Here is a 121896-nt window from a genome sequence, read left to right as displayed (position 1 = left end):
GATCATCTTGTGAATGGATTTATCAATACTTTGGTACTAAGCCTGTACGTTCCTGTTCATTGGTAGTTTCAGTGATACCTGCTGGGCTCTCAGCTTTAAGTACATGTGATGGTCAGGATTTCATTTATGTTCAAGGCCAGTATAGAATATAGCCCCCTATTAAAACTAATTGGTCTTTTTGTTTTCTTAGTTTGAATATATTAACATTTTTATTTGTAAGGGCAGATTTTACCTTTGCAGCAAGTGGTTTGAATGTTATAAAAGTACTCTACCAAATTTATATCTTCCAAAATATGAACTATACCATATACATTTTGCTAACGGGAGTGTTTTATCCATTTAGTTCCTGTTCATTTCTTCGTTATTTTGTAATACAAATGTGTGAATTATAAGCTTTGTGTCATAAGCTTGGAAGTTGTGGCGAACAGGCTCTGCAACCCTGCTGGTTGTTTTTATGGCAGTTGTTTACGAACAAAGATACTGTAAGATAAAATATTCTAAGTATTCTGAACCTTAATAAAGCACTTTTCATGCTGAGTTTGGGTGGAAAAATGAAAAAGGACTTCAAGTATTTTTTATTTTTTTATTTTTATTTTTATTTTCACCAAAGCTATTAAAGTGTAATTGGTGGTAGCTTTACATGGGTATGAGAAACGGAGCTGACATCCTGCAGAGCCTTGTACGTGTGTGGTCCCTTACTGTGTGTGTGTGTGTGTGTGTGTGTGTAAACATGCACACATGGTATAGACGCCCATATAGTATCTGGTTATTATTAATGATGTAGTGCTCTTGACTTCACCTATTCTAGGTATACGTGAATGCCTTGCAAAAGAAGAAATAAAAATCAAATATTTTTTTTCTTAAGTGGTTGTGCACTGAAATGCCTGCTTTGCCTTCCTCTGTGACTTATATTGTGGAAGGTAACTAATACTGTACTTAAGTACAATTTTAGAGCTACTTGTACTTAACTTTAGTTCCATTTTCTGCTACTTCATACTATATCACTACATTTGTAGATCAACACTTTGCATAGTGGAAACGCTGCAAAAATCATCTTACCAAGTAAGTTGTCTTGAGTCTTATTTTCTTAAAACAAGTTTTCTGTCAAAAAAAAGAGATTGAAATAATCTCAGATGGCAGATTTCACTTATTTTAAGAAACACAATATGACATGATATCACATAAAGTAGTAAAATTGAATAAGTTATATACACTCAGAAAAGGGCTGCTCTGCATAATCAATACGTTGGACTAAGGACTTACTTTATTAAAGTGCTCATATTATGCTTTTTGGCTTTTCCCCTTTATTGTGTTTTTTTTTTCCTGATAGGTTTACGAAGTGAAAAAGCCCAAAGTCCCCCCCCAAAGGTACTTACCATCTCCAACAGAAAACACTGTTCACAAACTGCTCCAAACAGCTCTATTGTAGTCCAGCCTTTACTTCCGCGACGAACGTGCGTCACTTTGTAACACACGTTATAATGCTCACCTAGCTGCTAGCGTGGCACGCCCTCATACTCTGCTTCTGACTAGCTAGCAGTACTTAATGCGCATGTGTGACTCCCAACAAAGATGGATCAGAAGTGAGATGCCTCACTCTGTAGCTAAAACAGAGAGCTCAACACACAGGGTGAAAAGAGGAGCTGCAGCAGTGTGCAGTTCAACTAAAATATGGTGTTTTTTGAAAATTAAACCATGTAAACCTATTCTGATCTAACCTCTAAATACAATTATGAACCTGAAAATGAGCATAATATGAGCACTTTAAAATTTAAAATGCAGGGCTTTTACTTGTAATTTAGTATTTTCACAATGCGGTATTGATACTTTTACTTAAGTAAAGGATCTGAATATCTTGCTTCACCACTAAATAAAGTACATATATAGGAGAGGCCAGCAGGAGAAAGCCAGTGTTACGTTAGCTTAAAACAGTTTGTCCAATCTTAAATCTGCAGTGTATACAGGACCATGTATTTGCATTACATTATTCAGTAATCCTTTTATATAAGTGAGCACACATGGTGTTTTTGATTAAGACTTTTTATTACAAAATCTTACAAAACTAGGTAAAAAATGTCTATTGGAGCACTGAGAAATAACTAGACGTAATCATAATTTAAATAGATAAATACAGATGTCCCACATATGCACTGATGCAAAACAAACACAGAAACAAAGTGGCCAATTTTGACCCTTGTCCCTCAGGGGGTTCGATTCAGATGTTACAGGGATGATGGAATGCTGAAACTGACCCTGCCACAGGTTGATGTTACAAAATCAAGATAGTTGACAGTGATTAAACATGAAAAGTAAATGAAGCTGTTGAGAAATAGTTAAAATCACAGATGGCGATTTGTGCGTCGATTGCATCACCAAGGCTGTTTCTGCTTTCTGCCGTCCACTTTCTTACAAACAATGGCCATCTTGGTGCGTCCAGTCTCTGGCAGGTTTGTGTCATTATTAACTTCATGGGAGATGTCTGGAAATGTTGTGGGGTAATGTATGGTGGCTAATTCTCCTGGCAAGAACCTACAGGGGAGAAGAGAGGAAAGAGTTACTACAGTGTATTGGCTATTTGCCATTCAATTAAAAAACAAACAAAGTTTATGCAGGTATAATTACATTGATGTGATTGATGTGCTCTAAAATTGTAACCTGATTTTAAAGACATGAATAATAAAATGGTAAACACAAGCTTGGTTTGATAGACATCTTTACTGTTTTTTACACTGTACATGCTGCGTAGTATTCATCATTTTCACTGGAACAAGCAGTCACTATTAAAGCTTTAGTGCGTAACATTTTGATAGTAATGAACGTCCGTTACATTCAAGCCATTGCCAAATGAGTTACTACAAAGCTAATTAAGACTATCAGCTCCACACAACTCTCTCTGTATTTCTCAGTATGGCTGTGTTCAGAAGATTGTGTCGTCCGGCGACTTTTCCGCGCAGAAGCTTGAGTGAAGATAATTACCTCTTCTGAAGAGTCCATCATGTTTTTTTAATCCTCTGTGTCCTCCTTGGCTACTAGCAACTGCGTGGAGGTGGGGTCTGTGCGTGATCACGGAAGGCTTGTATCATGTGGACGCGCCAACAGTTTTGTTGTCATTACTTAGAATTCCTCATGGGGGAGACAGAAACTACACACTTAAAGCTTAAAGCACTGGACAGCGTGTCAAAAGGCCAAGCCCTCAGTCACTAACAATCTCTCTGTGGCCACAACTGGGCATGTGCAAGAAACTGCAGGTTTGTGCTCCAGTCAGCACTTTCACAGGGAGTTGAAAGTTTGTTGACAGAGGTAATTAAAGCAAATAATCATAAAATGTTAATATATTGCACTTTTTTTTTTTTTTTTTTTTTTTATTAAAATGTAAAACGTTGTCTCATGTGCATGTCCAGTTGCACTGCAACAGTAAAGAGCTTGTGGCTGTAGGGATGGCAATGTCGGTCTGTTGGGTCAGTAGACTATTTAGGTCTAGACTGAAATGGCTTTGCAACTATTGGATGGATTGCTATAACATTTTGGGCCATTTTTGACATTCATGGTTCTCAGATGATGAATGCTACCAACTTTGGTGATTGCCAGGAGGATATTTGTGGCACATGCTGACGTTAGCATTCAGCTCAAAGCACCACCGCTGTGGTTCAAATACAGCCTCACAGAGCTGCTAGCGCGGCTGTAGACTTGTAGTCTTGTTATCTTCTCTTTAATTAGGTTATGATTTAAGAGCAAATGTATCATTTGACTTATTGTTCGTTCTGCTTTGATTAAATCAGCGAACTTACTTAGCCAAAAAGATGATTGTGTTACCGGCACAAGATTTTATTATGTTATTCGATTTTTATTAATACATTTTATTTTATTACATTATGAACAATTGTTACTTTTGGACTTTTGCGTGGTCTTTTTGAAGAAGTTAAAAAACTGTTCCTGCTTTCCTGGGACGCAAAGTTCCAGTGGTGTTCGACTAAATGAACTATGAACAATCAAAGGTGACTCACATGTGCCGATTCGCTCCTCCAGAAAACCAATCTGCTCGCTAAGGGAGTCGATGCGGTCTAGCTGCTGGAAGGAGTGGGACAGTAAGGTGGTTTTGTCCGACCAGCCCTCGTCCAGCGATAGCGGGAAGAAGGGGGCCAACACCAACTGCAGCTTCTGCACAGAGGGCGAAAACGGAGGAAAACTGAGATGAACAAAACAAAAAAATCCTCCAGAAAAGGACTATTACTCACCTAGTAAAAAGAATAATAGCATAATTAAACTTGAACTGCTAATCTTCATTTTCTCTTTCTGCTTGTTTCACTAAACAGAGGCAGGATTCTAAAAAAAAACTTAAAACATAACACATCTTAAAAGCCATTGTGTAGGTCTGGCATTTCAAAGAATCTTTTGTTCAGGGATTAAATAGCAGCTAGGATTTTATATCATACAAGGACCAGAGGTGTTCCTGGTGAGCAGGGGTGGGAGGCATCAGAGTGTATGTGGCTTGTATTTGTATGTGTTTGAACATGTGTTGGATGGTGTACCTTTTCCAGGAGCTCTACTCTGTTCTTCAGGCTCTGTACCTCCTCCGTCACATTCTCCCCCTGGCTGAAACCTCCACCTGCAGAAACCATACAAACACAGACAACGTACATCAGGAGGACGGTGACTGCCGCTTTGGAAATTAGTGGAAAATGAGCGAGATGGGGCAGGAAAGAAGGGTAAGGGGCGTGGATCTAAGGCGTGAGCGAAGCGTGTTTAATCCTCTCTCTCTCAGATCTAAAGTTTATATCTCAGACGATTCCTTCAAGCATCCTGCCCTCATCAATCCCTCTCCTTGAATGATTCATGGTCTCTGAACTACAAACCAGGAAGAGGGCTGCAGAGCTGCAGGGAGGCCGGGGGATTTTAGAGCACAGGAGGGAATCATAAATATGGAAACGGCCGAAAAAAAAAAGCCGATACACAAGCTGAAAGAGAGGTCACCAGAAATAGACGAGTGCTCATTCATCCCTCTTGTGAACATGCATCGGTTACGGGGAAGTGTCTGCCCGGCTCCATCCAAAAGGGGAATGTCCCTGGAGCACGCGGGACCCAGATCGGGATGCAAAATAAGGGACCCCTGCTTTCTGGCTGCGCTTTGGCAGACAGAGCTCGAGCGGGTCAATCTCTCCCAGATGTGGTCCATTACTGAGACAAGAATGAGTTCAGAAACAGGGTGAGGTGGAGGAGGAGGAAAAAGGGGGCTGGCGATGACCCCCAGCAGACAGGGTTGATGGAGCTGGAATGAGAATACAAGTGTTGGCCAAGAGCACAGTGAGAAAGAAAGACGGAGGGGAGGAAAAAAAGGAAGAAGGAGAGACACAAACGTGGTCCAACACTCCTCCACAGCAGCTTGGCAGAGTCTGAGCGATGGTGGAACGTATGAGCATTTAAACCTGGGCTTATGTTTTGTGATCTCCATCAACATCCCTCTGACGTGTGCATATGAGCAGATAATGGAATGCAATCTCTGAAGTAAATCTAAATCTTTGCTGGCCTTGCATTTTTGCATCCGAGAGCTGAGCGGGAAAACTGAACACGCTCCCACAAATAACCCATCCGTCGCTTCCATGAAGTAAAAAGATCTGTCATATTTTGACTTCTCACCCCCCCCTTCACGAGTTTCTTAAGTCTCTTTGCTGACTCTGCAATACTAGCAGGACTCTCGCGTGGAGTCGTGGGAGTGAACCGTCTCATTTTAGCTGAGCAGTTCCATATTTTGAGGCCTTCTTTTCTACAGAAACACTGACAAATAGTTTGGAGCGGAGCCCGAGAAAAATTGGCAATCTCACATTTACATGAGAGATATTTCATTGTCTGATAAGCACATGAGACAGTATCCCTTTTAGAGTTTCACAGTTTGGTGACTCACAAAAAGCTCAAAAGATAGGAAGATTTGGGAGAAATCTGGAAAAGGTAAGTCTTCTTTAAGGTTTCATGTTGCATAAATTCCCTGGAAAAAGCAATAACGCTGACACAAAACAGAAAGGAATGTCCTGGGGTCAACTACTACATTTATAGATGGAGGGGGGCGGGGGGGTTTATTATTTTGTTGCTAAGATACAGGAAGCACACACAAACGAAAATTTTTCATGGTAAGAGACAACATTGCAACATTTTTAAGGGACTTAAATGGAGTGTGCGGGATAAAAAAATGTCTGTATTAGCATGGGAGCTCTATTACAGTCAGATGTTTGCTTTACTCGCAGGACTCCTAGGAGTCAACTGAGTCATCTTCAAAGACCAACGGGTCCCATTCTCACCGCACGGGGCCAGACCACAGGACATCTGTCTGGCGTCGGCACCAGTCGCAGTGCATTATTACTCACGGTACGAGTTGAGAGTGGCATAGCGCGTACCAAAAGTAATAATGGACCGCGAAGCTGGCTATTGTTTCTTTTCTTCTGTGCTCCACACACTTTGCTGCTGCAAGAAAACACAAAATGATACTACAGGGCGCACGCACGCACACTCTCCTATGATGCTCATTTACCCGCATCAATGTGACCACCCACTGTTGCCTGAGTGGGAGGAGTAGGAGGAGGAGGAGGAGGAGGAGGAAGGCTTTGACAGGAATGGCCATCTCCTGTAAGCCTGAAGCCGTCTCTGCACGCACATCGATAGCTGCCAGCTGTGTTCACGCATTCCTGGGCGCACGGCTGCCGCTCGCTACACTCATCCACATCTGACAGGAAACAAAGAAAGGGGTATGTGTGTGAATATGCCCACAGAGAGACTAGTGTGATTGTGCAGGTTAGTGCAGGTTAGTGTATGTGTTGTGTGTGTGTGTGTTTGAGTTTACCTGTTTGGCATTGGTGCCCCGTCCAGCCTAGCAGACAAGCACACTGGTTGGGTCTCAAGCAGGTACCTCCATTCCCACAGGGTTGTCCACACACAGCTGTAAGAGACATTTAAAGGAATGATTCAGCATTTTGGGAAATACGCTGTATGCCATATTTGAGTTAGATGAGAATATCGAAAGAATATCGAAAGAATATCGAAAGCACTCTCATGTGTGTATGCTAATACGAAGCTATAGTCAGATGATGGTTAGCTTAGTATAGCACAGAGACTGGAGGCAGGGGGAAACAGCTAGGCTGGCTGTCCAAAATCAGCCTACCAGCAACCCTAAATGTCCATGTTATATTTCTATTTGTTTAAGCCGTACAATAACTGAAGTGTAAACACAGAAACTTATTGTTTTATGGGGAGTGCTGGACTATTTCTTGGCAGTGACTTTGTGTTGTGGTTGCATGGTTGCACGGTTGCATCCGGCCAAGAAATAGTCCAGCACATACAGTAGCCACCCATGAAACCACGACTTGTCTTGTTCTTACACTTTTGGTTTTCTTACTGCCTTTTAAATACAATCTTTCTTTTATCGTTAGATATTGCTAGGCTAGCTGTTTCCCCCTGCTTCCAGTTTTTATGCTAAACTAAGCTAACTGTCTCCTGGTTGTAGCTTTTATAATGAAACGTACAAGCATGAGCGTTTTTGTTACTCTCGGCTAGAAAGTAAATATGCATGTTTCCTTTAAAGTGCTCATATTGTGCTTTTTGGCTTTTCCCCTTTCCTTTATTGTGTTATATATCTTTTTTGTGCTCGTTATAGGTTTACAAAGTGAAAAAGCTCAAAGTCCACCCCAAAGGCACTTACCATCTCCACCAGAAAACACTGTTCACAAACTGCTCCAAACAGCTCTATTGTAGTCCAGCCTTTACTTCTGTGACAAACGTGTGTCACTTTGTAACGCATGTTATAATGCTCACCTAACTGCTAGCGTGGCACGCCCTCATACTCTGCTTCTGACTGGGTAGTAGTCCTTACCTAGCTACTGCGCATGTGCGACTCCCAACAAAGATGGAACAGAAGTGAGATGCCTCACTCTGTAGCTAAAACAGAGAGCTCAACACAAAGGGTGAAAAGAGGAGCTGGAGCAATGTGCAACAAAAATATGGTGTTTTTTGAAAATTAAACCACGTAAACCTATTCTGATATAACCTCTAAATACAGTTATGAACCTGAAAATGAGAATAATGTGAGCACTTTAACATTTTAAAAGCTTTTTTTCAGTCAGCAGATGCAGGTAGTACAGGTACGAATCTACACATAAACCCATCACATGTCCCTCCAGGTTACCTTGGTTGCAGTTGTGAGAGTGAAATCTCCGCCAGCCCGGGCAGCACTCTGAGTAGAAATGCGAAGGAGGTGCTGCTCTGCTCACCTGCCGGTACGCCACTGAGTACACCGTCCTGTGGAGACAAAAGGCGGACACCCATGGTTAGGGATTCCTGGTTATTCATAATGCTGTCATCACCCTAATGTGTGTGTTTGAGCCGGACTAGTATCTTTTCATGTTCTGTCAGACCGAAAGAACGCTGATGAGGGAATGGGTATTTGGTTGGATACAGAAACCACGGACCACTGACTTCCAAGAGTGTGTCAGAGATGACACAGGGATGGAGGGAGGGAGCGAGGGGGCAGGAGAAGAGATGCAAAGTCGAAATTATGAGACTCTGGTATGGTCGGTTTCGCAAGGAGAGATACCATGTGATAAACTGAGGCAAAAGCTAAAGAACTAAAACAAACAACGAGAGAGGATTAAACCATTTAAGTAAGGATTTACTTACAGGATTAGAAGGCCTGTAATTGGCTGAGGCCTGCCCACATAATGACCAAAAAAAAAAAAAATGAAATCCTAAAATGAAATTTGGTGGTGAGGAAAGAGTTAAAAAGATTAAAATGGAGGGTATGTAAGGGGGGGACTAGAAAGCATCAGAGCTGGAGAGATTGAGAGCGCGTAAGTATGGAGGGAGACGCAGTCCAAAATAAACACAGCCGCGGTCTCTCTGGGGCAGGCAGTTCATTTCCCGTAGTTACAAAAAGTACTCGATATTTAGATTCCCCCCCAAATATGTGCCACCATGACCCAGTTCTGTGTAAAACATGTATTTGTGTGTGTGTGGGAGAAAGTCTAGCTGTATTTATGACTGCATTTCTAACCCTTTCCCTTCCTAAACATGTCAAGCATTGTTTACCCCTTTATGAAATAAAGTAAATCTTGTGATGGCTTAATTCCAACACTGGTTTGACATCACATGTCATTTAGCTGATGCCTTTATCCAAAGCAACTTTACTTACAATTGCTATATATGTCAGAGGTCGCATGCCTTTGGAGCAACTAGGGGTTAAGTGTCATTGATGTATCACAGTGGGAATTGAACCCAGGTCTCCCACACCAAAGGCATGTGTCATATCCACTGCACCATCACCACCCACATTAGCTCTGACCCGAGTCCTCATGTACAGGCTGGACTGTGGGGCTCAGCTGGTGTTCGTCACAACAGAAGCTGAAGACATCTGATTGTGTTGTTATTTGTTGAGGAGTGTGTGTTGTGCCGGCAGACGGAGTCTCACTTGTATGTGCTGCAGAGGCGATGCCCCTGACACAGAGTGATGAAGGGCTTGTGCACCGGCTGGACGTATGACTCTGTTGCCATGGCAACGCTGTGACGGAGATCTCGGCCACACACCCTCCTCCTGCGAAAGGGAGAAATGAGATCCAACGTTAAAAACTTGAAATGGAGCTTATTGGCTTTAAACAGCATCTGAGCTGGTTTTAGATGCATATACGTCTTTTCCACAGAGATATTTAGAAAATTTTGAAAAACTCCACATTAGGAGCCTCAAGGTTTCTGTTTGTCACCACAACTTGGCGTACAGCCTAATTGCTCCTGACTGACCCGTGTAATCACTCCTGAATGTGTCAGAGCTAAGAGTTGATCTCTGACCTCTTTGGCTCCACTTGACCATTTGGTTTGGTGTTTGGTTTATTTTGGTCTTTTTGCAAATTAACTGAAAATGATAAGATGAGACTGCAGACTCCCCCAGAGTGCCCTGCGTCTTATAGTCTGGGACATAAGGGTGGAGCTTTGATCCCTGAGAGAGTGCACTCTTAAATGTTTAAATGTCATTCGGCCAATTTGTATACATTCACAGTGGGTGAGAATGCCACTCAAACAAACTGAAGCTGAAGTGGACATCTGTAGCTATAAGGACCACATTGATCAAATGACAGGCCATAATAAACACAGAAAGAGTATTAAGTGAGCTGTTACCCGTGGTGAGCGAAGAACTGCGGAGTGCCCATCACATGAAGGATGAAGAGGGAGGAGGAGAGAAGCAGCGTTTGGTACATTGTCTTCCTCTTTCCCACGTTCCCTTGCTCGGTCTCTCACACTCTTCTCTGTGCCAGTCGGAGGGAGGGAGGAAGAGAGGAGGATGAAGAGGGAGGAAGAGAGGAGGATGAAGAGGGAGGGAGGGAGGGAGGGAGGGGTCGCAGATCGCAGCCAAAGTCTCCTCACGCTGGACGTGTACGTTTTCCTCCTGGATGACTCCAGCTACCTGCAAAGCGAGGACATTGGAGATAATCATGTATTAAAACAGAGATTCAGCACTTTGTTTGATAAGTTGTCATTTTCACTTTTTTCATTTTCAAACGTTTTACATCATCACATGTTTATTTTTAACATTCCTGACTATTATTTTTCTCATAGACTGAGTGCGTTTCCCGGTGCGGAGTGATGTTCGAGATCATAAAACAGAGTGCAGTCGAGGGGGGTGATGTCGCATTTTTGGGTAGTACGTCTAAAATGCTGTTTTATGACAAGCAGTAAAGACTCAACCTATGTGATGTTTGTGCTTTAAAGTGAAGGGTTAGGGACTCCAACAGTAAATCACTTGTTGCTAGCACACAGACAGCCACAAAAGCAGGCATCTATACATTACACTATGTACTGTATATATACAGTCCTGAGTTCTTGTGGACAAAGTAGGTTGAACTCTCTCCGACCTGCACCTGCACGGACTCGTGAGACTATAACACAAAACCCAGAGCAAAGGGACTAAGAACTCTCCCTTCACAGAAATGTTCACTCATCCCTTCACACCATTTTTGGATTATTACATACTGTACAGGATTAAAGAATGGTGAAGCAGTTCCAGAGTGCATGACAGTCAGCTTGGACCTGTTCCTTCCTGCTATCCTATTCTACAGGCACGTTTTTTTAACAGATCAGATACTAAACCCATGGGAAATCTCTAACGGGGCTTTAACGCCAGCCAGCTGAGATCGTAGGTTACGGGACCGTGTCCTGCAGGAGTCTTCAGTTATCCTGGGGGTGGGGGGGCGGACGATGCTAAGACTCAGTTGACAGCTTGCATGTCTCTCTGATCCCCCGCTGGCTTCACGCCCAGAGACAGGACACGCACATCTAAAGCCTGTGTTCATTCATAAATCAGAGGTCTGACTTTAAGCGCATAGGGGGCCACTTTGAAGACAACATGTGCACACGCGTGGCAGTAAAGCATCATTACATTACCAATGAGGAAGGTGCTGCAAAGTAGAAATGCTTGTCCAAAACGTTTTTACTACTTGGGTGCGGTAGAGAAGATATGATTGGATTTGGATAATAGCTTGTTAAGATGTTATGGGAGGCTATTAAATATATATTTTTTAAATAATTCTTTCTTTGGGATGCATAAAGTACATTACCAACATTCCACACAAAGAATATGCAGCCCACTCTGCATAAATGAAATGGTAGATAGCTGAATTATGGATGCAAGACTTACATTAAACATGAAATAATTCAGAATAGTTTTTCATTATTTTGGTTTTGCAAAAAGCTGCCATTTGAATACAATACCATTCATGAATATACAAATAATGCCTGTAATAGGTTGCATAATATCTGCATCATGTTATTTTCAAAACGTAATAAGTTCTGGCCTACTGGATGACACATTAAGGAGTAAACTGGACTGGACGCCTTTCTTACATTCGCCACGAGAGGGCGCTGTTTTACAGCACTGTACAGATCCGCGGATCACTGATTGAAGAGCTACATCCTTCACTCAGAGCACCATCTCTAGAACTCTCAGATACACGCACGCAGAGTCGCACGCTCACGCATTAAACGGATGACGCCACATATTGGGAAATAAACGCACAGAAAACCAACAATGAACAACAAGAGGAGGTGCTCAAGCAAGCAAGCCAATAGCCTACCAAGGGCGCATGAATGGATACAGAAATAATCACAAACCGTGCAAATGTACAATCAGCTTTTCCAAAAAAATAATAATCCACCACAAAAAGACACAGTCCTAAACTGCAAAAAGTGGAGAAACGCCCGCGGCTTGAACAAATGTAGTCCCGTTAGGCCTATATTCCGCTAGTGAGTTGTTAAAAAGTCCAGTGATGAAACTCGGCATACTAGTGAGGTTTCTCCTGCAGCTCAGACTGTCAGGGAGCATGGGGGGTGATGGTAGGACCTCCTCCCACTCCTCTAGCTGGGTGTCCCGGTGCTCAGACTGCCTGCACTGCGGGGACCCGTGTGTGACGTCACTGCACGGGTTAATATGGGACTACATAGACTTTTTCGTAAACTTAACATTGCATATATTGCTAACTTATAGGTTTTATCTGGAAAATTGTACTTGCATGAGTGCAAATGTTCACTTCTTTTTATGTGAATTTAAGGAATATAATAAGTCTCTCAAACTTACACTTCTATTAAGACACTAAAAAGAGTAATGATCTTTTAGGAGAATAGTGTATTTTGTTTTGTCTCTATATTGTATTATTTATATTGTTTAATCATTCCCCCTCTTCATACTTTGTTTTTTGTTATTAATACTATTTTGTTAGTTTTTGAAAGTCATATTATTGTTTCTCTGGATAATTATTTTGAGTAGGTGTCTGAAATGTTTATCTATATTTGAATGTATTTTTTTCCATAAAGTTGTGAAAACTGTATTGAACTTATTCATTCATAACTACTACTACTGATACACTTCTCCCAAGCGGTTTAGTGTGTAACTGGCAGGTAGAGAGACCCTGCAGTATGAAGTGTTTTATGGCGGCAGCTGGTATAATTAAAAGGGTCAGTTCACAATTTTTCAACTCTGTCTTAAAACAATATTCAGGTATGCTACTAATATCAGCATTGCAACTGATTTTGGGTGCTGCTATCATTATCCCTGCTGGCCATCTCTTCCTAACATGCTTCCAATGTGAGTGACAAAACCTGAGGCTTCAGCAGTCTGAGTTTGTCGAGTTGACAAGATTTCCCAATAAGTTTTTTTTGTCTTTTTAGTATGGAACTCCCACTTATTACATAAGAGTGTTTCCTTGATACGTTTCAGTGGAAGCATTGTAACATAAAGCGGGAATTTTGTACTAAAATTACTGCAATTTTGGAATATATCCTCTTGATTTGGCTAAAAGGACTGTGGATGTTGTCGCCAATCATTTGTGCGCATTACGAACAGATCTCATAATGGCCTGTGTGGACAAGAGTAATGATTACAGCAAGCACAACCGGTTTCAATGTGCACCTGACTTTTCTTTTAAAACAGATTTTTTTTTTTTTATTGTGAAATTATCCTATAATTCACTGTCAAAGGAGAACTGAAGAAACCGGGAGCCAGTAGGGTATAGGAAGTTATAAAGAAAAACAAACTGTTGATTGGGGTCAGGTTTTTTAGTCTTAGTAAATCCCAAGTCATTCAACCTAGTGTCTTTTGCAAATTACTATTTTCTAAATAAATTAGGTTAATAATTAAAAATAATAAAATTGTTGTATTTAAAACCAAAAAAAATACTTCAGTCAAATTTTCATTAGAAATAATAGCAATTAGGAGCTTTAATTGTGTTTTTTCTTCTTTTAATAAATTCTGCCAACACTAGTATGCAGATCCCTTTCCACTGAAGCTAGGTGAAGTCAATTTGTTCAATATTTGACTAGCCTATAACAATGAATAAAGATAATATGATGCCAAAAAGAAGAAGAAAAATAAGTATTACTGTATTTGTGTCATGCTCTAGACTACTAATGTAGACAGCCTATTCTACATGGCCATTGTTTCCTTTTAGGAAATCATCAGGAGCCATGGACCTTATATTTTATTAGCAATTTACCAGTTTTTAGAGGTACAGTATGGAAGTCACTAATGGGCATGATTTTCTAAGAAGAAAAAGTCACATATTCCCAAAATGACAGGCACTGTGAAACATTGTACTGCTCCACTGTTATAGTCAAACAGACACTGTGCAATAGCATGCACATAAAACCAACTCTGTTATTCATGCATTAGTTAGCCTATTACTTTGCACGACCTGTAACCCTACAGTAGCTAGGCTACAGTAACAATCTGCCCCGTATAGCTATAAAGATTGTTGTCCAGCTCTTGTATGCATGTAGGTTATATTTGCTTAGCTTGTTGTTTAGCTGTAGCCTATGTCTGCATTTGTATCCTTCTGTAAATGTGTTATATGTGTGTAAGTATATTGAGAGCTAATGCTAAAAAAAAAAGAAGTAAAGTCACAGTTGTACAAGACCACGGGCCTTTGAAAATGTGTAGCTACACAACCTTACCTTCGCAGTAGGGGGTCATCAGGTGCGTGTGCGCGCGCAGGCTGAGCGGCGGCCATGGGCACGAGCCGCCGCACCAACGTATTAGAGGACTCTTCCATGCTGCCAGTTTCTTTTAAAGCTCGGCTCGGTAGTTTTTTTTTAAATAAAAACCTCGCGGTTAATTCGAGGTGCTCCCTGTGAGTCGACCGGCCACAAATGAAATGTCTTCGGGCGTTTTTCAGTTGCTTTTTATGCAGAGTTTCCTGTGGAACGCAGGAATTGGATGGACAATCCCAAACCGGAATTCCTGTGAGTGTTTGGCGCTGATAAAACCCCTCTCCTGCACAAACACTCTCCATCCTGCTCAAACCGCTCCGCGGATCTGATTTTGAAGCATTTTTGTGTTCCCATTGTGGTGCAGGCATCTTGAAGTAGGCCTTCTCACCTCATGGCCTTCTGCTGCCTTTCCAGTCCAGAGAAAAAACACAGGAATCATCAGTACTGGAAGGTTATTTTGTACTGAACATTACACTTAGGTTAATATAACACCAACCAACTTAACTGCTATTTCAAATGTAAGCTGAGGGCACAATGGGAGCTCATATAGGCTCGATCATGTTTACAGTGGTTGGGTCACTGTGAGATCAAATCTGTCAAATTGCAGCTTGTTAAAGCCAAATAAGATAAGAAAGAAGTTTTCGTTTTCCTCCTTCTGCTTGTGTGCTTCTGTTGTAGCTCAATGGGAGGAATGGTAAATCTGTATTTGTCACTCATTCACGCTATAGCAATGTTTGGTGACTTGTAAAACACATGCTCAAGCTTTTAAAAAATGTTTGTGTTGATCCTGAAGTGAGCCTGTGACAGATTTAATCAATTTATTTCTTCATGTGGTTAGAATACTTCTTCAAAAAAAAAGAAAATCATCTAAAACAGTTTTGGGATTGAGAAAACAATCTTACAACAAGGTCCATTTAATACTGTTGTGGAGAACAGAGCAGCTGCTAAATGAACCTTGTGGTTCTTTGTACTTTAACTGTACTTTAAACCTCAAATTTGAAATCTATTGTCCTCCCTGAATTCCTTGGCCCGATGAAGACTTTACAGAATTGAAACATTTTAGTAATTAAGCAGTAAAATAACCCAGAATTCCTGCTCACTTTATTCACGATTTGGTCCTCAGACCCTCACAGTGTGCTAGGTTTTTTGCAGAAGTTTATGATCTGACGCGCCTGTCCATTAGACTTTGTTGGGTGCAAGAACTTGGTACTACATTTGAACTATCAAATGACCTCTTATGAGGCCCGCTTTTTTCATGTCTCCTAGCCTTGTAAGGGTTTTGTCTTTTCGGATGGGGTCGTGCCTGGCTTCAGATGGAGTAGCTCATGTAAGCCTTTCGGTAGTGATACAGTAGATGACATCATGTATTAAGACATACATTAAAGATGAGCTTGACTGAGCTCAGTCTGACAACCAGGACTTATTTGTCATTCTAAGCATGTGCAGAACCGGACCATATATTTACACGGTTGTGTGTGTGTGTGCGTGTGCGCGCGCACATGTGTGTGTGTGTGTGTGTGTGTGTGTGTTTTTCAGAGGGCATGAACCAGCACTCTACTTAAATGGAACTGAGCATGGACTGCTTCTACCTTACATTTATGATAAGAAATAAAAAATAAAAAATTCAATTGCTGAAGAGTTTTTAGCTTTAAGCCTTCTGTCAATGTTCATTTAAGTGCCTATAAAAACTAAATGTATGATCTGACCCTCCCTGCATACATAGAAGTATTTTCTCTGCGATAACAAATAGGCTACGTGCTGAGGCACCATGGGAACACTTCAGTTTGGGGTCGCAGGTGATTCAACCACATACCGTCAAGGCTGATCACTCAGAGGGGGCGCATTAGAATATAGGATGCAAAGTGTGTGTGTGTGTGTGTGTGTGTGTGTGTGTGTGTGTGTGTGTGTGTAAGAGAGACCGAAGTGGGAGGGTATTTCTTTTTAAGGAACTCTTTTCATTCTTTGAAATCAAGACTTGGCCGACACAAGCAAAGTTTTGCAGTCTGTGTTCCAGATTTGTCCCAGAGAAGATGCGGGAGGGGGAGGAAACTGAAGCAAAGCAGCACTTCCTTTTTGAGAGGAAACAGGAAAAGACTGCGGGAGCGAGATTCTGGAGGCTGCTCCCTTGGAACAATAAAAATTTCACTTTGACAGGAAACGGATCTGCGTCAAAGAGGGCTTGAATTTTTTTTGCTAAAGGGCTGTAGCGTTGACCCTGGATGGGGCATGAACAAGAGGGCAGCTGTGCCCAACAATAACTCTAAAAAAGTAAAAATTTGGAGTACGTGCAATACATTTTAACAGATTTCAAGTATGTAGATTGGTGTGGAAGGGATACATCTGTATGAATGCATAGAAGGCGAGTAACATCCAAACCTTTCCAATAAATGTGAGAGGTGAAAGCTAGAGGACATAATCCAGATTTTAATATCTCCATGTACAATAGTCTGTGTACAGGGAGGAGGGCTTTTGTTGTTGTTGTGTTGTTGTTGTGTTGTTGTGTGTGTGTGTGTGTGTGTGTGTGTGCGTGTGCGCGTCTCGCTTTGATTGATCACTTCAGCTCACAGACATACCAATCTTCGGGATGAGAGAGCGTTCCTCTGGCAGGAGACTAGTAGAATATAAAGGAAAAAAAACAATATTGAATGAGTTGGTCTAACCATGAGCCTTCAGAGCACCTTCACTGCTCCTTGGTAAAGTTTCTACAAGTCTTTTTTAGCTCTAATCGAGGGATTTGCGTCATTGTTGTATTCATCAAACCGCTCTGTGAGCCCACATGCCCGGAGTGAGAGGAAGCATCTGCATTGCTTTATGTTTTCCATTCTAGTTTTTCCTTTAAATTGTCACCCCTCTGTATAATGTATAGTAATGTCAAGTACATTTTAGCCTTAAAGGGCTTCACAATCTGTACAACATATGATGCCCTCTATCCTTAGACCATTGGTATCCATACAGGACAAACTCCTCCAAAAAAAACCTTAAAGAGAAAACAAACGGAAAAACCAGAGGAAGAGCAAAAGTGGAGGGATCCCTTCATTGGGACGGACATTCGACAAGTGTCATATACAGAGTAGGCAGATAACAACAATACAATATATAACTTTACAAAACAAGTAATATATGGCACATAATAGAAACAACTTAAAGTTGAACTGAAATTCAAATTCAGTTAAATCAGTATATGCTTCAGAAATATTACAAAAAATATATTACAGAAATAGCACCCCCACCAGTGGGTGTAAATGTTTACCAACTGACAATGTAATTACTTGTACAGTAATTTGTTTGGTGCAACATCTGGGTGGGCAAAACCTGGCAAAACACTGTAAATACTCAGTGATTTCACTTTAATTCCACAAAGGCTATTAAAGCTGTAGTGCGAAGTTTCTGTCTCCCCCGTGAGGAATTCTAGTGACTCCAAGTTGTGCTTCGAATAAATCAAAATTTTCCAAGTGGAACACAAACTAAATAACACAATGGCTCATCCCAAATTGTTTGTTGTAAACTAAAGGGACACACAATTTAAATTGCTAAACAAGTGATTGCTAACTTTATGTGGGCTTGTTAAAAAAAAAAAAAAAGAAGGAAAAACAACTCAATGTTTGTAGGATATACGATATGATGTTCTTCAGTCAGTAGCGCACCGCATAAGTTGGAAGCCCCGACAGAAGCCCCAGATCGGAGGCAAATCAACGTTGGCTCGCAAATTGGCGCTCAAGCGCGATGTGTAGACTGTTCAAAAACGAGAGCCAAGAGGCTCGCTGATACCTCGCAGACACATTCCAGATATCTAGCAGGCTAAGTATCTGGAGCTGTCGGGGAGCTACAGCCAATGAGAGCAGAAGATTGGGTTGATGGGAAACCTGGGGGAGGGGTCACTTGCAACAGTAGGAACTTTACCAAAGTTGTTGTTGCACCTAGAAAAAAAACAGACTAAAAAGATTAACGCTTGTGTTGTCTTCCCGTCGACCGTGCAACTTTTTGTTTTTCTGGGTAAAAATGTAAACTCTTTTTTTTCAATGTTTTGGTCGTCTTTTTCAACACTTTTGCTTTTCCATGGAGGTTTTTGTCACTTTTTTTCAATTTTTTTTGTCACTTTTCTCAAAGTTTTTCGTTTTGTATTCACCTTTTGACATTTTTGTGGGGGTTTTTTCCCACGTTTTTGAAGCTTTTTCCGACATTTTTATCACTTTTTTCAATGTTCTTTTATAATTTTTTTCTCCAAATGCTATAAAATTGAATAAAACTTGTGAAGAGCGTTGTAGGGACAACGACGTGTGCCAACGACAACACCCCGTAACCCTTCTTGTCTTTTTTTTCCTTTGTTTTATCGCTGCAAATCAGCCACCAGCAACTTGGAACTTTTCAAAAATCTGTCTTGCGCATGGTATTACTTTATGTCCCTCGTCACTTCTCGCGTGTTTTCGTGACAAAATGTAGTTTGGAGACTAGACTCGGGGATTCCTCCCGGTTAAAGATCTTGTAGTGTGTGACCCCCTGTCCCCCTGTCGCTGGTCAGTCAGGATGTCTGATAACAAGACGGCAAGTTGTGTAGTGTGAATAGTAGAGCGATGCGATGACTTTAAAAGTATTTTAGTGGGGCTTAAGTTGCCACGCAACCACTGTCCACGCCCACCTAGGGCCTTGAAACATAGACACAAATGTGTCCAAAAATGGAGGAAACATTTGCACAATAGCTTTAGTATCAGTATAATTTCTATTTCCCTCCACTGAAAGTTGTAGAAGTTGTTTTTTTCCCTTTGTCTCCTTCTTTGAGTTTGAATCAGTGTTGTGTGCCAGTGTTTTACGGTCAAGATTAAGTCATCACCACAAATGGCAGAGTGTAAGTCAGCAGAATGAACAATGTTTTACATAACTGCAGCTTTCAGAGATCCAATACTTTAATATGGTTATAACATGCGTTGCCGCCTAGACTAAGTGAAGTCAGGCTTAATGTTGTGTGATTGTGTTTGTGGTTTACTGTAGAACAGGCAGAGATGGGTATGGCGATATGGAGACTCGCTGCAGTTGTACAGCAACGTTACCACATTTCCCCTCAGTTCCTTCATTTTTGGAATTCATATTCATTCATTCATTAAGTTGAAATGCCAAATTACTATTGTGTCAGATCTGCTCAACTTTGCTGAAACGAGACCAGAAAGGAACGAGACCAGAGGTGTAGAATGTGTCTCAGCTCTGTAGGATGTCCATTCTGAGCAGCCAAACAGGACATCCTGTTGTCCAAGTCCTGCCACCAATACCATCAGTCCCCTGTCCCCCTTAGCATCAGACAAAGCCAAGGCATGCTCTCATCCAAAGTCCTCCTGGAATTGAAAATACTTTGTGCTGGTGGTCCTGGCACTTCCTGTGCTCCACTTCAGCCACTTCAAAATACATAATTCAAAACTGATGCTGTGGAATTCCCAACCAAAAAATAACCCTGACTAATTTTGTCCTATGTGCTTATTTAATATGTGAGTACATGTTGTGTACATGTAATGTCCCTTTAAATGGCCTCTCCATACAGTATTTCCGTCCTCCTGCTGCCAGCTCTCCTTGTCAGTCTGTCATCAACAGTGTAGAGAGATTAGGCAGTTTGTCGACATTCCACCAAACTCTGTGTCTCAGAAACACATGTGAGTCTGATTGGCTTATTTACCATAGTAATCAAATTCTCCTTCTCTGAGGCTAATGTTTGGAACAGTGGCCGTGTCCACTGTGGTCCAACGTCTCCCAAGTTTTTTTTTTTTGAGGCCGCGAGAGTGTTGAGCTGCCACACTAATCCTGAAATATTTTCTCCAGCCTGTTCCACAATGATTTAATGTTCTGTTCCCGCACAAATATTTATTGCCTAGTCGCTGAAATGTCACAGCAATGAAGGCTTTTACATATAGAGTAATATAATATTGTTTGGCTATGAAATTCGTCATAGTGTTGCCAACTTTAATTATGGCTTGTCAGCAGCAGTATTTGGCATTCTACTGTTTTGTGTGTTGTTTGCGTGAGCGGTATCCTTAGATCTGCTCTGTGGATTAGTATCCAACTTTTGCAGAAATAGACTTAAACGTGGAAGTGATACTGGCATGAGAACTTTATTCATCTCAAGACTGGTTAAAAAGACATGAAACAAATGTATTTTTCATAAATATGAACTCTGTTAACATCTAATTGAATATGTTTGACGTAAAAGTGCTGTGCTGATTAAGATTTTTAAAAGGGTTCAACTTACTGGTCGTTCTGTAGGAAGAGTCTGGATTACTAATGTCATTAGGATACATCATCTTCAAACCATGAATGGTAATTTGTTATGTAGGCTATGTGCAGTACACTCAGCACTTTATCGATTTCTATTATTTTATTTTGTCTCTCTTTATCGTACTTTGTCATCTTTATTCAGTTCTTATTTCAAATATTTTTCTTGTTGTATACTTCTGGATCTTGTTGTGCTCCCTCTGTCATTGATGTCTGTCAGTATGAATGTGTGTAGGCTATACATTTCACTGGACTGTAGAAACTGAATTGCCCTTCGGGGATAAATAAAGCTACCTGTATCTGAATGTTGAGGCCACATTTTGTGCCAGTTCATGCAGTAGATATAGAGATATTTCACTGGATAAGAGATATGAAATAAGTACTCTTCACTGCTCATTTATCCCTATATGGCCCTTTTAACCACTGATGGATTCCCTCCATCCTCAACAGTGCATTCTTGGTAAACTGACCTACTAACTTGTCTGTCAATAAGTGATGCTCTTCCTGCAGCCACATAAGAAGCCCTGCCAGTCAATGTTATAGATTGTTGATGCATCCCAATGTGGTGCAGCTCTGTTGTCCACACTGCTGAATACAGGGATACTACATCAAAAGGGACTGAGTGGCATCAGGGTGGAGCAGAGAGCCGGAAGGTTTTTTGTTCAGCTGGGCAGCCATCTGTTCCAGAGTTGTCCTCTGGGAGAGTACAGGTCCATTAAGACCAAGACCACCCAACACATCTATAGCTTCCTCCCAAGAAGTAAGACTCAACTTTGTACTAACTTGCCAATAAAACAGCGATGTACAAGCATGCTTTATTCATATTTAGCTTTTTTTGTTTTTACAAAAGTCTCTGCAACATTTGAATTAGGGATTCAAACAACGGTTGTTTAATTTGATTATTCCATCAATTGTTTTTTTCATTTCTCGGCTAATTGTTTATTCAATTAAATATCAGAAGAAAGTGAAACATCCCCGTTATATTATCTCCCAAGGCAGCAAATGTTCACATTTGCAAAACAGAATTTTTAGTCACATAGCAGCATTGATCTGGGGATGATAATGTCGATCGGTCAGTCAACCACTTTGGTCCAGATTGAAATAAATATAGATAAATGGATATTTGTTGAATGTCTAAATTTGTCTCAAATGTCTTTGTAATTGGAGAATGAATATTAAAAACTGTTTAAAAAAAGTTATTTTTTTACACATTACAACATTATTGCATTGAAATTCCTTTTAAAGTAATAATCTTAAAACGGTATTGTCTCCTACTTGGCTTTAACACTGTCCCTTCAGCAGATCTTTTTTTGCTCCCTCTCAGATGTCCGTGTAGTTTGAGAGAAAAGACATTTAATGGAACACGCACGAGAGTAACTGTCTGTCAGAAGAGCAGCATGACTTCTTGTGATGATGAGAGGTTTATAAGAATCCAGCTCTGTGAGTGTGTAAGAGAACGCACCCTGCTCTTTCTGTCAGGTTATGACTTGATTCTCATTGATGTTTGTGATTTTTGCCTTAGCGTGGACTACCACGGCTTGTGTGGAGAGTGAAGCTGTATAATGAAGTACAGTACTGTTTGAATTGTTGTATTTAGAGGAACTATCAGTGGGCCACAGGCAGGGAATACCAGCCCAATGCCGTTAGTTTCTTCTAAGGTTTTAATGATGGGTTCATTAAAAAGGTATCTAGCTCACTAACTAAGCACAGATGGCTGAGAAGCCGTTATGGTCTATCAGACAGAAACTCTGAGATTTATGCCAAACCACAGCTGAACCCCGGGAATCTTGTGCAACACTCTCAACAGTAGAGCTATTTGATCTCCTGTCTGTCTACGGTTTTACATGAGATCCAAAGATCCACTGTCCCTGATATCCATTTAGTAGAAATGTGATTATTAACTGTAGTTATGGAGATCAAATCAAGGCAAATCAAAACTGACAGTTTGTTCAGCATTTCTGTAAGTGTGCTTGTTGGACTGAGGGGTAACCCAAGGGGCATCAGATACTGTATCTCCACAGATGGCAAAACATAACCATAGTTTTTTTTATTTTCCCCTCACAGTGTCAATCATTCTAATGAGAGAGCATGAAAATAGAAGTCATGACCTTCTTGACCAGCATGCATAGCAGCAAAATGCTTCAATAAACACAGCCTGACAAATGGGCCTCTCTCAGATGGGGGTTACAGCTACTGCACGCTGCTGCACATAGGCTTTATGAGGCAAGGCGCACTCATAACTATGTCAAAGACATTAGCAGTGGGGCCCTAATGTGCCCACAAAGTGCAAGTGGCATTGCCCCATCAACAGACTGTCTACAGATCAGCAGTACTGATGGCACTGAGGAGACAAGCATGGAGGAAAAGTAAGCACAGCAAGGGAAGGGTGATTAAACAAGGAAAGACTGGCTGAACTTGCGTGCAAGAAGCCAAACAAGCCATCAGCAAAACAATTGTTAGGTTGAAGTCGGTTCCTCTGTCATAAAAGATTTTTAGTACAAACCTTTGATGCCAGACTAAAAGCAGCCACATGCTGTGGCTCACAACGTGCCTGTGTTTATTATTATATTTACGGTGTCATTTTGTGTCGTAAAGAAATTGTTGGGCATTTTGGAAAATACGCTTTCTATGATTAGAGTTAGAAGAGAGGATTGATGCAACTCTCATGTCTGTAGGATAAATATTAAGCTTAAAGTAGAGATGCACCGATTACAATTTTCTAGGCCGATTCCGATTTTCTTTGAGTTAGGCCAGCCGATACCGATTTTAGCCGATTCCGATTTCATTTTTTCTAACCACTTTACAGCACACACAAATATTTATTTTCTATCTTTTCTTTAATAGAACATTTTGCACAGAACATAGAACATTTTTTGAACAGATAATGGATCACTATAAAATAGAACTATATAAAATGACTCCTGGTGTGGGAAATTCACACACATCTAAAGTGCAATGTTAGAACCATTTCCTTCTTTTCACATCCAATATCCAACAAAAAAAATGTGATTTTGGTTTTTGGTGTTGTCCCTCCACGCCCTGCTTTTTCCTTGCAGGTGCATATTGCAAACTTGTTACCTTCTGCACACACGCTGAAAGTACACGTCATTTTGTATTAACGGGGTAACAAGCCAAAAGTGGGTGGGAATTAATGTGCACATGTCTGAGAGCACATCAGACTGGATTTGGAAAAAGTTTGCTGTATTCCACTTCAAATCCCTCTGCTGCTGACTGCAGTTTCCTAGAGAGTCATTAGTGGGACTGAGGTCTTTTTGGAGAAAAATGGTGGATTTCCGGATGTCTGTCTGCAGAGAACTGGGCATCATTTAGATGTCTCCGGAGAGATGTACCCACTTACTTATAAAAGCCTGTAGACATACTGATGGTGCATGACTGACATCCTGTCTTCAGCAGCTACAATGGACGTGCTAGCAATTTGTAGCCAAATTAGGTTTAGTTTAAGGAGAACAAGTTAACAAATATGTGACTCATACATGTTACAGTACATATGACCTTGATAATACTTTATTGCACTGCACAGACCTATGCAACCCTAACGCACACATGTGCATACACAATTACACATGTACACACATACTTCTTTTTAAGGGTCAGTGTTTATGTGAGTGTGGGACTGCAGGGCTGAGACACACAAGGACAGGCCTGCCACAGGATGTGAGGAGGGTGTGGTGCTCGAGTTTATCATTCTCCCACAGACCCTGGGACACATACAGAATACAACACACACAGTTGTTAAGGAACCATTTGCATGTGATTGGGCTGCCTCAGTCTGACGACAGAGCATCTAAAATGCCACAGAGAGTAAAACGCATGCATTCTTGCTATGCCCTTTCCACAAACTCATTCATTCACACACACACACACACACACACACACACACACACACACACACACACACACACACATACACCTAGAGACGTTTTCCACCTCAGCGCAGAGGTTAATGAACTTGTTTTGAATTCCTTCACTTCTTGACAGGAACTACATTCCAAGCCTTGAAAATAGCGGCTAAAACAAAGAGGGGAAGTGATGTGAGCGCACTTCCTCTCAACTCCCCTCTGAATTTATCTCAATCCTGCACACTTGCTCACCCCTTGCCTCTCCGTTCGGCCCCACCCTCACCAACGCTAAGAAAAGCGTGCGAGATTTGCTGCCTCAACCTTTTTTCCACACACATCAGTTAGGTTAACCCCGCCATTTAACATCAAGCGAGCAACATCTTCCAATTGTTGCCCTTCTTTGATCCTCATTGTCTGAGACTTCACTCAGCCAAAGCCAGCCTGGTTGTGATTATCCGCCCTGTTTGGCCCAAACTTAAATTTCTCCTCGATCCTTTGACTTAAATGTAGATGCATCGGCGGTGAGAAGTGGAGGATACATCTGTAACATGTGTTGGCGTGTATTTTGCGCTTGATTCAATGCAAACCTGCTGTGACCTGTGACCTCTGATTCATATGGCATTCTGCCGCAGGGACTCTGGTGGGCAATGGCAGTTAGCAAAATGTATTTGGCAGAGCTGAACGAGGGGGTCTCACGTTGGGTTTGCTGTTCGCAAGGTCTGTACTTTCCCCTCGTCTGTTTATTTTGTCACGATTCATTTCAGTGTGACAAATGTTCATCATGCAAACGACTTCTTTTAGTAAAATATGCTAAACTTGGCTGTTTCCATAATGGAAAATATCAGTATTTCTTCCATCCCAGCCACTGTACAGGTACAGTTGGTTGACTGCATAATACATTTGTTACAGCATGAATGACGTTGTATTTTTTATTAATGTAAGTTATATAAGCATACGACTCTAATCTACAGTTTGAATGGATAGATATCATTTAGCAAGGCTAAAGCATGAGGCTTTTAATGTTGATGTAATGGTTCTGTAGGCAACATTAGAAGGGGAGTAAGGGGTGGGAGACAGGAAGCGCCATTTAGGTACTGGCTCAATCTCCAGAAGCAGATCTTCCGGCTGACGGGTGCTTCCCTGCGTTAACGCTACAATAACATATGAGTCTAGTGCGGGCTCATAGATGAGGAGATGAACAGGAGGGAAGGGTGGTCTGAAATGGGGATAAAAAAGGTTCAAAACCACGCTGTACAGGAGAGCAGTGGAATTAGAAATCTGTGATGTAAGAGAGCAGTTAAGCAAAGAAGGTGGTCTGTTTTGGCAGTAACACTGTCTGGTGATCTGTAGCTGTTCTGCTAACAGCGAAAAGGTGCAAAATAGATACCTTCTGTTGTGGTTTCTGCAGGGGAGAAACCTTTGCACAAAGAATTGTGTATGTGTAGTGAAAGAGAGATGATATGCACCACACTCTAGTCTATAATTCACCACAGGCTCGTCAACCCTGCCGCCAGTTTATTTTTGAAAATAACTCAAGAAAAATAAATTAAATTCTTCCTCGACCACACTGAGTCCGGATTAGGTTGCATTCAAGGACACAAAACAAGCCCCATGACTGGGTTTCCTGCTCCACGGATGCAAATATTCATGTTTCTGTCTCGCCGCCTCTTAATCATCCTCTTGGGTCTCTGTCATTGGCACCATCTGCACCATTTCCCAGCATGTAATGCATACACTAAAAAACACATCTCGCAAGCAGCAAAACCCTCAATGAAAAACGTAATGAAGTGCTGAAATCCCATACAGGGAAACCCCCCCTCAGTTCAATCATGTATGCACACACATTAATGTGAGTTCAGGTTTCCCCTCTCAGAAACTATATGAATGCCTGTTGCGTTTTGTGACTGGTGGTAAGATTTAAAGGCCGCTAATGTGTGGTACGATGACCTCCAGAGCGCCTACCCCGTCTGCTCATAGCCAAAGGAGCACGGTAAGGTTCCCCCCTTTTTAACAAGTCTCTGCAGACCCATCCGTCTTCCCAGAGAGCCTGTCAGTCTGTGCTCAGGGATTTATCAGCTTGATTAATGAACCGTCTCTCACATGAAAAGACACCATCAGAGGCTACCGGGCACAAAGGGGGCCTAACACGATTGTGGATGTCGCCGTCACACTCCACTGAACTAAACCATAACCTTCCCCACTCTAACAGTGGTGGGAAGTAACTAAGTACATTTACTCAAGTACTGTACTTACGTACAACTTTGAGGTACTTGGGTACTTTACTTGAGTGTTTCCATTTTCTGCTACTTTTTTATACTTACATACTCCATTACATCTCAGAGGGAAATATTGTACTTTTTACACCACTACATTTGTTTGATGATTTGTTGTTACTTTACATATTCAGATTATTAATACAAAATATAGTTCACTAATACATTTAAATGTATTAATATAGATTACTACCCAGCATTATGTTAAGTAATTAGAATGAGCTCCACATTCACCAGCTGCACCATTAAAGTGATGAACACATAATTTATTATAATCCAGTAATATATATTATTATGAAATGCATAATTCCAATTTGTATAATGATAACTTTTACTATTAGTACAAAGTATATTTTGATGCTAATACATTTGTAGTTGTGAATGCAGGTCTTTTACTTGTAACAGAGTATTTCTGCACTGTGTTGCTACTTTCACTTAAGTAAAAGATCTAGAGTATTTCTTTCACCACTGCCCAGTGATGCATAAAAAAAACAAAAAAAACATGTTTATGCTATCCTAGCCAGAGATTGACCGTAACCATATTTTATGGGGTGCCAAATGTAAAAGTTCGGTTACAATTTTTTAGCTGATACATTTTCAACATTTAGCTCACTTTCCTCACATTTAGCGCATTTTCCTCACATTTGAGACAGAAATTATATATATATATATATATATATATATATATGTATATATTTATATCTAAATCTTAAATATATATCTAAATATATCTAAATCTAAATCTTAAATATATATATATATATATATCTACATGTTAAATGTTAAATCTAAATGTTATATCTAAATGTGTCGCCAAGTGTAAAGCTGTAAATCCCCAAGGAAACCACGCCCACTGCAGTGGCTTCAAATCGCGCTGCACCCAGTGATGCCCCAGCAAGGGGTATCTCTGCTGTAGCCAGTGGGTACTTGGAAAGATTGTGGAGCAGTTTAACTAATCAAAATAATTGAATTATGATTGATTTAAAACAATATATCAGCAAAAAGCAGCTCAATACATATGTTAAAACATATAGCGAAGTAATCAATGGTAGAAAAAAAATAGCTAAAAGTGGCCTACTGACTTAGCTAACAGTTGAAATGATTAGCTAAAAGTAATGGATGACTTTTGAAACATTAACCACACTTCAAGTAAAAGGTCTAGTTAGTAGAATTTCTGACCAAACCAACCTAAATGTTTACAGTTCCATTGCATGAAAATGTAAGAATATTCACCTTAATATGATAAATAGTGTGAACACATTGAGAATTGATAGGGCGGGGTATGTGAGTTTATATGACAGGGCTGTGGAGGAACCTCAGACCAGAAGGGTTGGAAAGCACTGATCTACAGTATTTTATATTATTGACCGACCGCTATATTACAGACATGCCTTAATAGTTGTGTTAATCACAATACCGTTGTTTGAATTACATATCTCCGTGTGTGACGTTAGTCATCCTTCCCAGCAATCTAACATTAGCCCAGCATGGATAAAGTCCAGCTATGCATCCAACATATTCATCCGAACACAACTAAAATGTCACAATCCAGCCACTTGTAAGAAGTTTGTAATACTGGTTACATCGCTAGTTATCGTGTTTTATTACTCATAATTCTGTTTGCCAAGGCTATATTTTATTGGCTTGCAAAGTAGCTATCCGTTGCCAACGCTAACGTTAGCTAGCTAATTTATGTCAAAAAGCAGTAGCTAACTAATGTTACTGCCAAGATATGGTTTCATTGTAAGACAGTGTAAACACATGACAACACTTGACGAGTCTTACAACACCTCTCTGGTCTCTAGTGAAATCATATCTTGGCAGTAGTTAGCTAACGTTTCTGCTTTTTGAGATAAATTAGCGTTAGCAAAGGATAGCTCCTTCGCAAGTTAATATAGCAACATAATTCAGGTTAATAAAATACGGTAATGTAACCAAAGTATTGAAAACTACTTGCATGTGGCTATAGTGTGACAGGCCTACTGCTGTTCAGTCTCGCATTGCGAGACCTAGCTAACTTAGCTAGTTACAGTGCTGCGAGGCCTGTTCAGATGACATGTCGGCTGCAGTGTGTGAGGTAGATTGCTTGTGAAGGATGTCAAACACCCAAGGAGATATGAGTCAAACAAAACAATGGCATTATAGTACACACAAATATTAGGACATTTCTTTCACTGTTCAATCAGCAGTCTGTGTTTGTGACTCCTTCTCTCTGCACAGCGTGTGTGAGCAAAAGGTTGCAGATGGCTTTAGCAACCTCTTGCTCTCTGTCTTCGTCAGAAAACTTAAAGCAATTAACTCTTATCTCACAGCTGAGCCTTTGGTACCTATCAAATCCCTCAGTGCCTCTTCACAGCTTTTTGTGTGTGTGTGTGTGTGTGTGTGTGTGTGTGTGTGTGTGTGTGTGTGTGTGTGTGTGTGTGCTGAGAGTACTTATCTGTGTGAGACAGTTCCTCTACCTGAGCAGACCACATGAAAATCCTCTTTGGTTCTGGTATTTGATGTAATATTTCTTTCTTTTTTTATCAACTATTTGTGCTGGAGGAGGATAAAACAGTTGGATGGGTTTCTCGCAATGTGGCAACCCAAAAGAAGTTCTTAGAAATGCATTTTTACGGATCTATTTAGTATTAATACATTATTTATTAAACATTAAAAAAGATATTAACTCTAACAGCAGAAAAGATAAAATGGTACTAAAATGTGAATGTGCATTATTAAGAATAGTCTAATTTACACCGCAGCTGCTTGGGTATTGAAACATTTTGAATATTATAATATTATAAAATAAAATTCTGACTATAATTAATAATATTTGTAATGATAATAAGTCAAGAAGTTAGGATTAAATGTTAAAAGCTATTATTATGCTCCAGTGGTGGAGAACTACTTTAATGTACTGTGTTGTCCGTTCATTTTATGAAACGTTATACCACATTTCAGAGGTAAATATTGTACAACATGTAATATTACTCTCTAATGTAAGACAACATTGGAATGCCATTTATTAATTTGAACATTAATTTGGTTATCAGAAATAATCCTAATAATAATGTGTAATAATAACTCTTCTTTCAGCTCTGTTTTGGTCTCCACCAATTCCTGTAGGACATATTTGGCTTTATAGCTGCTATATGCTCCATTATGTTCACCAGCTCTTTTTAGTGATAATTATGTCGTCCACTTTCCAGTTGTTAAACTCTGCTTTGTTCTGTCAGTAGCTGATAAAGGACAGCCGGTGGAACAGGTGGGTGTAAAACAAGCCTTGTGTTTGTTTGTTTTCTCACCCCCACCTGCTGTTGCTTCCTCCTTTCATTTATTTTGGGTTCCCCCCATTTCATCCTTCACTTTTCTGTCTGTGGCAGGTTGTTCCCAAGCCCCTCTCACAGCAGGGATTCACAGATGGCAGATAGTTACTTCACTCCTGCGTCTGATCCAGTTGTAGTTCTGCTTAATTCACATTGTTAGAAGTTACGTAACGATATAATCAAACATTCTGGTGATTACCTGGTTTGTTTGAATTGTAAGTTATCTTTCTTAATTTTTGTGGCCATTTTTTAACAGCAGAGACTCGTCTCTTGCCCTCAAGACACCTGTTTGAAGAATCTCTGACCCCGATTCATTGTGTTTGTTTAGCTTTTAGACCACAAGGACACTCTCACAAACACACACACAAGCAAACAAAGACTGAAAGAGACAACAAGAGAGTTACCTTGAAGGTCCCCACAGGTGTGTTTCGCTGGTTTGTCCCTGTCCTTTCACTGCTCCTATTCTTGATAAGACAGCCTTTTTGTCTCCGCTGTCACCTTCAAACACTCTTTGCCATCCTCGTTTGGTTTATAACTTTTGCTCATGCGACCTTACGGTGCCTCACAGACTAGAGTCATTCAAAGAAATCAAACACATTTATAATCTCTATTACATTTCCAAGCCTTACAACTAGCCAATAATAACGTTTTATATGCTTGTAATGCATTTCCTCATAGTATTTTTCTTTCATTGTGGTCATTGCCCATGAATTTTAAGTCAAATTTGTCATATTTTTAGGCATTTTAAAAAAATTATACCACTGTTCACCTTAAGGGCTTTCACAAACGGACTAGATTAGATCTCACCGACTTAAGGCTTGTTTTAGAGCTTGGTCTCTCAACCTGGAAGCAGAAGAGTGATTCATTTTCTTCCACAAATTATTATGTCCCAAAAGTGAAAAATTTATGGTTTTTTTTCTTCAAATTAAAGTTACAGAGGTTACAAGTCTTGTACAATATGTGTGTACAATGAGTGTTAACACAGTTGTCCATGTGGGTGAGTATGTGAGTATGTTCTATTGCAGTACCATTAATGTGTTTTGGCTTTGACCCAGCTTGAACCTTATACTGTAGCTCCCTCCATAAGATTGTCAGCCAAGCATGTCGGTCCTTTTCGTCAGCTTATTAGTTCACTGCAGGTTCCTTGGCTCAACTTCATATTTCTGTCGTAAACAGTGGAGTTGAATGTGTTTGCCAATAAGAAAGGTCCACTGTGGATATTATGCTGGTTGGTTCAAGGTTAATATTCTAAAACGACTTTAACATCAAGAGACATTTACATTATTTATACTGTTACAACAAATCTGCCAAACTGCAGATTCAGGTGATAATTCTCTGTAGGTTCAGCACTACAAGCGATCCCTTTCACATTGTTTCACATTGTAATATATATTGTAGCTATAAAACATATACTGAAAATAATTCAGTCTAGTCTGGGATTGCCTCCACATGGTGGCGGCTAGCACTGCATTAGCACCACCAATGGGAGGGACTCACGTGCACTCACATGCAGGCGAGGCCGGACTGGCTACCAAAAGAAAGAACAGAGAGGTTTGGATTATAACACACACATAGGGAGTGTGACTTTAATCTCCCCCTGAGGCACCATTACTTCACTATATCTTTACATAGCAAATATTTGTTTACTGCTATTTTGATGTTCTGAATGTTGAGTACAGCCCCTACAGGTAAAAGTGCAAAATGGCACACGGTAGAAACAAAATTAAATGTCCCTGTAACACACTGTAGCTCAGGAGTGTGTCACAGGTCACATGTATACATGTTTTCAGGATATAAAGAATCAATCTGTGAGAAAGCACTGTGAAAAACATTATATTGAGGTTTCAAGAACATTATCTAAGTCTAACTTTGGCCCTGCCTGCTCTGCCCGCTCCCCCCCCCTTAGTCTGGAGGTCGGCTGCGGGAAACGTTCACCACCTGAGAGAGGAGGAAGGCTGAGGCGGATGTTGGATATGAAATCACTTCCTGCTCAGGGTCTGAATATAGTCATGATGGGATACAGAGGGGATGTTTACATAGTGGACTGCAGGGGCTCCTGACACAATAGGGACAGCATGTTTGTTTGTGTGATTGTGCTGTAGAAATGTATTCTCTCTCTCTGTCTTCAAGTAGAGCTCCAGTAAGCTCTTTGTCGCTCTGTATTGTCCTGTTGCATGCTGGGAATGCTGTGTTCCCTGTTTTTGCTGTGGAGCATTCCGCTTTCTGCGGGGTGCAGCAGGAAACCCCTTGGAGGGCGAGCATTGCCTTGACTTTATTTGGCAGCCAAAACACATCTCGCTCATTTGAACACGCTGTTTTTGAATTACTTTTCATGCTGGTAGTACAGTAGTACAGATCTGAGAGCAGGTGTTCCCGGTTATCTGTGTCAAATGCACTCTTCCTTCCTCTCTGAGCTGTTTCTTGGCCTGTTTAATGGACTCCTTCTCTCACCTAGGCCACAGTCCATAAAGGATGAAATAACAAAACTGAGGGAAGACACAAACACACACATAGTTGGTTTCAATTCTCTTGGTGAATATGTATTTTCTCCAGTGTTTTGGGTGATTTGTGCCATATTTTAGATGGGTTAACGGGTCTACCCTGTAGTGAGGATCTAGTGGTACGCAAAACAAGATCCTTTAGTGACCACTATCCATTTCAGATAGCAGACTAAAAATAAACACTTTTATGACAATGGGTAACCTCTCTAGTATATTCAGTCACTCTGACTTCGCATAAAACACTTTTTTTTCTTAAACCTGCATTAACTGTTGTTTTTTTTTCCCCACTTGAGGGTAGCGCAGCATGGGCTCTTTAGTCGCTAAATGCTGATGAAAACCTGAAAGATGCAGTTGTTGCTATATTTACCAGCCGCATCAGTGACGCTGGTATTGTTTTACTGTATGTGTGTGTGTGTGCGTGTGTGCGTGTGCTTGTGTGTGTGTGTGTGTGTGTGTGTGTGTGTGTGTGTGTGTGTGTGTCATCAGGGCAAATTGTGATCCTGGAGACATGCGGGAACTAACACAGAAGCTGTTTTGAGTATTTCCCTAGTTGTTTATATTTCCATCTGTCTGTCTGTGGCCAGATTTTGTCATCTCGATAGCATCACAACTGTACAAGATGCAGTCACGAAACTTTACAGATGTGTAACTGAGAATGAAGGCCAAGTTCGAAGGTAAGGTAGGTGGAATTTTAAACTCCTGTCGATTTCTGAGGACTATGTTTAACAGCTCCTCAGATCTCTGCAGGGTAAATCCAGACAGCTAGCTAGACTATCTGTCCAATCTGAGTTTTCTGTTGCACGACTAAAAAAACTTTTGAACGTATACATTCCACCAAAACAAGTTCCTTCCCGAGGCTATTTTGCAGCGGCACCGTGGCTCTGTCAGGCACTTAGCGCCGCCCATGACAATTGTGATTGGTTTAAAGAAATGCCAATAAACCAGTGCAAGTTTTTCTCCCATCCCGGAATGCTGTGTGGACTAGCCAGACCCTCCTCCGCAGCGCTGTGGAGGAAGGTCTGGCAAAGCGAGACCACAGCTGGTGTGATCACTTCCTTTAAGGACCAGGGGCGTAATGAGGGGGCCAAATGGCCCCTGTGAGTGATATATTATTGTTATGACATTAGATTGTTAATACTGCTGCATCGAAGCGTAAACGGCAATTAACTATTGTAGCTGGTTGAGGTGGTGCTAGTTTTTTATTTATATACAGTTCAGTAGTCTAGTGTTTCCCAACTTAGGGATCGGGCCCCCTCCAAAGGGATGTTTCCTCTAATCGTTGCCCTACTTTGTGAAATGTTGGACAATTTGACCTGTTTGTGTAATTTAAAAAAATCCTCTGAGAGGTTTAGATGGGAAATTTATCTTTTGTGGAACTGCTAACAACTCATCAAAAACATGCAACGTGACAAGGGGCTCCAACTAGACATTGGTCACAAGATGAAAACCACAGATTGTCTATTTTATATTATATTTATCATATGTTGTTTTTTCATTAAATCTGAAAAGTTACTAGCAGGCCTAACTGTTAGAACATGTAAAAAGTAAATAAACAATAGTTCCTATTTCCCTGAAATGGAAATACTCAAGTACAAAACAAGTATTTAAAAAAATGCACAAAGGGCAGTACTTGAATAAATGTTACTTTTCACCACTGCCTATTTGATCCATTGTTGATATGAAAAACAGTTGATAAGAACAGCTTTAAAAAGGCAAGGAAGATCAACTCAGTGACTGACATTTATATTTACATTTTGGTCTTATATTGCATTCACTATTCATACTGTTGCCCATGAGCATGTCTGGTCTTACTTCTTATATTGCATGGCAACAAGAGCCAAAGGAAGATTACCATTGAACTGTTGCATCACATAACACTCTAAATACAACTTAGTCTGATGCATTTGGTGGGAAAACTAACAGTGTTAAAGACAGGAAATCAGAGTGGGAGGGGTGCTGACAGAGTCTAATTTTTTTAGAAAATGAATTAAAACATGCTTTTTTAATGATCACTGTACATGATTCAGTATTTTTCGGCGCCCAAGTATTGTGTCTATTTTTCTTGTAAATTCCATTACCCCAGTGGTTACTGTAATTTAGTTATTTGTGTGTTCAGCAATCTGCACTGCCCAAAAGACATTACTGTAAAAGGAAAAACCCGTTAACAGACAAAAGCAGTGAGCCCCACCTGGTGGTGTTAAGGGGTATAACAATTCAAAAACAAACAAGTAACTGCACTGCACAGTTTATATTATTATTATATTTTAACACATGGCATTCATTGCTATATATCTAACTTTTATCTATCTATCCTACCAATCAAGTCTCTGAACTCCTCCTAATCTTCTCTCTGCAGATCCTCTCATTGTTTACTTCACAGAATGTGCTTTGGCCCTGGTTTGATTCTTTTAAGTGGCCATCCAGTCCGAGCTGCCACAGGGTGGGGGTTAAGGCAAGGGTTAGATGAGGTGAACAGAGGGGGAGTAGGGGTCAGTGTGTGGTGGCAGTGCCCTCTGTTTATAGTGAGATTAGAGGTTGACCTGCCCCCTCAGTTTCCCCCTTTAATGCTCTAACTCCTCCACAAGTGCCCTCTCCAATTCTTTAACCACTGAATGAAACAGCACTGGAGAAATTAGTGGGAATAAAAGACCTCCACTCAGGTACATGATACAATTTTCCCACCTTAAACATCTTAAGACATCAAATTTTTTTCCAACATCCACAGTGAATAGACATTTTTACTCTGCAGGCAAAGTTATTTTTCCCCCACTTGATGATCATTGAGAAGATGCCCAGACTTCTCAGGCCCTAGAGTTAAGTAGAAGTAATTTGTCCAACACTTTAATTTAATGACCACTAGCTAGACGAAAGACTTTGTTTGGAAACAAGCCTTTTTTTCAAGCCAGTCATGTAAAGTCATGAAAGGAATAGTGCATAGAACCTCATTTAAAAGTTTGTTACTCCCGTAAAATTTCTTGGAAAAAACAAGATATCTGGTGTTTCAGAAAGTGCTTGCGCAGATTCTAACAGATAACACAGGAAAGTGCTTCAAGCAGGGACAACAGAGCGGGTGTAGGGCTGCTTTCAAGCCTTTTTTTCACAGCTTTCACAGCATTACCGAAGGTTGATATCAAATCCCTTCTTTCCCTCAGAGTTATCTGGGCCCATGGGGGAGTCTGGGCTTCGTCAGGAGTCACGGCCCCCTCGCTGTGCCTTTTCTCTTCCCCGAAGAGCCACCCTGAGGAACTTCAGGAAGAGCCCTGATCATGGAACACAAGGAACACACATCTGACCTCGTCCACACCAGGAAGGACACGCCGCCACAATGACAGGCTGGAGGAGAGGAAGGAAAACCACCAGCAGCAGCAGAAAACGAAGGTCCTTTGTTTGCCTTGTGCCTCAGGAGACAGTCTGCGTTGGCAGATTTACGACCACCATCCTGATCAGGAGTTAGCGCCACGGAGACTGGGAGTCCGAGTGCTATGGAGGGAGACGTATCTAGAGCCGGATTGGAATTTATCACTGCTCTTTACTTCACTTACTGAGTTTGTTTGAAGTGCTCATATTATGCTTTTTGGCTTTATTTGTGTTGTATATCTTTTTGTGCATGTTATAGGTTTACGAAGTGAAAAAGCCCAAAGTCCACCCCAAAGGAACTTACCATCTTCCAGAGAAAACACTCTTCACAAACTGCTCCAAACAGCTCTATTGTAGTCCAGCCTTTACTTCCGTGATGAACGTGTGTCACTTTGTAACACATGTTATAATGCTCACCTAGCTGCTAGCTTGGCACACTCTCATACTCTGCAACTGACTAGCTAGCAGTACTTACTTAGCAGTACTACTGTGCATGTGCGAAAGATGGAACAGAAGTGAGATGTCTCACTCTGTAGTTAAAACAGAGAGCTCAACACACAGGGTGAAAAGAGGAGCTGCAGCAATGTGCAGTATAACAAATATGTGGTGTTTTCTGAAAATTAAACCACGTAAACCTATTCTGGTAAAACCTCTAAATACAATTATGAACCTGAAAATGAGCATAATATGAGCACCTTAGAACATGGGTGACACCTTTTAAAATAGCAGTAACTACTTATAAGAGTCCGGAATTTATCATTTTACAGTATCCAATGTTTTCCCACAACAAAGCTGACCATTTAGCTTTTGCTCTGTCTCTTAATAAACATTTTATTATGTCCATGTATTGACTTCATATCCAGCTGTAAGATTACCTTCAAAACTGTTCTCAGTTACCATGTCACCATCCACATCCTATCCTCAAAGTGTGCCAAAAGCTATGAGAGCCAGCGGCTGCAGAGGCTGCAAAGAGGGTGAGGTACTGGAGGAAACCATTTGGTATGTATAAAGCCTCTCTGTCTCAGGCTTGTCTATTGTAAGAAAGCGTATGATTATGTTGTAAAAACATAGTCATGAAATAAAAGGGTTCCCAGAGAGGATGACCTTATGACACAAAGCAAAAAGAGTGCATTACCTCACATTGTCAAAATAACTACAGAAGATTTTGAGTCTGGCATTTCAAATATATGAAGTCATGTCAAGATTAAGCTGTTTAGCCCGATATCGCATACATTGTCTCAGTGGGCTTTTCCTGACACAGCCTAAGCTCTCTAAGAAGGCAAATTTCGCAAATATAACCAGGTCAAGAGTAATTGTTGGCCAGTACTGAATTAGAAATGTCAAAGCTACAATACAATGTTCCCTTATGCTTCTAGTGGACTTAAAACCTCTGGTTTAGTGGGACCTAAGGGTCTGACATGTATATATGCACACGCACAACTTCACTGTATGTTTTACTTTCTATAGAGGTCTATAATAGTGATCGAACCTAACACGTACTCGAATGAAAATTAGGCTAAAGAGAGGGCATTATTTCTCATTAAAGTCACAAACTCAACCTTACTTAACCCATTCAGTGTTCATGTTGGTTCATATCTGGCTCTTTAGGTGCATTCCTTTCACAAAACTGATCCAGAGGTATGCATTGCTTTCAGGATGCTGTTTAATTGATGGAGGCTTGAGGAGGACAATGCAGGTGTTGCAGTGGTGTAGTCTAATGTATTGTAGTGGGTATACTGCACTGTATAAATTGGTCAGAATCTGCCTTTTGGTGGGGGGGGGGTTGTAAAAATATGATCACATGACTGCCACAAGTACCATATGGCTTGAAGATGATGATTGAACAAGATATGCCTTTTTTTTTATCTCTTACACATGTAAACTGTATTTAGTAACTAAAAATGAGGATCACGATGATCAAGAAAGAGGAATGAGATAATCCTTTTGTTAAAGTCCAAATTTATTTATTTTGTCCACATAGAAACCCCCATATGCAGTGTCCAACTGCCCTCTACTGGCAAGTGTGATTTTGACCATGTTGAAAATGAGATGGTGGGCACCTATTATTTTCCGTTCCTACCCCACTCGTTATAAGCCAACCTGAGGCCTCTGAGGCTTGTTTGGCAACTTATGTTACCATACAGTAGGGACAGGTTGACAGCTCATCAAAAGTTGCTCAACCAGTTCAACTTGCGGAAGTTATCATTATTAAAAAGCTATCGGTCTGCTGAGTCTGTGAGGTCTTACCGTGTTTGGATTGTTTTACAAGATGAAATCAGCTGACTTCTGGAATTAAGAGGTTTTAATGATGAAAGCAGTACAAATATATTTCTTGTTACACATTATTTTTTTGTCCATTGTCCTGGTGAACACGTTTAATACCTTTACAAAAGTGATTGACGATGTCAAGAATCTGTGGGAGAAGATCTACACTCCGAGTGAAAGTTGTGATTCTGAATGGATATCCTTCAATGCAGAAGGTGAGTGTGTGAGGCATGTAAATGTAAAGACAGTTGTGCTGTGTATGTAGAGTTAGTTTCAAACCAACTTAAGGGACACACATCTGTAATTATCTACTTTTATGTACAGTCTAGAGCCCACATACTATACATACATACATGCAATTTAATCAACACCCTTAACAAAATGCCAATGCAACCTGACACTGGGAGCAATCTGAGGATGAAAGAGTAAAATGGTCAAAGAAAAGAGAAGTTGACGGGGAAAACAGGCAATAGACTTGTGACATTGTGGATGATTAAAAAGTAGACACAGTTAAAACACAGTGACATTCTTCTGTTTTAACTATGAATCCAATATGCCACTGTTTCTCCTCAGTTACAGCAGTGGATCAAAGGCAATGTCACAAACTGTGCACGCTCCATGTTTATCTTTGATGGGATGGACCAGATGCATCCTTGCTTGATTGACAGCATAAAGCCGTACCTGGGGTACCACAACAAACTGGATGGGGTTTCTTATCGGAAAGCCATCTTCATCCTTCTCAGGTGACAGGACAAATGCATTTGTCTGACCAATCAGATTTTTTATTATTATTTGGAAATCTGGGGGGAAAAAAAGAAAAACACAATAGTGACAAGATTCTGAGGAATTCAAATGTTTACGTAAACGGGGGATCACTGGGAGAGAGATGTTTTTCACAGTTTTACAAATTGTAATGTTGTCATAAAGGACTGGCATGAAGTATTTTATAAGTACATTATCTAAATTTAGTGATAGTGACTAGAGGTAGTATCAAATGACTTTCCCCCAGGGACTAGGAACGTTTAGGTTTATATTAAGTTCCGCGGACAGTTTTTACCCCACAAAGGTAACTTTAGCAGAAATGTCTTTGGGGTATAAACACTCTGGTGCCTGAGGAGCCAGAGAGATAAATATGTAGTTTTTATACTCTTCACAAAAATGTTGCACTGGGAAAAAGTTTGGAGGCAGCTGTTTGCAATTTGTTTTTTGGCTGATTTCCATGGTTTCTGCTAATCAAGACGTTTTTTCTATTGCCTTGTGGATTTGCTTATACTTTCGTCTTTCACCACTGCACTTGATGTGTTGAGGCAAAAAATCTCCGTGATGAAAATCCAACAGAGGAGTGACATAGAAACAGTACAGTGTAATACAGACATCAATACACTGCAGAGCACATTTTGCATTATTAACCATCACTTTCAGTGTTCTGAGATTTACTTGATAAGGACACAGAACTGCATTAAAATGCTGCTGTTGCTAGATAGAAACATATTTTATTAATGTCAGCCCAAGGTTTTAATTTTCATTTGTTTATTGTCCTGTTTATTTCATGTACTTTGGGTATGTCATTCTATTGTATCCACTACACTGTCATTAAATCAATGCTTAAAGACCCTGTTTATGCATAGCAGCAATATTATGTATTGTTTAATAGATGGTGAATGTAAATGTGATACCAATAAGGATAATTGTAATGTGTTTACTGTTTCTGATCTTCGTTCTAGCAATGCTGGAGGGGAGAGCATCACACAGACAGCTTTAGATTTTTGGAAAGCAGGACGAGATCGAGAAGAAATCGAGCTAAACGATCTGGAAACAGTGCTCTCTTCATCAGCATTCAACAGCAACAATAGTGAGTAGACTTTTTTTGTCACACAGACAAATATTCAATTCTTCTACTTTGATTTCTTTGCCCACTACTGCTGGTATCTCTTAATCTTCTTCCTGTAGATGGCTTGTGGCAGTCAGGTTTGATTACTAAAAACCTGGTGGACTTCTTCGTCCCGTTCCTGCCTCTGGAGTACCGGCACATCGTCCAGTGTGTCATGGCTGAGATGAAAGCCACAGGACTTCATCCAGACCAGAACGTGGCAGACAAAGTGGCCAAAGATTTGTTGTATTTCCCTAAATCTGACAAAGTGTTCTCTGTCAGTGGCTGCAAGATGATATGTTCAAGACATCACATCTACACCTAATGCTAACATCTGATGGATGCATATGATTATTATGTGCACTTTTTTTAATCAAAGAAAACACTTTCAGCCAAATAATTGAGGAGAAGAAGTCAATATTGTAAATAAATATCCTTACATTGGACTGGAATAATTATCCCTTTAAATGTACAATCTACCTGTTTGTTTAGCTGGTGGGTGTGTGTCCATGTTTGTCCAGGGCAGGGATTGGTCCAATGTTTATGTGTAGGTGTAGTCATTTTACTCTTACTGAGTCTCTAAGAATAATACATGTGGTGGTTGTTGGGCCACTGGTGAGATCAGCACAATAGCATATGATTATGAAAATATATGATAGATAGATAGATAGATAGATAGATAGATAGATAGATAGATGTTGTGATTATGTTAACATAAAAAAACCTGGGTATCATAGTGGGATCTATCCTCTTTTTTTTATTATTATTAAGGATATGATACAAAGTCAAACATCATGGATTTCACATAACCTCAAAAAGGTAGCCTAGATGCCAGACTAAAAAAACAGGAGATGAAGAAAATGTAAGAAATAATATAAACAATAGACAGCATTTTAAAAGTATATACTAGATAGATAACCCAATACTATTTATGTTATAATGATGAATGGTAAATACACTTTTCTTAATACGTTATAGATCATTAGGCTAAATAAAAAAGAATCTACTTTTGGCACATTTTGATTTGTGTAGCCATAGATATTAATTTTTCAGGCAGGTTCATGAGATTTATCATCAAATTCAATGAATTAACATTGCTTGAAATAAAAGTGCCATTTATCGTCAGGTGAACGTCACCTTTGGACTCTGACGTCATGTCAGCTCACTGTGTGCATGACAACCACAGCGCCTCCACTGCCAGCAGTCTGGCAAACAATTTGTAGCGCTCACGGGCACGCTGACTTTTTTTCTTTTCTTTTTAGCCGAGTTTGATGAAATAACGATTTCATAAAAAATGAACCCGGAGAAGCGACACGTCCTGCTGCTGTGGATGCTTGTCTGCTCCGGTATGACCGAGGCGATCGAGCCCATCAGCACCAGCATAGCGGTAGGCATGGCCGCGGCTCTCACCGGGTTCTTAGCCAGCTACCAGAACATTTTCTATTATTTCAACGAGTGCTGTCGACCCGAGTGGATTTCTTTCAACAAGACAGGTAACACATGGGTATCCAGCTAGCTAACACGTCAGCCACGACCTTTGTAGCAAACTGCTGTACGTTTAATGTGTGTGTTTAGCCTTTTCAAAATTGTCAAACATTTCTGGTGTTGTGGTTGAACACAGACCGCCAACAAAGCTAACCGTGTTTGTCGCGTGTTTATGACGTGTAAGGAAGTTCCCCGTTGTAAAGAAGCTAACGCTAGCTAGCTAGTTTGTTAGAGCCTGCTGCTTAGCGCACTTTGTACCGTGGTGTTATGGTTGTTTTAACACACAACAAGGATTGATGTCAGCAAGCAAGTGGTTTCGACAATGAAAGCGGCACACTTATATTTGTCGTTGCTCGTTTTTTCGTCTGCAAGTGTGCTGGTTAACACGTTTGAGCCGATCACAACAACAGTGGTTCTAGGTATCGGTGCGGCTCTGGGGCGGACAATCTACAATTATTTACACGAAAGTTGCGATGCGAAATGGATCGCCTTCAATGCAACAGGTGAGCATTTAGATGTGTATAGAGGGTATATTTAATGAAACCAAGGGGAAAACACTAATTATTTAGGTGGCCGTGCAGTCTAGACATGAAGTGAAAGTGCCATGGCTTGAGTGTTGTTTATCCACTAACCGGAAACCCAAATCGGAGTAAAATATTGTGAAATGTCCTCAACATCAGAGTTCAGACACCCTTCACACCGTTTAGGTTTAGGATTTCAGTCAGATACAGCCATTCAGGGTTTTATTGCGGTGGGACACCTCATCTGAAAACGAAGGCCAACTCAGCACAGTAGTGGAAAGAAACCAACTACATTTACTCAAGAACAGTTTTTAGTTAGAATTCTATCTTTTAGATATCTTCTATCTATCTTTCTGCAACTCTAAACGTGCAGCCTAGTGCACTTGTGTATTTCCAATTTTACTTCTAATCCACTACATTTTAGAGGCAAATATTGTACTTTTCCCACTGCATTTGTCTGACATATTTAAAAACTCCAATTGGGTTAACTGGAAAAATTGCATTGCCACAATGCTGAAAACAGGGCTGTTTTTCAGAGATCATTAAACGTTGACTTTTACAGGATACACGGTTCTCACAAGACTCCGACGCTACAAGACATATAAGATGCACGGTTATTGATCCCCAGCCGGGAAACTGTTGTTACAGCAGAAATAAATACAGATAAGTAGAGAAAGTAACAGAAATAAACAATAACGGGTACATAAATTAAAATAAAGTACAATGGAAATGTACCATGACACGAGATAAGGCGAGATTTGAATGGCTTACCACCTTGGCTAAACAATTTCCGGTAACACTTTACTTGAAGGTATCTACATAAGAGTGACATGACACTGTCATGACACATGAACCCTAACTCTAACCGTAACCATAACTTGTCATGACAAAAACTGAATGACACTCGCTGACAGAAGCGTTATGTCATAAACGTTTATGATTTTTTTTTTTATAATGTTTATGACACATTCATGACTTATGTAGATACCTTCAGGTAAAGTGTAACCCAATTTCCTAAGAAAGGTGCTCAGATAGGTGTTTCAGTCAGGTGTTTGCAGCCACTAATCCTGTTGTGCTCTCTTTAGGTCTCGAGGTTGACCTGGAAAGCAAACTGTTCGGACAGCACATTGGGTCGCGCATCATCCTTAAAGCTTTGACTGGATTCATGAGTAACGACAACCCGAAGAAGCCCCTGGTGCTCTCTCTGCACGGACACACCGGCACAGGGAAGAACTTTGTTAGCAAGCTGATTGCTGACAACATTTACAAAGAAGGCATGGACAGCAACTTCGTTCACGTTTTCACATCTGAACTTCACTTCCCGCATTCAAGTAAATTGGATACCTACAAGGTATGGTGACAAATTCGGGTCAGGTAGAATCCATACATTCATTAGAAACACAGTGGCATTACTTGTTACTTGTTTGACCTTTTTATATGAACATGTTACTGTTTCTCTTCAGTCTCAGCTACAGCAGTGGATCAAAGGCAATGTCACCAACTGTGAACGCTCCATGTTTATCTTTGATGAGATGGACAAGATGCAGCCTGGCTTGATTGACAGCATAAAGCCGTACCTGGACTACTACGACAAGCTGGATGGAATTTCTTATCGGAAAGCCATCTTCATCTTCCTCAGGTAAAAATAAAATAAAAAATAACGGCTGAAAGCATTCCCCTGAGTCTAGTCTCGCATTGCCAGACCCTCCTCCACAGCAAATATAAATATTAAATGTAATTCTAGCAGAATCTTGACAATGCAAAGTTCTTTGCGTTTGACATTAATCTGTCTATAGATTGTTCAATGGAGAAATGTTTTGAAACACTTTGCAGCCTTTGAGTTATATTTGGTGCGTTGGGGGTTTGGGGCTAAAAGCTAGTATTTCCGTGACGAAAACTCAAGCGCGCAGTGAAATATAGAAACTCTTTTGTGTTCAAAACTTTCAATGTTTCTGGGACTCACTTAAAGACAGAAATTCCAGACTGATCTCATGAAGTGGCGTATGTATGACACGCCAATTCGTGTGCCATTATTGACGCGTTATCAAGAGGCATACTCGCTTTTTAGGGTGTTTATCAACGCCGTTAGGCCTCCATTGACTTACATTACCTTGCGATTGCGTTTGAATTTACGGTGTAGTGAGTAGTATGACAGGGCGAAAATCCGCATAGGGAGGGTGGTCGGGGTGGAGGATGGGTCAAACACAGGACTTTGACCCAGGAGACCGGGGATCGTGTCACGTTCTTCTTTTCCTAAACCCAACCCGCGTGTCATGTTTCCTCAACTCAACCGTTGCTTTCTTTTACTAAATCCAACCCTGTTGTTCTTTTCCTACACCCAACCCATCTGCTGTATATGGCAGTCAAAATGCGTGCAGATAACACGCCGCTTGGCTTTAGAGAGTGGCGTGTATGTTTACGTCCGCTGTATACAGCGTAGACATGCACGCGGATAGCTCAAAATGCATGCAGATAACAAGCCTCTTGGCTTAAGAAAGTGGGCGTGTATGTTTATGCGAAGTCATGATATCACGTTTGAAATGCAATCATTTGCTGCTGCAATTAGAGGCAAATTCTAATATGTTTCCCGTATCTGATCTTCCTCCTAGTAATGCTGGAGGGGAGAGCATCACACAGATCGCTTTAGATTTCTGGAAAGCGGCACGGGATCGAGAAGAGATTGAGCTTAAAGACCTGGAAACGTTGCTCTCTCTTTCAGTATTCAACAACAAGAATAGTGAGTATAAAAGAAATCAACACTTCTTTTGTTTTGCTGGATACTTGGATGTCATTCTCAGTCAGAAATCCGATTTACGCTCACTACTGGAAGTAGAGCTGGGCAATATATCGATGATATATCGATATCGTGATATGAGACTAGATATCGTCTTAGATTTTAGATATCGTAATATGGCATACGTGTTGTCTTTTCCTGGTTTTAAAGGCTGCATGACAGTAAAGTGATGTCATTTTCTGAACTTACCAGACTGTTGTAACTGTTCTATTATTTGCCTTTACCCACTTAGTCATTATATCCTCATTGTGTAAATATCTTGTGAAAGCACCAATAGTCAACACTACAATATCGTTGTGGTATCGATATTGAGGTATTTGGTCAAAAATATTGTGATATTTGATTTTCTCCATATCGCCCAGCCCTAACTGGAAGTATCTGTTCATCTCTTCCTATAGGTGGTTTGTGGCATACAAGTTTGATTGACAAGAACCTTGTGGACTTTTTCGTCCCGTTTCTGCCTCTGGAGTACCGGCACGTCGTCCAGTGTGCCATGGCCGCGATGAAAGCCAAAGGACTTCGTCCAGATAAGAACGTGGCAGACCAGGTGGCCAGAGATGTTAACTATTTCCCCAAATCTGAGAGAGTGTTCTCTGTCAAAGGCTGCAAGACGATAGAGAACAAGTTGCACTACTACACATAATGTCAGCATCTGACGGACACTCGGATGCGGACATTATTGTCCACTATGTGCACTTTTTTTAAAAAGAGAAACGCTCTCAGCCAAATGACTAAAGAGGGGAAGTCAAGCTGACTGAACTCTGAGGAAGTCTTTATGGAGGTTTCTCTGTCTGACTTTGGGGCCACATGGAAGACTTCAGCAGGCCTTCTCCAATGTTGCATATTGCTTACACTGAATGCGGAGGCTGATGAAAGAGAACAGCGCCAGTTGAATGAAAAAGTAATAAGACTGGAATGCTATCCTTTGTAAGTGATTAAGGGGGCTTGATCTCCGCTTTATGTCACACCACAGTGAGAGTCTAGAAGGCGGTTTCATTTTCCTGAGAGCTTCTTAATGACTTAACAGGGTGTCTGTCTGTAAAACTATGGCATTTCACTGTTGTGCATTTGTTTATTTTTTTAATGTGTACTCCATCATTTGGATTACTGGAAACACCAGCCTTAATTTCTTTTTAATTTGACATTTTACGTTATTTTACACACGTCCACTGTACATACGAGTTCATCAACAGTTAAATTTGGCCTTGCTGGTGCACTATTCAAATACATAATGCAGATAACTCTGTTTATATGTCATATTGAAATCAACTTTAGCAAGATATGTTTTCTATACAGTTCAGCCACACACTTTTGATATCTAATTTGGTTAATATGAAACATGATTGTGTTATACATGAGTAATATACACTGTTATTGATATGGATGTGTCCATAGTGAAGTATTTCTAGATGTAATTTAGCCTTTTATCCACACTCTGACTGGACTCTGTAGGGTATTTGTACACTGTGTATGAACTCAGGGTAGAAATCTTGCAAAGCAAAATTTTACCAAAACCTAGATTTTTTTTAATTCTTAAAAATGCAGACCGTTAAGGACACAAAGCTCTAATGATATGATATATAGCCGGTTTATTAAAATTCAGATAAAAGGTTTCTTTCAAAACAAAATACTCTGTATTATATTTAGTAGAGGAGAAAGTCATAGTTGTGGAAGAAAATGTTCTGATGGTTTCTCAAATGTGACCGTTTACTGTCAGGTTTTAGAAAAAAAAAAAAGTTATGAAATGTTTTTTTTTTTTTTTTTATACAATTGCTCACTGTGAAAGAGCATTGATTGTGTGAACGGAAAGCCAACACTAGCAAGCTTCTTTGCTGTAAACACACTAGACAAACAAATCATAAATAAAATATGACATTTTCTTAGTGTCACTGTTTCTGATGCATGCTTTCCATCAGGCTGAAGAACTTTGAACCATATGGTGACAATGAATGAGCTGGTTTGTTGAGAAAAAGCTGACCCTGAATATGAGCTAACATCTGATTTATGCTGATCTGTTTTTATTTCTAATGTATCTATAGGTATGGACACGTGAAGTTATAAAACAATGTTAAAAATAGCAAAGAATACTATAGAATATCTTTGGATGTATACATTGATCCTAAAGGAAGCTAAACTGCCAGTATCAATGGCAAGCTCAATCAGTACATTCTCTCAGTAACCATGTTCATGGTGTCCTGTTTGTGTTTCATGCAAAGTACCAAACTTTATTAATTCCACAAAAAAATTTCTTCCCTTTTAAAGTGCCCATATTATGAAAAAATCACTTTTTCTGGGATTTGGGGTGTTATTTTGTGTCTCTGGTGCTTCCACACGCATACAAACTTGGAAAAAAAAACATCCATGCTGTTTTGAGTGAGATACGGTTTCTGAATGTATCCTGCCTTAAGTCTCCGGGTGAGCTGTTCAAAATCGGCAGGGCTTTCTACGTCATCAGCCAAAACATTTGGTGTGTGCTAACCACTTTAGCTAATACCACATCAGCTAGCTGTTTCTCCAACTTCGGTCAGTACAGGGCAGGATTAGCTGGGAGACTTCTTCTAAACGAGGGCGCACTTTCAACTTTACGTTGAATAGGGACATGTAAGTAGTTATATAGTGTTGTAGCAGTGTTTTGCCATTGAGCACAAGGTGGCTAACCGCTAGCTTCTAGCTAGTAGTCCTTACCTAGCTACTGCACATGTGCGACTCCCAACAGAGATGGGATAGAAGTGAGATGCCTCACAGGTTGCCCCCCAACTCACAGGTTGAAAAGAGGATCTGCAGCAATGTCCAGTACAACAAAAATATGGTGTTTTTTAAATATTAAACCATGTAAACCTATTCTGGTACAACCTCAAAATACAATTCTGAACCTGAAAATGAACATAGTATGGGCGCTTTAAGCTTAAATCATTCTTAGATTTTTTTCCCTCTCTATTTACTGAAAGTGACGTGTCAGCTGAAAACTTGGACTGAAATGAGTTGTGTAATAATCAAATAGCTTGTAAAACACTACTGTGCAAAGTGCAACTCTAGGCCCCAGGCTAAAACAACGAAGAGAAAGAAACAGCTGTGACATCGCGTGGAAGATGCTGGGAGATGTTGCAGACCTGTCCTTCTGCCATGAAGGGTTAGCAGTAAAAGCATAAAGCTGAAGTTTAAAAAATAAAAGTAGGTCTCAACAAACTCCTGAGTTTGCATAAGGATCGATGGGCATTACTGTTTTGTTAATGCTTTCACACTGCAATGCATTCATTCAAATTTATAATATTGCAAGGGTAAGTGCACCCGAGGTAGACTCCCTAATTTTTTGAAGATATTCTAGTTTCTTTTGTGCATTTCATTCACTACGTTGTTGGATAAATTAGAGTAGTTTATAGCTAAGGTCAGGAATAATGATGCCAACCTATTGGACTTTCCACAGATAAATTGGTTTATCATTAGTCAATTTTAGGGGGTTTCCCACCTTTTAGTTTGTTATAGTTTTGTGTATGTAATAGATGTATAAAGAAAAAGAAAAAAAAACACATTTCACCCCAAATGGAGCTTTCTCTCCCACAGACAGCACTTTTTCTTAACTGCCTAAAAGAAATCCTCAATTAGTGATGTCACTGATTAAGAGTTTTTCATTTGTGCTTTCCATAGGTGCAGCCTGAGCAAGCACAATCCACCCAGTGACTGAATTTGGTTGACCAATCACAACAGAGTGGGCCAGCTGACCAATCAGAGCAGACTATGCTTTTCGGGAAGGCGGGCCAAGAGCTCAAATAGTGTTTTATGCAAAAGGAACTGCAGCAATGGGCAGTAATACAAACATATTTTTTTAACATCAAAGCATATATTCTAGTAGACCCCAAGAGTACAAATATGATGACAAAAAGGAGTATAATAGGGGCTTTTAATCCTGCTTCACTTTGTTAGGATCGCTTAACCCATGCGCTTCACAATAAGACCTGCTATTCTTAGCCTTCTTTATTTATGTTTTCAGGGGCAAAAAGCTAGGTTAACTATTCTCTTATTATATGGAGTATTTCACAAGTAAGCACAGAAGAGGACGAAAATGATCTGGTGTCATATCAAGTTTATATCACATTTAACACAGTAATCACCCCTTTTTTTCTGTTAGAAAAACTGTTGTGTTGCCAATTGCAGCATCAGCGATCTTCCTGACAATCCCGTGACAAGCCCATCACTCGTCACATCTTTGTGTTCTTTGTTGTAATAAACGCTCCTCGAGTAAATTCTGAGTTACCAGGCACAGTCTGTATAAAGGTCAAGAGTCTTATACCAGCAGGACTGCATTAATGCATCCATCGTTCTCTGGGTTATTTGTCACTTGGGCATATTTACCTGGGAAGTAAAAGAAACATTTCAGTTAAAACATTATATATTTATATATCACACATATGTATCTCAGTATGATTCTACTCCTTTAACACCTTTTTCTTGATGTTATCTGATGAACATCTTGTACATGGCACGTGCACATTTTACCCAGCTAAGGAATACAATCAGCCGGTTTCTACAGCAATATCTTTTTGCATTCGTAAAGTTATTGTTTAACCCTTTAAACTGAAAATAGAAGTTGGATTCATTGTTTACAGATGTTTCTGAATTATTTACAAAAATAGGGACTAGACAGGTTACTGTAAACACAATGGATTTATGGTTCACACAGATGAGCACTCACCCCAGACAACCTTTCCTCCTTGTGTAACCAATCCCAGCTCGCTGACATTGACCTCTACGACTGTTCCTTTAGTGATGACTCCCAGAGAGGTATAGAGGGGTGAGGAGGGGTTCTTCTTCACTCCCAGGATGGGAAGGCAGAACGTGGCCTTCAGCTCTGGATGTGTGACATGAGCCTTCTTAAAACGCAAACCCTAAAGTAGAATAAAGAGAAGGACGTCACTTAGGAGTTAGGCACTTAATTCAAAACAGAAATTCAACAATAAGCCCGAATGCATGTGAAGAAACAGCGTTGCAGATTAGTTGGAGGTGTAGAATGGAACAAAAACATATCAATTTAAACTATACTGCGATCTTACCATGGGTCTGATGAAACGCTCATATTTGGGAGGTTTACGGGTGAAGCCGTCGCCAACAAAGCAAACTTTGGTGACCATTCTCTTCCAGGCTTTCTTTTGTCTCTTTCCAGTTTTGATGACTTTGAGCACCTCCGTCTCTCCCTGGGCGCGCACCTTTGGCAGGGGCACCTCCCATTTACCCTACAGAAAACATTACACTTGTGCGATTAGAAAACAATAACATTATTTCCACACATCTATACCATTACCATAAATTTAACAAATGAAATATATCTTTTGCACAAAAGCAGGAAATCTTCACTGTGACATGCTACTAGACAACCACCGAAAAAATAGCTGCTGGCGAGTAGATTCCATCTGGTACTTACAGCCTTTTCTTTCCTCTTCTGTTTGATCATGTTGGAGAGGACCTTAGCACGGGACTGTCCCTCTCTGTCCAACAGGTAGGCTGGCACTGCTCCCTCTGGGGTCTTATCATCGTTCTTCTGCTTGGTCTTTCTCTGTTCATGCATTTTGATGCTGCAAAGAAAAGTTCAAATTGTTTAGCTTTTTATTGGGCATAATTTTCATGGTTTGTTTGCCAGCATTTATAAAAGACAAACAGACTTTCTGTATATACTCACGTCTTCTTCATCTGAATCTTCTCTGCATGTCTCTGTTTGTGGTACAGTTTGGCCTTCAACCCAATCAGCTTCCTGGCTTTGTGGGACCGCTCATGAGCCTCACGGCTCTCCTTCTTCCTTTTCTTTTCATGGTGGTCAAGGCGGTAGCCATGCCGCTTGCGATGTAACTCAATGTGCTCGTTCTGGGGCTACAAAAGCAAAAACCAACAAAAACATGCAATTCAATTCAACGTCATAATGAAGTATATTAAATGCACAGGTTTGGAGCAGTAAGCAGAAGTAATAACTACAGTACAGGACACTACATACAGTGTAGAATCTCTAATGTGGACCAATATGGCCAAACAGCCTGCTTATTGGTAGAAGTTTGAGAAACTGACATCCATCCATTGCAAATTTTACATCTGGCATTAATGTTATGTAACAAACTGTTAACATTACTCCTACTGCAGTACTTGCATGTTGTATTCATTTTTTTTAGCGGCTTTTATTATTCAAACTGGCACATTTCCATAGAATAAAAATCAATCTAGAACTTAATTAGTAGATAACTGGTCAATGTATCAACAACGTATAACAGATTATTCATTCTAGTCATTTGTCACGCAAATAAATTCCAAACATTCAGCTTATCAAGTGTTAGGATGTGTGTATATAGCCCATGAGGCAATTTTGGTTTATATGAAAAGTATTAAATTAATATATTAGAAGATAAATTAATAATAATAATACATAACTTTTAATTGCAGCCCGGAATCAATCCATTCCTCGTTTATTCGCGTGGAAATATAAATGCCAACGCGTACTAAAACAACTCAGCTAGAGTAACATTATCGCTTTAGACTCGACCTAACGTTAGTTCGTTAGATTTCATTAATTACATGCAACACATTACGACCTATTCCATCATCAATGAGATCTAACGTTACACTGGCTAAGGATCTTTCATCCTCATACACCTGCTATTTCACTGCTTTTAGTGTCAGCGAGGTCATATGGATGTTACAGTATAAACAAACACCAGGGCAGAGAAAGCAGCAGACACACTGCCACATGTGAACTTAAGCTAATGCTAGCACAACATGCTAATCTGTTAAAACGCGTGATAAAAGTCATGTAATGCAATTTGAAAACGCTTGTTTTCTTACCATTTTGTGTTTAAAGAGTTAAGTGTTACGGGGAAGACGTCACAGGTGGTAAGGGTTGGTAAAGACGCAGAATATTTGGTGTTTTGCGCTAGAGGCTGGGGTCGTTACGATGTTGTTTCCCCGAAGCCAATATTTAGAGGAAGTACGTCATCCTGACCCAACGGTTAAATGTGAACGGCTTAGTAAAAACCAAAAGCTTACGTGACACTGAACCGCATAAAGACAAAATACATGGTTTAAAAAGAAGAAGTATTTGTGCAAATAATTGATGCATAACTTTATGTACGTATGTTTAACGTGTACAATTTTATATATTGACGGACTCACTCGTGGCCGGAAATATAAAAACACAGACGCTTGTTTCTAGGGGTGTATTTTGTAGCTGCACCGTATGAAGGCGTGACATTTAACAGCAGAGTATGATGTTTTCTAGGACATTCTATTGATTTAGTCTGGGATAGAATAAGTATTTATCTGATGGCTATAACCATACGTTTCCCTCGTGTTTATGTTTTGTATTGTTATGGTGTAACCATTGCAAGTTGGCTGACATTGCTCTGTCTTCTTTTGACGGCTTAACAATGGTTCGTCTGAAGTTAAGACTAAGGAAAAAGCTTGGAAGATAAGCAAACATTAAACATACACGTTAGAGGCTGTCGGATATTAAGCATGATGATGTCGGTAAGATATAACTAGCAAAACATAACTGCTGTCAGTGATACATTTTCTTAATATCACGTTGACTTCATATCAGCGTCGCTGTCATTCGCAGGGAAGGTATTTATTAACTGCTGGACTCCAGTGCTGCAGATGCAGAGTGAGCTGTCATGTAAAACGACACTACAGCTTTCTTCCAGGTACTTTTAATTCATAACTAAGTCCTTTTTTTTTTTAATCAGTGTTGGAAGAAGTTTTCAGATCCTTTACTTAAGTAAAAGTAGCAATACCTCAATCTGAAAATACCCCTACAAGTAAAAGTCCTTCACAAAACCGTTTGTAAATATTTTCAAAGTAAAACACTGCATTTTCCTGTCAGTGTTTTAGTATTATATATGATGTTTCTGAATCAGTATTCCTGCTGCATGAATGTGTATGTTGCATTTTACTGCTGTACCTGTATATGTTTAAGGTTGTGCTAATTTTAACTTATTTATATACTGAGATCATCATATGTTTGTAGCGTCGCTGTCCTGTGAGAACCATGTATCTCTAAAAAGTCCACTTTTCATATTGTCAGAAAAACAACCGCGTTTTCAACTTTGTGACGATGCATTTTCCAGCTGATCCAAGAGGCTTAGTTTTTTAATAGTTTATTTAGCTTAAGATATAGGAGAATTTTCTCAAGCCATAGAGGAATACTTCATACTTCAGTTCATCACAAACATTCAAAGCAACCAAATGTGGGGATGCATGGCTTTCACTGGATGGGATGGGTATGAAAAATTGTTATTTTATAAGTAACATGAACTAATACCTATTGCTGTCAAATGTGGAGTAAAAGGTACAATGTTTGCCTCTGAGATGTATTGGAGCAGAACTATAAAGTATCTTAAGTAAAGGATACCATCATTTTATATTTAAGTACAGTACTTAAGTAATTGTACATAGTTACATTCCACCACTGGTTATGATTACCAATGTTGATGCACATGTGTTAATCAGTTGATTAATTGATTCATCAAGCAACAGAAAACTAGAAGATTCCAGTTCCGTCTGGTTTAAGTTTTACAGATGTTTTATGGATTATTTTTCCTCTTCACATCATTATAAATCATATGTTTTGCTGGCATGTTCTCTGTCCTAGATGATGTCAAATCATTGCGGGCTGTGGTCAACCCTGATATATCCAAGTAAGTAATTTCATACTGCAGTCAGTTCTTTGAAATTCTGTTTAGATTTAACTGTCTTCTGGGCTCCATGTTAACTTTGTCCACTGTGTTTGCAGGATCCGAAACATCGGCATTATGGCCCACATTGATGCAGGAAAGACAACAACCACAGAAAGGATGCTTTATTACTCTGGCTATACGAGAGCACTAGGAGGTGAGTAGGATGGTAAAAACAAGATGTGGACATAGTTAAGGATTTGTTACCCATGAACTTGATTTCCTGTTTGTTTGTCTCTTTAATGTATTTTTGCTACTCTGTTGCTTTCAGACGTGGACGACGGGGATACAGTCACAGATTTTATGGCTCAAGAGAGGGAGCGTGGCATCACCATACAGTCGGCAGCAGTCACATTTGATTGGAAAACTCATAGAATAAACCTCATAGACACCCCAGGTAGAAATAGCATCCTTGTGACAATAACAAATACAAATGGAAATGAGAAGAAGCAGTCACTCAAATATGACTGTGTGTGATTACAGGACATGTTGACTTCACTCTCGAGGTAGAGCGGGCACTTCGTGTTCTTGATGGGGCTGTTGCAGTGTTTGATGCTTCCGCCGGTGTTGAGGTAAGTCCACTGCTTTTAAACTACTTTTTTTTTTTTTTTTTTTTTATGTGTGGTGTCATGTTATTGCATGCACTCTTGACACAGTTGCTTCTGTCGCCTTGAAAACACCAACAGGCTCAGACTCTAACTGTGTGGAGACAAGCAGAGAAGCACCATGTTCCCTGTCTATGTTTCCTGAATAAGATGGATAAGCCTGCAGCAAAGTGAGTGACTAAACAGACTGACCATAGTCATGTTTTGTTTCTTATTTTTGCAAAATGTAACTGGAAACTTTCTTTCATTTTTCTCTCTCAGCCTACTATCTTCCATTCAGAGCATAAAACAGAAATTAAAAGCCAATCCAGTCCTCCTGCAGGTAGGCCTTTTAGAAAAACACAGCAACTGTTGCATGCCATTAAAGACATTACTTTGAATTGAATAAAATCAGTACTAAACTAGCAATCACTGATAAGAATACAGGTAAATAAAGCTATGATTATACGTTTACTGAAACGTGACTTAGCACACACATTGTAACAAGCAGGTTTTTTGTGACTGTATCATCAGTACTGACCCAATCAAAAACAAACTTCGAAGAAGGTAAGCGTAAAAACCTACTGGGAGTATGTCACCATGTGATGCAGTTGTCTCATGGAGAGTCATCCTGTTTCGTAGATTCCTGTTGGCAGTGGCAGAAACTTCTCAGGTGTGGTTGACTTGCTAACCAACCAGAAGATGATATGGAAGCCAAAATCTATGAGACCTGATGATGGACGAATGTTTGAAAGCAAACCTCTTGACCAGTCGGATGAGCCAGAACTTTTGCAGGAGGTCAATGAGGCCAGGGCAGCTTTAATTGAGCAGGTATAACATTTTCAGCAATTTCGGTATATTTCCATGTTGAGATTTTCTCTCCAGTTTATATTTCTGTTCTCGATCACAGGTTGCTGATCTGGATGATGAGTTTGCGGAACTGCTGCTGACTGATTTTAGTGACAATTTTGATGCTGTTCCCTCAATCAAAGTAAGTGTTGTACTACAATATAAGCCAATAAAGTAACACTGTTTCTTGTGTATACAGAGTAAACAGTGTTAATGTGTCCCCAGCTACAGGAGGCTGTGCGGCGGGTGACTCTGGCCCGTAAAGGCGTCCCAGTACTCTGTGGGAGCTCTTTGAGAAACAAAGGTGTTCAGCCTCTTTTAGATGCCATCACTGCCTACCTGCCTGCCCCCAATGAACGACACCATGACCTGGTGTGAGTGAATTCTTTGACCTATAACTAACTCAGGCCAGAACTGTCATGACACTTAGTTAAAGGACGCAGGATTCCAGCATTTCTCTGTCCAGGTTCTGCATTACAATACTGTTTTTTTTTGGCTTTTTTTTTAAATCATATTATTCTTAACCTTTTTCTGTTTTTGTGCATTTTCAAGTATTAAAACTTCCACCGCTATGAATGAGGAACTCATAGGGTAGTTTCGCATTGCCAGACCTACAGTCATGTGAAAAAAATTAGGACACCCATGCTAAAGTTGACTAAAAAGAGGAATAAAAAAATCATCTTTTGGAAATTGATCTTAATGCCTTAATTAAAAAAATGAGGAAAAATCCAGTCTTTAAGGACACCAATTTTCTTTGTGAATGAATAATGTATCGTAAATAAATAAATGTTCTTCCTTAAAATACAGGGGGCATAAGTAAGTACACCCCTATGTTAAATTCCCATAGAGGCAGGCAGGTTTTTATTTTTAAAGGCCAGTTATTTCATGGATCCAGGATACTATGCATCCTGATAAAGTTCCCTTGGCCTTTGGAATTAAAATAGCCCCACATCATCACATCCCCTTCACCATACCTAAAGATTGGCATGGGGTACTTTCCATAAAATCATCTCTCAATGCAAATCAAACCAGCTATTAGGTTAACTGAAATAAAACCATGCCAAATGTATGTCAAATCATACTGAAATTGTCCTTTATGAATATGCCATGCTTTTAAGAAAATGTTCATATGTACAGTTGTTCATTGTTGTCACACCATAAACTCGGTTCAACATCCTACAGGCGGTGGTACAAGGACGACTTATGTGCTCTGGCCTTCAAGGTTCTGCATGACAAGCAGTGTGGTCCTCTGGTATTTCTCAGGATTTACTCTGGTACTCTGAAACCACAGACTGCTGTCCACAACATCAACAGGAACAGCATGTACGTAGTTTCCATTACAATTCCTTACAATTTTGACCCAAATTTTTTATATATATATATATATATATATATATATATATACATACATACATACATACATACATACATACATACATACATAAGCTTTTATTGTTGGTGTCATGTTGTGTGTAGTGAGAGGATGAGCCGGCTGCTGGTGCCGTTTGCTGATCAGCATGTAGAAATCCCCTCAATGACAGCGGGAAACATCGCTCTGACTGTAGGACTGAAGCAGGTACAACATCATACACTATATTGTTTATTTGCTATTTTAAAGATTTCCCCCTTGAAATGGTTATTTATGTTTTCCACTTTCACTTAAGACTGTCACGGGGGACACCATCGTTTCATCGAAGGCTTCAGCAGCAGCTGCAGCCCGCCGAGCCCAAAATGACGGCATGGAAAGCAAGAAGCGTGGCGAACATGCCAGCGTTGTCCTTTCAGGGGTGGAGGTCCCTGATCCCGTCTTCTTCTGCACCATAGAACCACCCACCATGGCCAAACAGGCTGGTCAGTGACAGTGATTATAGTTTTACTACACACGCACCAGCAACCGTGTAGTCACTCACACATTGTATTTCATTTCCTGAAAGATCTTGAGAATGCACTCAGCTGCCTCCAGAGAGAAGACCCCAGTCTTAAAGTCAGGCTTGACCCTGACTCTGGACAGGTAATGCCATGATTGGATTAGCCAGGACTTTCTTTAGGCAGAGAATCTGCCACTAACTAAGAGTCAACTAATTGTCTCCATCCTCAGACCATTTTGTGTGGGATGGGAGAGCTGCACATCGAGATCATCCATGATCGAATCAGAAGAGAGTATGGCATTGAGACTCACCTTGGACCGCTACAGGTGGCTTACAGGGAGTCTATTCTCCACGAGGTCTCTACTACAGGTACAACAATATTTTGTTTTAATCAGTGCATTAGGTTAGGGAAGAAATAACTCCTATCAACTACCTACTGTACTCGTCCCAATTTTTGTTCTGTATTTATTTTCCGACTTAAATTATAATGTAGATACGCTGGACCGTACTGTTGGGGAGAGACGACATCTTGTGACAGTGGAGCTGGCTATCACACCTCATGAAATCGCCACTACCGGTAGTTCATGTGAATTAGCGTTTACAAAGGAATTGGGGGGGCAGCTATCACCAGAAATAAAGGAGGCAGTGGAGAATGGAGTACACAGCTCCTATCTTCAAGGTATCATTGAACAAAACTAATTTCTTCTCTTGCAAACAAGCCTTGCCCTTCAATAGCCAGATTGTGTTATTGAAGAAGTTACTGTAACACAAAAAAATGTAATTGCCTGCTTTCACCTTTAGGTCCATTGCTAGGATATCCTTTACGGGGTGTATCAACGCTCATCAAAAGTGTCAAGATGGAACCAGGAACGTCTCCTGCCATGCTGTCCGCCTGTGTGTCCCGCTGCATGCTGAAGGTAAACTATTATGGGTTGCTGTTGCATCATAACTGTGAACTATAGGATTTTCAATAGATAGCCACACTTCTGTTTCTTTGGATGCAGGCTCTAAGGCTAGCTGGAGGTCAGGTCCTGGAGCCATTGATGTCCCTTGAGGTGACTGTGGGGGAGGAACGCCTTAGTTCTGTGCTGGGGGACTTAGCCCAAAGACGAGGAACGGTTCGAGACATCCAGAGTCGTCACGACGACAAGGTGCTGCTAGCAACTGTGCCCTTGGCTGAGATGATGGTGAGATGACATTCAAATAAAACATTTTGTCTGTTGTTTTTGGTTTATTTGGTCACTCTGAAAATGATTTACTATTCATACTTGTTTCCCTATAAAGGGCTATTCCACCATCCTGCGAACACTGACATCCGGCAATGCCACCTTCTCCCTGGAGCTGGACACCTATGAGGCCATGAACCCCCAGGACCAGAACACCCTTATTAAAAGAATGGCTGGTCTGCTGTGATTTCCTGTTCTCAACAATGTGAAACAGTTCAGCAATGGGACCAATGGCCTTCTGAAACAGAGGCATGGCTAGTACCCAAACAGATTTTCCAGGACTAATGGTACATATCAGACTAAGCAAGTACAATTCTATTTATAGTATGAATACCCACTGCAGGGAGGACAATACAAATGTCATAGTGCACCATGTTCTTAGCTAAATACAAAATAAATGTGAAACAAAATGTTTTTGTTGTTTTTTTTATATGAAACATGGGACTCACACCTAACATATCAACATTTTATTCACAATCATTTACAGTATAGAAACATTCATAAATTCAAGATTGGTTTATGACATTAGATTACTATGACTTTTTGACATTTTTATCACATACAATACAATATATAATACAATACTGTACTATATAATCTGACTTCCCTCCACATCTGAAAATAAACCTTATGGTATGCACTAACTATATTAGAAATGTCATGCTTTTCTCACAAAATGCACAACTTTGATAATGTAAGAGCATATCCCCTGTACTGTTATTTTTCTTCGTCGAAAAAAATTATATTGTAATATGTCGAAAGAAGTCAGTATATTATATATGTATGTGTATATATATATTTATTATTATTATTATTATTATTATTATAGTATATGACGTGGAAAAAGTCACAAAAAATCATAGTGTATAATGTCGAAAAAAAACAAAGTAATTGTATAGTATGTCGAAAAAAAAAGTCATAGTATTTTATAAAAAGTCAAAATAGTATTTTGAAAAAAAAGAAAATCATAAAAAAATCATGGTACAGTATGTCGAAAAAAGATAGTATAGTATGTTGAAAAAAGACATTGTATATGTCAAAAGAGTTACCAAAAAGTGATACAATAGTATGTTGAAAAAGTCATAGTATAGGATGCTGAAAGAAATTCATAGTATAGTATGTCGCAAAAAAATCCATCCATAATATAAAGTCTAGTATAGTATGTTGCAAAAGAATTCATAGTATAAAGTCATAGTATAGTATGTCGAAAAAAGTCATAGTATGTTGAAAAAAGTAATTGTATAGTATGTCAAAAAAAGGTCGGTTTAGTAGTTTACACTTTCACTTAAGACTGTCACGGGGGACACCATCGTTTCATCGAAGGCTTCAGCAGCAGCTGCAGCCCGCCGAGCCCAAAATGACGGCATGGAAAGCAAGAAGCGTGGCAAACATGCCAGCGTTGTCCTTTCAGGGGTGGAGGTCCCTGATCCCGTCTTCTTCTGCACCATAGAACCACCCACCATGGCCAAACAGGCTGGTCAGTGACAGTGATTATAGTTTTACTACACACGCACCAGCAACCGTGTAGTCACTCACACATTGTATTTCATTTCCTGAAAGATCTTGAGAATGCACTCAGCTGCCTCCAGAGAGAAGACCCCAGTCTTAAAGTCAGGCTTGACCCTGACTCTGGACAGGTAATGCCATGATTGGATTAGCCAGGACTTTCTTTAGGCAGAGAATCTGCCACTAACTAAGAGTCAACTAATTGTCTCCATCCTCAGACCATTTTGTGTGGGATGGGAGAGCTGCACATCGAGATCATCCATGATCGAATCAAAAGAGAGTATTGCATTGAGACTCACCTTGGACCGCTACAGGTGGCTTACAGGGAGTCTATTCTCCACGAGGTCTCTACTACAGGTACAACAATATTTTGTTTTAATCGGTGCATTAGGTTAGGGAAGAAATAACTCCTATCAACTACCTACTGTACTCGTCCCAATTTTTGTTCTGTATTTATTTTCATTTCAACATGCTGTTGAAAAATGTCATAGTATAGCATGTCGAAAAAAGTCATAAAGAAAACATAGTAGAGTGTGTCGAAAAAATATAATAAGAGCATAGTATGTCCAAAAAAGTCATAGTATAGTATGTCAAAAAAAGTCATAGTATAGTATATCGATAAAAAGTCACAAAAAAGTCATAGTCTACTATGTCAAAAAGGTCATGGTACATTATGTCGAAAAAAATTCATAAAAATTCGTAATATAGTATGTCGAAAAATGTCCCAAAATAGTCATAGTATAGTATGTCATGTCAAAAAAGTTATAGTATAAGCATGTCGAAATGAGTCATAGTATAGTTTGTCGAAAAAAAAGTCTCAAAAAAGTCATAGTTTAGTATGTCGAAAAAGTCAGTTTAGTATGCTAAAAAAAGTCAAAAAAAGTCATAAGAAAATGATAGCATGTTGAAAAAAGTCCGTGCAGCATATTGAAAAAAGTCATGGTACAGCATGTCAAAAAGTCATAGTATAGTATATTGAAAAAAAGTCATAGTATGTCGATAAAAATCAAAAAATTCATAGTATAGCATATCGAAAAAAAGTGATAGTATAAGCATGTTGAAAAAAGTCACAGTATAGCATGTTGAAAAGCATCATGAAAAGTCATAGTATAGTATGTGGTAAAAATTCATAGAAATGTCATAGTATACAAAAAACACATAGTATGTCGAAAAAAGTCAGTATAGTATGTTGAAAAAAGTCTTAGTATTGATCCTTTGCACGTGACATCACGCTCCACTCGCGCGAATTATGAACGCCATGAGGGACGGCGGAAGAGCTATGCTGTAGATGGACGGCAAGCTAAACTTGTACGTTTTCGTTCGTGTTTGTGTTCTCACATTCACAATCTGCAGAGTAATCCTCACCAACACAAGCATGCAGAGTAATCCTCACCAACACAAGCATGTGTATGTATTGCCTTCCTGTTTTAAATGAGTGATAAATAAAATTATCCTCAACCAGCTAGCTGCCGTGCTAACCAGCTGTCCTGCTAACAGGTCCAACCCGATGATGACCCACATAACTAGCTGGAAGCATCCAGACTTTTAAAAGCTTTGAGATCAGCACCAGTATATGGGGATACCCCATTTACCACATAGTGGTACCGATCAGCACCATTATATGGGGATACCCCGTTTACCACATAGTGGTACAGATCGTGTGGACTGAAGTCGGGCAGAGTCGGTGATTTAATGAAGTCCGTGAAAACGGAGGGAGAACGAATTAAGGGTCGGTATGCAAGCCTGCTATCTCCAACTTCTCTAAATACTGCTCTTTGTGAGCACCTACCAGATGCCCTACCTCGACCGATAACGGCACAACAACTTGTTGTTCAATAGAAGAAGCCATATAAAGCCATAAATACAGTTTATTTAGTGTTATGTATTTCAAACTGATTGAAACTATGAAACTTTCCACTTGTCTACTACTGTTTAGCCTGTGCTTCCGCTGTCTGTCATGGTGCCGTCACGTGGTCGTGTGACGTGTTTGCAAAGGGTCAATAGTATGCCGAAAAAAGTCATAGTTTAGTATGTCGCAAAAATTCATAAAAAAGTCAAAATATAGCATGTCAAAAAAAGTCGTAGTATAGTATGTCAAAAAAGTCATTGTATAGTATTTCGGAGAAATTCATAAAAATTCATAGTATAGTATGACAAAAAAGTCATAAGAAAGTCATATTATAGTATGTCGAAAAAAGTCATAAAAAGTCAAAGTATAGTATGTCGAAAAAAGTCATAGTATAGTATGTCGACAAAAATAATATTATAGCATTTCAAAAAAAGTCATAACAAAGTCATGGTATAGTACGTAAAAACATTTTTATAGTATGCTAAAAAAGTCACAAAAAGACATAGTAAAGTCCGTCAAAAAAGTCACAAAAACGTCATAGTATAGTATGTCGAAAAAAAGTAATAAAAAGTAATAGTAGAGTATGTCGAAAAAAGTCGTAGAATAGCATGTTGACAAAAATCATAGTATAGCACTTCGAAAAAAGTCATGAAAAAGTCATAGTATAGTATATCGAAAAAAAGTCACAGTATAGTATATCTAAAAAAAATCATGAAAAGTAATAGTATAGTAAGTCGAAAAAAGTCATAGTATAGCATGTTGAAAGAAGTCACAGTGTAGTACATCGAAAACAAATCATGAAATGTAATAGTACAGTATGTCGAAAAAAGTCAAAAACAGTAAATAAATAAAAAGTCTTAATTGAGCAGGCACCCTGAGCAGTTAGGGGTTTCAGTACCTTGCTCAAGAGCACTTTGGCACTGCCCAGGAGGAACTGGCATCTTTGCAGCTACTAGTATACACTCTGTACTTTGGTCCATACGGGGACTTAAACCAGCGACCTTCTGGTTACAAACCCAACACCCTGCGGACTGAGGTACTGCCACCCGTAACAGTCATAAGTATTAGTCATAGTATAGTATAGTATGTCAAAAAAAAGTCATGAAAAGGTCATAGTGTAGCATGTCGAAAAAAGTCATAGTATAGTATGTCGATAAAAGTCAAAAAAGTCATAGTAGAGTATGTCGAAAAAAGTCATAGTATAGTATGTTGAAAAAAGTAATTGCATAGTATGTCGCAAAAAAGTCATAGTATGGTAAAAAAAGTCACAAAAAAGTCATAGTTTAATATGTCAATAAAAGTCATAACAAGTCATAGTATGTCGAAAAAAAGTCACAAAAAAGTCATAGTTTAATATGTCAATAAAAGTCATAACAAGTCATAGTATGTCGAAAAAAGTCATGAAAAAGTCATATTATAGCATGTTGAAAAAAAGTCATAATATAGCATGTCGAAAAAAGTCATAGTATAATATGTTTGAAATAGTCATTAAAAAACATAGTATAGTATCTTGAAAAAAGTCAAAAAGTAATAGAGTATGTCGAAAAAAGTCATAGTATAAGCATGTCGAACAAAGTCATAAAAAGTCATAGTGTAGTATGTTGAAAAAAGTCGTAAAGACATAGTATAGTATGTCGAAAAAGCTCATAGTATATTATGATAAAAAAAGACAGTATAGTATGTCAAAAAAAGTCATAAAAGGTATAAGTATAGTATGCCGAAAAAAGGTATAGTATAGTAAGTCGAAAAAAGTCATAGTATAGCATTTTGAAAAAAGTCATATGTATAGTATATATAGTATATATAGTATAGTATACATATAGTATAGTATGTCACAAAAAACTTATAGTATAGTATGCTAAAAAAGTCATAGTAAATAAATAGTCTTAATTGAACAGCCACCCTGAGCAGTTAGGTGGTGAAGTGCCTTACTCAAGAGCACCTTGGCAGTGCCCAGGTATCTTTTCAGCTACCAGTATACACTCTGTACTGGGACTTGAACCAGCCACCATCTAAGGAATGCTAAGGAAAGACAATAGTACAGTATGTCGAAAAAAGTCATAGTATGGTATGTCAAAAAAAAGTCAAAACAAGTCCTAGTATAGCATTTCGAAATATGTCATAGAAAGTCATAGTATATGTCTAAAAAAGTTTTAAAAAAGTCATAGTATAGTATGTCGAAAAAAAGTCATAGTATAGCATGTTGAAAAAAGTCACAGTGTAGTATATCGAAAAAAAATCATGATAAGTAATACTATAGTAAGTTGAAAAAAGTCATAGTATAGTTTGTCGAAAAAGTCATAAAAAGTCATAGTATAGTATGCCGAAAAAAAGTCATAGTATAGTATGTTAAAAAAGTTGTAGTCATAGTATAGTATGTCGAAAAAGCTCCTAGTATATTATGCTAAAAAAAGTATGTATATATATATATATATATATATACTATATGTAATAGTATAGTAAATTGAAAAAAGTAAAATAAAAAGTCATAGTAAATAAATAGTTTTAATTGAGCAAGCACCCTGAGTGGTTAGGGGGTTCAGTGCCTTGCTCAAGAGAACCTTGGCAGTGCCCAGGAGGAACTGGCATCTTTGCAGCTACCAGTATACATTCTGTACTTTGGTCTGTACAGGTACTTGAACCATCTGGTTCCTAACCCAACACTCTACAGGCTGAGCTACTGCCACCCTTAAGTATTAGTCATAGTATAGTATAGTATGTCATGAAAAAGTCATAGTACGTCGATAAAAGTCATAAGAAGTCATAGTATAGTATGTCGAAAAAAGTCAGTGTAGTATATCGGAAAAAAATATACAAAATACGACTATGTCGAAAAAGCTCATAGTATAGTATGTCGCAAAAAAGTCATAGTAGAGTATGCTAAAAAAGTCATAAAGACATAGTGTCGAAAAAAAGTCATAGTATAGTATGTCGAAAAAAGTCATTAAAAGTAATAGTATAGTATGCCGAAAAAAGTCATAGTATTGTATGTTGAAAAATAAAATCATAGTATAGCATTTTGAAAAAAGTCATACAAAAGTCATAATATAGTATGTCGAAAAAGCTCATAGTATATTATGCTAAAAAAAGACAATAGTACAATATGTTGAAAAAGTCATAGTATGGTATGTCGAAAAAAAGTCAGAATGGTATGTCGAAGCAATTCACAAAAAAGTAAGCATAGTATGTGGGAAAAGGCACGTACGTATATTATGCTGAAGAAAAACGTCATAGTATGTCGAAAAAAGTCAAGTCAAAGTATAGCATGTTGAAAAAAAGTCATAAAAGTCATTATAGCATGTCAAAAAACATAGTATAGTATGTCGAAAAAAGTCATAAGTCCTAGTATAGTATGTAGCAAAAGTTATATTATAGTATGTAGAGAAAAAAAATACATAATATACGGTCGGAAATAGGCACAAAAAAGTCATAGTATAGTATGTTGCAAAAAAAGTTAAAAAAAAAAGTCATAGTATGTCAAAACAAGTCACAAAACAGTAACAGAATAGTATGTCGAAAAAAGTCAAGTTTAGCATGCTTTTTTCAAATAAACAGACTACAGAGAAAACTTTTAATAACATTTTATTCACAGTCAATTGTACAAACATTCATAAAAAAACGAGTGCATTATGAATTCAAGATTGGTTTATGACATTAGATGTGATCTGTCTCAGAACATCAGTACAGTGACATCTCTACAAAGGCAATTTAGCATTTGATTTCTCAGTTTAAAATACAAACAATGAATTGTTTGTATAGGGATTTGCTTCCCTTTTTGATTCCCATGGCCGGCCCCTTTCAGTTGTTTTCAGATACCTTTGTACTCGCGGGGACAGTAGCTGGAAAACAGCGGCTCAGCTGGGATCCCACGCCTCAGAGAGGAAAAGATAGTTCAGATGATTAATAGGTTTCATCTTAAATTAGTAGCCTTTAACAGGAGTGTGTCTGTTGGATTCACAAATATATTTCTGATGCACATACAAATATTCTTAATTAAAATAAATATAATAGAATTCCACAAATACTCCCGTGGATGTGATATCCATTTAGTTTTTTAGTCATAGTACAGTATGTGGTAAAAATTTCAAAAAGGTCATAGTACAGTATGTGATAAAATTGTCAGAAAAGTCATAGTGCAGTATGTCATAAAAATAAACAATAAAAAGTCATAGTATTGTGTCATAAATATGTCAAAAAAAAGTCATAGTATAGAATGTCGTAAAAAATTCAAAAAAGTCATAGTATAGTGTCAGAAAAGTCATAGTGTAGTATGTCATAAAATGTTTCTAAAAAGTCATAGTATTATGTCATAGAGTTATAGTATAGTATGTCACAAAAGTCATAGTATAGTATGTCATAAATATGTAAAAAAGTCATAGTATGGTATGTCATAAAAAGTCACAGAATACTATGTCATAAAAATGTCAAAAAAGTCATAGTATAGTTGTCATAACAATGTCAAAAAGCCATAGTATGTAACAAAAAAATCATACAAAGTCATAGTATATCATAGTCATAAATATGTTAAAAAGATTCCTAGTATAGCATGCCATAAAAATGTTATAAAATGAAATAGAAATTCATAGTAGATCATACATATGTCATAGTATGTCTTAAAAAGTCATAGTTTGTCATAAAATTAAATACAAATACATAGTATGTCACAAAAAGTTAAAGCATAGTATGTCATAACAATGTCTTAAAAAGTTATAGTATAGTATGTAGTAAAAAGCCATAGTATTGTCTTGTCATACAAAATGTCATAGTATGTCAGAGTAGTAAGTAAGTCATAAAATATGTAGATAAGTGAGATAAGATAAACCTGAGATAATGAGATATACAGACTTTAGATACTTACTCCACCATGCGACAACGGTGCACAGACAGTCTGTTAAAAGCATCATTAATGTCCGTCACATCTTTGGCACTCCACAGTCGCTCTGCCACAGCACTGGCACGGGGCCTGGGAGCGACGGAAGACAAGTAACCAAAACAAAATCAGTTATGTGATGTGTCATGGTTCAAAATAAAATAATTTTCTGACGAAGAGTTTATTACAGAATAACATACCAGAGTCTGGGTGTCAGGTTGGTTGCATCCACATACTCCCCCCACAAACAGGCTTCTCCACCAATCACAAGCTTCTTTTGTTCTTCAGTTCCTGTTTTAAAATGTAATATACAATGAGATAGCAGCCCAAGCAACATCCAGGGAATCTACACCTCCACTGGACTAGAGTGATATATGAAATAAAATAAAATAAAAAAATATTCAATTGAATTACAATTATACAATAGCAAAATATTAAGATCATTTCCCTCCGTTCATTCAACAGGCTTACACATATTTGCACAGGAGTGACAAACAACTTTAACGGCATTTCAGATATGTGTCAAGACTCAAGCAATGCTCTACTAAATAAATCAATCATGCAGACACGAACCATTGAAATCCTGTGGGTCGGCCTTGTAATGGCCATGCCAGTCCTGGCCGTAGGAGATACGGTTTAGGTACCAGGGAGTGGACAGCAGGGTCTGGTACCCTGCTGATGTAACATTTGCCATCTCACTCTGGTATTGCTCCTGGTTTCCTTTCCAAACGTGGATAAGTGTGTCTGGTTTCAGCTACACAGCACACATACATAAATGTATCAGTATTAGCAAGAGAAAGAAGAAAAATGGGGGGGATTGAAGACGAAAATGTCCAAGCCTTCGATTACTTCAAGTCCATTTAAAACATTTGTGTCTTGTGTTTTTACTTCTGCTTATATTCCATTTTAACTATGTGCAGAACATTATATCACATAATCTGCATGGTAATATTTTTGTGTCTGGAAATCTAAGGTTCAGTCCACTTTCATCTTGGTCCAGGTTAATGGAGGACCAAACCAGACTTATTTTTCCCTGGCTGGTGAATTTGAACCCAGGACACAAAAGAAGGGTGTGTACCATCTCACCATGCCACACTGTTTACTCATTTACTAGTATTTAGTTTATTGGTCATTGTATCAAATAAACCAGGTTTGGTCCTCCACAGCGGGGAACTACATCAACCCATAAAAAGAAACAACACGTGAAACCACCAACATCAAATCCCTATCTTCACTTCATGTCTGTCTGGCACTCTCCCCTTGTCACAACTGTGCAGTTTTCAAGCGTAAGCCTGTTGAACAAAAGCCAGAATTCCCATTTGCCTCAATAAGCAGGCCCAAATCAGAGTTTTCCTCTACCAAATGAAATTGATTCCATATAAGACGCTGTTTTTATTACAAAAAACTGACCGTCGAAGTCGAGCGGCTCAACCTTGTAGTACTTCTGCCAGTCCTGTGCGTAGCTAATGTAATCTAGGTACCATGGGGCGGAGAGGATGGTGGTGTACCCTGCAGCCGTGACCTTGCCCATCTCCTCATTCGCCCCGCCGCCGATCCACACATGCACTACGGTGTCTGGCTTCAACTGGAATAGTTACAGACCAAGCTACTGCACTTAGGTTAGTTACTACATGAGGAGTTGGTTTTGTTTAAAGGAATAGTTTGACATTTTTCGGAAAATGCGTTTATTTGCTTTCTATCTAGGGGTTAGATAAGAAGATTGATCACTCTCATGTCTGTATGCCAAATATGAAGCTTCCATAAGAAGCTAATTAGCTTAGCCTATAGACAGGAAACAGGGGAAAACAACTAGCCTGTGTCTTTCCAAAGGGAACAAAATCCACCTACCAGCACCTCTAAAACTCACTACTTAACAGGCTATATCTTATTGGTGTAATCCGTACAAAAACGGAAATGTAGAACAGTCATCTTTAGAGGTGCTGGTAGTTTGGACAGACTCACTGTTTACGGTCTTTGCGATAAGCTAATAGGCTGCTGGTGACATATTTAGTGTTTGAACATAAGATTGGTATCTATCTTTTCATCTAACTTTAAACATTAAAGCACATAAGCTTATTTCCCAAAATGTCAAAGAATTAATTTAATGACACAGAATGAAAAACAAAAGACTTATAAATGGTGATGAAGCATTTATCAAAGCAAACTCTGGGTCTAGTTAGTACATAAAAATCCTGCATTAGAGAGTTAGAGTTAACTATAACATGGAACAAAAACTCTTTAGTTACCTTAACACCATTATCAAAGACCTCCTGCCAGATCATGTAGCCCTTATGGGTAGTGGTGACGATATCCAAGAGTCTATCAGATCAAAAAAGGCACAAATTAGGATTAGAAGTTAAAATGTGTAGTTTCAATGATAGCCAGTTTACTGTTGAACAAGCAAAACACACTTTTGGATATAGAATGATTCCAGTTTCTTGTAGTCTTGTCCGTAGCCTTGCTGATCCATGAACTTCTGAATGTCCGGGTTGGACTTCCTGCAGGGGTAAACAAAAAAGAAACAGCAGCCGAATATTAACCGCTGTCCAATCTTTCATGATGAGAATACGTTTTTCGACAATGTGTACACAGTCTCACCAGCAGGTGAAGTCCACCTCATCGCCTCCCAGGTGGACGTAGGCGTCAGGGAACACGGTGCTGATCTCCTTGAAGAACTGGCTCATAAAGTCATACGTGGTGTTCAGGATGGGGTTCACTGGTCCGAAGGAGCCAGAGGGTTTGGAGCCAGAGTAACAGGGTGTGAGCAGATCTTTCTGGCCTGAGGGGAAAAGTAGATTTATCATGCTTTATTGTTTTCAGATAGCCTGACAAGCCAGACCCACATAAGGATGTTGGGTCTGGGAACACACCACTGGCAGGGCTCAATCCGAGGGGCGGGATAAACGGTTGTCTTTCAAATTCCCTCTGCACGCAATAGCATAGCGCTACAACCAACCAGAGCAACGAAGAAGGTGACGTTGTCAGAGATTGGAATGACTTCAGTGCCGTTCTTTGTTCAAGTCAACTCCAAGTCTTCCTTCTAGCTTCTTCCCAAGTGTAGGACCAACAGACTCATGAACTCCTTTGTCCCTCATGCCATTATACTCTATAACTCCTCACTCGGGGGGAGGAGGAAATAGGGTGAAATAGGGTAAAGAGGACGGAACAGAACAGGAAGGAAGGGAACGTGTTCTGTAAGCTGCTGAAATCTGCTGCTGGAAATCTAATTTCCTTGCGGGAGTCATCCCAAAAGGATCAATAAAGAGAAGTCTAACTCCAAGTCTTCCAGAGTCGCGGCCAAAGCCGATCCGAAAGACCGCTGTTCGCCAGCAGCAGCAGCCATCTTCTTTGTCTTCAAGTAGCAGGGAATTCACGCGGAACTGTTGCAACTCTGCCGTCCTTATGTTAAGCAAATTATATTTGCTGCCGCCAGGCTACGTCTAGACTTCTAGGCTAGTTTTCAGATATATCCTTGCTGAATGCTGATGTTTTTAAAAAGAAAGAAAATCTAATTTCTGTAAAAACAATACATAAAAATGCAAAACTCACCTTTCCCCCAAGACTGTGTGTGTCCTGGAGTGTCAAACTCAGGGACAACACGAATGCCTCGCAGTCGGCCAAACTCAATTACCATCTTCACGTCAGCGGGTGTATACACGTGTGTGTATGGGTGGTAAGCGCCCTGTGAACAATTTAATGAATTGTGAAAAATACAAAGTCTTGATATTAAAAACTTTATTTGTCTTTGCTGAGATTCACCACCAATAACCTAAAAACCTTACTGACCTGCTGGCTCAGCTGTGGGAACGTTCGGCTCAGGTAGGGGAAGGATTGATCATCCACGATGTGCCAGTGGAAAACATTGAATTTGTTCATCGCCATCGTTTCCTGTATGAATGCACAAAAAGGAAAATAATATTTAAGCAGTAAATAAAATGAAAAAATGAGAAGAAGAAAAAAACTAATTAAAAACAGTCTTACTGACGCACCAGATTAGCCAAGATCACTTTAAGGGGCAGGAAATGCCGAGAGCTGTCCAGTAAGATGCCTCTATGTGCAAATCTAGGGAAGTCACTGATTGCTGTTGAATTGATGCTTTTCTGAAAAAGATACCAAGTGAAAATCAGCCTGAGTTCAATCCTGGCTCACATACAGTTGCCCCTTGATCCTCATTATGAATAAAACATTTAATACAATTTCACTTACCGCTCCATATTCATCTTCATACACCAACTGGCTGAAAGTTTCCAGACCTAAAAATGATGCAAAATAAACACACTGCATGTAATCATGCTGAGTTCTTGGAAGTTTTTAAATGGTACAATAAAACTGAAAAAGTCACTCTCATTTGATAACATTGCCTAGGTATGAGAGCAAAGTTCTACAGTAATGAAAAACACACTGGACTTTCATGTTGTTGGAGTGACACCAGTTTTGCCACATGACATGTAACGTCACATCAGACTCAGCACTTTATCAACACAGCAGCTTTTGATTGCACATATTTCTTATACAAATACATGAGACATTCTTTACACATTTTCCATCTGTGATCAAGTGTTTGTAAGGGTCCAGAGTAGAGCTGTAGATTTGGGAAATACTCTTATTTTGGGTTCTTGCTGAGAGTTGGATATCACTCTCATGTCTGTCTGTTAAATATAAAGCTACAGAGGAGATGTTATCTTAGTTTAGCATAAAAACAAAAAACAACATATTAAACAAACAAGATATAATGTGTTAAAGTAACACTATGTAACTTTTCCCGCTTCAGGCCTCCTACAGGTTGTCTCATTGGAACTACAGCTGCAGCTAAAAGTTACATAGTGTTACTTTAATTATTGAGCTTTAGAGGTGCTGGTAGGCATATTTAGTTACATTTGCATAAAGCCAGGCTAGGTGATTCCCCTTATTTCCCCTGCTGAACTACACTAACCGTCTCCTGGCTGTGGTATTGTAGTATTGTTTGCTTTGAAATGGTGCAATAATGGGCAAAAAAAGCCTACCATGCAGGGCTCCCCAGACCTTCGGCGCTTTCAGGACAGCATACGGCAGATCCACTGACAGTTCATCTGTGGAAACAAACAGTTGTGCATTGCATGCCAGTGTTGTCAAAGCTTGGCAGGTGGTTATTACTGTACTAAAGTCAGGGTCTTAAACACTCAGGGAGGCTTTAACCAGATGGCCTATACTGACCTGTTAATCCAAAATTTCTAAAATCCAGGTAATCTCTAATTCCACTGGTGAGTCGTGAGTATAAGCCCTTTCTCTGGTTGTAAAATGTAGTAGGAAGAATCAGATAGATGTGTCGATATCATCAAAGTATTCAGATGCTTTACTTTGAGTAAAAGTACCAATACAACAAAAGTAAAAGTCATTAGTATTGTCAGCAAAATGTAATTGAAGCCGGGCTCAACACTAACTTTTAAAAGTCATTCGTGTTTAGTTTGGAAATAGAAAATATGGTTGCCATTTATAGTCACCTTATACTTTGAGTAATTAAGATACTATGCAGTTATACATCAGCTTAATAATAAAAATGTAACCTAAAATAATAAAACCTTAACTACAGTAAATAAACAAATGAATTGTAGTTTGTGTTTTATCTGACCCTTCAGGAAATTTGAATCTTCAGTGTTATCAGTTCAATTCATGCTTTACAAGAATTTGGTTACGCGGCTGTATGTCTCTTTGGTGCAAACAACCATAGACATCTGAAATGTGACAAGGGGCCACAGCTACACCCTGCTGCTGTATTTTAAAAGCCTTTCATATGTTTTTGTAATGTTGTATCTTCATTTGAAAAGTAATGGCTATATCTTTTTGGGGGAGGGTTATACCTTAAACAGCAATGGATATATATTATAATTCATCAGCAGAGGCTTTCAGATAACAGCATGCAACTTTCATTTCCACAGGAGCAGTGGTGGAGGAAGTATATATATCAAATACTCAAGTAAAAGTAGCAACGCTGCAATTTAAATATACTCCAATACAAGAAAAATCCTGCATTGACATACTTTAACTTAAATGACACGTTTTAGTTAAAGTATGTAGGCCTAAGTACTGTTAGTTAAATGTGAACAGGTTACAAAATTAGCACCAGCCACCAGCTAAATGCTGGTAAAATATGCAAGTGGTTGGCAGATTTTCTTCCCTCACCACCAGCCAAAAAAAACAAAAACAATGGTACTGTAATTTATTGAGTGGCTGGTAAAATGTTAACATTCACTAGCTATTTGGCTCATGGACAAAAAAGTTAATGTTGCACACCTGAATGTAAAGTATCAAAAGTGAAAGTACTTGTAATGCATAAATATAGTCCATGTAGAGATCATTTTAACTACTTTATATAGCCTACTGTTGGGCAGTTTACTCTTTAACAATGCATCATATTTATGTCTGTAAAATCTTAATCTGTTAAAGTAACTAGTAACTTTAGCTGTCACATTAATGTAAAAACCCCATTTTCTTTCTAAAACGTGGTGGAGTAGAAGTATTTAAGTAGCAGAAAATGGAGATACTCAAATGTACTTGGTTACATCCCCCCACTGCACAGAAGCACCACAGTTAATATCATGATTATGTGACATCAATAAGGAAAAGAAGAGACTCACATGACTCGTCAGAAGTCACACTGGGGTAACCGTCACATTCAGAGTCAGGTGATGTGATCCACACCTGCAGCTCTGTCAGCTCAGAGGGGCCTGTTCGCCTGCTTTTTCTCGGCCCCTGCCTTTTAGCGATGCCAAACATGTACTCATAATACCTGTCGAGAGAGGCAGAGAAGGGAAGACTTGATTGTCGTGTAGGTGTGGGTCCCTGAATGCAGCACGGCGCTTTGTTTCCTCATAACAAACAGAAAAAGAAACGGAAAACAAGAGCTCAAAAAACAAACCAATTACACAAAATAGAGCTTCTTACCTCCTGTAAGCATTCTGCAGGAGGCTGCAGCTCGGCCCGGCGGATGACTCCTTGGCGTCAACTATGTTAAAGCTGGTTAACTTGAATGAAAAATCAGAGATTTTCACTTTCTGCGGCAGCGGCCACAGAGAGACATATTGTGAAGCCTGAACAGCGCGCACAGTCCCGGCCTCTTCGTCCAATTCATCGATGTAGTTGTACTGAAGCCCCTGGGCAAAGGCAAGAGCGAGCAATAATAGTGTAAACTTCAGAGCAGTGATCATGCTGGTAGTAGACGATAGTCACAAGACTGGCGACCGACCAGGCAGCAGCATAATGTGGAGGGAGCTGGGCGGGGCCTCACATGCGGAAGTCTATGCTGTGTAAAGATTTAAAGAGGAACTACAACCCATGGCACAACCCCTACTGCTTTGAAAAATGTAATAATTTCCTTCCTTAAACACATGAAGTTAAATGTGAAGTGCAAAAGAAGGCAATGCAACAGAAAACAATACATCTTAAGTTAGCTATAGACCTTTATTGACAACATTTGATTGATGTACAGGCCATTAACTATTACTAGCTAGCTACTGTCACTACAACTAAGTTATTTGATCATATTGCCAAAATGTGTTTTATCTTGATGTTATCTGCAGGAAATAAGTAAGTAAGTAGGCTAAACAAATACATGTTCTATTGCACAACACATGCAACACGAACCACAAACAATCATAACCATTTAAAATAAAACAAGTATAAATAGCATAAGTAGGAAGGATGCATTTGACATTTAAAAAGACATGGTGAAATATGTGGTAGATAAACACTTTAAGACACTCTAGGAGAAAGCAATGTTAAAAAGTTGTATCTTCAGATGTCCCAGAAATAATAAATAATAAAAACATCATGACCATTGGAAAACTTGGTTTTCATTAGGGCTGCTGCAGCAACATGCTTCAGTAGGCTACTTCAGCATTAGAATTGTGCTCGACCTGCTTCGGAGTGTGTAGAGTGGTGTGTGGTTTACAGTTAAAGCTCAGGACAGGATATAAACCAGAGAGTCATACAAAACATAATGGTACATCGCAGAGTCCAAAAGGTTTCAGTTTGGGATATCTGCCTGTATCTGTGTCACAGATCACAACTGACTTTTCACCAGAGGAGGAACAAAACTACATTTGTACATTACATTTGTGTTACTAGAGTAAACCTGAACCTTTACTTTAGTACAGCGTGTTTACTCACATTAGAGTGACTCACATTTTATTTTGTGCACTATACTTAATCTACAACAAATAGTCATTCTTGGCATTTTCCCCACAAGATAGAATAAACAAAATCATGAGATAAATAAAAGCTGAAACAATACTTAAAACTCCAGTTTCATTATTAAAATTGTTATTATTGTTGTTTTTTTATTAAGTTATTGTTTTCTTTCCTCGTTTATGTTCCTCTTTTTTTGTAAATAATTGATGTAAATTTGAAATTGATTTTGGGTATGAGGGAGGGAGTTCACATTCACATTTGGTAGACACGGGGTGGGATTAAATAAATGTATACTTCTTCCCACTCCTTTTCGGATATGTAAACAGATCGTCAAGTGTTCACAAGTTGTTATTATTAATTTATTGTCTTGTTATTTGTTGTTATTGATTTGTTTTGTTTTTATTTCTTGTCTGCTGTTCTGTTCTTTACATATTCAAAATAAAATAAGTAAATCAATCATCTTAAATAAAGTAGAAATATCTTAATGCAATAAAAAGGGACAATAGAAAATTAGTGTGGTCTTCTGAAGTACTCTTAATCTAACAAATGCACCATCATATGTTGCCTTCCAGGGGCCTGTTGCACAAAAGTAGAATGAAGAAATCCAGGATAACTGAAAAAGCGCAGCTTGACTTAGTGTGATCCGCTCACCGCGGGTTAATCGGTTGCACGTTTGCCGAGTCAGGATGAGAAGGTGAAGCTGTGTCAAGCCAGGTGTAGATAGCTGGGATAAGTGCACGTCCACGGCTTTCTTAAATAGACCACGATATCGATCACAGATTTACTGATGCAGAAATGGAGAAGACGCGTGCGCATACGTTTAACCCGCTGAGCAGCAGCTGTTAATGGAAAATTACAAGGAGGTGAAACATATAATATGCAAAAAGGGAAATACGGCTGTTGTTATCAGACAGAGAGAAAAAGTCCAACAGACAAAACAATGCGTAAGGATTTACAAAGATCTACTTAGGGCCTACTAGTCACTCCACATTTTTACAAAGTTTTAATTGCTTTTAATATGCTTGTTTTGTGTTGGTTTTATTGCTGTATCTGTTTTTATGTGCTACATGTGCTGGTTTTACTGTAAAGTGTCTTTGAGTAGCCTGTAAAGCACTATATAAATAAAATGTTTTATTATTTAGCCTACTTTGCCTTAAAAGTGAGCAGAGGGAATTCATATCCCTCGGGCAATTTACCCTAAGGACTAGGCTTAATTTCAAACCCTTATTCATAATGAGAGAATATGTTTTACAACCATATCCACAAATCTCTATAAGCTATAATTCAAAATATCTTTCTACAATTAATGTTCATACAGAACAAACATGACTGGACAAAACTAGAAAAAGAAGTAAGTGACTTCAATACACACTGTAAGCATATCTGTAAAACAATATATCCTATTATTCATGTTTTTTCTCACTCCCAAGCTCCAAGATGCGTGACGGCACCAAAATAAAAAAGATTAAGAAGCTTTGTGGCATTCCAACACATTCTCACTCCCATCTCGTAAAATACGGACGTTTGTCCGCTGCACGGTGTGGGAGGATCCCCCTGCCTCCCCCCGCCTCTCCATGTAGCACGGGGCATATTCACGGGGAGAGCAGCGGAGGAAAAGCCCATTTCCTCCGCATTGTCCTACTTTATCTCCGGTGCATGTGCAACCATTTCTTACTATCCAAACAACTGCAATAGTAGGATTTAAATCAAACTTGTGACGGCAATAGTGACAAGTAATGCATGTTAATAAAAATAAAGCAGAACACATTCAGAAGACAACGGAATAACTGTTAAACACGTTTATTTCGGATCAGAGCAGCAGCTGATTTAACACATGAGACTCCAGGATTAATCTTAATCTTGAGAAAGGCTTTTCTCAAATGGGGATTTAGAACATCGGTAACATCACTACGTAGCAAAACATACATTTCTTTATCTGTGAATTACTTTTCGGCAAACCAAAGTAACATATATTTGTTCATGCATAGCCCATACAACATGAAGTATTTCCTTATTTAGTGAAATACAATGCTTTTTGGTCATTTCTTGTGTTGTGTCACGTCAAATGTGCAAGCCCAAAATGTGGCAAAGAGAGGGTTTTAATACGGTCAGAAGAAAAGAAAAATATATTTAAATATATATTGTTATTTTAGGCCAAACAATGGGGAAGTTAAGCCAATAACAATCAGACACAAGGGTTTATAATTAAACTAATTATTCCCTCAATTCCAGCTTTCAATATTTGGCACTCCACTTTGTCCACTAGATGTCTCTCCTGTCATATATATAAAGCATTTCCCATTATTTCTTCTTCATAACTTAATACACCTCTCTAAGGAACACTGTGCTTAACATCCTGGACATTAAGCTACAGTTATGGTGTAATTTCTGTCTTCAGTTGATGGGAAAAGAAACCAGATGCGAGTATGTAATGGCTCTAGCCACCACAACACAAGTACACAAAAAAACAAACAAAATAATAACATCATAGCCTCGAAGGTCCACTGAAGAGATTAGTCACAGCCAAAAGTCCCGTCAACAAGGACCACAGATGTGACTCACACAAGATGTCCAGGGATATAATTGGACTTCCCGTTCCCAGCTACCCCAACCAAAAACCACAATGTCTTTATAATCCTATGGATTTATAATGGCCTATAGCAGTCAGTGGTGAGTTTGCTGTGACTCAGTCCAACATTATGGTATTTTCTACATGGTATTGTTTTGAAATGTATCACTGTAGTTTTTCTTTTAGTTAAAAGCACCACACAAACAATACATTTAATTTAGGCTACTTTACTATAACCATTAGTTCCTGTACAGTGGCCAGTGGTCCATTATGTTTTGCAGTAAATGCTTCTCACATTGTTGCATCAGTAACAATCTAATAGGCTAATAATAGCCTTCACTCACAGGGGCCATTTTTCTGTGGAACAAGTACTTTTACTTTGCTGCCAATAGCCTACTTTTAGGAATTTGAATGCAGGTACTTAAGGTAGGCTCTTATTTCCTGCACTACTGCTAAAAGTAACCATAATTGTCAAATTGGAGTAGAAAGTAGCCTACCATATTTCCCCTGTGAAATATAGTGGAGTAGAAGTATAAAGTAGCCTAGTTCAAAATGGAAATACAAAAATACTTCAACCTAAAGAAGACGGTGATGATGTGTGTTTGTTTGTATGTGTGTGGGAGGAAACTCCTGCCTTGGGAGATCTTTACGCATAGGCCTTCTCTCTCTCTCTCTCTCTCTCTCTCTCTCTCTCTCTCTCTCTCTCTCTCTCTCTCTCTCTCCATTTCCTGCGCGCGGTGACGGTCCTCCCCCTCTCTCAATGTAAATTCCAATGAGAGAGGAGTGGGAGCGCAAGAGGAGGACCGTCACACAGGAGCAGAGCAGCAGAGCTGGAGGAACGCATCCAAACATCTCATCCTTTACACCAAAGCCCGTTTATTTTAAGCGAGGCCTTTGTATACGTATATTTTGTTTCGGAATTTGCAGACAGTGTTGCGCGTTATCTGAGGAAAACGGCCTCATCCTCGCCGATTATCCGCCAGCTTTTCGGAAATAAACAAGGAGTTGTTTTACACTCCCCGAGCGCAAGGTTCGCATCGTGGCTCTTTCAGAAGTGGCATGTTCGAGGGATACCGCGGACACAATTGAACTCCTGCTTTCACCCAAAGAGGTAAATTTGACAATAAATCACATCTCTAGCCTATATAGAGGTGACATCTAATATAGTTTATTAACAGATCTTTATATTGTAACAGCATCCCTTTCTGATCACCTGCTGATGGAAAACTCCGGCACAACAGAAAACAGGCTAATGTGGACAAACGATTATTGTTATCATTCCATTATTGTTATCATTCCTTGATTATGTCGATATTATGTTATCGCTTGGCTATAATCTACCCAGCGCATTGATTGTAGGCTACTATTTCTTTATTTTCATGAGATCTCCTCTCAGTCCTTTGTGGTCTCTTCGGCATTTTGTCCCTGCATACTCATGCATCCTCGAGATGTTTGACGTGTTTCTAAAGGTGTGACACGCTCCTCTTGGTGATATACACTATTTCTAAGTGGCATGGCTTTGGTTTAAACACAGTAAAGCTCGTTCAGATGTGTGTGGACAGCTGGGGTGAGACTATAAATTAGAGATTAAGATGGATGCAGATCAATAGCTGCTGGTGTGTCCTCTTGTTTTGCATCTTGTTTCATTTTTTTCTCTTCCAAAGTGGCAGATGCACAGAACTGGCCTATATAAGCCTGGTGTTTACTTTTGAAGTCTCTCCCACCATCCCTCTTCCTGAGTCCATGGTTGACTGTGAACACCTGGCAATGATTTTACACAGACTGCAGCCAGCCAGGCCTCAGATATAAAGTCCAGAGGCGGCATGTGCATGCCTTTTTACTGCGTGCTTTGTGAGTGAGGCATGTATGCGCTTTCCTGTTATGTGCCTATGGATCTGTTTTTCTGTAGAGGGGATGAGGATGACAACTCTCACAGCCATCCAGCCAATCACTCACTCTCTCACGGCTGGCATATTTTCTTCCACTCAGGGCACGTTGGTGTGAATGTACTGACTCTGTAACTGTGACAGAAAATAGCCTGAAGTTACAGTTACAATACCACGAGCACTGATTGATGAAAATAATAACAATACAAGTTATTAATAAGTAATTGGTTTTAGGGCTGCAACTGAATTTAGTTAGCAATTAATCCAGTGATAATCATTTTGATTTAATTTATTTTTTTAGCCTAAAGAATTAGGGGAAAATGTCCAATTGCGTCTCCAAACTGCTTGATTTATCTAACCAACAGTTGGTCAGGTTGCTATGAGACGTGATAAAGAAAAGCAGCAAATCCTCACATTTGAGAAGCTGAAGCAGAATGTGAAGCATTTTTGAATAAATAGAATAGAATAGAATAAAAAAAAATTTGTCCACCAGGGTGGACATTTTTCTTTGGCTCGCCAGACATACAAGACAGATAAACATACAGACAAGATCTCATGACTTGACTTATCAATGATCAAAACTATTTGACGGTTTCAGTGAAGTTATACTCACAATGACAATGCAAATAACCTTCATGGTGCTAAATAAACAGTCATGTAATAGATAACACCTATTATCACCAGTGGACGTCAAAGTGAATACATCATCTTATCAGTACTAAAATATATATTGATTTTTTCTCATCATACAAGTTAAGTCACTTCTAAGTCAGTTCTAAAACAAACAACTAGTAAACCAAGTTGAGATAGCCAAAATGTTGTTTGTTAGTTAGTTAGTTATTACCTTTCATCTGGCAAGAATACACACTTGTAGTGAGGATTAAAAGAAAACCATGTTTATTCCTATATAGTGCAGATATAACACTGACAGTCAGTTACAACCAGTGTTCAAATTGCTCGTTTTGTCCAACTAAATCCAAAAAATATTCAGTTTACATTCACAGACCAATATGATTACAATTATATAGTTGCTGATTCATTTCCTGATGAAACCTAACCTAACCTGTTTTTACATGTATTGGGTTAATGAGCAGATGGACATTTAGTAGCTTGTAGAAAACATCTTTACATTACATACAGCCAATAGCCTAAATTGGTGGTCATGATTAAGATATAAGAGTCTATGTAGGAGAATATCATTTTAAACTTTGAAACTATACAATCATAAAACATCCTTACTGGACAGATGTTGAGGAAGTACATTTGTAACAAAGGGCACATTCACATTTAAATTACATATAGATTAACACAGGATTTTCAGGACCTGCAGGTTTAGTTGATAATGCAGGCTTTATTCTTTAATATGCAAACGGGATACGTATCTGGTTTGCTGCTCTTCTTCTCTTTGTTCAGCTCTCTCTCCTGCAGTCAATGTGTGTATGTGACCTTTTTTTAATGTATTTTATAAAAACCTTAAGTGATGCAAAATTGTTTAAAAAAATGTATTCCTCCTATATGAGCAGATAATGATGTGTGTATCTAACTGCAAGCTACTGAAGGTTATGTTTATCAACATGCTAATTATTAGTATTTGCAAAACCTCTCCAATTTAGTGCCGGGTTTATTAGGGCCACTTATTCAAATCAAGCTTACAACTTCCAATTAGAAAACATGAGCCGCAGTGTGTGTGTGTGTGTGTGTGTGTGTGGGAGGTGACATGCACAGGTGAAAGAACAAGATATTCTCATTATAGAGTAGCTGAGCCATAGGCCACAAGCTGACAAGTTGCTAGTTTTGTCAGTGCTGGAATGCAATAAATCCTGTTAAACCAAGGCTGGTTTTGTATTTAATCACGTTGTGATACATTATATTCTTCTAATTATTATTATGAAAAAATAAATATTTCATAATATGTGAGAATACTTTCAAATGGAATACATTCCACAGGTTGTGTTTCCCCCAATGACAGCTGCAACAAAAAAGCCAACCTGGGTGTCTGGGTAGCAAATGGTTTGGGGAGTTAGTTTAACTGGAATTTAATCATGTCCCTGAAACTTACAGTTCTGTTGAAGCCGACGGCGTGAGTGACACCGTTTCCTGGAAAGCCGCATTGGGCTTTCATTTGCACTTACAGGGTTCTCAGCTGATTGTCTATTCATGAAACAGCATTCTTAGGATTTTGAAACAGATGATGTAACTTAAGGAAAATAAAAACTGTCCTCTCCTCTCCGCAGTTGGGTTGCAGCGGAATCATTTATGACACCTGGGAACTTTTGAACTCTATTAGCCTTGAAGCGGTAGTTCTCAAAAAAATCTTTGTCTTCAGAGTCAAATACGCACCAGCTGTAAGTTTGTAAAACATGTTCTTACTGACAGAGAAACAAATGGCAGCTGTGGTCAGCTTGACTTCAGTCAGTTACAATAGATTACAATTGTGACAAGCTTTCATGGTGTAAAAAACAGTATCGTAGTTCCTCCAAAATAATGATATAGACAAATACAAAATGTCTGTGTCATGTTATCACTCTCTTTTAAGCTGCTTTTCATACATTTCATACAGTCTTGAAAACTTGAACTTGCAGCTGTTTGCTGTCAATGAGAAAAACAACAAACATGCTACAACCACCTAATGCCTGTTTTCGAAACTAAAAAGGCAGATTTTGCGTGTAAAAAGGCATTGTTGGTCTTACGGTTTACTCTTCGATCTTCTATCACTCCTTAAATCATTTCACATGATACATAGAAGAGAACTTAAAATGTCTGTAAGTCTGGTCAAAGAATCTGACAGCTGTGGATTTACTAGGTCAGAGAGAGACTCAGTGCCTCTGAAAACAGAGTGTTGGAGTCTCTTGACATGTCTGGAAATTGGTTGGAATGAATGTGAGCTCAGAGCGAGGACAGGGCAAGGACAGTGAAGATGGAAGCTGTGACTTTCTGGAGGGGAGTGCAGTAAATTTGGTGCATAAAGAGTCCTGCTGTCTCTTTCTTGTCTCTTTTCTGAAAGAGCTCTGCAAAGGGACTCTTACTTGTAAATCATGGCATCTTTAAAAGAGGGGGATTAGTGCTGCTTGCGTTGAAAGTAGAAAAGCCTTGTGGTCTCTGCGAGAAGACAATTGTTATCTACTTGACCTTCGTAAGTCCCAGGCGTATGTTGTTTCGCGACTTGAAATCTCTGGATCTCTTGCTTAATGTCTCTCTATCTCTTGGGAAGGATTGCATCATTTGTCATGGTATGGATATTAGGGCTGCAAAATGTCACATTCCAGCATCAAAATCACACCACGTGCCTTTACTGCAGTCATGGCTGAGAATTAGGCCAACTATAACACTTTTCAGTGAATTTAGATGGAGCTTAAATGATAGAAGATACACTCTTATAACACTTACATTATCTAATTTCTTTCCTTAAACTGTGTCTGAACAGCAACAGGCTCCCATATTACTGAAAGCTTGCCTCCTCTTTATGGGAAACTCATTATTATGATGCTCTCGGGTCTCGCAAAAAGCTCTTCCCATCGCGAATATGATTGATGTGAGGGTTTCATTTAACAGAGGACTTTTCTCTTGTTGTCTTACTGGCACATCAAGGGCAACCATTTATTGAATTTCAAAATGATTTGAAATTCTTTAGTTGATGTTGGCGGGGGGGCTGTTTGTTTGACTGTCATTACTTTCAGTCATATTGAGAATACCGATGGCTGTCTCAGCTTTATAATGTAGCAACTTTAAGCAAAAACTGATGATTGTGAATTCATAGACTGAAATACACTAATAATCTAAAAACAACAACAACAACATTTATATTTCTACCCCATAGGTGCGAATTTAAAGACAAAAACCACTTAAACAAAAACCCGCACCATGACAAACAAATTTCCTCAGCAAAACATGAACCGGTAGAACCTTGTGTAATGCACTTTAAATATAAAATGCACTAAAGAGAGATTTTTCTTGTCTTTACTTTTTCAGGATTCAATGAAAATGTCCGTGTGTGTCCATGAGAACCGAAAATCACGAGCCAGCACTGGCTCGATGAACATCTACCTGTTCCACAAGTCCTCCTATGCCGATAGTGTCCTCATGCACCTCAACTCGCTGCGGCAGCAACGTCTTTTCACAGACGTCCTGCTTCATGCAGGTAGCCGCTCCTTCCCCTGCCATCGGGCCGTGCTGGCTGCCTGCAGCCGCTACTTTGAAGCCATGTTCAGCGGCGGGCTGAGGGAGAGCCAGGCCAGTGAGGTCAACTTCCGTGACTCCATCCACCCAGAGGTTTTAGAGCTCCTGCTGGATTATGCGTACTCATCACGTGTGGTCATCAACGAGGAAAACGCAGAGTCACTATTGGAGGCTGGGGACATGCTAGAGTTTCAGGACATCCGGGATGCCTGTGCTGAATTCCTAGAGAGAAACCTTCACCCAACTAACTGCCTTGGCATGCTGTTGCTGTCTGACGCCCACCAGTGCACCAAGCTGTCAGAGCTCTCCTGGGGCATGTGCCTCAGCAACTTTCCCGCTATTTGCAAGACAGAGGACTTCCTCCAACTGCCCAAAGATATGGTGGTGCAGCTTTTGTCCCATGAGGAGCTAGAGACAGAAGATGAGAGACTGGTTTATGAAGCTGCCCTTAACTGGATCAACTATGACCTGGAAAAGAGACACTGCCACCTTCCAGAGCTCCTGAGAACGGTCCGCCTGGCCTTGCTGCCTGCCATCTTTCTCATGGAGAACGTTTCTACAGAAGAGCTGATCAACGCAAAGCCCAAGAGCAAGGAGCTTGTGGATGAAGCTATCCGCTGTAAGCTGAAGATCCTGCAAAACGATGGTGTCGTTAACAGCCCGTGTGCTCGACCAAGAAAGACCAGCCATGCCTTATTTCTTCTGGGAGGGCAGACTTTCATGTGCGACAAGTTGTACCTGGTGGACCAGAAAGCCAAAGAGATCATCCCCAAGGCCGACATTCCCAGCCCCAGGAAGGAGTTCAGTGCCTGCGCCATCGGATGTAAGGTGTACATCACTGGTGGGAGAGGCTCAGAGAACGGTGTGTCCAAAGATGTGTGGGTCTACGACACCGTCCAAGAGGAATGGTCAAAGGCAGCACCCATGCTCATTGCCAGGTTTGGCCATGGCTCTGCAGAGCTGAAACACTGCCTCTACGTGGTAGGAGGTCACACGGCAGCAACTGGCTGCCTCCCAGCTTCTCCGTCTGTATCGCTCAAACAGGTGGAGCAGTTTGACCCAGTGGCAAACAAGTGGACCATGGTGGCTCCTTTGAGAGAGGGTGTGAGCAATGCAGCAGTGGTCAGCGTCAAGCTCAAGCTCTTTGCCTTTGGAGGAACCAGCGTCACCCACGACAAGCTGCCCAAGGTGCAGTGCTACGATCCGCAGGAGAACCGCTGGTCTGTGCCCGCGTCTTGCCCGCAGCCGTGGCGCTACACAGCCGCCGCCGTGCTGGGAAACCAGATCTTTGTCATGGGCGGGGATACAGAGTTCTCAGCATGCTCGGCTTATAAGTTCAGCAGTGACACCTACCAGTGGACTAAAGTGGGCGACGTGACGGCCAAGCGGATGAGCTGCCAGGCTGTGGCATCGGGGAACAAACTGTATGTGGTGGGTGGGTACTTTGGCACACAGCGGTGTAAAACTCTTGACTGCTATGACCCCACGCTGGATGCTTGGAACAGCATCACTACTGTGCCATACTCGCTCATTCCCACTGCTTTCGTCAGCACCTGGAAACATCTGCCTGCTTGAGCCTAAACCCCTCTACCTACACCCTTTCCATGAGGTACGTTTCATGTCTCTTCGTCTGTTTACAGGTCTTAAGGAGTACCACTACATATGTAAACAAAATAAGCTGCATAAAGTTGCATTTGAAGATCTAGGGCTGTGAAATTAGAGAAATTAGCTTACCAGACTTCTTTAGCGTGCTCCTCATTCCCACATGAGGCTAGCATCTCACTGTTGGTGGTTTGGTTGCATTGTGGGTAATATAGGCGCCAGGTCAAGGAAGAAGAATGGAATAAAATCTCTATTTCTGCTGCGTCAATATAGATGTTTTTTAAACTGTCGATAGTGAGTTCGACAATGTTATGGGAGGGTAATGCTAAATCGGTGGAGGTATATATAATTATATATTGGCTAATATTCCATTTTCACAATTCACTTTACATAAACATTGTAACATTTTGGCAGAGAAGCTTCAAATCTGGCAAAGATACAGAGATCTTTTTTCTTCTCAGAATAAGAGAAATACTGACAGCGAGTAGGGAAGAAGAGAGGAAGGAGCATAGAGGAGGGAGAGTGGGGGGATTGATAGGGGCTTGTGTGCTTTAGTTAAGTGAGTTATGTGGCTGTGGGGATGGGCCGAAGGACAGAGAGGGTAATTGAAAGAGAATAGGATACTTGTATTGCTCCTGTGGGGGAAATCCTTCTAAGAGGGAAAAGGGGTCTGCCAATTAGGCAAGCCACACACCAGCAGGCTACAACACCCTGGCGAGGCTAATCCACTCTCAGTCGCCTTCCTTTGACGAGGTTATGGTCTTTACGCTAGGTGAGATGGAAGGCAGCGACTCACGCAGTGTTGGAAACCATTTATCACGGGTTGCAAGTAGAGGTGACTGAGAGAAGTGGCAGCAAAGGAAGTGAGGAGGGAGAGTTGTAGGGCTAGAGAGCCGCCCCTCTGCTCAGTCAGACACACATTAGCCTTGATACGGGTGGTCTCGCTCTGAAAATGTCCTGTTGAACTCTACAGTCTAAAGCCTCCATCTACAGTATATATTCTTTACCTCATTCTAACCCTGCTCTCCCGCTGTGATGATAAACAGGCCAGACGCATGTGGAGCATGGGTAGTCAGCTGGCAAAGCTGATCTTTCCGCATGCTGCAGGATCACGATCACATCACATCATACAATCGCTACACCCTACACTGATGCCCCCACACATACCCATGCATGCAGTCCTTTTCATGTTGCTGTATTTATTGAAATGGCTGGAGGGGAGAATTAGAGTGACTCCCCAGCTGTCCAGCACAGCACAGTTTCCCATGTGATAATGCCAGGAAGCAGCTCAGAGCAGCTTCACTGCTGCAATACTGTGATGTTCCTCCTCTCCACAGGATGAAATATTTGTTAAGACTTATTATTCCCTTTCTTTTCAGTGACTCATCTCTGAAAAGGAGAGACTAGACTGAAGGTCTGAACTATCTCTAAGCCAATGCAACACAGTGCTCAGTGAAGTGAAATCCTGCCACTAATTTAATACAGAATTTGTTTTCGGTGTGCCTGCCTGTCATGGCAACTGACAGTCTCCTCACTGAGCGAGTTAAAAAGACGAAATGTGGAGGAATGGAAAAGAAGGCTGACTGTTTAGGGATAAAAGGGCAAGGAAGTATGTTAGACCTCACAGAAGGAGATTGTAGCTGTGAGAGAAAGACCAAGTTCCCTCTCAGTTTTTCCCAGGGGAACAAATCTAACTTGTCTAAGATTTATTTTCCTTGGAAAGCATTTAGTAGGTACTGACAAAGGATGAAAAAGTTACTTACACACAAAAAGTAACAGAAACCAAATGCAGGTTTTCATTGTTTGCTTGAATGATATAATGAATTGAACTGAGATGCAGCTTTATGGCCAGGAAAAATGTTTTTAGGCTACGGGAATATAACTACATTACAATAACCCAAATTGCAGCATATACGTTGTGTCATATCCCAAATTAAGAATGTGACTAAACTAGGAGGGCACTCAGAGTGCAGAGACCTCCGCCAAGCTATGCCCTTTCTCACAATGTTAATGCAATGTTTCCCAGACTGGACATTTTTTTTCCGATTATTTTGACACCACATTAATGCAGCACAAATGCCCTGTCAAAAGCAACAAAGGTGAAAAATAACATGTGTATCTGCCCTGTGATTCAGATCCGCTCCGAAAATGAATGGGTTTTTCCTTGTCCCATGCTACACCCTTCCACCAAGTTTAATGAAAATTGTGTCAGTAGTTTTCCGTAATCCATGACAGACATACAAACCAACAAACCGAACCAAAAACAAAACCTCCCTGTTGGTAATAATAACTAATGTAGCATCACAACAAACAAAGCAATCTCTACATACACTACTAAAGTAACCTGATCAGCTTCATCGGATTTCCAGTTCCCATGGCAATGTGGCAGTATCAATGGTTTCCAGTTAAAAGAACGACGCATGACACATGCATAGTGGTCGGGGAATCACTTGACATATTGGGAAATACGCTTATTCGCTTTCTTGCTGAGAAGAATGTCTGAGAGTGGTGTCAATCTTCTCATCTAACTCTCTGCAAGAAAACGAATAATCATATTTCCCAAAATGTATATCTATCAACCTTTTCCTTAAAAACATTTTATGTCATTTTTGCAAAGTGTTAAGTGTCAGAGCATGTAGTTAAGTGCAGTGAATAAGAAAAGTCAGCCTACAACACGGGTAAAACTACTTTGATTTTATTCATAAATGTATTCCGCTAAATGCGAACTTGAAACAAACTGAAATCCAGTGACAAGACATTTCTCTCCTACCTAAACTGCTACTGGGTAAAAAGTGATCGTCAAGGATTACTTATTCACTCATCACATGTACGTCCTCTGGAAACGACAGCAAAGGAAAGGACCCACGTCCAAACAGAGATAGCTGATATTACATTCACATTAGACACAGAGGGCTACCAAGCCTGTAACCATCTGTGCCGTACAGATAGGTACATATTAAGTAATATATTAATATATATTAAATAATATTAATAAATTATTATTTAAAGGCTTTAAAAACAGAAAAGGTCAGAGGGAAATTCTAAGAGTAAAACAACTTAGATGTGAAAAGTGTACAGTAGTAGGTTGAGGGGGAAGTAAGAAGCTTGACAGAGGGCTGTACTGAGTAAACAGAATAGGTGGATTCACCAAATCTATTAGTCTAGCAGGAGATACAGTGCTGATACATCATCAATACTATTACAATGTAAAGTAATGAAAGCAGGAATTACAATTTAAAAAGGGTTGTGTTTTCCTAGATGTGTATTATTTTCTGTTCCTTTATACTTTAAATAATTAAAAGTCACCTTTAAACTGTTTATCTTATTTGCCTGTTTAACAAGTTATTCTTTTCTCTCCCTCAGATTTCCCTGTTTTGCACCATCTACTGGACTCCAACTGTGAAGAAGCACACGTTATCTTCCTCTAAAAGAGACGCTGAGCAGTGATGTACAGACACCCGCATTCATCTTGATGTTGCAAAGATGCAGAAACTGGACAAAAGCTGGATACTTTACTGGAATGATGTCTACTCTCATTTCCAAAAAGGACGCTGAGGCCTACAGGGCAGTAGCTTACGCAAACAAACCAAACAAACTGCTGCTTGTTTTATGAGGCACAAACTCCAACCTTGTGTACATCCGGCATATGCTTTCATGCTGCCATATGAGGACTGCAAACATATCACACAACCTGCATTTTTCCCATTTAGTCATGACAGGCTTGTGAGAATGTTCATTGATGTTTTTCTCTATGATAAAAAAATTAGAAAATAAATTCTCTTTTCATCGAGGCTGCAATGTATAGCATGATGGATGTTCTATTTAGGTTGAGGGGAAGGAGAATGCAATGATTGGTGTGCTATAGGAAAAAACTCAGTTTAACTGAATATAGCCGATTTATAAAAGGCACAATGAAGGAGCAAATTGCTTCTTTTCTTCTCTAATTAGCTCTTTTGTTTGACCCCCTTGTATCTTTTATTTTCTTCTTTCAAAGCCGTGCTTCTAACAGCTCTGACACAGAAACAAACCTTTGAGTGTTCCTCTTATGAAGGCTTTGGCAGTTTGCTGTCACTGCAAGCCACGAGGTGTTGACGACCAACACCAGCTGAGGTTGAGGAGGATGGAGGGGATCTGCGCGTGGCCGGTGGGGGTCGAGGTGCCTCGGGGTCACAAACTTACATGTTTGCTGTTTCGTAGCTACTCATTAACACTCGCTAAACGCCGGTTAACTAACCCACTATACACAGGGGCGGTATTCAGTGTTAGGATCCATCCATCGCTTCAGAAAGAACACTGTCACATTCAGCTGTACACCTAATGTTGTAAAAGCAAACCCGGCTGTGCTTCTGTTATTCTGATAAAAGCAGTTGCTCGCTTGCTGAGTCATGGCTGAACCCTTTCTAGAGCATGTCCACTCATAGTGATTCAGTAAAACTGGCATGAACTCTTCTCTGTGGTCACAGAAATCTTGTCACCTTAACCTAAACTGAGAATGAATCAGTTTCGTTTTAAACTTGCTGCAATGTAGGCTTAATTTATATGACAATGATTACTCTGTTCTGTTAATATGTTTAATCCTATTTATTTCTTCTCTGCCTGCATTCTTATGTGAACATATGTTTCGGGTTATGTTATGCATGGCCAGGTGTTGTGTTTTATCTGATCTCAGTTGGGCTACATTTTGCACAATTCAGTCTTTCCCAGGAGGAACTTTAAATTCTTTCAAAAGAGACAGAGGTTAACCTCTCACAGAGTATTGATAGAAGAGGAAGAATGGCTCGGATTACTGATGATATGAAGCAGTTTAGGCCACAGGGTTGCTATCCAAATAAGAAGACTGAATGGTATTGAAAGAAATTTTAATTTTTACCTCCGATAGATTCTCTTCAAGCTCTCACCTGGGTCCAGACTTGTCTTAAATAGACCCATCGGGGTCCAAACTGTACTAACAAAACATGAAAATCGGAACCATAAAACAGATAAGGCTCCTGGAACGGTGCGGTATGCGACCCAGTAACTAACCTTGACATGGTTAAGAATGCAACAGTCTTTGCAGCTGTCCTTGGGGCAGCTGGAGGACTGTCACATGTGCTATCTTGGCTCTTCGAGGTGTTAACCCACAGTCTTCTTCACCATTGGGTTGAGACAGAGTTCCAGAGAATCCAGTTCATAATCCATTGATAAGGGCAGACACCGCAGTGCTTTTCAACGTAGTGTCAATGATGCACATAAAAAAGGAAGAAAGAAAACATTGCAAGTTCTGAAAGATCAAAAAGAGAGAATGTCTTAACCACTTGCATATGAAATCCTTGGTAACTCTAATCAGTGTTTTGTCTGTATGTCTGTCTATGTGACCTGAACATTGACGTTTTACAATTGAATATTAATGAAATCATTGAATTTCAATGTGTTTTGGTGGAATATGTATATATTTTTTCAAATGTCCTTCCTTGTGGATTCATGAAACAAATCAAGTCTGTGGGGATCAATTGGTAAACAGCTTTGTAAATTCCTTCTCAGCTCCTTAAGCCACCCACAAGTTCATCCTTTTATTGGCAATTTTAAGGACTTCAGTGGAGAACCTTGGGGCTCCACGACCTCCTCCAAACACTGAACACAAAGCTTTTGACCCCACCAATCAGATAGTAGCATTTTTTCCCCATAGAACGCAAGTTTCCCTGGCAACAGCGAGTAATGAATTCCCCTTCAATTTGCACCTAATTGCTGAGTGGCATTTCCCATTTCTACTCTTGCCCTCCGCTTTTCCTCTGTTTTGTCTGGAAATCCAGCTGGCTCAGATAGGAGCACAGTATCTTGCTTCACATAATGATGTAAATTAGACAGAAAAAAACACACTGTCAATGTGCATCCGTTTCATTTTTTCTTTGTCATGTAAGAGTTTAATTTCTATTTTTTATGGCATTATTTTGTACATTTTTTTCACAATGTGAAATTCATGGCTAATAAACATAAGAGTTTTTTCCTCTTGACTGTAAAGCATTGTGTCTTTGTCTTCTTCAGTATGGAGATCATTTGTATTTAGAAGGGAAAAGCAGCTTCAGCACAGCATAGGGTGCCTTTTCATTACTGCATGTTTCGCATATTTAGGCAGCTTTGGAGTGAACACAGCAGCCAAAGTGTCCTGAGGTATTTAAGGCAGTATATCATGCGTGTAGCTTTTGTTCTGTGGAGGAGGGACTGAAATCATCTTATCTGTGGCTCTGGCTTCTAAGCTTCCTGCACAAGAACAGGCGAAACAGCCAGATACTTTCCCTTTCTCTGTCAAGTCACCTTGGCAATGGCAACCTTTATCTGCAAACTGTGGGGGCTGGAGGAGAACATGAAATCTTAAAAAGGACCCCTCTCTCTCTATTCTCATCCCTCCCTCCCTGACCTGCCTCCCCTCACACTTCCTACGCCCCCTCTCACACTTTTCATCAGTGAAATGCATTGCAAAGTGGTTTGCCATATTTGCTCCTGCGTTCGACGCTCCTTGGTTTATAACAAGTCTAACATCCCATTAGTGAGTGACTGCAGAGCACACTGCCACTCGCTGCATTCCTTCAGCTCTGAGGAGTCTTTTCACTGTTTACATTGTTGCCTGACAAGACTGCTGACCGGTGACTTGAGGTTGAGTAACACCAGTTTTACTGGATCCAGACGAGCATGCATTCAAAAAGCATACACCCATATCCTGGGGAAAGCTTGATACATAAATAAGCCTTCTTTTCTCTGTCGCAATATGTGCTGAAATGTTGTTATGAGCTGGTGAATATCTTATCTACATCACTTCAAAATAACTTAGTCACAAGATGATTTTTCTCAAACACTCTTTGGCTGAGAACCAGCACAGAAAAAAAAGGGGTTAACATTCAAGGTGAACTGTGGGAGCTTTGTGTGTGGGAGGCCCCTCAGTGCCCCTGTGTGATCCAACAGTCCCCCCATTAATCAAGACAGGAAGTTGAATTTCCTGTCCGCCAGGAAGTAGGTCCCCCCTCCCCCAACTCCCCAGAACATACCACTGATGGCTCAACCCTTCAACACTGTGAATCCTTTGGGTGCTGTTAGCTTATGCTGAGCTTGGCTGAACAGACTATAAAGTCTAGTATTTTGTGTGGGCAGTCTGTATGTGTGGCCGACTGTGATAAAAACAATGTACCTACATGTCACCGTCCCCTGGCAACACAGGCATTAGCAGCGACTCAGTCATGCAAATGTACACTCACACATGTACAGAGACATTTTCCAGATGTCCTTACGCTACACCGTCAGCATCAGTAGGTGTCTAATTACAGTTATTTATGATCTAGATTTAGAAGAAATAAAAAGCTAGAAAAGATTTAGAAAAAAAGCAGTCCAGGCATTATTAGCTACCAAGATAAACTACAAAATAGTTGTATTATTTTATTCAACAGCTTTATAGTAGAGAGCATTATTGGTATCCCTGAAGAAAGATTAAGGTTTTTCAGAACAAATCATAGAGGATAAGTCTGGTGTTGTTCTGTTTTTCTTTTCATTCTCTGTCAACAAATCCAATGACAGACCAAACCCAACAATACTTAATGACTTCCCTTCTCTGCCTGTGGCGCTCAGCACATAGCTCATTGGTTCCTACTGAGGATTCAAATATTTGAAATCATCAACATTACGACTTTAAAAAACAATAATAATAATTTGACTGTATTCTCAAAACTTCATTTGACCATAATACTTGCACGACACACAGACAATACCTACTAGCAAGATCAGTTCATCTTTGGTGTTTATCTTTTCATAGTATTTGTTGACTAGAATATCACCAGACTGTTTCTTTAATAAATTGAAGTTATCAGTTAGGTGCTGGGCTACTTGTGTTGAACGTGCAGAGCAAACATTACACATTATTGAAGTATTTTGTCATTAGTTTGCATATAAATAATATCACACAGATCTGGAAAAAGAAGACCATATCTCTGCGGATTTCGGAGGATTTCATCAGCGGGGTGAAGGCGCAGGTAGTTTGATACAAAGCTCAAGAAACCTGGTAAGCTTCTGAGCTTTCGACCGCCCACAAAAGAAATGCAGGGTGGAGCTGGTTTAAACCATTGCAGACACACACGCACAGACACTGTGATCATGTCAGGCATGTTTTCGAATTGAGAGAGCCGTCCACTGGGCTGTGCTTACTCTGACCTCTGAGTTACATTAGCATTCAGGCAGGCATCTGAGGACCGATGCGCCTCAGGCAAGGGGGACTGTGTCAGGGGCCAGTCTATCCCTGTCAGATGTCCTGAAATGAAATTGAAAGCATTGATCTTCTCATGGCAAAGTTAACTTTACCTTTAAATTCAATTTGAAATGTCTTGTCAGTTGTTGATGCTACCTCCTGTTTCTCTCTTTCCTTTCAGAGTTCATTTTAATGTGTTGCTGTGTCGCTTTAAAAATGCCTACTTTAAAGAAAGTTTACTGTCCTTTCAAAAGCCCTGCAGCCTGCTTATCTGGACCACAAGGCAGACTCAGGAGATAACACACTGAGGATAAAATAGCATCTGCTGGACTGCTAAAGAAAGAGCCACGCAAGGCTCACATCACACAAGATTTTCAAAGCCTTTCCTTATCAGAGCTTCCTTCAACCTGCGGTGCAATACAGAAAGATGTCTGGCTGCAGAGATGTTTCCAGGGTTTGGAAGGTGGAATACTTACTTTTGTTTGTTTCCAGTAGCTCAAATTTCTGTTGTATCTCTTAATGTCTTTAAATATGTTTCTTTGTCAACGACTTCATTAGTCCTCTGTTTATCCTCCACAGCTTGCACCCCTACCCCTGCGTTATCGTGAGAAGGCTAAATGAAAATGGATGAGAGGTACTTAAGTCTAAGGAGGCCTTCTCGAATGCACAATGGCTCCTCTCTTCTTTTCCTTCTCATTCTTTGCCTGTGCCTTTGTCTCTCACTTGTGTCATTACCTTAGCCTCCTCCCGGGATAATGCAGCTGACCCCGTCCTTAAAATTTGTGGCTATCCAGATACCCTGCTGATTGGTTTGCTTTGCAGCCACCAGCTAATTTAATGCTTGAACATCACCTGAAGTGATTTTCCATCAGATGAGGACATTTAGAAAAGCGCTGTAATTAATAGAACACAGGGGAGCAACAAATACGTGACTGACCTTGACAGCGTTGGGAAGAAGTCCAAAGACTTTTAAAGGCAACACACTCAAAATTAAAGGAATAGTTTGAGATTTTGGGAAATGTGCTTACTGTATTTGCGTTAGAGTTGAATAAAAACACATAGTATATACATGTATAGCTAGCTGTTTCCCCTTGTTTTCAATCTTTGTGCTAAGCTTAGCTAACTGCCTGCTGGCTGTAGCTTCGTATTTATTTAACATGAGTGTGGTGAGAAAGTGTGTTTATGTAGAACAACAACTACATTTTGTGGAAAATGTAATGCCACCAGGAATGCCCTTTTTTATCAACATAATGAGAGGTCACCATTACTAGCAAGTCACAAAATGTTGATATGAGGTGTTTCTCGATTTAAAAAAAAGATTCACAGTATGTAAATGTAGTTACTTTTCCGATGTGATTGCAGTAGACATACAATAAAAAATAAACTATGAATCGATTTTGAATCGGTAGAGCTTGAATATGAATATATTATATATATATATGAATGTGAATCGATTTTTCTGCACACCCCTATAAATTAGTAAGTTAAGAGTCGCCATGCTAGCTGCTCTGTGTAGCTGCACTTATGCACCAGCGAGGCTTTGAGCTAAATGCTAAGGTCTGTATGCTAACATGCTCACAATGACAATGCTAATATAGTCTACTGATGTTTAGCAGGTATAATATTCACCATCTTCAGCATCTTAGCGTTTTGCATGCTAGCATTTGCTAATTAGTACTAAAGACAAAGTGCCGGAGATAAGAAGGCAGATGTGTTTTGTTGCAGCTGGCTCAATACCTGCATGTTGCAACAATCCTGAAAACCTACTCTCATTTTTCTGACAGCTGCAGATTTATGAGCTTGTGAATCAAAACACCACTTCACCCTTTGGATATCCTGCAGCTTTATCAGGCTTTCATGTTGATAAGATGTGTTTGGGGGTCATTAGTACATACTTATTAAACGCTTAGGGATGCTTTTAAGGCCACTTAGCTTACCTCAGCGATCTTGGGCTTATCTTATTGCTGAAAACCACAGAAAGATGAAACGCTACGCGGCTTCATAGGTAGATGTAATAACAGTTTGGGGGGAGTCACTGCAGGCAGTGTGCTCATAACATTGTTTACGTTCTCTTTGAAATGGGGTTGTTGGGCTTTTTAATCAGTGTGGCTCAAAGGCATTTGCCCTGCAATTTCTGCTGTTTATGGATTTTCGCTGGGGTGTGGTTTGGGGAGGGTAAGGAAAGAGGGACGATGGGGTGAAATGACTCACTTCACTTTAAGGTACCTTAGCTCAAGTGAAGTCTGTTAAACAGTAAACATTATTCTCTCCTGATGTGAATGGGAAGCCAAAACAATCAATTAACTTCAGCCTTCTAATTAAGGAAGGGAATTCACAGGGGAGGTGGCGGATGTAAGTGTGCGTTGCTATCTTCTTCCTCGTCAGCTGCTCTTTTCAAACCGACAACAAAGGGATAGTGTGATAGTATGTCAGCATTGACCTATATCATTCCGACAAGATGTATGCTTTTAGAAATCCTTCAAAATGATCAGTGGTGGGAGAAGTATTCAGATAATTTCTTCAAGTAAATGAACAAATACAACAATCTACAAATACTCCATTACATAAGTAAAAGTTCTGCATTCAAAATCCCGTGTAATTATTGTGAAGGTAGAGAAGTCTTAGTAGCAAAATGTATGTATGTAATGTCAAATATCTAAAAAGGACTCAAGAATATTATTATTTATGACATTATTAGATTGATTTTAGATTGCTAATACTGATGCATAAATCCGGAAGTAGCATTTTACTGTTGGAGTTATAAATAGGCTACTTAGATAGTTTAGTCCGGTGATTCCCAACATGGGGGCCGGGCCCCCTCCAAAGGGTCACAAGTTAAATCAGAGGGGTCGTGAGATGATTAATGGGACAGGAAAGAAGGAGAAAAAGTTCTGCTACAAAAATCTGTGTCTTTTCTCTAGTCTTTGCTTTTTTATTGGCTCATTTTATCTATTTAGGCCTCCAACAGCTATTCAAATGAAACCATTACAGAAGTCTCTCTTTAGAGGAACTGCAAACAACTCATATACATTTGAAATGTGACAAGGGGCGCCAATTAGACAGGTTGAGAAATAATGTGTTTTAGTATATAAGGTTATAATGTGTTTTTTAATGTAAAATCTTAATCTGGAAAGTAACTGTAGCTGTCAGACAAATGTAGTTGAGTAAATAGTACAATATTTCCCTCTGAAATGCAGTGGAGTGGAAGTAAAAAGTAGCATAAAATGGAAATACTCAAGAACCTCAAAATTGCATTTAAATACAATACTTGAGTAAATGCAGTTGGTTACTTTCTACCACTAATAATAATAAATGTTGACTTCTAACTTTCCTAATCAACATAAATACTGGATTGCTTTGATCTCTCTGAGACACTGCAAATAATGAGAATTTTTCAGGAGAGAGAGAGAGAGATGATCTAACTCTTTATTACCCATCATGCTCAGCAGGATGACCCCCCCTGAAACTACTAACTGTCAGTTAAACTTCTGCTCTGCTTTCACTCTGACAGACATGTCTGTACAAACAACTCCAGGCTAAGACCTTAATCTGCAAACCAAAACAATAAAAAAAAGCTGAAAGAATGGAAAGCCCATGTTTACTGAGGCATGCTCACATTGAGGCTGATAAATGAATGTGTGCTGATGTAAGGTAGCCTAGCCGCAGCTAATGAATGAGCGCGACGGGTGTGCAGAACTTCAATTTCTCAGGCATTTTTATGAGCACTTGAAGTCAGACTGCGGTTTGAAGTTGCATTTCTCGCTCTCTTTCATCAATTATGAGAGCCTTCTTAACTAAATGCCTGGCTTAAAGATGGAACTGAGGTGAGGTTGGGACAGCAGTAGGTGGTGAGGGGGGGAGCCCACTGAGTTTGTAATTAGCAGAATGTAGGACGTCTGACAGCTGGTTAGGATTTTGACTGTTTTATCCTTTGCCTGTCTTCCCCCGTGGCAGGTTGTTATCTGTGCCTTAGAGAGATTTCATTGGATTCCACTGACCCCCCGATGGGGGCTCTGAAGCCACATCTCAGGCCCTGACAGCGGGGGACCCCTAAACTTTTAGTATTAATCACACAAAAGGATTCCTTCCCCGACTCAGGCATGTGGTCCCCATTGGGGTCTCAGCAAGCATGAGTGAAGATGAAAGCCTCCCTCTCTTTCCTGCTCCGAATGTGTTGTGCACACGCCAACTCTGCTGATCTGTGTCCGCTTTTGTTCTGCACTGGACCACACACACACACACACACACACACACACACACACACACACACACACACACACACACACACACACACACACACGTACATAAACACAGCAAACCACACATGCGCTTGAACACACTTCCAAACGCCCACAGACACACTCAGTTAGCCGCAGTCACTCAGACACCCGGTCCTCAATGTGCTATGAAGACTTTTCAAAAACAGCCAAAGCTCTGCGTCAGAAATGATGCAAAGTGGCTGAGATTTCAGAGGAGCTTTATCATGCAAATTTACTGAAGGCTTTAGTGACCACATCAAACTTTGGTTCTCCTTACAGATGTTTTCCTCTCTATTTTGCTTCATATGGACCCAGTAAAGGAATGGAGATGGGGGGTTGTATTTGTGCTCTGTGTTTGGTGTTTTAAGCCCGCGTCTTCCAGGCAGCGCTGCCTGGAAGGAAATAGGATTAGGCAACGGTTAGGATTAGCCCGGCAACAGACTAGATGCGTGGCGTGAGCGTGGCGTTTCTGTTGCGTGTCAGCTGCGTGGCGGCTGCGTGGATTTTTATGTCTTTGCACACCAGAAACGTGTCTGACTCAGCGCTGCTGCTGCTAGCCCGTCTGTACACATGTATGTTTCCCATTTCCCCTGCACTCAAGCAGTAGTATACTTCATGTTAAACATAAATATATACTGATTTGATTACAGCAAAGACAACGTCGGCAGTATTGACGGCAAAATAGGCTACAGTATTGACAGGTGCAACATTTGAAAATCGATAATCATTTTTATTTTTTTATTTTACATTTAGGCCTATATCTGCATTTAGGCTATGTCAAAATCTAGAGACTTTCAAACTTCAAAATGTTATTTATTAATATGTATTTGTGTCAAAATGACATATAAACATATTTTCCTATTCTATTTTGCCTGGAAACGCTTCCAACACGCTTGCGTGTTGCGTGAAAAATAGGCGTCGGTTTTATTTCTAGCAGGCACGCGTTTCGAGCCGCGCCTGAGACGTGCGTGTCACGCAGGCAGTTTGCAAGCTCTAACCTGTTAACATGGGAGGCGAAATAAAAACGGACACGCCACGCAGCTGACACGCTCACGCGACGCATCCAGTCTGTTGCCGGCCTTGGGGTTAAGGTTAGGGTTAGGTGCCTTGAAGTCGATGGTCACAGCGCTGCCTTGAAGTCAGCGTTGGGGGCTTAAAACACCATCGAGCGCTCTAATCGCTGGTGAAAAAAGGTATTTACATGAAAAAAATCATCTTTTTAAGTCGCTCTTACTCCAGTACGACACATTGCAGAAATTTAAACCTTTGAAGTGATCCTCAGAGGATTGAATTTTCCATTTTCATTAGATTTCCTATTCTTACTTTTCAACACGAATGCTGGGAATTTTCTAAAATGCATGATTTTAATGAATCACACTGGTATAACAGATGTGGTCCACATATGGAACATGTTAGGGGAAATTACTAGTTAAGCACTGTAAACTACACTTTGCAAGCAACCTGCATCTGGAAAGTCTACCACAACAATGCAAGAAGAGAGCAAACAGACCCACACTAAGGAAAACACTGGAAATGTGCAATTTCATCAGTTACCAAAGCTTCCTTGAGAATTTTAATGAGGAAATATAATCCATAGAACAATCTCAGTCCATTCAGGATCCTTAAATTGCACAGGATTTTAATTGCTGCTGTGTGTGCCTTTGCTGTCTCTTTTGAATCACAGCTATTAGAGACGTTGACCAGTCAGCAAAGGCAAAACAAACACAGTACTGTATCATGTATACTCTTTAAGGCACAGGCAGCTAAATAGCAGATCCAAACACAAGCCCTCTAGGTTTAACCACAGTTAAAACATGGTATATCCAGCTCCTCACACTGCATACCAAGCTGCTGGGCGGGACAGGTTAAAAGAAAAAAGGTTTAACCACAGTCCACTTTTCATAAGGGCAGTAATTATAATTGGCCTATGCCAATCCTCAATCCTCAGACTTTGTCATCTTAATCTCTGCTAATCCTCCTTTGTGTTTTCAGAAATTAGTTTGTGAAGTGGGCTCAATCTAGGTCAATCCTTCAGGCACTTTGGAAAGAGTCTGATGGGGTTTGTGCGTGTGTGTGTGTGTGTGTGTGTGTGTGTGTGTGTGTGTGTGTGTGTGTGTGTGTGTGTGTGTGTGTGTGTGTTTGAGTCCCCTGTGACAGATTTGATGGGAGGTCGCAAGGAGGGAGGATGGAGCAGGGGTGCAGTTGTGGGCACTGAGTTGGGCAAACACCTATTATCGCCATTTTAATTGGAGATTAGCGGGGGGGCTTAGCTGCAGAGTGGGCAGACGGCATTGGGAGCTGGCATCACTCTCTGTGAGCATGACTCTGTGTACCCGATATAAGCCTTTTTATGCTCAATGTAGAAAAAAAGGGAAGAACGTTTATTTCGTGAGCGGATGCTGGGAAGACTCTTCTTTTCTTCTTTTTCTGTCTCAAAACTTAGAAAAGATAGAATGAAATGACAATTTCAATTATGGTGCAAAATGAGTTTGCCCTTTGACAAAGTCACAGGCGATATTCTCTCAGTGGATTCCCGAGGCAGTGATGGAAATGGGTCATATTATGAGCAGAAAAATAAGACTGGATTAAAAAAAAATGGCCAGCAGAGAGAGGTGAGAAGCATTTGTGACAATATCTGGGAGAGGGAGAGTACAATATACATTTACATATATTTACATGACACTCATGCTTTTGACTGCCCAGTGACAGAGATTAAAGGAACAGTCTGGCACATAACCCCCCGTAAAACCACAACTTGTCGCTTTCACACTTAAGTTTTTGTATGTATTAAATTAAAGTGTTATACTGTGTTAAATAGTGAGCTTCGGTGTGATGGTAGGCATATTTTGTTACCTTTGGACAGCAGCTACAGTAGCAGTTTCCCCGTTTCTGCTAAGCTAACCTGATGCTGGCACTTGGTTCATATTTACGGTACAGACATGAGAGTGGTATCGATCAATTTATCTTCACCTCTTGCGTATTTATAATATAGTGTTAATAAAAGAAGCTATCTCATGAATTCTGCATGTAAAGTCAATGGTTTGTAAATTATAAACCTGCACCACATTAATTTCTCCAGTTTATATTCCAGCCAACAAACCAAAGATTAAGATTATACAGAAACACTGAACCGCCGATAGTACCGTCTATCTGAGCCTGAGCACACGCAGGCTGAGTCAGCAGCCACAATGCAGGTGCAAACTGATAAGAATTTTATTTCTTCTTTTTTTGTTATCTCATAACCACAGGACCTTCGGGTGTTACCTTGTGTCTACTGTCATATGGTTCCAAGGTAAAAAGTGGACTCTTGTTTAATCTTGCGTGTTTAAAATCGCTGGAATGCGCACTTCCATAAAAATGCAGGGACATAACCTTGGCCAGAGTGTGTTGGAGTGTGATAACACACATGTCCCTCAGTGCTAATGGCTAATAGGCAGGGGTGCTCAGGGGGATTTAGCATGAAATACTGTAGCTTAACAGGGTTAATGTGCTTGAAAGAATGTCTTTTTATCTTGCTTATTTTGCTCTTTTCCCACAACTGTCTCTTCTTTAGACCTCCCTGCTCATTCCTCACTGTCCTCCCAACGTTCAGTTTCCTAACTCCTGATGTTTGAAATGTTAAGCCTGTTGTAGAAACCATAGGAAGGTCATGGAATGAGTGCCCTTTCTGTTCATCAGGAGGCCATTTTTAAACACTACTCTAAATTTGTATAATGTAAAGCAAGTATGAGAACATCAATCAATCGTCGCTCTCATATCTGTACGCTAAATATGAAGCTGCAGCCAGCAGATGATTAGCTTAGCTGATCATAAAGACTGGAAACGGGGAAACACCTAGCATCTTATGTGAAATGGTTGGAAGGCAGCAGAAGTTTTAAAAATCTCCTTAGTAGCTACAAAAAGCGTTAGCCAATTGGCAAATCATCTCTCTGGCAGTTTGTGATTTTGTTAACATTTTATTTTGACGCACACCTCGTTCACCTCGCTCACTGTTCAGCGTTTCACAGAAACAAAATATGGTTTAAACATAACAAGCACTCATCTTTCTTTCACTATCCATCTTCACTCTGTCCACCTCAAACTGATGTTTCTCTGTCGCTTTCTTTCTGCATTTACATCCCCTGACCCACTTTTCAACTTTCAACTCTTCTTGACTTTTGTGTGAGAACAGCAGCAGCAGATCTATCAGATCACATGCAGGGAGCACATGCAACCCCACTCCTCCCTCATGACTAATCAGTTGGAACCGTTGTTTTTTCCCAAAAAAGCTGCACACCAGCCTCTCCCACAGACTGTGAACTCTTCACTCTACCTCACAATAAGCCCACCATCTGGAATTGACCTACCCAAATGTCCTACTTGGGAGAAGTACAAAATTTCATATCTGCATCATCCAACTTTAACAGAGTACTCCACCAACTTAGCATTCCATTCCTAGAACATTATTGGAGTCACAAGAGACAGTAAAAAAAAAGTAATTGATGCTGCAGAAATTAAACTGCAAAGAGTTCTGTCTGAGATTCTAACATCTTAGGATGGATTGGATCTTTGGGTGTTAAGAGACAAGACAAGACAAGATAAGACAAGATAAGATAAGATAAGATAAGATAAGATAAGATAAGATAAAATAAGATAAGATAAGCCTTTATTGTCTCCTATAGGAGAAATTCATCTTGGGCATTGGAGAGACCAATGAAATGGCGACCATAAACACACAATAAACATACAGTTAACCTACATAGAAACATAATCATACATTATCTCATCCAATGCTTCAATGAACATCTAATAAACCTCACACAATACCCCCCTACCTTTCCTCACAATCACAGAAGAACAGAAGAGAACCCACAACACATCCTCCCCCTCGTATTGCCCTTCATTTTGATGATTGCACATTTCCTGTTAACTCATGCTGTGCCCAATTGCATAATACCATATCAAATATATCTAAATATATATATATATATATATATATATATATATAAATATTACAACCAGTACCCTATCATGAATTGCACATCCTATAACCATAATGGTAAGTACCACAAATATTATTTAGTTAGTATTAGTCACACATCACTGCAGCCAATACACACACACACACACACACACACACACACACACACACACACATCTTATCTCTTATTATTCATTAATTTGATTGAAAGCGGCACAAATGAGAATGTATACCTGTTAAGCTTGCAGTTTGGTAAGTACCTTCTGCCTAAAGGCATCAGAATCAGAATCAGCTTTATTGGCCAGGTTTGCGTAGACAAAAAAGGAATTTGACTCCGGACCGGTAATCTTTGCTCTCAAAGTACAACACTTAACATATTAAGAATAAAAACAGAGTTGACGGTAAGAATATAAAGAAAATAGTGTACAGTATAACAATACAATAGAATTTACAATTTTACAAAAAATATACAAAAGAGAGGGAGAATAGTGCAATATCAGTCAATAGACTGAGATTTTAGGATTTAAATATGAGTAGAGTGCAAGGCAGATCAGTGCAATGGTAATATATTAATAACAATATTGTAATTATAGGATTGAAATAGACATGAGGTAGATGAGCAGAACAGTGGTGGTTGACTTTGTTCAGTGTGAGGGTGGGGGCTATTTCTGAATGTTCAACAGAGTGACTGCTTGGGGAAAGAAGCTGTCTCTGTGTCGGCTGGTTTTGGCGAGCAGTGCCCTGTATCGCTACCAGAGGGAAGGAGGTTTAACAGTTTGTGACCAGGATGTGAGAGGTCTGCAGAGATTTTTGCTGCCCTTTTCCGGACCCTGGACCGGTACAGGTCCTGGATGGAGGGAAGGCCAGTTCCAATGATCCTCTCTGCAGCCCTAATTGTCTGTTGAAGTCTGGCCCTATCCCGTTTGGTGTCTGAACCAAACCAGACAGTGATGGAGGTGCAGATGAATGATGGCTGAGTAGAAAGTGGTCAGCAGCTCCTTAGGCAGATTAAACTTCCTTAGCTGTCACAGGAAGTATAACCTCTGCATCAGTTCATACTCACTATACAGGACGTGATTTGGGACGTGGGTGATTTTGAGACCCTGTTTCCTCACCGCCTCCTCGAAGACAGAACAAGCAATTCAAAAAAATCATTTTGGAAACTATATGGGAGGCATTTTTATTTTATTTCACTAAATATAAATTGAAAAATATACATTTCTTTAAAAATCACAAAAAAACAACTAGTTTTTCCAGGGCTTTAAACATCTGTGTTCAGAATAAAAAATGGAGAGTTGTTTCCATGACAACTGAGCATGCTCCACCTGCTGAAGCAAAGGCCATGAGATGTGATTGAAAGCTCTAGAAAAAGCTGGACTTCATTAAGCCTCGAGTTTTTTCATGTGTGTTTGTGTGAGTCAAACTACTATTTCAATGGACACAAATCAACTTTCATGTTCAACAGTCCATTGATCCATTGCAAAATAGCAGAGATTTATCCATAAAATAAATAATCGCTGGTAGAAAATCTTTGTAACAGTGTTTGCCAATATATTAATCACCAGTTTGAGTTCTTTTCCTTGTTTACATTATTTTTCTTTCCCTTGTTTATTTAAATATTCACAAAAGATCTTTTCTCCTCTCCTCTCCTCTCCTCTCCTCTCCTCTCCTCTAGCCAGCTCTAAGTAATGCTGACCTGCTGACAGAGTCACCACTTTGGCTCCGGTCCAGTCCAAATGAGCCCACTTTGGCCCTCGCTCCAGCATGGATGGCTCACTATCTCGGCCTTCACTCAAGGTCACCGTTCAATACTCACATTTCTGTTTCCTGAGGCAGGTCATGTACTGTGTTTTTTTTTTCTTTCCTTTCTCTCTATCTGACGTCCTGGGGCTAAAGCCTGAAGGTTGACATTCTTGTGGGTTTCATCTTCAGGTTGTGTAGCCAGTTTGATATGGTATGGCTGTGTGTTGTGTGCATCTGTTATCCCAGAATGCCCCTGGGGCTCTCGGTCACTCTCTGTGAAATGACACTGGAATGTTAATTGACCTAGAACTCACTAGGTGTTTTTCATTTTCAGCTCCAGAGACCTAGAGAGACATAAATAGAGAACATACTGTACCTATACATTCGACTACTTTAAACATGGACAATGAAAAATCAAACTCTTTATCAAATAGAGCATCTGAAACATGTCTCCAAATAAGTATTTAAACAAAAAGCTACAACTCCTCTTAACATGGCAATTTAACATTTAGGCAAATAACCTGTATAGCCTGTACATAAATAGAGGAATAATGTAAACACCTGACATGGAAGTTATCTGAAAGCCCCCCGAACAAGCATAAAATAATGAACAACAACACTGATGGATTGATAAAGTTATTATTTTACAACAATAAGAGAAAGACAAACCTTGTCACAAAACCCACATGTCAGGAGGAGAAAATAATGTCTTTCTGACAAGGGAGACACAAACTGCATCACGTAGAAGTAGACCTGATGCAGAATCTGATATAATTTCATCACATCATCTGACGACTCAATATAAAAAATGGTGTAGAAAAAGCAAATGACATCCGTCTGACATATTTTCAAGTCTTTAGCATACACCATAATTTCATACAACAGTATTGTTCTGTTTACAGATGAGCCGAATGAGCAGAGTACCAATAATCAGAACTTGAATAAATGATTAAACAATGTTTCATGCAAGTTGCAAGTTCATCAATTATAATAATATTCATTTTAGTCACAAATACTGCTATAAAGTTGGCTCAACGTGGATGGATCAATGCCAGATGATATTCTATACTTCTGTTATTGTCAACAAATCCCATGAAAAGACGAAAACCAAGTGTGTCTCTCAAAAAAAAAAAGCTTTTCCCTAGCTTGTCTGTCGCATTTAGCGACTTGTTGTTTAGTAACTTGTTCCCCTCAGTCACTTAGACACAAAAACATAGGAAAATAGGGTTGAAAGATTCGGTAGTTACCCTTTGAGTCCTCTCACCAGAAGTGTTTTCCTTTTTTTCTTGTTGATCTGTTTTTGTGTCCAAGAGGTGTTGCTTTGATTTTATGGTAATTGTTGTTGCTGCAAAGTGTTCTTGTAATGATTGATTGCGGTGTAATGCGTCACTGTTATTGTCCTAGCTTTCAGACTGTTTTCAGATTCAGGATTTAGAGCTTCTTCCTCCAGACTACACCACATTTCTAATACAGCACACTGTACTGCTCTTGTTAGCAACATCTGGTCTATTTGGTGAAACATTTGAAAATGCATCACATTGATTTTATTTGTCTGAACATGGTGGGCGTATCACAGGACTGTTGGTACATGACACAAGAATGGGAATGGACCCAAATATCAATGGGTATCTGTTAAGCGGTTCTTACACATGCGCACACACCTGCCAATGTGCTTCAGGCTTCTGTTTTGTCCATAGATGGAAATTCCAGCAGTCACATCTCATGCAAATCAGCTTGTGTAGCTGTTGCTGAGAGGGTCACAGCAGACCACAGGTTACAGTTTAACCCTGCTTGTTAGAGCAGTCAGCCTGGCAGAAGTGTTAGCCAGCCCACTTATCTCCTCCCCTGTGCTACATTTCCACACCAAAATCCTAACAAGCCTATTGCGATTCAGGAGAAGGCGTTTAATTTGCCCCGGAGCCAAAATTTTTTCCAGCATGTGTACACTGTAATGAGATTTCCACTGCATCTCCCCAAGCTGTGGAACCATTCTCATCACATCTGAATAGAGAGCAACTGCTGCAATTCCCCAGAAATAAAACTTTATGGTGAATAACAATAAGTACTGTTGGTTGTCTGCTGGTTTTGCATCATTGTACTGCTCCTGGGTCTCAAGCCTTTGAAAATAAGACTCAGTAACATAATGCATTGTTTATTACTGGTAGTCTTGTGCTGAGGAGAAATAATTGGATAAAATGACTCACACTGCAGCACTGTGGGCAGGGCAGCTTTTTGTCATTTGTTGTTTATTGGCCTTGTTTGGTCTCGAAACGATCACTAATTCCTGCTCGCAGTTAATAGGGGATGTAAAATATATGGAACAAATCAATCATCAGTCGTGAAAGACAAACTAGACGGACTGCAATGTCTCAGTGGCAGAAGAGCAGTAATAGAAAAAACTATTATATGGCATTATTATGAAAAGTTTGCAAATATACCAATAGATAACAGGAACAGGAAAAAGGGTGCCTGTGGGTTAAAGCTCATTATGATGAGAGAAAGAAATAATCAATATGGCAGCAGAGTGAGATCCATGAGTTAATAGACATTAATGGTTATAGAGTTGGTACATATAAGCTATTTCTCCAGTTTAGGCAAGGCAAGTTAATTATGTTTAGATAGCACATTTCAGCAACAAGGCAATTCAAAGTACAAATTACACAAAACACCTAAAGCATCGAGACACAGTGCAAAAGAAACACACTACAAAATGGCATTTAAATACAATTAAAACAGCCATTAAATGGCCCAGAGAATAGAAAATAAAAACAAGCTAAAATAGAGTAAGCCAGGTATAAAATACAAGGAAATAATTGTTTTGTTATGACCAGAATAATGTGATTTGCAATTTTTTCTCAACTGTTTTTTTTTATTAATTAAATGTTTTAATGTAACATTTAAAATCATCATAATCATAGTCATAATGTCCATGTAAAATTGAATATCCAACATTTATTGTCTGCTGGAGAGTTCAACATTTTTAAGATTCAGTTTAATGTATCATCATCAACAAAAGCAAATGCCATGTCTCTAAATCTGTAGCTAAGTGGGGGCATTCAACAAATGAAGAAAATGATTTGACAAACTTAAGGTCCACTAGCTTTTTGAAAAGCTTTTACCTTTAAGCCACAACAGAACAAAAAGTCATAAATGGACTGCGTTTATATGTAGCGCCTTTCTACCTTACCGGACAATCATTTACACATTCATACACTAATGGTGGCAGAGCTGCCAACTGGCCTGCCCATTGGGAGCAACTTGGGGGTTCAGTGTCTTGCTCAAGGACACCTCGACATGCGGATAGGAGGAGCAGGGGAATTTAACGCCAACCTTGAGATTAAAGGACGACCCGGTCTACCTCCTGAGCCACAGCCTCCCCAAATGTAATATAGATTAAATCATAACAGCGACTGACCTTGCATGTCAACAGATCCATCTCCTTGACAAGCAAACTCCATCTGATGAAGAAGTTAAAAGCCCTGGAAAAGCTTCACTAAGGAGACCTTGAGTTATTCCCCAGAGTGAAATAACTGGAGAACAACGTCAAAGTATAGCGTCAGTAATCTTCACAAATTAATTATCAGCATCATGCAAACGGAAAATGTTGTACAGTTTCTTAAGATTCTGAGTAAACAATTGTTAAACGCAAGACAGTTGCAATCTACACTGAAAGCAGCCATCTGGCTTTTACCGTGTACAAGTAAGGCTTGAGTGTGTCAATTTAACTCTTTTGCCTTTCATCTTGGTTTGACAACCCGTTTTATGAGCTCGTTCTTTTCTTGCATAACCCCTATAAGCACAGTGATAATTTGTACGCCAACGTGTTGTGATATAAGTTATCATGCAAGTTTTTACTAAGTTGTAGAGCCCGAACGATAAAGGATTTTTAAGGCCGATATCGATACAAATATTTGGTGATTTAAAAATCCGATATATCGGCCGATATATATATATATTTTTTTAAAACCAGAAACGCGTAACAAAACAAACAGATTTCCATAACATTAGTTATTTGTAGTTATTTATGAGTCCTACCTAAAATAATTTAAAGTTTAAAAATAAACTTGTTTGTTTTATTGTCACAACAGAACAAAGGAACATCAAAATATATTAAAGTTCTGATAAATAAAATGTATAAAAATACAAATTTAAGATATGAAACTTAAAGGGTTAAACACGAGTGTTGCCAACAGGGAGGTTGTAGAGCGCCCTCTGGTGGACAAACTGTACAACGCCAACACTCATAACAGTTGAAGGGTGTTTCGTCCATTTTTATTTTATTTTTAAAATATTCATTTATCGTCCATTATAAATGCCGACATCGATAGTTTGGAAAATGCCTAATATCGGCTGATAATATCGGCCCGCCAATATATCGGTCGGGCTCTACTAAGTTGTAATACTGAAATGCAATCAGCTGTATAATGTCAGGATTTTGTATTTTATTTGATTGAATGCAGTAAACAAGTGTTGAGCTGTCTGATTTTAACAGAAAACATCAGTCAAGGTTAACAGGCTAGTTATTGTGACTACTTTAAAGACTTGAATAAAACTGACTATTAAAAGTAGATTAGGAATATAATGTGCACATCATACACTAATGAGACTGCTGAGAAAGGCACAGAAGATTGAAACAGATTGTAATAATAATCAGATAATGACATGGTTGAGTGATGGCTAAAAAAAAACAGTGGGTATTTAAGTAGGATTACAGTTGCATAAAGTAATATTGTTAGAAAAACATTTGTCCCAGTCTCTTGCATGCATGCCCAGATGTAAAAGACCATAAAACTCTGAGTCAGAAAGAAAAAGGATTGTGTGGGGGCGTCTAGAGATAAATGGACCGTAAGAGCTGATGTACTGTCAGAAAAACAGCCTCCCCGAGCTGAATTAGTCACACCAATACATCAGTAAAAAAAAATTTAACGTTTGATGCTCCCCCTCTAAAACCTGACATTACAGCCCTACAACACCCTCCTCCAGCCCCTGTCCAGGGCCCCATCTGTCATAATTACACACATATGTTTTGGGAAGAGGCCTGGGGCCGTCCTCTAAAGGCACCCAAACATAACCCTATCTCCCTTGATTAATCTCCCACAAAACAGACACACTGCACGATGCTTAACACACACTCTGCCATGACACTTCTGATTGGCCTAGAATGAGGAAAACCACAACCATATGACTCATTCATGATTTCTCAAAGATACCGTGTGTGTGTGAGTTGTTATTTTAAAGCTTCTCATATGATGCACTAAAGAATAAGGTGTGAAGAAAAACTCTGACTTAATGTTTTAATGAGACTTCATCAATGGGAGCTTCTGGCACCTGCTGCCTCTTAATTAGAAGAGGTTGAGTGTTTTGTTCGCTGCGCTCAGACCTGAGTGTTCTCTCACCTCTTTTGTCAGTGATACAGCCCTCCTCCTAACCTCTTTACCCCTTTGGTTTTGTTGCTGCTGGTGTCACCCGCTGGGGGAATCATCTACTTGTCAGCTCCCTACCGGGCACCCATTTGGGGGACTATAGAGAACAACACAGGGGGATGGTACGCTGGAGTAGCTTTTGCAATTTAGAAAACAATGGAAGGAGGTAGATAAGTACCATTAAGGTGTGATCTGTACATTGTTATTCATGTTTTTAGAGTATTGTGTCTGTTATGGGGTGGATTTTGGCTGTAGGGCCATTCCTGTTCATTATCTCTGTTAATCATCTTAATATCTTGTGTTAAGGATGGTTTAATACAATGTCCACAGTGATGTGGAACATTTTGAAAATCCTGTTACATTTACAAAGTTTTCCATGCACTCTAGCTTTTGCTGTCAGAAGTTTCCAATCCTTTAATTATTTATGGATTTACGGTTGAGCAAGACTAAAAGTCCACAGCACAGTGAGGCTGTACGTAGGCACAATGGTGCACTGAGCTAAATGCTAACACATCTTAGTTTAGCTTGTTAGCATGCTAATATTTTCTAGTTAGAACAAGGAATTACAGCTGACACTGATGGGAATGACAAATTTTCAGTTGTGCCACTAAATAAAGCAGTTTAGATAATCTGCCTAAACAGTTGGTTCATTAACAATTTGTCTGATCATCTGACTGCTCACATTCTTTTTGCCATTTGACAAATACAACGTCATTATTATTGAGAGTAATGATGACCCAAACTAGTTAACCAGAATTACCACTAAAACTACTATCCTCTTGGCAGACAAATGCAGTCATTCCTGACTTCTGCTAGGTATGTTATTCATGTATTTCCTGATGGATTCTCAAATGGAAGTGAGCTCAGAGTGAGACTACAGCTCTGATTACCTAACCTGCCCATCAGGCACTGTGGGTGTGCGTCAGTGGTTTTCAAATGTATAGTTGCTGAAGAGTTTCAATTATTCACCGTACCGTACAGTATGTGTCAGGGCTCTGTTGTGCACAAGGAGTTGTTGTGGGCGTTAATATTTGATGTACTCCTTTCTATCTGTGAGCTGGTATGAAGCTGATGGATGACCCCTGATGTTTGTATGTGTCAGCGTTATTGATCAAACTAATGTGGGAGAGGGAAAGAAAGAGACACTCATTCAGGCCGTCTCGGGTCAGACAAGTGTTTCTTACTTTGTGTTACATCAGTGGTCTGCCAAGGTTCAATTGTTAACGGACCAATTCTCCAGAGAAGTCATGAATAAGTTATTGTAGACCTTGCCTTTGAGCTGTAAGGATCTATCTGTCACTCAGGCCAAGCTAACAGCTTATAAATTGAAACAATGAGAACAAAACAACAAATAATACATAACATAAAACTTTAATGTTCCCATGGTGAACGTGAGCACATAAACATTGTGGGGCTACCCTACAGCAAGTACAGAACCTACGTTCAGGAGGAAGATTCATTTGGGCTCAGAGATTTGTTTGTGCCATGTTGCCACTGCATTAAGATGATCTACAGTTGGTCCAACATTATGATAGGGGTAGTCTATAACCACGATCTTCCACTTCCGGGATTGCTCAGGTGTCACCGGAAATTCCGCAGGATGTCTTTCATTTCGGTCTGATGTCCGTTACCTTTCGCTTTCTTTGTGTTGACATTTTAAATTCTGGCCGATTAATGAGGACTATGGCTAAATGGCAACTCCCGTTTTTTCAACCTGGACCCTATTTTCCTCTGCTTTTGTGTCTAAGTGACTGATGGGAATAGCAATCTTTGAAATTAGTCCAGTATTAAGCGAGATCGCTGCAGTCGGCAGCTGCGAAACAAGCTACAATGTGAGTTAATAGGGCAATTGTCCAGCTTGTATTTAGCTTCACAAAAGTGCTCGTTTTGCCACTGACAGGTTCAGATTAATATTCTAAGTGTCTGACAACATTATGGAAAGGATTTCTAAGGAGGTCGTCCTTTCTTTTAAAGAGTAAGATCCTTTTTTTTAACTGAACCCACCAGACTCCATGTAAATAAACAGTAATTTTAGCATCGTAAAATACACTTCATCCAAAGTCGACGAAAACAAAATAAACTATGAAAAGCCGTTTTGGGTCGTCTCTCCACTTTTCCAACCATCACAACTCTAGTTTTGGTTAAAATAAACACATAGTTTACCGGTTTACATGTGAAAACATGTTGGCTCTATACACGCTAAAAGTGATGCTTTTTAAAATGGAGTCTGGTGGGTTTAGCGCTAACGACTTAAGAGCTTTTTTTCTGGTTAAACAGAAAGGTCTCAAAGAGGTTTTAAAGGTCTATCTCTGAAGGGATCCTTTCCATAATGTTGTCAGAAATTTAGAATATTAATCTGAGTCAGTGTCAAAATGGGCACTTTTGCCTTGCCACTTTTGCCTTACATTGTAGCTTGTTTCGCTGCTGCCAACTGCAGCGATCTTGCTTAATACTGGACCAATGTCAAAGATTGGTGTTCCCATCATTCACTAGACACAAAAACATAGGAAAATAGGGTCCAGGTTGAAAAAAACAGTAGTTACCCTTTAACTGCTCCTCAGATCTCTGCAGGGTAAATCCAGACAGCTAGCTAGACTATATGTCAAATCTGAGTTTTCTGTTGCACAATTATAACAACCTTTGAAGGTACACATGTTCCACCCAAACAAGTTCTTTGCTCTATCCCGCAACTATCGTATATAGACGATTGTGATTGGTTAAAAGAAATGCCAATAAACCAGAGCACGTTTTTCTCCCATCCTGGAATACTGTGTGGGCTAGACAAACCTGGCAAGGTCTGGCAATGCAAGACTATGATCGGGGCAAAAGCTCTGCTGAACTTTCATCTCTGTATACAGTTTGTCCTGTGAACTACAGGCCTGTAATGTCTGTGGTATCAGATGATAGGAGGGTCATATTTCACCCTGACTGGAATGAACTCCTGACATACTCTGGTGTGACCGAGAGCGACTCTTGTATGTTAATCTAGTTCAGGTTTCCTCACAGATTTAGTTCAATAAGGAAGAAAATCCTTTCTGGGACCTTTGGAGGAAAATCATTTATGGCTATACTGAGAATAACAAGAGTTGTACAAGATGTGTGTGTGCAAAGGAAAAATACATCAATTCATAAATGTTGGCGTAGCTTTCCTGAAATCATCAGATTTTCATGGCACCATTAAAATTCCAAGTATAAAACGGTGTAAAAACACAGCATTTTATCACATCACCTCCACACAGACATTTTCACACATAGCTTGTGATCCACTGGTGCTGTAACACGGTTTTGTGTCAATACATACCACAACTGAAGCTTTTTATAAGCAAGCACGTGCACACACACACACACACACACACACACACACACACACACACACACACACACACAGTTGCTAACAGCTGTAAAGGCACACACCTTTTTCTTTAAAGTGCTCATATTATGCCCATTTTCAGGTTCATAATTGTATTTAGAGGTTGTACCAGAATAGGTTTATGTGGTTTAATTTTCAGAAAACACCATACTTTTTTGTACTGCACATTGCTGCAGCTCCTCTTTTCACCCTGTGTGTTGAGCTCTCTGTTTTAGCTACAGAGTGAGGCATCTCACTTCTGTTTTGTTGGGAGCCGCACATGCGCAGTAAGTACTGCTAGCTAGTCAGAAGCAGAGTATGAGGGCGTGCCATGCTAGCAGCTAGGTGAGCATTATAACGTGTGTTACAAAGTGACGCACGTTCGTCACGGAAGTAAAGGCTGGACTACAATAGAGCTGTTTGGAGCAGTTTGTGAACAGTGTTTTCTCTGGAAGATGGTAAGTCCCTTTGGGATGGACTTTGGGCTTTTTCACTTTGTAAACCTATAACGTGCACAAAAAGATATACAACACAAATAAAGGAAATGGGAAAAGCCAAAAAGCACAATATGAGCATTTTAACCTTAAGGCATGAGGCTAAAAAGTGTAGGTGATTGTTTCTACAAATATGTTTATTCATAGATGTTTTATTCCCACTTTGGGCTTAAAGGTGCAGGCTGCTTGTGATTTCCAAAGAGAGAAAGAAAACCAAACATAACTGAAAGTTTGAAGTGAAGCTGCATCAAACTAATAAGGGCAGCTCTGGAATGAGGTCATATACTTCTCCAAATGAGTGCTGAAAAAGTTATAAGAAAGAGGACGCAAGATGCATTTGTGTGAGACAGAGAGGGGGCATGCAAAACAGCCTGTTCTCAAAACAAAAAAGTAGGTGTGTAGACATGGCCTAATAGCATTGTAAGTATTATTCAAAGTCTTCTTGTTTCCTGCTCTGAGCTGGCTGGATGTCTCCTGTAGAAGAGAAAATCTTCCCAGCTGGAGTCCAAAATCCTCTATCCTGCCCATCCACTCCCCAACTGTCTACCTGCCCAACAAATATGTGACAGAAACAATCTTATCACTCAGATCTCTGTGTTTTAGCAATGTACTGTATAGCTGTGTGCCTGTGAAAGCGTACTATTTCACAGACCATATCTTCTCCAGCTAAGCACCCACAGACCAGGAATGATAACCGTGAGCTACGTTTGAAACGGTTAAATTCATCTTGAAATTAAAACTATGCAGCAGACGTCCTATTTTCTCATATACAGTTTTTCCGTCTGGACCAAAGTGATGGACCGACTGACCGACCAACATTCCCGTCCAACGAGCCGTTATCATGGCAAAAAAAATGAAGCAAATATTAAATGACCCATTCTGTCTGTTGCCGAATGCAAAATGAATACTTGGACACAGTTTGTCTTGTGCAATAAGGGATTATAACCAACATGTTGGATGTAATCCAAACCCCACTACTGTCTGATTAACTGTACCTGCTGGAAGTCAACTGCTTGTTCACTTGAAATACAAAAACAGCTTGCTGAGACTTACTGCTGCCTCGGCAAATGCAATCCATCATTGCAAATGAGACCATTATGGTAATTCTTTCAAACATAACATTATAATGCCACAATCACATAAGCTCTCCTAGAATTGAAGGTGAAAAGATTATTAAGTTATGTTACCTCCACTGGGACTTAGAGCCTCCTTACCATCATCACAATTAATAACGCATGATGGTGAACAATATTGCAATTAAATGTTAGGAGTAATTAGTATTGTCTTATTTCAATTGATGGATTACTTTTGTCAGTAAGTATCTCAACTATGCATGAGAGCCTTGGACTCTCAGCAGGCGAGGCAAATCTGCAGTACATCAGACAGCAGGAGCCTCTGTCTTTGGTGAACACATCAGTGAGTTTAGACTTTTATCACTTTACAAAGCCCAGCAGGAACTTTGAGCTTCCTGCACTTGTATTGACTTTGTGTTGTTGTGTCCTCAGGATTAGGGAATTGAAGCCTTGGGGGAATTACTCTTTTGTTATGCTTATTAAACAAAAAAACTACTTAAATGAAACTAGTATGTATTATATTTTATGGTCAGGGAAACAAAGCAGCACTTCTAAGATTTAAAGTTTCATATGTTGCATGCTTGTTCCTGACAACCACCCAACACCTGTACAAATGGGAACAACATGCCAAGAAGAGATAAACAGAGAGGAATAAACAGTTAGCGTTAAATTATAAGAAAGTTACAAAATGTAATTAAACTTTGACCCTTCACAGTCAATGTGTGCATGTTTTTATTAGCGTGTCAGTGTTGTTTAAGAGAGAAGGAAAGAGAGCTCTTGTGTCTTGGCACTCCATTAAGTTTTAACTCGTGTTTATTCTCATTTCGCAAGGCCCGTCGGAGATAGCACATTCTAATTAAGCACTGCTAATTCATCATCTGAGCCCAAACTTCCTCAGGATAAACAGTGGGATTCATCCTTGACTTGGTAGTTATGCTGCTTGAAACCATTTGTTCTAAGTTGTTGTGGTGGTCCGTTTGATCGAAGCCTCAGAAGTTGATCACATTGTGTCTGGCCTTTGTCCCTGATAATAGAGTTGGAGTCAGATCGAGAAATTGAAAGTTTATTGTAACCTTTTTTCGACATCCAAGCAGTTAGATTGTAGATGTCAGTGACTCTCCATGTACTAGATACATAAGCAACAGCACACCCTAAAGTCAGGATGCAGATCTCTGTTTCCGGTATCTAAATACTGCACTTTTTGTACACCAACTATCCACCCTGACCACCTCCCTATGACTTATGTGATGAGGTTTTCTTCCAGGATATCTCTGTACTTGGCCGCATTCATCTTTCCTTCAATTGCCAGTCGTCCTGTCCCTGCAGCTGAAAAACACCCCCATAGCATGATGCTGCCACCACCATGTTTCACTGTTGGGATTATATTGGGCAGGTGATGAGCAGTGCCTGGTTTTCTCCACACATACCGCTTAGAATTAACGCCAAAAAGTTCAATCTTGGTCTAGTCAGACCAGAGAATCTTATTTCTCATAGTCTGGGAGTCCTTCATGTGTTTTTTGGCAATCTCTGTGGGCGTTCATATGTCTTGCACTGAGGAGAGGCTTACGTCGGGCCACTCTGCCATAAAGCCCCGACTGGTGGAGGGCTGCAGTGATAGTTGACTTTGTGGAACTTTCTCCCATCTCCCTACTGCATCTCTGGAGTTCAGCCACAGTGATCTTTGGGTTCTTCTTTACCTCTCTCACCAAGGCTCTTCTCCCACGATTGTTCAGTTTGGCTGGAAGGCCAGGTCTAGGAAGAGTTCTGGTCGTCCCAAACTTCTTCCATTTAAGGATTATGGAGGCCACTGTGCTCTTAGGAACCTTGAGTGCTGCAGAAATTCTTTTGTAACCTTGGCCAGCTCTGTGCCTTGCCACAATTCTGTCTCTGAGCTCCTTGGGCAGTTCCTTCGACCTCATGATTCTCATTTGCTCTGACATGCACTGTGAGGTGTACGGTCTTATATAGACAGGTGTGTGCCTTTCCTAATCAAGTCCAATCAGTTTAATTAAACACAGCAGGACTCCAATGAAGGAGTAGAACCATATCAAGGAGGATCAGAAGAAATGGACAGCATGTGAGTTAAATATGAGTGTCACAGCAAAGGGTCTGAATACTTATGACCATGTGATATTTCAGTTTTTCTTTTTTAATAAATTTGCAAAAATTTCTACATTTCTGTTTTTTTCTGTCAAGATGAGGTGCTGAGTGTACATTAATGAGAAATAAAATGAACTTTTTTGATTTTAGCAAATGGCTGCAATGAAACAAAGAGTGAAAAATTTAAAAGGGTCTGAATACTTTCCGTACCCACTGTATGAAGGCCTAATCCCGGTTCCACTTCCATGCAGCTTGATTGTACAGCAATTCTGGCTCTGACATTTTCCAAATACATTGTCAGATAGTATTTCAGTAGCCTGGAGTTTCTGTTGCTAAATGAAAAATGGTGGAACAAGAGACCTCGGACACTGTATTAAGAAAATCTGAATACAATCAGGCACTGCAGATGAAGTCACATGAAGATGGAAAATATTGCTCTCATGCTAAGCTCACAAAAACATAATACTTACAGAGGTTAAGAGATGCAGAATTGTAAACTGGCAATGTTGGAGTCATTTTAGTTGGTTTAAATGTTTATATAATGAGTGAAACTACTCTCAGGGAAAAGGAGTCCAGACGCTTCTCACTGTTTGATCAATCTGCAACGATCATCTGGCTTCCAAGGCTACGTGGATAGGCGCTTTGCTGCGATTGGCCCTACAGTGAATGTAACAGCAGCTCTGCAGCTGTATAACTTGACATAATGAGAGCAGACCTCTCTAAATCTTACCCACGACAGTAAACCTGTGGCTCTCCCCCCCAATTACATTTCCGCTGCTGCAACAAGCTCATCAAGTTTGGAAGTTAATCTATGCATGTGTATACTGAGAGCCTGTATTTATTTATTTTTGGTAAACTTCACCGGGTTATTTCATCACATGTACAGGAAGAAACGGCGACTGAATGTGCTGTCGCCTCAACTCTTTTGTTTTGTTGGAGGACAGGGCAGCCAGGTGATTTAGTGGGCCGCCGCAGAGCTCGGAGCATTAGGAATTTGATTGGAGGGACCGAGGCCTACTGGTGACACCATATATCAACCGCATCCCCCTGACAGAAAATCACCTAGTTTTAGGTTTAGAGCACTCTCCAGACAAAGCATAAAGGATGATCAACATGTTATTACCCTATGCCAGTGATTCTCAAAGTGGGAATTCGTGGCACTCTTCCAGGGGGGTCTGTGAAAAGTTTTCAGATTCATTCATTTAAATTGTCGTGACATTTTTTTTTTTTTTTTACTTTTTCCAATCTAAAATAGTTCATAGATTATTTTCTAATCCAACAAATCTATAACGCTCAGAATCTGCGAATGCAGTATGTTTAACACATGTCTAATAGCTTTCTAATACATTTCTCTTGTGTTCATTTACATAACATACAGTAACTAACACTATAGAAGTGTAAAAAAATGTCAAATTATTCCAAGGGACATAAATGAGGGGGTCCTGGGTATAATTCCCTTTCTTGTAAGTGGTCCTTTGCTGAAAAAAAGACTGAGAACCTCTGCCCTATGCAATGCTCTCCAGAGTATGAACCAAAGCTGAGAACTCTAACATCAAGTGTCAATGTATATCATCAGCTGCAATTTTTATTCAGATAATGCTTTATCCTTGTCCAAGCATGTGTCAGACATATTTCTTATCTAAAATTGAAATATCAATAAAAGGCATTAATACAGCACTGCAGATCTATTATGAGGTACTCATAACATCACCATGGGTCTTCATGGCACAGGTTTTACAAAGACATTATCAGTCAGAACCTGTTTCCTTAATACAGACAAGAGATCTCAGCACATATAGAAGGTGTTATGTCTCAGTGTTAACACATACTAAGATTGAAAGAAGAAGAGAGAGAGACTGTCAAACCACACATTACTGCTTCTGCCACTATGCACATGTTTTTGCTAAACTAAAATCAGTTTGCTGCCAATTACGATCTGCCTCTGAGGTTATCATGAAACATGTTTCTTGGTCATGGCTGTTGATATGTCTTCATCTCTGTACTATATGTGTAATAGTTGTGTGTATTTTTCTTTTTATTTCTTCTTTTGAGCGGAGCTGCTCGGGAACTCAAAATGAATTTTGGTGTGAACTGACAATAAAGTTGTATCGTATCGTATTGTATGAAACACATTCGGTATACTGACTGTAATGGTAAAAAAAGACATCTAGAGAGAACAGTGTGGAGGCAAGAAGACAAAGGAAAGAGAAAAAAGAATGAGCGGGACAAGAAATGTTCATTTCATCCTCAAACAAAAAAGAAAACCCCTCAGGAAATGAGTTGCATTGGACAAATGGCTTTGTTTGAAGTATTGGTATAATTCTACATTATGCATTTGAATAAAATAGATGAAAATTAAATACCTGCAAGCATATGGAGACAAGACAGTCACTTGGAATTTTGGCATTTAAATAATAAAATAAAACATAACCTGAACTGAAAAAGGAAACATTGGCATTGAAAAACACATCAGAATGCAAAAAGAATTAAAAAAATAAAATATGATAATCAGATTGAAAGTGCATTGTCAAAAAAAACAAAAAGAAGTGTGTTACATTCATTCTTTTTTGGAAACCTGTATTTTTAATTGTCTATTTGAAATGGATTTTTTTTCCAGAGCCAATGCAACAACTTTTTTAAGATAAGAAAAAACATTTTTGTTCACCAGAAATTTTTCTTGCATCATCTGCTCCAACAAGCAACATAATAACAAAACACAGATAAGTGTTTTAATGCCACTGTTTACTTTTTCTATTCACGGTGTTATGTGTTATGTCACATTTTATTTTCACTGCCAAAATCTAAAGTCACTACTGATGTTGATACTTGACATTTAAAGACTTGAGGGTTATGTGTTTTTTTGCCTTCCCAAAAGCACATACAATAGGTAAAAGAGTAAGGAAAAGACTAAACAGTGGGCTTATCTTCCTCACGTCACTCTTTGTATAGCTTTCTTGCATTTTTATTTAACTTATAGCAGAATTCTTTACACAGAACATACTGATTACCCTCTCATTCTGATCAAAAATGAGCAATATTAACCATAAAAGCATTAGCCTATTTGGTTTTATACTCTTGATGGCAGAAAAGGAAGTGATGTCTGGGGACCCTACTCTCTTCCAATTGGCTCACAAATCCCCAGACCGACAGTTAAACCCTGGTTCCCTAAGAGGGATAATGAAAGACTGTACGTTTGTGTATTCTTACCACAGTGTTCCTGCTCCGTCTGTTAAAGCCCTGTGAGAGTGCAACAGAAATGGATGAATGGATTACATGAGCTGAATCAAAGTAGAGAGAGGGAATAGACAAGGTGAGAGAGGAGGGATGGTGTGAAAAGAGGGGACTGGTGCATGGTGACGGAGAGAGAAGAGATGGAAATCTGAGGCGAGAGAGAGAGAGAGAGAGAGAGAGAGAGAGAGAGAGAGAGAGAGAGAGAGAGAGAGAGAAAGTGAACCCATGTAATCCCTCAGCTTGGGCGTTTCTGAGTTGAATTCTCCTTTGCCCGAGCGGTGGCATCCCAGAAGGATTGTGCCATAAAAATGATACAGAGTGGGGACTTTGGCCATGGCCAGGATACATTATACATGCATATCCCTGCTTTCATTACGCCTCAGACTGCACACAGCACAGTCTCCTCTTCTCATTTACTTCCTCTTTATTGCCTCCATTTGTCACATGGAGAATTCATTATAAATTGACCGCGTGACAAGTGTGCAGAGCTTAAACCACTTAATGGATGCAAGAGATAATAGACATCACTCTTTGTGTGTGTGTAGAGACAGTTGGGAGTGTCTGTACATGTGTGCCCATAGTGTGGACTCTCTTGTGGAACAGTGATTTTGTTAGTTTGACTGACTTTTCATTAACATACATCAGCATACACACCTGCCTGTAATGGAAAAGTGGGCAGATAAGAACTTTTGCTCCCACACTCACAAACACCTTATCACAAGGTTGCCAGGTAACGGTGTGCGTTTACCTGTCACACCAAATGCATGACACTCTCCTCATCACGCATGCCACTGTGGATACACTGATATTTGGTTTCAGGTTGCAAGCTGTGTTTGCTTAATACTTCCAGGTTTGAATGGTATGATTGTTGTGTGAGGGAAAGCTCCTCATGCACTGATTGGCATTAAAGGGGCAGCAGCATGAAAACATGATTACAACAGGAAGCAAGGCGATGTAAGAAAAGGTTATGACCAGCTAACACCGTCAGGTTCAGCAGATAAAACCTAAATAAAATCCGTCCTTAATCAACCTTAATGATCCTAGTAATCCAACATCAATAACTAACTAAATAAAAGTTGTCAGAGATTCACTACTGAACTTCGTAATTGTTGGTGTAGCGATACCTTCACAGCTGGCGAAGTCAAGCTAACAAACGAGCTAACGAGCTAACAAACTAGCAGGCAATCGGTCGGCTACCAAGATAAAAATATATATAATTACGCTGTGCACACATACAAATAAAGATCAAAAAGATTCAAAAGAGGTAGCTATTTAATCAACTTACCTCAGAAGTTACTCGACGGCCAGCAATGAAAATGAATGATGTCCGACACCGTGAATGGATTGTTTGTAGTGTTGACGAACTGACCGAAGAGCTGTTTTCTTAATACATCCATGCATTCGTGCCGTTGTGTGTAGCTGGTATTCTTCTGCTAGACTGCTACTGTGTGTGTAGTAATCTAGCTCATTAACGCCTCCAGTGGAGGGGTGGTAGAATCGATCAGGAAATCGCCTAGACCGCGCACCAGGCTACTGAACGAGACTGAATGTAACCGTGCAACCGGCCGTTCGAGTCTAATGTAATGAAGCGGTGTCTTGGTTCTCGGCAAGTTTGAGATATGAACCAAGCCTTGTTTCTGGTGCATCTTAAATGATTGTGTTCATGGCAATTCACACATTATCGATGGGGAAGTACATCACATACAAATACACGTGATGTTATCTTGGTAGTTATGTTAAGTTAAATGTTAGAGAAGTGAATGTTGCTACATGGTAGGTAGGCTGTCACGAGGAGACCGCGCACCAGGCTACTGAACGAGACCAAGGACCATAACCGAGGGTACTGCATGAGTCTATGTAATCAAACGGGTGTCTAGGTTCTCGGCAAATTTGAGTTATCAACCGATCCCAGAAGCCTTTATGTCTCGTGCATTTTAGAATCGTGTTCATGGAAATTCATAGGCTACATTACCAAGGGGAAAGTATTATATCACATACAAATACACGTAATGTTATCTTGGTAGATATGTTAAGTTAAATGTTAGAAGTGAATGTTGCTACATGATAGTTAGACTGTCACGAGGAGACCGCGCACCAGGCTACCAAATGTAGCGTGACTCTAGTGTCGGTCAGTATGAGCAGGGGCGCCGCCAGGAATTTTGGGCCCCATGACAAAAAATCGAATTGGGCCCCCTCTGCGCAGCTGTTGTC

The 121896-nt window shown here is 39.8% G+C and overlaps 8 protein-coding genes and 1 long non-coding RNA gene across 12 annotated transcripts; 6 read left to right on the top strand and 3 right to left on the bottom strand.

Annotated features, from left to right (window-relative positions):
* Nucleotides 1–2024: 2024 nt before the first annotated feature.
* egfl7 (EGF-like-domain, multiple 7) lies at nucleotides 2025–14656 on the bottom strand. Of its 2 annotated transcripts, none has more exons than XM_078271189.1 (9): nucleotides 14470–14656; nucleotides 10147–10432; nucleotides 9446–9568; nucleotides 8168–8280; nucleotides 6830–6925; nucleotides 6521–6712; nucleotides 4530–4606; nucleotides 4005–4158; nucleotides 2025–2529 (listed from the first exon to the last, which is right to left on the bottom strand). In XM_078271189.1, the coding sequence occupies exons 2-9, from the start codon at nucleotides 10224–10226 to the stop codon at nucleotides 2510–2512; spliced, it is 855 nt and encodes a 284-aa protein (XP_078127315.1). In that variant the 5' UTR covers nucleotides 10227–10432; nucleotides 14470–14656; the 3' UTR covers nucleotides 2025–2509. The 2 variants fall into 2 exon arrangements, with proteins under 2 accessions (XP_078127315.1, XP_078127316.1); XM_078271190.1 differs by lacking the exon at nucleotides 14470–14656 and adding an exon at nucleotides 12136–12309.
* Nucleotides 14657–14666: 10 nt separating this feature from the next.
* LOC144531197 (uncharacterized) lies at nucleotides 14667–36897 on the top strand. Its single transcript, XR_013503199.1, has 2 exons — nucleotides 14667–14757; nucleotides 35852–36897. It is a non-coding gene; the product is annotated as an uncharacterized LOC144531197 (long non-coding RNA).
* Nucleotides 36898–38247: 1350 nt separating this feature from the next.
* On the top strand, nucleotides 38248–40637 carry LOC144531196 (torsin-1B-like). Its single transcript, XM_078271193.1, has 4 exons — nucleotides 38248–38536; nucleotides 38895–39064; nucleotides 40046–40173; nucleotides 40272–40637. Exons 1-4 carry the CDS (start codon nucleotides 38459–38461, stop codon nucleotides 40514–40516), a joined length of 621 nt encoding a protein of 206 aa, XP_078127319.1. The 5' UTR covers nucleotides 38248–38458; the 3' UTR covers nucleotides 40517–40637.
* Nucleotides 40638–40726: 89 nt separating this feature from the next.
* Nucleotides 40727–46870, top strand: tor1 (torsin family 1). Of its 2 annotated transcripts, none has more exons than XM_078271187.1 (5): nucleotides 40727–41684; nucleotides 43283–43548; nucleotides 43661–43836; nucleotides 44807–44934; nucleotides 45390–46870. In XM_078271187.1, exons 1-5 carry the CDS (start codon nucleotides 41486–41488, stop codon nucleotides 45632–45634), a joined length of 1014 nt encoding a protein of 337 aa, XP_078127313.1. In that variant the 5' UTR covers nucleotides 40727–41485; the 3' UTR covers nucleotides 45635–46870. The 2 variants fall into 2 exon arrangements, with proteins under 2 accessions (XP_078127313.1, XP_078127314.1); XM_078271188.1 differs by lacking the exon at nucleotides 40727–41684 and adding an exon at nucleotides 41851–42179.
* Nucleotides 46871–49055: 2185 nt separating this feature from the next.
* nsa2 (NSA2 ribosome biogenesis homolog (S. cerevisiae)) lies at nucleotides 49056–51956 on the bottom strand. Its single transcript, XM_078271192.1, has 6 exons — nucleotides 51811–51956; nucleotides 50663–50850; nucleotides 50408–50558; nucleotides 50040–50219; nucleotides 49682–49874; nucleotides 49056–49341 (listed from the first exon to the last, which is right to left on the bottom strand). The coding sequence occupies exons 1-6, from the start codon at nucleotides 51811–51813 to the stop codon at nucleotides 49274–49276; spliced, it is 783 nt and encodes a 260-aa protein (XP_078127318.1). The 5' UTR covers nucleotides 51814–51956; the 3' UTR covers nucleotides 49056–49273.
* A 233-nt stretch (nucleotides 51957–52189) lies between these two features.
* Nucleotides 52190–58637, top strand: gfm2 (GTP dependent ribosome recycling factor mitochondrial 2). The gene is made up of 20 exons (XM_078271925.1): nucleotides 52190–52491; nucleotides 52583–52667; nucleotides 53615–53660; nucleotides 53756–53853; nucleotides 53968–54093; nucleotides 54180–54268; nucleotides 54383–54471; nucleotides 54563–54623; nucleotides 54923–55111; nucleotides 55191–55271; nucleotides 55355–55503; nucleotides 56312–56452; nucleotides 56606–56705; nucleotides 56794–56980; nucleotides 57064–57140; nucleotides 57228–57366; nucleotides 57491–57676; nucleotides 57799–57914; nucleotides 58002–58184; nucleotides 58282–58637. The coding sequence occupies exons 1-20, from the start codon at nucleotides 52480–52482 to the stop codon at nucleotides 58408–58410; spliced, it is 2283 nt and encodes a 760-aa protein (XP_078128051.1). The 5' UTR covers nucleotides 52190–52479; the 3' UTR covers nucleotides 58411–58637.
* Nucleotides 58638–59493: 856 nt separating this feature from the next.
* Nucleotides 59494–64218, top strand: LOC144531670 (ribosome-releasing factor 2, mitochondrial-like). The gene is made up of 4 exons (XM_078271926.1): nucleotides 59494–59700; nucleotides 59784–59860; nucleotides 59948–60086; nucleotides 64211–64218. The coding sequence occupies exons 1-4, from the start codon at nucleotides 59589–59591 to the stop codon at nucleotides 64216–64218; spliced, it is 336 nt and encodes a 111-aa protein (XP_078128052.1). The 5' UTR covers nucleotides 59494–59588.
* Nucleotides 64219–65144: 926 nt separating this feature from the next.
* hexb (hexosaminidase B (beta polypeptide)) lies at nucleotides 65145–73700 on the bottom strand. 2 transcript variants are annotated; one of them, XM_078271542.1, is made up of 14 exons: nucleotides 73370–73700; nucleotides 73063–73214; nucleotides 71452–71517; nucleotides 70655–70701; nucleotides 70438–70548; nucleotides 70235–70336; nucleotides 69998–70130; nucleotides 69047–69227; nucleotides 68860–68946; nucleotides 68695–68767; nucleotides 67022–67202; nucleotides 66649–66739; nucleotides 66437–66541; nucleotides 65145–65450 (listed from the first exon to the last, which is right to left on the bottom strand). In XM_078271542.1, exons 1-14 carry the CDS (start codon nucleotides 73630–73632, stop codon nucleotides 65387–65389), a joined length of 1656 nt encoding a protein of 551 aa, XP_078127668.1. In that variant the 5' UTR covers nucleotides 73633–73700; the 3' UTR covers nucleotides 65145–65386. The 2 variants fall into 2 exon arrangements, with proteins under 2 accessions (XP_078127668.1, XP_078127669.1); XM_078271543.1 differs by lacking the exon at nucleotides 67022–67202 and adding an exon at nucleotides 67859–68033 and having other exon boundaries at nucleotides 73370–73698.
* A 4248-nt stretch (nucleotides 73701–77948) lies between these two features.
* On the top strand, nucleotides 77949–90844 carry enc1 (ectodermal-neural cortex 1). The gene is made up of 3 exons (XM_078271263.1): nucleotides 77949–78294; nucleotides 83039–84854; nucleotides 88211–90844. The coding sequence occupies exon 2, from the start codon at nucleotides 83045–83047 to the stop codon at nucleotides 84818–84820; it is 1776 nt and encodes a 591-aa protein (XP_078127389.1). The 5' UTR covers nucleotides 77949–78294; nucleotides 83039–83044; the 3' UTR covers nucleotides 84821–84854; nucleotides 88211–90844.
* Nucleotides 90845–121896: the final 31052 nt, after the last annotated feature.

The sequence above is a fragment of the Sander vitreus genome, chromosome 16, assembly GCF_031162955.1.
Source record: "Sander vitreus isolate 19-12246 chromosome 16, sanVit1, whole genome shotgun sequence".
In the NCBI taxonomy this organism is placed as follows: domain Eukaryota; kingdom Metazoa; phylum Chordata; class Actinopteri; order Perciformes; family Percidae; genus Sander; species Sander vitreus.
The sequence above is the reverse complement of the archived record's forward strand: the minus strand, read 5'-3'. Positions and strand labels throughout refer to the sequence as shown.

What these genes read in the sequence shown, in the direction of transcription:
- egfl7 (XM_078271189.1), bottom strand. Translation starts at nt 10,226, where the DNA reads ATGTACCAAACGCTGCTTCTCTCCTCCTCCCTCTTCATCCTTCATGTG. An exon ending in CAGTTCTTCGCTCACCACGG is followed by an intron (nt 9,569 to 10,146) that starts GTAACAGCTCAC and finishes TCCCTTTCGCAG; the next exon opens with GAGGAGGGTGTGTGGCCGAG. An exon ending in GGAGGAGCGAATCGGCACAT is followed by an intron (nt 2,530 to 4,004) that starts GTGAGTCACCTT and finishes TCTCCCCTGTAG; the next exon opens with GTTCTTGCCAGGAGAATTAG.
- LOC144531196 (XM_078271193.1), top strand. Translation starts at nt 38,459, where the DNA reads ATGTCAAGAATCTGTGGGAGAAGATCTACACTCCGAGTGAAAGTTGTG. An exon ending in GATATCCTTCAATGCAGAAG is followed by an intron (nt 38,537 to 38,894) that starts GTGAGTGTGTGA and finishes GTTTCTCCTCAG; the next exon opens with TTACAGCAGTGGATCAAAGG. An exon ending in GCCATCTTCATCCTTCTCAG is followed by an intron (nt 39,065 to 40,045) that starts GTGACAGGACAA and finishes TCTTCGTTCTAG; the next exon opens with CAATGCTGGAGGGGAGAGCA.
- tor1 (XM_078271187.1), top strand. Translation starts at nt 41,486, where the DNA reads ATGAACCCGGAGAAGCGACACGTCCTGCTGCTGTGGATGCTTGTCTGC. An exon ending in GTAAATTGGATACCTACAAG is followed by an intron (nt 43,549 to 43,660) that starts GTATGGTGACAA and finishes GTTTCTCTTCAG; the next exon opens with TCTCAGCTACAGCAGTGGAT. An exon ending in AGTATTCAACAACAAGAATA is followed by an intron (nt 44,935 to 45,389) that starts GTGAGTATAAAA and finishes CTCTTCCTATAG; the next exon opens with GTGGTTTGTGGCATACAAGT.
- nsa2 (XM_078271192.1), bottom strand. An exon ending in AAGATTCAGATGAAGAAGAC is followed by an intron (nt 50,559 to 50,662) that starts GTGAGTATATAC and finishes TTTTCTTTGCAG; the next exon opens with CATCAAAATGCATGAACAGA. An exon ending in AGCGTTTCATCAGACCCATG is followed by an intron (nt 49,875 to 50,039) that starts GTAAGATCGCAG and finishes ATTCTACTTTAG; the next exon opens with GGTTTGCGTTTTAAGAAGGC.
- gfm2 (XM_078271925.1), top strand. An exon ending in CCACGAGGTCTCTACTACAG is followed by an intron (nt 57,367 to 57,490) that starts GTACAACAATAT and finishes ATTATAATGTAG; the next exon opens with ATACGCTGGACCGTACTGTT. An exon ending in ACACAGCTCCTATCTTCAAG is followed by an intron (nt 57,677 to 57,798) that starts GTATCATTGAAC and finishes TTTCACCTTTAG; the next exon opens with GTCCATTGCTAGGATATCCT.
- LOC144531670 (XM_078271926.1), top strand. Translation starts at nt 59,589, where the DNA reads ATGGAAAGCAAGAAGCGTGGCAAACATGCCAGCGTTGTCCTTTCAGGG. An exon ending in CACCATGGCCAAACAGGCTG is followed by an intron (nt 59,701 to 59,783) that starts GTCAGTGACAGT and finishes ATTTCCTGAAAG; the next exon opens with ATCTTGAGAATGCACTCAGC. An exon ending in TTGACCCTGACTCTGGACAG is followed by an intron (nt 59,861 to 59,947) that starts GTAATGCCATGA and finishes CTCCATCCTCAG; the next exon opens with ACCATTTTGTGTGGGATGGG.
- hexb (XM_078271542.1), bottom strand. Translation starts at nt 73,632, where the DNA reads ATGATCACTGCTCTGAAGTTTACACTATTATTGCTCGCTCTTGCCTTT. An exon ending in TCCCACAGCTGAGCCAGCAG is followed by an intron (nt 70,131 to 70,234) that starts GTCAGTAAGGTT and finishes AATTGTTCACAG; the next exon opens with GGCGCTTACCACCCATACAC. An exon ending in AACCTGACACCCAGACTCTG is followed by an intron (nt 66,542 to 66,648) that starts GTATGTTATTCT and finishes CGTCGCTCCCAG; the next exon opens with GCCCCGTGCCAGTGCTGTGG.
- enc1 (XM_078271263.1), top strand. Translation starts at nt 83,045, where the DNA reads ATGAAAATGTCCGTGTGTGTCCATGAGAACCGAAAATCACGAGCCAGC.